The 144179-nt window shown below is 38.8% G+C and overlaps 2 long non-coding RNA genes across 4 annotated transcripts; both read right to left on the reverse strand.

Annotated features, from left to right (window-relative positions):
- Positions 1 to 21054: 21054 nt before the first annotated feature.
- On the reverse strand, positions 21055 to 22825 carry LOC134479739 (uncharacterized). Its single transcript, XR_010053420.1, has 2 exons — positions 22193 to 22825; positions 21055 to 21257 (listed from the first exon to the last, which is right to left on the reverse strand). It is a non-coding gene; the product is annotated as an uncharacterized LOC134479739 (long non-coding RNA).
- Positions 22826 to 24342: 1517 nt separating this feature from the next.
- LOC120093679 (uncharacterized) lies at positions 24343 to 75925 on the reverse strand. 3 transcript variants are annotated; one of them, XR_005487223.2, is made up of 7 exons: positions 75693 to 75925; positions 72671 to 72762; positions 67075 to 72574; positions 64281 to 64318; positions 60790 to 60878; positions 58616 to 58650; positions 24343 to 24655 (listed from the first exon to the last, which is right to left on the reverse strand). It is a non-coding gene; the product is annotated as an uncharacterized LOC120093679 (long non-coding RNA). The 3 variants fall into 3 exon arrangements; XR_005487222.2 differs by lacking the exon at positions 72671 to 72762 and having other exon boundaries at positions 67075 to 67251; XR_005487221.2 differs by having other exon boundaries at positions 67075 to 72762.
- Positions 75926 to 144179: the final 68254 nt, after the last annotated feature.

Raw genomic sequence — 144179 nt, forward strand, 5'->3', positions numbered from 1 at the left:
TTGCCATTTTCATGACTTCTGCTGTTGGGGGTTTGTTTTGCCTGTCCTTCCCCAGTTTCTGGGGGAAAGAACTTAGAACGTTGGGCTGAAATAGTACCTTGTTACCTTGTTTCCAATGCATGCATTTAGTGCTGTAAATTTCTCTTCCAGGACTTCTACGTCCCGTTGAATTTTGGTGCACTGCGATGCTGGTCTTTACTCAGTGCTATGCGATTTGTGTTTCCTGTCAAAATTACATTTGAGGCTATGTATGCAGTGTAAAGAAAGATTGCTTTGGGGAGCAGAGTGCAGTCCTGGATTGGAACACTTCCAGGTTTTACTCAATATTGAAAAGAGGCGTCTTTATGTATGCATTGCACATAGCTCAGTTCAGACACATTCATTTGCTTGTTCTGGATTATTCCCCAGCCTAATTGATATTAGAGGAATAGAAGACTAACATTGACAGATACTGACAAAAATTGGGGCCTTTGGGAATATCGAGAACCAGCTTCACAGGTAGATGAGAATGAAGAGGGAGATGCAGAAGAGATGATAATGAAAGAAGAATGGACACACAGACATAATCCATCTGGAGATGAAATGGAAGGCAGATTTTTAGGGTTTGAACCTGTGCCCTGTTAGATCATATAAAGTGTGGCTTGAAGATTCTGTTCCCTTCATTCTCACTAGCATTTGTGCAGCATCTCCAGCACGGAATTACATGATGTCAGTGACTGCTAGGAGATTTTGACATGGTAAGTGCGCTCACTGTGAAAGGATCCCAATTCTTTTACATCTGCTATGATTTGTTCTTTGGTATCTCACAGCATTCTGGCTACAGTAACCAGATACCTATTCCCATCTTCTCCAAGAGCTCATTTTTGTCTCAGGGACCCTCTAACTCCAGACTGCAGGAGCTCCTCGCTTGAAATCACATTTCTTTTCCTTCACTTCCTTCTCATCCAGGTCAAAGTCATTGTTTCCAGGTTTCAAATGTGATCACTCTTGTCAAAAATCTTTCATTGACTCCTTTAAACGTCTGAGCACCAGAATATCCTGCAAACCTCTAATGTTCATGGAATTGATAACAGCTTGCTGGACTTACTTACTTACTGACTGACTGACTGACTGACTTACTTACTTAAATTATTATCTCATGTATTACATCCAGGCTGCAGTTTCTCCTCCCTCCTCTCCATCCAGGCCCTCCCCCTATCCACTTTTCCTTTCCCACAGATCCAATACTCTTGTTTCCCTTCAGAAAATATCTGTCTTCCCAGAGATATTAACCAAACATGGTATAACAAGTTACAATAAGACAAGGCAAAGTCCCCATACCAAGGCTGGACAAAGTAATCCAGGAGGAGAGCAAGGGTCAGAGGTAGCTGCCTGCTCCCACTTAGGAGAGTTTTCATAAAAACACCAAGCTACACCATCATAACATGTATGCAGAGGACCTAAGTCAGACTCATATAGGCTCTCTGACTGTGGATTCTTTCTCTGTTAGTCCTTATGAACCCTGTTTAGTTAATTCTGTGAACTTGTTCTTGTGGTGTCCTTGAACCATGTGGCTCCTACAATCCTTCCTCCTTTTCCATGGGATTTCCTTGAATTCTACCTAATGTTTAGCTGTGGATCTCTACATCTGCTCCTATCAGTTACTGGGTGGAACCTCTTTGATAATGATTACGCTAGGCTCCAGTCTATGAGCGTAAGCAGAATTTCATTAGAAATCATTTCATTGATTTTTTTTTTTTCGCAAGACATGTTTGATTCTATTTTGGCTCTCTGGTTCTTCAGCCTCTGGTTCCAAGCCATCCAGGCAGTGTCAAGCATGGGCTTTCCCTTGTGGCATGGGTCTCAAGTTGGACCACTTGTTCTTCGGTAGCTCCCACAAATTCTGTGCCACCTTTACTCCAGTACATCTTTGAGGCGGGATAAAATGTCAGTACAGTTTTATGACTGGGTTGTGTCTCAATGCCTCTTCTGGAAGCCTTGTCTGGTTATAGGAGATGTAAAGTTCGGTCCCCGTATTCCCCATTACTAGGAGGCTTGGCTAATTGTTTTAAACCTATTTGATCAGTGGAATCTACCTTGAATCTAACTATTACTAACAGCTTTTCTCAGGGCACATGCCTAACAGCAATCCAGAAAATGACCTCCTCTTGCTTCTTACCATTATTTGCATGTTCTTGCGATCCATGTCAGACTCCTCCCTTTTCACTCTCTCCTCAATTTGAACTATGTTTTCCAGCCCTAAGAAAGTGCTATTTTCTCACATCATCATAACTTTCCTCTAGCTACATACCCTGAGGAAAATCTGCATTCATGCCTGTCCTTAAAAAACTTCATCTTCAATTTATTTTTAGATTTCTCCTCTCCTTTTCTGTCTCCAAGCCCTTCTATGTAACCTCCTTGATCTCTTTCAAATTTGTGACCTTTTCTTTCAGTGTTGTTACACACACACACACACCCACACACACACACACACACACACACACACACACACACATGATCTGTTCTGGTTTTATACCTTTGTGGAGATGAGTTCAATCATGTCTTCATTTCCAGGTCATTTTTCATAGAATTGAACTTTTCCTCTATGATGCTTTCCCAGATCCTGAACATCTTTCTAAGTGACAGTGTCTGTCACAGGGCACTTACAGGAATTTGTATTTTCTTTCTCTTCATATGACAAAACTGCTCAAAGATAATGCTTTTTAATACCTGGGAGCTACCAGACATTATGAAACAAATGAAGTAATTTTGCACAAAACTATTTGTTTCTTCAATATACTGATTTCTAGACTACCATTATATTCTAGAAAATATACTATCAGTGTGAATGTATGCTGTACAATGGCTAGTTCATATTTTCCATAAAGGGTAGATGGCTTGGAGAGGGGAAACTATCCCTTTACAAGACAGCTAAGGAGTTTACTCTTGTATAGTAAGATCATGCCTGACACTTGGATTTAGTTTTGTAAGAATAAGTTGCTTGGTGGCCAGAGGGATTTTGATGGGGACTCTGCAGAGGGATTTCTCCCTCCTTTCTACATGTCCAAGATCTCAAATTGGTATCTTAACTCATGGATGACAGACATTTTATGATCAGAAGCAAAGAAGTTTGAAATATCACAATTTCCACATCATTAAGGTGGGTTTTGAATTTATACTCAATTTGGACCAGAGAAGATAATGTTCTTCTTTCTGTGAATTGTAAATGACCTGGATCCACATGTCATCCTGGCAATGCTGTTAGGGCAGTGGAGGAAGATGCCCTGAGTGTGAACATCCTAGGACTGCCTGCACATCACTCAGGTTCCAACCCCAGTGTATATTACCATTCATCTTCCATAGCATGATTTGTAATTGCCAGTTATTGTATATTCAAAGGAAAGCTGAACATTTATTCATTCTTAATTGTGAGTTGGTTATGGATACAGTTATAATCCTAGGACAGGTTTAAGTAGAGAAAGGTGTCAGGGCAGGTGGGAAAGGTGTGATCAGAAAATCGCTATAGTGAATGATTGTCACAAGTAATTTGTGGACCAGACCATCAGATCAGAATTCCAAAAGTGCTGGCATGTGTCCCAACACTATCTGGATAGATGCCTTATCGTCGATATCTTCCGTATTCAAAGGAGAGGAAATCAGAGCACCTGATAGAAGGCCTGAAAGGGCTTCAGCAGAGAGTATAGGATGAAATAAAGGGGAAAATAGATTTAATTAAAAGTTTTTCTTAAAAAAAACTAATAATAGGCTTTCTAAATTTCTAGCTAAAAAATGCTCCAGAAAGAAGTGAGATGTTTTGTGAGAAGAGTCAATTACTTTAAAGTATAAATAAATTTTATTGTGGGTGGGAAATATGTGGAGACATTAGCTTTCATAATGAAAACTGACAAAGGATAGAAATTGAAGTTTCTGTCACATAAGAAGTTATGGGTACCTGATACAGCAGCTGAAAAAAGGAGGTGCTTATAAAACTTCACAAATCAAAGAAGATTGGCAAAAAACCATTGGGATGTTAGACTCAGTCTCTTTCCACTTTTCAATTTAGTTAAGTTGTGTAAATTTTAGAGTTCTCTCAGGGAAAAGAATCATTAACTTCTCTTTCTCAGAGAAAAGAAAACTTTATTTTCATAGTATACAATGTTTTTTTCTTAACTTCTTTTATTTCTTTAAAATATCCTTGGAGTGGACTGATCTAGGAACATTTTAGGTTATAATAAACTTAACTGTTCTTAAAACCATGTAACTAACAAATCATGAATATGGTGAGAACACAGTTCTCTTAGTTTCAAGGCCAGGATTGCTCTTTTTTTCCAGTAAGTGGAAACGTGTATAGCTGGAATGTGCTATTTCAGTACGAGTGAACAGGTGTCATGGCCTGTATTGAAAGCTGTTCTGTGATACAGCTTTATACGACTCATTTTGGCTATAGAGATGTGTGGACGGAACGGCTCATCACTTTTCACTGCGTGTTTTCTGGGTAAATTGCACTTTTTTGAAGGTTCTGGCTGTTTCAAACACAATTATTATTATGTGATTATTATATGTGACTTATGATTATTTACCATTGCCCTATCTTAATACCTTTGACGAATCTCCATTTTACAGTAAGAAACAGTAGTACAGGGCCATTATCCTACTCTCTATTTTAAGCCATGTTAGTGCCATCATTTAATCTTTACTTTTTACACATACTTAGTGTAATCACACCTAACACTAGCTCATTTTCTGATATTCCATACACCGTCTCCTTACATTTTAAGAACAAGCAAAATTATAAACAGATGACTAATTTTGCAAATGTTTGTTATGATTCTTATAAATGTCCAATGTTTGATTATTAGATACACTTGACCCTGACAATTATTCTATAATCTGTTTGATTATGGACTCATGGGATGAAGAATATATGTTAAGAAAACAGTTTTTTATATTTTTCATGCCAGAAGTACTTTGAGAATTACACTGAAATTTACAGAGGCATGGATCTTTCTTTTGGGAGACTAATTTCTAGAAGGCGTCTGAATAATTGTACACACAGAGAGATTGTTGCTGTTAAAGAATCAGTTCTAAAGTTTAACATTTTGGCAAATGCTTGCCACCCTCTTCATATTGGATCAAACATCTGACTAATATTAATTTTGAGCACCAATTGTGAGAATGTGTTCATTAACTAGGTTATATCACCCACACACTTCATTTGCTAGAAGGAAAATGGTGCCAATTTAGCAATGACTCTTGCAAATGTGCACTTGTTCTTGGCAAGATCCAACCTGAGTCATATCTCCTTGTTTATATATTCAGATTGACTAATTCTAGTCATCACTGGAAAGAATTAGATTTTAACATGATGCATTTGGATGAATATATAACATTAATTAGCAGACACTGTATTTAAGGGTCTGCTATCTACTGAGAAACTACCCGACCCCTTAGAAATCAGTATTGAGGATTTCTTTCACTGTGTAATGTAACCTTCATTGATTTCAACTTGCATTTATTATGCCTTAATTCAACAAACGTTATGGTATATGACATGCAAGACATCATGCAGAACAATGCTTAATTCAAAGAATATTAGAATATAGACCTTTCCTTTCTAACACAGAAAAAAGCCTCTCAATCAACAAATTATTTCAACATACTTGTAAAATGATACAAACAGGAGACAATAGCTATCAGAAGAAAGATGAAGAATTTATTGATTCCATCTTGTATAATTAAGGAAGGAACCGTGGAACGGGTAGCACTTTTACTGAGTGATGAGAAGAGAGTTCACATGAAATCAGTGTTGAGATTTTCAGAAAACTAAAAGCAGTACTGCCATATTACCCAGTAGTACCACTCCTGGGCATATACTCAAAGGACCCAACATCTTATCACTGAAGTAATTGCCCATAATTTTTTGCTGGTCCATTCACAGTAGTAAGGAGATGCTAACAGCCTCGATGCTTATAGGTGAATAAGCAGATAATAAACTGTTTAGTGTAAACACAATGGAATTCTATTCAACACCCAAAATAATAAAATTATCAATTTATAAAAAACAGTTGGAAGTAGAAAATATTATATTAAGTGAATTAATCCATGCTTAGAAAGACAAATATCATGTATTTTCTCTCATATGAATATACTAGCATATAATTTTCCCTCATAAATTTCATTTACCTGTGTGGTGAATTGCTTTCAAAAAGTAAAACTTCTTAGCTGGGCAACGGTGCCACGGACTTCTTTAAAGTTAATTATTTAAGTATTGTATTTATTTACATTTCAAAAGTTTTCCCCTTCCTGGTCCTCCCTCCGTGAGACCCTCCATGCCCCTTCCCCTTCTCCTCTAAGAGGGTGCTTCCCTACACACCCATCCACTCCCAGCTCACCCCTCTTTCATGCCCCTTCTCTGGGGAATTAAGCCTCCACAGGACCACACACATCCCCTCCTGCTGAAGGCAGACAAAGCAGCCCTCTGCTACAAGGGTCACAGACCAGCCCATGTGTGCTCTTTGGTTGTTGTCTTCGTCTCTGGGAGTTCTGAGGGGTCCCATTAGTTGACACTGTTATTCTTCCTATGAGGTTGCAATCCCCTTCAGCTCTTTCAGTCTGTCTCCTAACTCTTCCATAGGGGCCACTGAGCTCATCCCAATGGTTGACTGAAAGTATTTGCATCTTTCTCAGTCAGGTGCTGATAGAACCTCTCAGAGGACAGCCACACGAGGCTCCTGTCAACAAGTGCTTCTTGGCATCAGCAATAGTGTTAGGGTTTGGTGAACCCCAAGGTGCAGCAGCCTCTGGATGGTCTTGTCTTCAGTCTCTGCTCCATTTTTGTCCCTCCATTTGCTTTAGGCAGGAACAATACTGGGTCAAGAATGTTGAGAGGAGTGGGTGGCCCCATCCCTCAACTGGGGGCCATGTCTATCTACTAGAGGTGGCCTCTTCACATTCCATCTCCCCACAATTGGGTGGTTCAGCTAAGGTCATCCTTATTGCATCCTGGGAGCCTCTCGCATCCCTGGTGTCTGGCATTTAATAGAAGTTCCCTCTGTCCCCCACCCCACACTGCCGCTTATTTCTATTCATTCTCCTGACCCTCTAGGCTTCTCCTCTTTTACCTGATCCTACCCCCTTTTCTCTCTATCCCACCCCTCTCCCACCCAGATCCCTTCCTCCCTGTGCCTTCTGTGATAATTTTGTTCCCCCTTCTAAGTGAGTTTGATGCATCTATACTTGGGGCTTCCTTCCTGTTAAGTTTCATATTGCCTGTAAGTTGTATCACGGGTATTCTGAACTTTTTGGCTAATATCCACTTATCAGCAAATATATACTATGTATGTCCTTTGAGGTCTGGGTTACCTCACTTAAGACTATATTTTCTAGTTCCATCGATTTGCCTGCAAAATCCATGATGTCCTCATTTTTAATAGATGAGTAGCATTCCAGTGCATAAATGAAGCATATTTCCATATCCATTCCTCAGTTGAGGGACACCTGGGTTGTTTCCAGCTTCTGGCTATTATAAATAAGGCTGCTATAAACATAATGGAGCACGTGTCCTTGTGATATGGTGGAGCATAGCTTGGGTATATACCCAGGAGGGGTAAAGCTGGGTCTTTTGGTAGAACTTTTTCCAATTTTTTGAAGAACCAACAGATTGATTTCCAGAGTGATTGTACCAACTTGCAATCCCACTACGAATGGATGAGTGTTCCTCTTTCTCTACATCCTCTCCAGCATGTGCTGTCTCTTGAGTTTTTTATCTAAGCATTCTGATTTGCAATTCTCTGATGACTGAAGATGTTGAACATTTCTTTAAGTGGTTTTCAGCTATTCAAGATTCCTCTGTTGAGAATTTTTGTTTAGCTCGCTAACCCATTTTTTTAAATTGGGTTATTTGGTTTTCTGGAATCTAACTTTTTTTTTTAGTTCTTTGTATATTTTGGATATTAGCCCTCTATTAGATGTAGGTTTACTGAAGATCTCTTTTTCAATCTGTAGGATGCCTCTTTGTCTTATTGACAGAGTTCTTTGCCTTACAGAAATTTTTCAGTTTCATGAGGTCCCATTTGTCAATTGTATATTTTAGAGCCTGAGCCATTGGTGATCTGTTCAGGAAATTTTTCCCTGTGCCAATGCACTTCAGGCTATTTCCCACTGTCTCTTCTACTCGATTAAGTGGATCTGGTTTTTATGTGGAGGTCCTTGATCCACTTGGACTTGAGCTTTGTATGTGGTGATAAATATGGATCAATTTGCATCTTCTACATGCAGACTGCCAGTTAGACTAGCACCATTTTTTGAAGATGCTTTCTTTCTTCCATTGTATGGTTTTGGCTTCTTTCTCAATGATCATGAATCCCAGTATTTGCCAGGCAGAGACAGGTGGATCTCTGTGAGTTCAAGGCTAGCATGGTCTACAATGTGAGTTCTAGGATTCTTTACATGGAGAAACCCTGTTTTATAAAAAACATCTCTTAGAACATCAAGCTTCCTATATTTTAATTTATAAATTCAACCAATCTTAGTTTAAATGGAAAAATTATTAAGTATTGGCACCAAAATACATATAAACTTTTTGGTACACACATAAAAACTAATCAAAAATGAAGATTAAAGCAATGATAATTGTCTGATCATAACTATATCATAAAAGTAAAGTAGGGGAAATACATTTTAATCTAAAGCAGACAAGGTTAATCTGCTTTATCTATACCACCAGCTTTCTTTGTACAAATCCATTAAAACCACATTTTGTCCTAGGATAGTTTTAGGCTGACAATCTCGTGCCTAGAGGTAGGGAGGAGGCAGAAATTGGAATGCTTTGGACTAATATATGGGATCCATCAGCCTAGGGCATTTTAATGGATTTTATATCTGCCAAAGGAAAGGGGAAAGTAACTAACTGAAGCTTTCGTTGTCCTAATTTGAAGATAACGTGTAAATAAATATTATGAAAACTCAGTGTGAGTTCTACAAAGGAGCTCTAGTTTCTTTATCATTCTCAATTTCTTCTTTTATTAAATAATTATTTTATTTATTTGCATCCCAATTGTTGCCCTTCTTCTTCCATGCCCTCACCCCTTTGACTCTGAGAGGGTCCCCCCACCCAAGGTAGCCCTACACTCTGGGTCATCAAGTCCCTACAGGATAAGATGCGCCTTCTCCCAAGAGGCCAGAGAAGGCAGCCCTCTGCTACATACGTGCAACAGAGAGCAACGGAGCTCCTTCCTACCAGCCCATATTTTCTCTTTGGTTGGTGACTTAGTCTCTGGGAGCCCTCAGGGGTCAAATTTAGTTGACACTGTTGGTCTTCCTCTGGGGTTACCATCCTCTTCAGTTCCTTCAACCCCCTAACTTTAGGGGGTTCCCAACCTCTGTCCAGGTGTTGTATGTGAGTATCTGCATCTGTCTCAGTCAGATGCTGGTAAACCTTTCAACGGAAAACCATGTTCAGGCTCCTGTCACACATCTCCATTGGGTCTGGGGGCTACTTCATTCAGGGTAGTATTTTCTAGTTCTATCCATTTGCCTGCAAAATTCATGATCCACAGATCAGTAAGGGACAAACAGCTCAAAAGCAAGGAAGCTGCAATGTCTTGAAGATATGCATTTAGATTTTCTTTATATTACTCTGACCTGCACGTAGCAATGAGACAAGTGGAGTGCAAGGCTATGCCTGCCCTTGGAAAGACTTCAGTAAACAAGATGTTTCAGTCATGGAACTCTGACAGAAATTCTTTTCTTTAATTTGTCTTTCCATGATATTGAAAATGGCATTGGATATAGGCCAAGAAGAATCTCATCTCTAGTCTGAATAAAGAAGATTTATGGGGGCTGGGGATTTAGCTCAGTGGTAGAGCGCTTACCTAGGAAGCGCAAGGCCCTGGTTTCGGTCCCCAGCTCCGAAAAAAAAGAACCAAAAAAAAAAAAAAAGAAGATTTATGTTCTCATGCATACAGTGAGATAACACTTTTATTTATGATTATTAATTTTGCTGAAATTATAGGAAGTAGAACAAGAACCTTAGGATTTGTAAATTAGATCTGCATCTGTCCATTTAAGAAGCCTCATGTAAAATTAGGGCTCAAAATCTGGGGTATGTCAAGATGCAATTCACAGACCACAGGAAGCTCAAGAAGAGGGATGACCAAAATGAAGATGCTCCCACTCCTTAAAAGGGGAAAAAAACGGCCTGTGCCATTTTGCCCTTCCCAGTTGGGAGGATGGGGACTAGCCTTGGGCCTGAACCTCCTGTGAACTTGTTGCTTAAGGGTTCCAGTAAACCCATTGGGAAGGTAGAATTCCACTTTTCAGTTTTTACAGCCAATGGGGACCTCTGAGTTGACAATCTCAGGTACTTTGTTTAATTTCCAGGGCTGTGCTTTGGGAAGTCTGATGTTGGGGAAACTGTTACGGGGAGCTCCTTCAGGCCTCTCTACATTCCTTCAGGGATCGTGGGCTGTGTCTGCAGCTCAAACCCTGAAGATGCTGGATGGAGAACATTGACGTGTGTGAAAACTGCCACTATCCCATAGTCCCACTGGACAGCAAGACTATGCTGCCCACCCGGAGTGGCTCTGAAGTTTGGGACCCACTGATTACCTATGAGGACTCCCTTCCACCAGCCTCCCCGCTGCAAGACAACCTGGTTATTGCCCTGTACAGCTATGAGTCCTCCCATGATGGTGACTTGGGTTTTGAAAAGGATGAACAGCTCCGAATCCTGGAGCAGAGCGGTGAGTGATGGAAGGCTCAGTCCCTTACCACTGGCTAAGAAGGCTTCATCCCCTTCAACTTCGTGGTGAAATCAAATAGCCCAGAGCCTGAACCTTGGTTCTTCAAGAATCTGAGCCATAAGGGCGCCACGTGGCATCTTTTGGCTCTGGGGAACACGCATGGATCCTTCCTGATCCCGGAAAGCAAAACACCACGGGATCCTTTTTCACTGTAAGTCAGAGACTTCAACTAGAACCAGGGAGAAGTGGTAAAACATTACAAGATCTGTAACCTAGACAACGGACCGCAAGGCCTCAAGGCTGGGGCTGGTACTGGCCCTCTGTGGCTGTGAAGAAGTCATCCAGGATGCTCCGAAGGTAGTCAAATGTGGGCCTGTCCTCTGGGCGCTCCTTCCAGCACAGCATCATGAGGTGGTACAGCTCCTCCAGACAGTTGTCAGGTCGCACCACTCGGTAGCCTTTCTCCAGGTTCTGAATGACTTCAGGGTTGGTTATTCCTGGGTAAGGGATTCGGCCATGGGTGACAATCTCTGTCAGCAGAATCCCAAAGGACCACACATCTGACTTGATGGTGAAGGTCCCATAGTTAATGGCTTCTGGTTCTGGCCACTTAATGGGAAATTTGACCCCCTCCCGGGCCGTGTATTTATTGCCTTTCTGAGGGCCTCCAGGAAGGCCCTCCTTGTGGGCTGCCATCCAATCTAATGTCTCTGTGTGTTGTGCCTTGGTGCTAGCACACACTAGGAGCTCAATAAAAGTCTGTTGAATTAAAAAGGGGGGGGGCAATATCCATAGGAGGGGATATGGAAGCAAAGTTTAGAGCAACAACTGAAAGAACCAACATTCAGAGCCTGCCCCATATGTGGCCCATATATATATATATACAGCCACCAAAACTAGATAAGATTGATGAAGCTAAAAAATGCACGCTGAAAGGGACTGGATATAGATCTCTCCTGAGAGACACATTCAGATCATGTCCAATACAGAGGTCAACGCTAGCAGCAAACCACTGAACTGAGAACAGGATCCCCTTGTGGGGAATTAGAGGAAGGACTGAAAGAGTTGAAGGAGCTTGGAACCCCATAAGAACAACAATTCCAGCCAACCAGAGCTTCTGAAAGACTATTCAGGGGCTGACCCAGGATTCCAACTGCATATATAGCAGAGAATAGCCTTTTTGGGGCACCAGTGGAAGGGGAAGCCCTTGGTCCTGCCAAGGTTGGACCCCCAATCCAGGGGAATATGGGGGGGCAGTAAGAGGGATGGATGGGGGAATACCCATATGGGGGATGGGGAGGGGATGGGGGATTTATGGACAGGAGACCAGGAAAGGAAATAACATTTGAAATGTAAGTAAAAATATATAATATCTAATATAAAAAGAAAAGATCAGAAAAAAAAAAGAAATGTTCGACAGCCTTAGTTATCAGGGAAATGTAAATCAAAACAACCCTGAGATTCCACCTCAGTCAGAATGACTAAGATCAAAAACTCAGGTGACAGTAGATGCTGGCCAGGATGTGGAGAAATAGGAACACTCCTCCATTGTTGATGGGATTGCAAGCTGGTACAACCACTCTGGAAATCAGTCTGGAGGTTCCTTAGAAAATTGAACATAGTACTACATGAGGACCCAGCTATACTACTCCCAGGCATACATCCAAAAGATGCTCCAACATATAGCAAGGACACATACTCCCATGTGTTCATAGCAGCCTTATTTAAATAGCCAGAAGCTGGAAAGAACTCAGATGTACTTCAACAGAGGAATGGATACAGAAAACGTGGTACAATTACACAATGCAGTACTACTCAGCTATTGAAAACAATGACTTCATGAAATTCATAGGCAAATAGATGGAACTAGAAAATTATGCTGAGTGAGGAAACCCAATCACAGAAGAACATACATAGTATGCACTCGGTGATAAGAGGATATTAGCCTAAAAGCTTGGAATACCTAAGACAAAAATTCACAGATCATATGAAGCTCAAGAAGAAGGAAGATCAATATGTGAATGCTTCTTTCCTTCTTAGAAGGGAGAACAAAATACTCATGGGAGGAAATGCAGGGACAAAGAGCAGAGCAGGGACTGAAGAAAAGATCATCCAGAGACTGCCCCACCTAGGGATCTATCCCATTAGCAGCCACCAAACCCAGTTACTATTGCTGATGCCAAGACATGCTTGCTGGCAAGAGCCAGATTTAGGTGGCTCCTGAGAGGTTCTGCCAGAGCCCTACTGATACAGTTGAGGATGATTGCAGCTAACCATTAGACTGCACAAGGAGACTCCAATGGAGAAGTTATAGAAAAGACTGAAGGAGTTAAAGGGGTTTGCAACACCATAGGAAGAACAACAGTATTAACCAACTAGACTCCACCAGAGCTCCCAGGGACTAAACCATCAACCAATGAATACACATGGAGGGGCCCATGACTCCAGCTACATGTGTAGCAGAGGATGGAATTGTCCATCTTCAATAGGAGGAAAAGTCCTTGCTTCTGTGAAGGCTCATTTCCCCACTGCAGGGTAATGACAGGGCATTGAGGTGGGAGTGGGTGGGTGGGAGTTGGAGCATCTCATAGAAGCGGGGAGGAAGAAGAAGGTATGGGAGAATGGGGAAATACATAAAATAGTCAAGAAAAAATAAAATTGAAAAAAAAATTAAAGAAAGATCTGGGGTATGGATGGTTCTAGTCAAATTCCAATATATAATCAACTGACATCTAGAAATGGCTCAGACAGTCACAACACACTTACCTCTAGAAAGAAAACTTCAAGTCAAAACTCTTTCTAGAGAGAAGAATGAGATGATCTCCTTAATCTGCCCACCAGAAAATGTAAATAATGGCACAGTACAGCAATAATTATTATTGTAATGAGAATTATTAATAATAATCATTCTGAATCATTATAATGAATTATATCACAGCAAGCACAGATGTGACCATTATGCAACTCTGTCAAGGGCCACTGTGGGACAAATTATTTTGAATTAGCTGAGAATTCTACTTGCACCATCAAATGGACACAGAAAAATGGTGGAAATGAGGCAAATCAAGTCTCCTGGGCCTCCTGGACCTTTTTAACATTGGATCTGTAAACGTTGTTTGGAACCAATCACTTAGCAGTTAATAAAGGACATTGATGACTAACCCATCTCAGTGGCTAACTGACAAGACCAGCTGCTCAGTGAAGAGAGCTAATAGCTCCCTAGACAGTTTGACTTAAAGGTTAATGTATTCAGGGTCCAGACTTGATGATGTAGACATGTAACCAGAAGTTTCTCATTTTTATATAATGAAGAAACACCACCAAGAATGAAAAACACTTGAACATTCACTAATCAAAGATTATTCCAGCTGAAATGGAAATGTACTGAAGCCGGGATGGGAAAGCAACAGCACAAGAGGAGCAATGAAGTGTGCACTCCAGAAAAGTCATGGAGAGTTGACCATCCCGCACACTGGCTCAGTGAACAGAGCAGGTCATTCAAATTCTTGCTAACCTTGTCGTTATCATTTCCAAAGATAGTTGTAATTTTCTTTTGCTTCCTGTAGTAGTATATTGTCTGAATAATAGCATCCCTCATCCGATTCATGCTCTTTTGCAATATGGTTTTGTGGTACTTCCTATCAAGAGAAGGAGTCCAACTCTATGCTTTTGCATTAGCTTGCATTAGATGGCAGCATGCTTGGAGCCAGGGATTATACCATACCCTCTGTCAGACTCTCAAGAGGATCTGCACACTCTGCCTACACTCCCACAATCCTGATGCTCATAGATTCCTGACAAGATGTGGTCCAAGTCACCTTTATGATGCCACAAGCTGACAGCCAGATATACTAATGCATAAATGAGATCATCTGTATTAGGTGTCTATTGTAAACAATAACAAAAAAAAATCCCCCAAACTGAGTGTCATTTTACAAATGTAATTATATCTTAAAATTGTCTGTGTTGATGGGACTCAGCCTAGTTCTTTTTCTGTTCTGCGTGATGCTGGGTAGAATTTCAATCATCTGAGAGTTTTGAACATCCTAGATCTGAAAACCCTAGCTGGCTTTCCCAAACATCAGGTATTTATACAATAGCGGGGAAGACTGGGGTACTTGCAAAGGTGGAACTCCCTTCTCCATCTTTATCTTTCCCTTTAACATTTCTTCCCTCTTCCTCCCTGCTTTCTGTGTTATCTTCAGATTTCTCACCATAACTTTTCTATACCCCCATATGTTATCTGTAGCATGATAGCTAATTTTTGATTTGGTAACTTAGGGCTTTTCAAACGGAAAAATTGGAGACTTTCTTAAGTCATATACTTCAAATCAGTACATCACTCTCTCCTAATTCTATTGCTTAAATTCAATCCAGAATACACTACTTGATTGGGTAAGAGAAGACAATAGAAGGATTTAGAATCCATCTAAGAAATCTATCAGCCTCATCACTCTACATTAATCAGCCCTGATGCTCACCAGTTAATCTAGAAAATATGAACATATCTACCAAAGATCACTCAGAAGAGCCTAGATTAGAAACTCTGGTTAATTGAGCTCACACCTAATGATCAGACTCACAGAATCCTGAGCTAAATACATGATATTGCTTATATGCCAATGACAAATGATATTCTCTGTTTGGTTCAACAAAATATAAGAACTAGAGGATGATGTTGTGATGTTTGATATAAATTATTGACAAGATTTAGAATCACTGGAAGCACAGAACTGTTTCCAGGAAAGCTTAACTCAGTAGGGAAGATATAGAGCTGGTAGGTAGGTAGAGAATGTAGGACATTTAGTACCTCTTGCTGGTTATAAAGGAGAGCGATTCATTCTCTCTCTCTCTCTCTCTCTCTCTCTCTCTCTCTCTCTCCCTCTCTCCCTCCCTCCCTTTCTCTCTCCTTCTCTCTCTTCCCCTTTCCCTCTCCCTCTCCTTCCTCCTCCCCCTCCCTCCCCTCCCCTTACTCCTCCTTTCTGCCCTTTCCTTCCAGCCCTTCTTTTTCCAGTCTTTCTCTTTCGCTCCCTTTCTCTCATCTCTCCCTCCCACCACACCTGAGACATTTCTTACTGTAGATACAATGGAGCAGCTGTGTCATACCAAGCTGTCTTCCCCAACATGTGCACCTGTAACTTGAACTTAACTGTGAACCAAAACAAATCTTTCCTTCCATAAGTTGCTTTTTACAGATATTTTGTCATAGTGATGAGAAAAGTAACTAATACAATAGAAAACTTCAGTACATACTGTGCTCAAGATACTGGGTTGTAAATATATTACAATCAGAGGAAAACTGGATAACTACTTGTTGAATAAAAAAATAGTTTAAGTACTGGAGAGATGATGGCTCAGTAGTCAAGGGCATCTATTATTTTTGCAAAGGACCTGGGTTCACTTCCTTGCACCCACTTTAGACTACAACCATAACTCCAGGTTAAGGAACTCCAACACACTTTGGCATCAGCGGGAACCTGAACACTCACGTTCACAAAACTCATGCAGCCCCACTCACATATACAAAGATTTAACTAACAAATAAATCTTGTTTATAATGTATGCTCATGATACTATAGAGTGGAAAAGGTAGAGGTAAAATATCAGAAATTAAAAGAACAGTAAAATAAATACTGTTAATGAAAATAATATATATTCATAAAACAACAGCTCTTAATTTTTCAAACCCTGAGTTCGTTATACCATCAATATACTGTTTTGCTTACAACATATTATATAATATATTTTGAACTAAAGTATTTTACCACATATAGCATTATTCTAATCTTCAAGGTTACTTTAGTATGAGGTATTAAAGGGACTTTTATAAATTTGGAAATTGTATACCTATGACAAATGTCACTGAATTTTAATGGGGACTATGTTTAATCTGTATATTCTTTTGGTCATATACACTAAAATATTAATTGTTCTAATCCATAAATGTGAAATATCAAGTATCTACAGTCACTGGATTTCCAATGAAAATATTAGGTACACTGAATCTAGAAAAGATAGTCTTTAGTAAACAATATAGGGAAAATACTTATATACAAAAATTTAAACACTAATTTTTTATATTGGTTATTTTATTTATTGACATTCCTGGTTTCCCCTCCTCAAGCATCCTAGCCTATTCCCTCTCTCTTCTGCTTCTATGAGGGAGCTGCCCTACCCATCCACCTACTCCTGCTTCACTATCTTAGAATTCCCCTACTTGGGGCATCTAGTCTCCATAGGACCACGGGCCTCTCCTCCTATTGATTCCATATAAAGCGATCCTCAGTTATATAAGCAGCTGGAGCCATGGGTTCCTCCATGTGTATTCTTTGGTTTGGGTTAGTCCCTGGTTGCTCTGTGGGGTCTGGTTGGTTGATATTGTTGTTCTAACTATGAGGTTTCAAACTCCTTCAGCACCTTCAGTCTTTCCTCTAACTCCTCCATTGGGGTCCCCATACTTAGTCCGAAGGTTGACTATGAGCATGCACATTTGTATTGGTGAGGCACTGACAGAGCCTTTCAGGGGACAGTCATACAAGGCTCTAGTCAGGAAGCAAATTCTTAGCATCAGCAATAGAGTCAGGGTTCGGTATCAGCAGATGGGAAGGATCCTTGGTGGGGTAATCAATGGATGGCCTTTACTTCAGTCTCTGCTCCACTCTTTGTCCCTGAATTTCCATTAGAAAAGAACAATTCTGTGTGTTATATTTTTGAGATGGGTGGATGGCCCCATCCCTCAATTGGGAGCCATTGCCTTACCTGTGGGTATGGTTTCTATAGGTTCTCTCTCCCCTTTGTTGGGAATTTCAGCTAATGTCATTCCCTTGGGTCCTGGGAGCATTTGGCTTTCCTAGCATATGGGACTTTCTAGTGGTTACTCTCATTTTCCCATGCCCTGCCCAAACCTCTGTTCAATTTCCTGACCCTCTGTACTTCTCAACTATATACTCCTACACCTGATACTGCCCCCCTTTTCCCTCCCATCCCTCTCCCTCCCAAATCCCTCCCAACCTCAAGCTCCCATGATTATTTTGTTCCCCTTTTAAGTAGGAGTGAAGCATCCACACTTCGGTCTTCCCTCTTCTTGATCTTCGTATGGTTTCTGAGTTGTATTGTGAGTATGCCTAGTTTTTTTCCTAATACCCACTTATCAGTGAGCACATTCCATGTGCGTTATTTTGTGACTATTACCTCACTCAAGATACTTTCTAGTTCCATCCATTTGCCTGCAAATTTCATGATGTCACAGTTTATAATAGCTGAGTAGTACTCCTTTGTATATATTAGCACATTTTCTTTATCCATTCCTCTGTTGAGGGACATCTGGGTTCTTTCCAGCTTCTGGCTATTATAAATAAGGTTGCCATGAACATAGTGGAGAATGTGTCCTTGTTATATTTTGAAGTATCTTTTGGGTATATGCCCCAGGAGTGGTATTGCTGTATCCTTGGGTAGTACTATGTCTAATTTACTGAGGAACCTCCAGACTGTTTTCCATAATGGCTGTAGCAGCTTGCAATCTCACCAGCAATGGAGGAGTGTTTCTCTTTCTCCACATCCTCACGAGCATCTGTTGTCACCTGAGTTTTTGATCTTAGCCATTCTGACTGGTGTGAGGTGGAATCTCAGGGTTGTTTTGATTTGCATTTCCCTGATGACTAAGAATATTGAACATTTCTTGAGGTGCTTCTCAACCATTCAGTTTTCCTCAGTTGAGAATTACTGCTTAGTTCTGTACCCCATTTTTAATAGGATTATTTGATTCTCTGGAATCTAACTTTTTGAGTTCCTTGTATATGTTGGATCTACCCCTCTATCAGATGTAAGGTTGGTAAAGGTCTTTTCCCTACCTGTAGGTGGCCGTTTTATTCTGTTAAGAGTTTCCTTTGCCTTATAGAAGGTTTTCAATTTTATGAGATCTCATTTGTCTCTAGTAGATCTTAGAACCTGAGCCATTGGTGTTCTGTTCAGGAAATTTTCCACTTTCTCTTCTATTAGATTCAGCTTATTGGGTTTATGTGGAGGTCTTTGATCCACACAGACTTGAGCTTTGTACAAGGAGAGGAGAATAGATGAATGTGCATTCTTCTGCATGCTGACTGCCATTTGAGCCAGCACCATTTGTTGAATATGCTGTCTTTTTTCCACTGGATGGTTTTGGCTTCCTTATCAAAGATCAGTTGACCATAGGTGTATGAATTTAATTCTGGTTCTTCAAATTTATTCCATTGATATACCTGTCTGTCTCTGTACCAGTAAATATCACGTGGGTTTTATCACTATTGCTCTGGAGTACAGCTTGAGGTAAAGGATAGTGATTTCCTCAGAAGTTCTCTTATTGTTAAGAAAGTTTTCACTATCCTGGGTTTTTTTGTTATTCCAGATTAATTTGAGACTTGCTCTTTCTATCTCTCTGAAGAATTGAGTTGAAATTTTGATGGGGATTGCATTTGGTAAGATAGCCATTTTTACTATGTTAACCTGCTAATCCACAAGCATGGGAGATCTTTCCGTCTTCTGAGGTAGACATTGATCTTACATCTTGTGAAAAACTCATAATAAATTAATTACTAAATAATAACTTTTAAAACTGTATAACTACTAAAAGCAATAGAGAAAATCTCACTTCCGGTTATAAATCACACACACACACACACACACACACACACACACACACAAAACCTATGGATATATAATCTATTTTTCTTCAAAGGTTGGAGAAGATTCTATGGAACTAAAGATATTGAATGACAAAGAAAAGAAGACAATCAAGAGAGAACCAGCATAATGGAAGAGGATATTTATAAACTGTACATCCAGCAATAGAAAGATGTAAGATAAATAAATAAGTTCAAAAACCCAATAGCTAAAGTCACATATTTGATTAAAACATTGAGCCTACAGAGATATTTCTCCAAAGACAGTGTGCAAACAATCTATAAGTATAAAATAAAGTGTTTAATAAATCATCAAGGAAATATTATTTTAAAATTAAAACTACAAGTCTTCAGAACTCTGAGCATAGATAAAGAGGAAAAGTATCAGGTGTTGGCAGGGAAGTTGGGGGAAAGAAATTTTTGTTTCCTTGGATACAATATAAATCAGAACAGCTATTTTTGAAGGCAGTATAGAAAAACTTCCAAATGTTAAAAATGAACTTTAAATAATTACAATAACTGGGTAAATGACTAAAGGGATGAAATCAGTATGTTGAAGATATATGTGCACAACAGTGTTTATTGAGACAGCCACAAGAGCTGAGATGAAAAATAAAGTCAACATAAGTGTCCATCACTACCTAAATAGATAAAGAAAGCAGGCAAACACACACACACACACACACACACACACACACACACACACACACACACACACACACACACACTCCTGTTCTGCTTTAAGGACTTTCTGGATTTTTGTGACCAGGTCTATGAACTTGGGGAACATTGAATTAAGTGAAACTAGCCAGTCATAGAAAGACAACTATTCATGGTGCCATTTGTGCAGAGCATTCAGATAAGTCAAACTCACAAAAGCAGAGAGTAAAGTGTTGGCAACCAAGATCTAGTTAGAGGAGGCAGGGATTGAGAAGATGCTGATGCAAAGTCAAATGACGTCAATGAGGTATAAGGAAGAAGTCCAAAAGGCCTATCACACAATAAGTTTGCTATGGTTAATTAACAATTAATTACATACTAGAAAATTACAAAGGAATTAGCTTTTAAGTCTTTTGTCACACACAAAATCATATGTGAGGAAATGCCCTGACTATTTAGCTTGGTAGAGTATGTAGTCATTTCACAATGCATTTAAATCTCTAAACACCATGCTGTATACCACAAACATGTACATTAGTATTGAAAATTAAAATGATAGTATAAAGCAAATGGTGTAAAATAATTATTGGTACTGACATAAATTTATATTTAAATTATTTAAAATGTTGGGACATATGCATCATTCCCTGAATTGTTTTAAAATATATTTGGTAATTAGAACTTACTCAAGAAATATGGTCCCATGGGTCTCATTTATGAAAGCTCTTGGCTTCAGATAATCAATTAGAATCTATTCAACATTTATAGCACTGGGAGCTGGGGCCATCCATCAAAGGAAAGGGCAGAGGAGTGGCAGGCTTTCATGGAAGGATGGCCAAAGATTTATGATTCTCAGCAGCAACTCACTCAGCATTCTCAGCAACAGGTACCCAATACGAGGGTGCTGCGTGGCCTTCCAGTGGGAGGTGGGATTACTTCAGAGGTCAATTCAATTACCTTCTTAGTCTCTCTTGAAAGAACTGAGGCATTATTGCACAGTTTCATCACAGCCAGCCTTCATCCATCAGACTTTATTCAGTAGGACTGTGGATGGCGGTCATGGTTAGATCTGGAGCTATTTGATAATTGACAGTAAAGGACTCCTTGAGGATGGATGATGCTGGGTCTGAAGTTTTCCTGTAGAAAGTGATGTCATCTTGGAACTATGGGGAAAAGAATGTGAGCCCTGAATGGATCTCTTCCAAGTCTCAGGGCAGAGCTGATTTCTGTTATTAAGGATCATATAGAAATATCAGGGCTTGAACTGTAGGATGGCCAAGAAGGTAAAGGCATTTTTCTTTGCAGTACAAACTTGATGAACTGAGTTCAGTCTCTAAAGGAAGAGAGGCAGAGGGGGTAGGGGAGGGGGAGGGGTATGGGGAGGGAGAGGGAGAGAGAAGGAGAGAGCTAATGTCACCAAGTCCTCCTCTAGACTTTGCTTGCACTTCATGGTATCTACATACCTACATGCTACACACACACACACACACACACACACACACACACACACACACAAGTAAAACCTATGCCTGGTAATGTGCAGTACTAAAATAACTAAAATCTTGTGCATCTTTTTTAATTCTTAAATTTTGTGCATCTGTGTGTATGTAGAAGAAAGAGGATAAGGCAAATTAGCAGGAGAGCAGAATGTCCCCCAAGATCAAGCACTTGAACTGGCAGTGAATATACATGTGTTCTATCTCATTTTTGGAACCTGTATAAGCACTGTAGGGGAACTGTGACATAGATTTAGCTTGACGTGGATTAGAATTCCACGTCTCTAGCTTTCTAGTTGTGTGACTCAAAGATAGGTAGCCCTTCTGAATTGATTTCACCAGGTATAAAATGGAACGACTAAGAACTATCCAAATGAGCTGCTTAGATATAAACCTGATGCAGAGGAAGATCTAAGGAGACAATGCTCTGATGATAGTAAATTGAAAGAGATTTAAGCTACTTTTGGTCCTAGGAGGAAAATGAGCTTTTTACTCCAGCTATGGGCATCTTTTCATTAAATAAACATAAGGTGACACTGTTCCTATGGCCCTGGAGAAAGAGTGTAATTAAATCATTTATGCTTGAGAATAGTTGTGCCCCAGTGCAATTTTTACACTGCTAGCTATTTTCAAGATCAAACACACAGCTTAGGGATACAGATACATTTGAAAGGGTCAACATCTGTTTGGAGTTTCCCAACTTGCCCACTCATTTGGAAAGAACTTGGGAGTTGGAACTTAGCAGGCATAAGTTGTATAATCATGTTCGACACAGGAACTGACTTGACTTTCCAATCTTGGAGAATAGCTAGAAGCTCTTCTGGGCCTTAGGTCAACACCTCACTGTAGCTGTGATGAGTAACATGCCGTGGATGACACTCTATGGTGGTAAAAAGCCAAGGGAAAGGGAAAAGTGTGAGCATCAATAATCTGTAGACAAGGCTAAATGGGACCCATGTGACATTTATGAAGCCACAGGCCTATAGGACATACCAGTCATTCTCTTTTCTCCCTGCACTCTATTTGGAATTTATCTGGAATTTGGCAAATGAGTAGTATTCAAAGACAATTGAAAAACTGTTGGTATGGAAGACACACAATTCTGTTAACATATTCTGATATCTGTTAACATACTTATGTTAATGAGCCTTTCTGAAGAAAACAAAAAGTAAATCTATTGGGATTTATACACCTAATAAATGGGATCAGCATTACACTTTATAATGTGTATAATGTGTAAAAAGTACATGCACATGCACGTGTGTGTGTGTGTGTGTGTGTGTTGGCACTGTTTCACTACCATTGTTTTTATAATTTAAGATATAATCAGAATTGATTTCATTATTTTATACACCTTAGGATAAGATGAACATGAAGCAGAGAGATTTAACAGAAGCATCACTAATTACTACAATTAATATATAAAGGCCAACTATCAGAGGGAAAATGAAGCCTTCTCTCTGATATTTCATTATGCATATCATAAGAAGCAATGGAGCAGAATAGGCTTGGGCAGATTTGTTGACTTTGCACTAAACCTAGATGGAGAATCTCTAAATCCTGGTACCTATCATAGGACAGGAGGGGCAGTGGGTATTGTGAGAGATTTATGTGGAACTAAACACAACCATCTTTCCAAAGTTGCATTTTTATAGTACCTTTTCCCAGCTGTAATAAAAGTATCCCATAATAAAATGATAAAACTCTTACACTGCATCATGAAACATTCCTCATATTGGAAATACAGAAAATTAGAGAAAAGGAGCTCTAAATTTGAATCAGAAGTTATAATAACTGAACTTAGACACTGTAAGTCTTTGTTTCATGTTTTATGCTTAAAAAATAAGAGAGAACATATAAACATTCACTTATGGGTTTCATGTTTTATGCTTAAAAAAATAAGAGAGAACATATAAACATTCACTTATGGGTTGGTGGGGTGAGGGAAAGGTGGGGTGGGGATGATTTTCCAAACTAAAGATTATGAAGTAGACATGTGGAAACCTACTTTGGAACTTAATTTAAAATATAAGTTAAAGTAATTATGAATATTCTAAACTTTGAGTTGTGTCAGCTACAATGATGAACAGCCTCACAAGTCATGCCAATTGGTGTGATTGCAGCCCAAATACCAGGGAGTAATCAACCACTTTTTGATTGGATTTAAGGATTCATTAAATTAAGGGTTAAGGATCATTCTACAAGTTGAAACCCACATGTAGCATGATTATTGGGGCAGAAAACTACAGCTAGACAGGACCACAGAAGGAATCTACTACTATTATTTTGCTAATGGGACATATTATTAAACAGATTCCTAAGGACTCCTCATTATACCCACATGTGAGGCTCCACAATCACCAGAGAAGCTACTCGTTTGTGGTAAAGAGCCACAACTGGTCAAAGTGTGGAGAATAAGTGACTATGAAATGTCCACAACTAAACCAACATCACATCCTCTCCTCCAAAGGTTCAGAGATCATTGTATGTGAGGAGGCAGAAAAATTATAAGAGCTAGAGGCAGTAGATGAGCACAAGGAAGTAGTTTTGCTGGACACAGTAGGACAGTTGCTTGTTTAAACTCACAGCGTTGTGACAGAATATATCAGACCTGCATAAGATCAAGCCGGAGAAAATTCTAACATAGAGCAGGTGTGTGGATATGAAAACTTAGCCTTAGATAAGGAGCTATTGGGTAGCTGGGGAAAGGACAGCCAGTTTCCTTTCAGTGTCGGGTCTCTCATAGAATATATATATTCTATAATATATATAGAGAATATATATATATATATTTGATGAGTAGTGAATTAGAAGTAGATGTTGGAAGAATTGGGAAGAAGGAAGGATATGATCAAAATACATTGTACAAAATTCTTAGCCAAATAATAAAAACATCTATAGATATACTTGCCATAGATGGATAATGCTTTGTGAGAAGCCATAGGTTATGAAATGAAAATCCTAGTACCAGATGTGAACCTCTTTCCTGAGTTGTTGGCTGAGAATTACCCAGAGTTATCCTAAAACATACAGCTTACTTCCAATGCTTTCAGTTGCTTTGGTACTTCCCAGGATTATATTTTCACCAAAGCTTTGGCTTCACTCATTATTCATGCCGCCACTGTTAATATGTAGAACAAGAGAGAAGAATGTGTTTCATTATAAAGAAATGACACAATGATTTTTTCCCACTTCCTTTTAAAGCTTTTATTTTTCCCAGCTACACTCCCAACCTCTGATGCACCATAAAGTCTCATCCAAAACTTAAAATATCATGACCTTAATGGCATCTCAGTTATCATATTTTTCTAATCATTCCTTCATGTAGTCATAATAAAAGAGTAAAATTTTAGACTACCTCTGGACTTAAAACATAATCAATTAGAAGCTCTTTTGAGTCCTTGCTTGCAATTCATGTATGGGCTGGAGAGTATTCATGTCGCATAAACTTAGATTAAAATTAAAGGTCACCATTTTGCTTCAAAAGGTATGAGAGCACGGTATCAGTTCCTCTCATTCAGACCTGAAGCTTGTGTTTGATTCTATTCAGGAGGGTGCTATGATTTGAATATTCCTCTGACTTGCGTGGTTAGTCATGTAAAATGCTGGAAGCTGGGCTCTTAGGGATGGTGTTTGGGTGATGGGCTCTTTGCAATCCTGAGCTTGCAGTGCTCAGATCATTCTCTTCTGATGTTCCACCATGTGAAGACATGCACAGTAGTCTCTATATCAAAAGAAGAGCTATGAATCCTAACCTGGTGTCACTTTGATACTAGACTTCTAACAGAAACACACTTTTGATGTTTCGATTGTTAGTTTGAGAAGTTCCAATATATAATGCAGACTCTTCTCAAATTCTCTTTGCAAGTGGTATCCTGTGTGTGTGTGTGTGTGTGTGTGTGTGTGTGTGTGTGTGTGTGTGTGTATTGAGTGAACACGTGCATGTATATGCTTGCATGTGGATGCTAGTGGACAACTGTGGATCCCTCCTCAATCTTTAGCCACTGCGTTTAAAAATAAAAAATAAATAAAAAAATAAAAAGCGAGATCTTTTATTGATCTTGTCTAAGGGGAACCTTGCATAGGAGATATTGAGTCTGGGTAAAATATACTAGAGGTGGTGGTTTTCAATGTGTTTACCAAGACCAAGCATGATACTGATGTTTTGGAACACATATGAAGCTGAATAAGCTTAAAAAGAGTGTGTTCAAATTAAACTCGAAACTTCCATGGTTCTGTTAACAAACAACCATATTTGTATTGACAGCAAATGAAGTTGTTTGGTACACACACACACACACACACACACACGCACTCACATGCATGCACACGTGCACACACAGAGAGACATGGATGGTGACTAGTTAAGGAGAAAAAAGGAAGTGAACAAGAAAGGGGAAAATTTTTTAAAGAGAAAATAGAGCACTTAACTCCTACAAATTAGACCCTTGAATCAAGCATCAGATCTGTAAGAATGACTAACTGTAGGACTGGTAAGATGGCTCAGCACGTAAGGTTGCTTGCTGACAAACCTGATTATCTGACTTTAATCACTGAGCCCCACTCAGTGAGAAGAGAAAAAGACAGTTGTGGAAGTTGTTATCCAACCTCCACACATATGCTACAGCATCTATAACCCCTCTTGAGATAAATAAATAAACAAACAAACAAATAAATAAATAGTAAAATGTTCTTTTTTCTTTCCTTTTCTTTTTTATTAATGTTTTTATTTGCCTTACATCCTGATTGTGTTGCCCTCCAGTCCATCCTCCCAGTCCCACCCTTACAAATCCCTCTCCCCCACTAAACCTTTCTTCTCTTCACAGAAGATGAAGTACCCCTTGGGTAACTCTGCCCTGGGACATCCAGTTGCAATAAGACTAAACATATCCTCTCCCACTGAGGCCAAATTAGGCAGTCAAGTTAGGATAACGGGATCCAATGGCAGGCAACTGAGTCAGAGACAGCCTCTGCTCCAATTGTTAAAGGACCCACATGAACACTAAGCTGTACATCAGCTACAAATGTGTACGGGGCCTAGGCCCAACTTCTGCATACTCCTTGGTTGGTGGTTCAGTCTCTGTGAGCCCCTATAGGCCCAGGTCAATTGACTATACAGGTCTTCTTGTGATGTCTTTGACCCCATTAGTTCACTCAATTCTGTCCCCTATTTCTTTCACAAGACTCCAGGAACACCATCTGATGCTGGCTCTGTTCATCTGTTTCCATTTGCTGCTGGATGAAATCTCTCAGGAGAGTTATACTAGGCACCATGTATGTGCACGTTTCTGTGCCTGGCTTACTTCAAATTGGGTGATAATTTCTAGTTCCATCTATTTGCCTAAAACTGGGATTCGTGGTTTATGCATGTAATACCAGCACTGAGGACTTTACCCAAGCTCTGCTGTGGTATGAGAGAAGTCAGTCACATTCCTGAGGTGGTCCTGCATTTACCTCCCTAGAGAGGTAAGTCTTGTACTAAAGAAGATAAATGACCTATAGGTGACAAGGGGCACTGTGAGTGTAGAGGAGGCAAATGTGGGTGTAATACAGAGTTCCTAAAGCTAAGTGAATACAAGATATATAGAAACTCTAGAGGCGAGAAAGGAATGTAATGAGATTTTACAAGCAATATAAATAGAAATTAACATGTTACCAAAGCTCCTTAAGATTTATCAGTGTGCAGGGAACATTCCTGGATTCAGAAATCATCTAATGTATCTATAGAGTTGAAGCTACATGAAAGGTGAATGTGGAGAACAGAAAAATAAAGGGCATGTTAGGATACAAAATGAAGACTACTAGGTTTTTAATAAAGAAATTACCTTGATATAGATCTCATCACAGTTGAGATAAAGATTGGTTCAACATCTGAATGAAAATAAACTGACTCCAAAACGCCTGAAGCCTTAATGTATGTACTAAATAACATCATTCATATTGTCTACTGAAACTGGTAAATATTGGCTGGTGGTAAGGTCTTTACACAGTTTTTGTTTCAATATTTAATCTAATACCAAGATGCCAGCATCCTTCGGTAGCTGTTGGGAAATGCTGCAGTGAAAGCGAGCCACCTGTTAATTACTGCATGAAAACCTCAGAGTCTAAAGTCATTATCATGTGCTGCTGATAATTACAACCACACAAGTGTGAGGCATCCTCTTGGATGTTTCTCAGCACAAATGGGCAGGCTGAGATGCCAAACAGGTGATGATGATTTGAAAGAATAATAATAAATTTCATTTGGGGTACAAGTAATTAAGAGATGTAGACTGCCAACATTATACTCTAAATGAATCAATCTAGTAAAAGATCAGGAGAGAAGCTTGTCTCCAGTCCTAATGTCCTCTAACAAGACTGACTGGCACATTGAACAAGTATGCTTTCTCCAGTGCATAATCAGGGAGGCAGAAGTAAGACCAGTGTGGGTGAATCTGTCTCTCTCCCAGGATGATGGACAGACACAGGCTTCATCTGCATATCTGGTTGAGTATACAGACATGAAATGAGCAGGATTTGGAACGAGAAATTTCATGAATGCCATGCCATCCACCAACAGCCGACACTCATAATGAGGATGGCAAGAGACATCTGCCCTGCTGGAATGAAATATGAAAATCAAAATTTCATAAAGAAAAAAATCCAAATTTTATTTAAGACCTCAGCATGTTAATGATCCAGTAAGACAATGAACCATTTGGGATTACATGCCCTGATCCAGCCTGGAAAACTGCCAGTATTCAGACTCAAGTATTTTGAATCCAAGCGTATTTGAAGACATCAGATTACTATCTACATTTTGACTACATACAGATGTGCTATCTGCCACCTTAGATTCATCATCAGAAATATATAGTACAAATATCAAGCATCTTTTTAAGTTGATGATTTTAAAAAAATTTCTACCAAGTTCACAAAACGTAATTATATACTTGCTACAAACTGAGTAGTAAGGCCAACACTACCTGTAGGAGTTTCCATGATATTTTATACAGAGGCTATACGATATATTTCTATAGTGAAAGTCACAAATAGAAGGGACAAGATTTTTTTAAAGAGGAAAAAATAGTAATAGAGTTGAGGCTCACATGCTCATCTTCATAACTTTGAAACTTACTGAATTCTCCCACATTCTATTATTTCATACCTTCCTGTCCCAGAAGATCATGGGAAATCAGAATGTTTCCAGAATAGGGCACACACATTTCTCTGGGTCTTTCTTCCCCACACTATCTCGGTCTTTTTAAAAAGTGTTCTCCCAACATTTCTGTTCTGTTATCTCTATTTCTTTTTTTTTTCTTTTCTTTTCTTTTTTCTGGAGCTGGGGACTGAACCCAGGACCTTGCGCTTGCTAGGCAAGTGCTCTACCACTGAGCTAAATCCCCAACCCCTCTCTATTTCTTAAGAAGTAATTTTGAATCTCACAAAACTACTTGAGGACAGTACAAAGGGTTTCAATGTGTCCCCAACTGTGAAATTTTACATTTTTGTGGTATGTATGTCAACATTGATGAGCTAATGATGGTACCTGTTAACTGTCAATCAAACTTCCTCAGGTCTTTCCTCATATGTAGTTTTTAGTTCTTGAATATCTTGGTTATGGTCTAATCCTTAGTACTCAGATCTCTTTGGGCTTATCTTTGCTATAAAAGTTAATCAATTCTTTATTGTTTGGGGTAAACCCAATGATTCTGATGATTAGAAAATTTTTATTTTTAATTCCCTCAGGGGTAATTTTTGTTGATGAACTATAATTCATATGTCATAGAATGCAACTATTTTTAGTCTCTTTTCTTGTTCACATTACATCCCAAACAGACTCCTCTCCTTTCTTCCAAGTCCCACCCTTACAAATCACTCCCACACTGCCTCTGCCCCTTCTCCTCAGTGAAGGTGAGCCCCTTTTAGGTACCCACCAAACCCAGGGGCATCTAGTCCCAAAAGATCTAGGAACATCCTCTCCCACTGAGGCCAGCCCAACCAGGCAGTCCCAGTACGGAAAAGGGGATCCAATGGAAGAAAACAGAGACCGAATAACCTCTGCTTTGCTTGTTAGGAGAACCACATGAACTCCAAGCTGCACCTGTGCTAGAAATGTGTAGGGGTTCTAGGTCTAGCACCTGCATGCTCCCTGGTTGGTGCTGCACGTTCTGTGAGCCCCAATTTTCCAAAATGAGTTGACTCTGAGGGTCTTCTCGTGGTATCCTTGACCCCTCTAACTTGCTTAATTTTATCTCCCACTCTTACACGAGATTCCCCAGACTCTGGCTGATGTTTGGCTCTGGGTCTCTATATCTGCCTCCATCAGCTGCTGGATGAATCCTCTCGGCAGACAGTTATGCTAGGTTCCTATCTGCAAACACAGCAGACTATCATTGATAGGGTCAGCGATTGGCTGTCTCACATGGGATGAGTTTCAAGTTGGGTCAGTCATTGATTGACTGTTACCCCAATCTCTGCTTCAACTTTATTCCAGAACATCTTATAGGTATGACACATTTTTTTTTCTTTTTTTTTATTAACTTGAGTATTTCTTATATACATTTCGAGTGTTATTCCCTTTCCCGGTTTCCGGGCAAACATCCCCTCCCCCCTCCCCTTCCTTATGGGTGGTCCCCTCCCAACCCTCCCCCCATTGCCACCCTCCCCCCATAGACTAGTTCACTGGGGGTTCAGTCTTAGCAGGACCCAGGGCTTCCCCTTCCACTGGTGCTCTTACTAGGATATTCATTGCTACCTATGGGGTCAGAGTCCAGGGTCAGTCCATGTATAGTCTTTAGGTAGTGGCTTAGTCCCTGGAAGCTCTGGTTGCTTGGCATTGTTGTACTTTTGGGGTCTCGAGCCCCTTCAAGCTCTTCCAGTTCTTTCTCTGATGGTATGACACATTTTTGGATTGAAGGTTTTGTGGGTAGAATGTTGTCCCTTTCTCTCCTCTGGAAGTCCTGCCTAGCTATAGAAGAGGGCCACTTCAGTCTATATACCCCCCCCACACACACACACAATGCAAAACATAGTTCAGTGGTTTCTGCAATTTACAGTTTTGCATCCATCAGCTTTATAGAACTACAGAACATGTCCTCAATGGAAAAAAGAAGTCCTATAATGATTAATACTCATTCTCATCTCCTCTCCTGCTCCAAGACCCTTCACAACCACTTACCTGCTCTGTTTCTATGGATTTGATTGGTGTAGATATTGCACACATGACATAGTCTACTATATATGAACTTCTGCCTCTGACCTCACTTTCGTTGGCATATATTGAAGGTCAACCACATGGCATATATTTATAGTAATGCCCTTCCATGACTGAATGGTATTCCATTGTATGCAATATCACAATTTGATTTTTTCTTAAAATGTGTGCTTGTGTTTTATCATTACTGTAAATAATATTAAGAAAAATTACATTTAAATATCTGGTGGTATGTGCTTCTAACAATATTGTTTCTACATAAAGAATACATTTCCTTAGTTGTATGTTAATATTTTATATTTTCTAAGTTGATTTCTTGGTGATTCCATCAGTCCACATTAAAAGTCTTTCTGCTTCTTCACATTTAATTGCAATGTGTATTATTGTGTTTTAAATATAACATCATATTATGAAGTGGTATTGATGTTTTAATTAGAATAATCAATGCTTGATTTAAAACATGACATTTTGAAATGTATACGTTGGGGATGTTAAAATGAGATGGTTAACACATTCATTTCCATGTACATTTATCATTTCATGATAATGATGATTAAAGTTTTCTTTTACAAATTTACCTTGAGATTAGAGGGAAAATTGTAGAATATCTTATTACAGTTTGATTTGCCTTTCTTTTATGAGCAATAGTCATGAGTATTTTTATGTATTTAGTCATTTGCTTGTGCTTTTTGAAAACTTCTATTCAAAACCTTTGTCCATTTTTTCTATCATGCTCTTTATGTTGTAGATGAATTCATAGGTGAATCCCTTGTCAGATATATGCTCTGATAATGTAACCTCTTTTCACTTTCTTCATGAAGTTCTTAAAACATATGAAGTTCTATTCACTACATCGATATCTTGGTTTTGTATAAAAGTGCTTAGATTCTGTGGTTTTTCCTTTCTGCTAAGAGAGCTTTACTGTGAACATTTGAGTATTTGACAAATCATGACCTCATTATTGCATATGTTGCTAGGCAAGGGCCCAGTTTCACACTCTTGCTTGTGGATATCCTGTTAACTGTCATGTTGTTATGCAGATAACCATAGCTACTGTGGGTTTGTGGGGGATGTAGATATGATGTGCAGAAGACAGCATTTCACAACACTCTTCCCCCATCCTCTGACTTTTATATTCTTACTGCATTATGTTCTGTGTGGTCCCCTGATCATCAGCGGTGTGGGTGGGAAATGAAGCATTGGTGAGAAGATGCCCCATTATTGAGGTCTTTGTAAATTTTTTCAAGAATACCTTGTACTTTCCGTCATTTAATTCCTGCACTTTTTTGTTAAATGTCTTTTCCATTTCATTTCATTCTTTTAAATGATATTATAAAGTAAATTGCCTTCTTAATTTCATTTTGAGTGTTCATTGCTAGTATATAGAGAGACAATTGATTTTCTTGTATTGATCTTTTAACCTTGCTAAATTTAATGAGTTAATTCTGACACTTCTATCATTTTTATTTCTTAGCACTTCTTAAGCAATGTTATCCAAACAGGAATAGACTTACATTTACTTTTCCTGTGTAAATTGTTCTGTGTATAATTGCTTCAGCTTAAAAAGCCAGTGCAATATTGAAATGATAGGGACAGGTATCCTTATCCTGTTCCTAATCTTAGTGCCACTCTCCTTTTGTCTTTTGTCATACAGTGTGGCATTTATTGTGTGCTGTTGGTAAATGCCTTTAGTCGGTCAAAGAGCTTCTCTCTATTCGCAGGTTGTTCTATGTTTCTGTCATGAGAACATGTTAGATTTGCGATTGATTTTTTTTTGTTAATCTATTGGAATGACTTTGATGTTTTGTGCTTCATTCTATTGATATTTTAGTTGTGAGCTTTAGTCTTTAACGGTCAGGGTATCTTCCCATCTGTATGTTTCTGTCTAGTGTATTGTTTTTCATGTTGAGCTCATTTGTTTGATAATTTTTCTTGAGGACTTAAGTACCTGTGGTAATCAGAACTGGCCTTGGTTTACATATGATCTCCTTATCTAGTGTTGCTACATGGGTGATTACAGCTTCTTTGATTGAATTGATAACTAGAAACTTGTGAAATTCTTCGAAGCATTGTTTACAATGACCAATGACAAAGCTCAATATTTAAAAATGCCTAAAAATGTTGTAAAATTGACTAGACTTGGGACTTTGTTTAGAAAAATTCTTAAATTTCTGATCTCCCACTCATTTTACTGGCTTTATTTTCTATGCAACTTAGATTCTATTAATGTTGTATAATTTGCGACAACCACAATATCAGAGAAGATGCAAAAGATAACAGACTTTAAGGTTTTTTTTGGTTCTCTGTAGCTTAATACTTGAGCCAGAGCTGATTATTTGTTGATAATTTAATGAGTATAAATACTCTATGTATAATAAAAATACATATGTGTGCCGGCCCGCAGCAGCTCTCTGCTCCCAGACACGGTGAGAGAGAGACCCAACCGCCTGGTCAGGTGGGCACTCCTGAGGCTACAGAGCAGAAGAGACCACCAACACTGCTCACCACTGCCCACTTCCCTGGCCCAAGAGAAACTGTATAAGGCCTCTGGGCTCCCGTGCGGGAGGGCCCAGGAGCGGCAGGACCCCTGCCAGAGACACCTCCAGACCCTGAAGGAAACAGACCGGATAAACAGTTCTCTGCACCCAAATCCCATGGGAGGGAGAGCTAAACCTTCAGAGAGGCAGACAAGCCTGGGAAACCAGAAGAGACTGCTCCCTGCACACACATCTCGGACGCCAGAGGAAAAAGCCAAAGACCATCTGGAACCCTGGTGCACTGAAGCTCCCGGAAGGGGCGGCACAGGTCTTCCTGGTTGCTGCCGCTGCAGAGAGCCCCTGGGCAGCACCCCACGAGCGAACCTGAGCCTCGGGACCACAGGTAAGACCAAATTTTCTGCTGCAAGAAAGCTGCCTGGTGAACTCAAGACACAGGCCCACAGGAACAGCTGAAGACCTGTAGAGAGGAAAAACTACACGCCCGAAAGCAGAACACTCTGTCCCCATAACTGACTGAAAGAGAGGAAAACAGGTCTACAGCACTCCTGACACACAGGCTTATAGGACAGTCTAGCCACTGTCAGAAATAGCAGAACAAAGTAACACTAGAGATAATCTGATGGCGAGAGGCAAGCGCAGGAACCCAAGCAACAGAAACCAAGACTACATGCCATCATCGGAGCCCAATTCTCCCACCAAAACAAACATGGAATATCCAAACACACCAGAAAAGCAAGATCTAGTTTCAAAATCATATTTGATCATGATGCTGGAGGACTTCAAGAAAGACATGAACACACTTAGGGAAACACAGGAAAACATTAATAAACAAGTAGAAGCCTACAGAGAGGAATCGCAAAAATCCCTGAAAGAATTCCAGGAAAACACAATCAAACAGTTGAAGGAATTAAAAATGGAAATAGAAGCAATCAAGAAAGAATACAGGGAAACAACCCTGGATATAGAAAACCAAAAGAAGGGACAAGGAGCTGTAGATACAAGCTTCACCAACAGAATACAAGAGATGGAAGAGAGAATCTCAGGAGCAGAAGATTCCATAGAAATCATTGACTCAACTGTCAAAGATAATGTAAAGCGGAAAAAGCTACTGGTCCAAAACATACAGGAAATCCAGGACGCAATGAGAAGATCAAACCTAAGGATAATAGGTATAGAAGAGAGTGAAGACTCCCAGCTCAAAGGACCAGTAAATATCTTCAACAAAATCATAGAAGAAAACTTCCCTAACCTAAAAAAAGAGATACCCATAGACATACAAGAAGCCTACAGAACTCCAAATAGATTGGACCAGAAAAGAAACACCTCCTGTCACATAATTGTCAAAACACCAAACGCACAAAATAAAGAAAGAATATTAAAAGCAGTAAGGGAAAAAGGTCAAGTAACATATAAAGGGAGACCTATCAGAATCACACCAGACTTCTCGCCAGAAACTATGAAGGCCAGAAGATCCTGGACTGATGTTATACAGACCCTAAGAGAACACAAATGCCAGCCCAGGTTACTGTATCCAGCAAAACTCTCAATTAACATTGATGGAGAAACCAAGATATTCCATGACAAAACTAAATTTACACAATATCTTTCTACAAATCCAGCACTACAAAGGATAATAAATGGTAAAGCCCAACATAAGGAGGCAAGCTATACCCTAGAAGAAGCAAGAAACTAATCGTCTTGGCAACAAAACAAAGAGAATGAAAGCACACAAACATAACCTCACATCAAATATGAATATAACGGGAAGCAATAATCACTATTCCTTAATATCTCTCAATATCAATGGCCTCAACTCCCCAATAAAAAGACATAGATTAACAAACTGGATACGCAACGAGGACCCTGCATTCTGCTGCCTACAGGAAACACACCTCAGAGACAAAGACAGACACTACCTCAGAGTGAAAGGCTGGAAAACAACCTTCCAAGCAAATGGTCAGAAGAAGCAAGCTGGAGTAGCCATTCTAATATCAAATAAAATCAATTTCCAACTAAAAGTCATCAAAAAAGATAAGGAAGGACACTTCATATTCATCAAAGGAAAAATCAACCAAGATGAACTCTCAATCCTAAATATCTATGCCCCAAATACAAGGGCACCTACATATGTAAAAGAAACCTTACTAAAGCTCAAAACACACATTGCACCTCACACAATAATAGTGGGAGATTTCAACACCCCACTCTCATCAATGGACAGATCATGGAAACAGAAATTAAACAGTGATGTAGACAGACTAAGAGAAGTCATGAGACAAATGGACTTAACGGATATTTATAGAACATTCTATCCTAAAGCAAAAGGATATACCTTCTTCTCAGCTCCTCATGGTACTTTCTCCAAAATTGACCATATAATTGGTCAAAAAACGGGCCTCAACAGGTACAGAAAGATAGAAATAATCCCATGCGTGCTATCGGACCACCACGGCCTAAAACTGGTCTTCAATAACAATAAGGGAAGAATGCCCACATATACGTGGAAATTGAACAATGCTCTACTCACTGATAAACTGGTCAAGGAAGAAATAAAGAAAGAAATTAAAAACTTTTTAGAATTTAATGAAAATGAAGATACAACATACTCAAACTTATGGGACACAATGAAAGCTGTGCTAAGAGGAAAACTCATAGCGCTGAGTGCCTGCAGAAAGAAACAGGAAAGAGCATATGTCAGCAGCTTGACAGCACACCTAAAAGCTCTAGAACAAAAAGAAGCAAATACACCAAGGAGGAGTAGAAGGCAGGAAATAATCAAACTCAGAGCTGAAATCAACCAAGTAGAAACAAAAAGGACCATAGAAAGAATCAACAGAACCAAAAGTTGGTTCTTTGAGAAAATCAACAGGATAGATAAACCCTTAGCCAGACTAACGAGAGGACACAGAGAGTGTGTCCAAATTAACAAAATCAGAAATGAAAAGGGAGACATAACTACAGATTCGGAGGAAATTCAAAAAATCATCAGATCTTACTATAAAAACCTATATTCAACAAAATTTGAAAATCTTCAGGAAATGGACAATTTCCTAGACAGATACCAGGTATCGAAGTTAAATCAGGAACAGATAAACCAGTTAAACAACCCCATAACTCCTAAGGAAATAGAAGCAGTCATTAAAGGTCTCCCAACCAAAAAGAGCCCAGGTCCAGACGGGTTTAGTGAAGAATTCTATCAAACCTTCATAGAAGACCTCATACCAATATTATCCAAACTATTCCACAAAATTGAAACAGATGGAGCCCTACCGAATTCCTTCTATGAAGCCACAATTACTCTTATACCTAAACCACACAAAGACACAACAAAGAAAGAGAACTTCAGACCAATTTCCCTTATGAATATCGACGCAAAAATACTGAATAAAATTCTGGCAAACCGAATTCAAGAGCACATCAAAACAATCATCCACCATGATCAAGTAGGCTTCATCCCAGGCATGCAGGGATGGTTTAATATACGGAAAACCATCAACGTGATCCATTATATAAACAAACTGAAAGAACAGAACCACATGATCATTTCATTAGATGCTGAGAAAGCATTTGACAAAATTCAACACCCCTTCATGATAAAAGTCCTGGAAAGAATAGGAATTCAAGGCCCATACCTAAACATAGTAAAAGCCATATACAGCAAACCAGTTGCTAACATTAAACTAAATGGAGAGAAACTTGAAGCAATCCCACTAAAATCAGGGACTAGACAAGGCTGCCCACTCTCTCCCTACTTATTCAATATAGTTCTTGAAGTTCTAGCCAGAGCAATCAGACAACAAAAGGAGATCAAAGGGATACAGATCGGAAAAGAAGAGGTCAAAATATCACTATTTGCAGATGACATGATAGTATATTTAAGTGATCCCAAAAGTTCCACCAGAGAACTACTAAAGCTGATAAACAACTTCAGCAAAGTGGCTGGGTATAAAATTAACTCAAATAAATCAGTTGCCTTCCTCTATACAAAAGAGAAACAAGCCGAGAAAGAAATTAGGGAAACGACACCCTTCATAATAGACCCAAATAATATAAAGTACCTCGGTGTGACTTTAACCAAGCAAGTAAAAGATCTGTACAATAAGAACTTCAAGACACTGAGGAAAGAAATTGAAGAAGACCTCAGAAGATGGAAAGATCTCCCATGCTCATGGATTGGCAGGATTAATATGGTAAAAATGGCCATTTTACCAAAAGCAATCTACAGATTCAATGCAATCCCCATCAAAATACCAATCCAATTCTTCAAAGAGTTAGACAGAACAATTTGCAAATTCATCTGGAATAACAAAAAACCCAGGATAGCTAAAGCTATCCTCAACAATAAAAGGACTTCAGGGGGAATCACTATCCCTGAACTCAAGCAGTATTACAGAGCAATAGTGATAAAAACTGCATGGTATTGGTACAGAGACAGACAGATAGACCAATGGAATAGAATTGAAGACCCAGAAATGAACCCACACACCTATGGTCACTTGATTTTTGACAAAGGAGCCAAAACCATCCAATGGAAAAAAGATAGTATTTTCAGCAAATGGTGCTGGTTCAACTGGAGGGCAACATGTAGAAGAATGCAGATCGATCCATGATTATCACCCTGTACAAAGCTTAAGTCCAAGTGGATCAAGGACCTCCACATCAAACCAGACACACTCAAACTAATAGAAGAAAAACTAGGGAAGCATCTGGAACACATGGGCACTGGAAAAAATTTCCTGAACAAAACACCAATGGCTTATGCTCTAAGATCAAGAATCGACAAATGGGATCTCATAAAACTGCAAAGCTTCTGTAAGGCAAAGGACACTGTGGTTAGGACAAAACGGCAACCAACAGATTGGGAAAAGATCTTTACCAATCCTACAACAGATAGAGGCCTTATTTCCAAAATATACAAAGAACTCAAGAAGTTAGACCGCAGGGAAACAAATAACCCTATTAAAAAATGGGGTTCAGAGCTAAACAAAGAATTCACAGCTGAGGAATGCCGAATGGCTGAGAAACACCTAAACAAATGTTCAACATCTTTAGTCATAGGGAAATGCAAATCAAAACAACCCTGAGATTTCACCTCACACCAGTGCGATTGGCTAAGATCAAAAACTCAGGTGAGAGCAGATGCTGGCGAGGATGTGGAGAAAGAGGAACACTCCTCCATTGTTGGTGGGATTGCAGACTGGTAAAACCATTCTGGAAATCAGTCTGGAGGTTCCTCAGAAAATTGGACATTGAACTGCCTGATGATCCAGCTATACCTCTCTTGGGCATATACCCAAAAGATGCCTCAACATATAAAAGAGACACGTGCTCCACTATGTTCATCGCAGCCTTATTTATAATAGCCAGAAGCTGGAAAGAACCCAGATGCCCTTCAACTGTGGAATGGATACAGAAAATGTGGTACATCTACACAATGGAATATTACTCAGCTATCAAAAACAACGAGTTTATGAAATTCGTAGGCAAATGGTTGGAACTGGAAAATATCATCCTGAGTGAGCTAACCCAATCACAGAAAGACATACATGGTATGCACTCATTGATAAGTGGCTATTAGCCCAAATGCTTGAATTACCCTAGATCCCTAGAACAAACGAAACTCAAGACGGATGATCAAAATGTGAATGCTTCACTCCTTCTTTAAATGAGGAAAAAGAATACCCTGGCAGGGAAGGGAGAGGCAAAGATTAAAACAGAGACTGAAGGAACACCCATTCAGAGCCTGCCCCACATGTGGCCCATACATATACAGCCACCCAATTAGACAAGATGGATGAAGCAAAGAAGTGCAGACCGACAGGAGCCGGATGTAGATCGCTCCTGAGAGACACAGCCAGAATACAGCAAATATAGAGGCGAATGCCAGCAGCAAACCACTGAACTGAGAATAGCTCCCCTATTGAAGGAATCAGAGAAAGAACTGGAAGAGCTTGAAGGGGCTCGAGACCCCAAAAGTACAACAATGCCAAGCAACCAGAGCTTCCAGGGACTAAGCCACTACCTAAAGACTATACATGGACTGACCCTGGACTCTGACCCCATAGGTAGCAATGAATATCCTAGTAAGAGCACCAGTGGAAGGGGAAGCCCTGGGTCCTGCTAAGACTGAACCCACAGTGAACTAGTCTATGGGGGGAGGGCGGCAATGGGGGGAGGGTTGGGAGGGGAACACCCATAAGGAAGGGGAGGGGGGAGGGGGATGTTTGCCCGGAAACCGGGAAAGGGAATAACACTCGAAATGTATATAAGAAATACTCAAGTTAATAAAAAAAAAATCCTTTGAAAAAAAAAAGTCATCAAAAAAGATAAGGAAGGACACTTAATATTCATCAAAGGAAAAATCAACCAAGATGAACTCTCAATCCTAAATATCTATGCCCCAAATACAAGGGCACCTACATACGTAAAAGAAACCTTACTAAAGCTCAAAACACACATTGCACCTCACACAATAATAGTGGGAGATTTCAACACCCCACTCTCATCAATGGACAGATCATGGAAACAGAAATTAAACAGTGATGTCGACAGACTAAGAGAAGTCATGAGCCAAATAGACTTAACGGATATTTATAGAACATTCTATCCTAAAGCAAAAGGATATACCTTCTTCTCAGCTCCTCATGGTACTTTCTCCAAAATTGACCATATAATTGGTCAAAAAACGGGCCTCAACAGGTACAGAAAGATAGAAATAATCCCATGCGTGCTATCGGACCACCACGGCCTAAAACTGGTCTTCAATAACAATAAGGGAAGAATGCCCACATATACGTGGAAATTGAACAATGATCTACTCAATGATAACCTGGTCAAGGAAGAAATAATGAAAGAAATTAAAAACTTTTTAGAATTTAATGAAAATGAAGATACAACATACTAAAACTTATGGGACACAATGAAAGCTGTGCTAAGAGGAAAACTCATAGCGCTGAGTGCCTGCAGAAAGAAACAGGAAAGAGCATATGTCAGCAGCTTGACAGCACACCTAAAAGCTCTAGAACAAAAAGAAGCAAATACACCAAGGAGGAGTAGAAGGCAGGAAATAATCAAACTCAGAGCTGAAATCAAACAAGTAGAAACAAAAAGGACCATAGAAAGAATCAACAGAACCAAAAGTTGGTTCTTTGAGAAAATCAACAAGATAGATAAACCCTTGCCAGACTAACGAGAGGACACAGAGAGTGTGTCCAAATTAACAAAATCAGAAATGAAAAGGGAGACATAACTACAGATTCGGAGGAAATTCAAAAAATCATCAGATCTTACTATAAAAACCTATATTCAACAAAATTTGAAAATCTTCAGGAAATGGACAATTTCCTAGACAGATACCAGGTATCGAAGTTAAATCAGGAACAGATAAACCAGTTAAACAACCCCATAACTCCTAAGGAAATAGAAGCAGTCATTAAAGGTCTCCCAACCAAAAAGAGCCCAGGTCCAGACGGGTTTAGTGAAGAATTCTATCAAACCTTCATAGAAGACCTCATACCAATATTATCCAAACTATTCCACAAAATTGAAACAGATGGAGCCCTACCGAATTCCTTCTATGAAGCCACAATTACTCTTATACCTAAACCACACAAAGACACAACAAAGAAAGAGAACTTCAGACCAATTTCCCTTATGAATATCGACGCAAAAATACTGAATAAAATTCTGGCAAACCGAATTCAAGAGCACATCAAAACAATCATCCACCATGATCAAGTAGGCTTCATCCCAGGCATGCAGGGATGGTTTAATATACGGAAAACCATCAACGTGATCCATTATATAAACAAACTGAAAGAACAGAACCACATGATCATTTCATTAGATGCTGAGAAAGCATTTGACAAAATTCAACACCCCTTCATGATAAAAGTCCTGGAAAGAATAGGAATTCAAGGCCCATACCTAAACATAGTAAAAGCCATATACAGCAAACCAGTTGCTAACATTAAACTAAATGGAGAGAAACTTGAAGCAATCCCACTAAAATCAGGGACTAGACAAGGCTGCCCACTCTCTCCCTACTTATTCAATATAGTTCTTGAAGTTCTAGCCAGAGCAATCAGACAACAAAAGGAGATCAAAGGGATACAGATCGGAAAAGAAGAGGTCAAAATATCACTATTTGCAGATGACATGATAGTATATTTAAGTGATCCCAAAAGTTCCACCAGAGAACTACTAAAGCTGATAAACAACTTCAGCAAAGTGGCTGGGTATAAAATTAACTCAAATAAATCAGTTGCCTTCCTCTATACAAAAGAGAAACAAGCCGAGAAAGAAATTAGGGAAACGACACCCTTCATAATAGACCCAAATAATATAAAGTACCTCGGTGTGACTTTAACCAAGCAAGTAAAAGATCTGTACAATAAGAACTTCAAGACACTGAGGAAAGAAATTGAAGAAGACCTCAGAAGATGGAAAGATCTCCCATGCTCATGGATTGGCAGGATTAATATGGTAAAAATGGCCATTTTACCAAAAGCAATCTACAGATTCAATGCAATCCCCATCAAAATACCAATCCAATTCTTCAAAGAGTTAGACAGAACAATTTGCAAATTCATCTGGAATAACAAAAAACCCAGGATAGCTAAAGCTATCCTCAACAATAAAAGGACTTCAGGGGGAATCACTATCCCTGAACTCAAGCAGTATTACAGAGCAATAGTGATAAAAACTGCATGGTATTGGTACAGAGACAGACAGATAGACCAATGGAATAGAATTGAAGACCCAGAAATGAACCCACACACCTATGGTCACTTGATTTTTGACAAAGGAGCCAAAACCATCCAATGGAAAAAAGATAGTATTTTCAGCAAATGGTGCTGGTTCAACTGGAGGGCAACATGTAGAAGAATGCAGATCGATCCATGATTATCACCCTGTACAAAGCTTAAGTCCAAGTGGATCAAGGACCTCCACATCAAACCAGACACACTCAAACTAATAGAAGAAAAACTAGGGAAGCATCTGGAACACATGGGCACTGGAAAAAATTTCCTGAACAAAACACCAATGGCTTATGCTCTAAGATCAAGAATCGACAAATGGGATCTCATAAAACTGCAAAGCTTCTGTAAGGCAAAGGACACTGTGGTTAGGACAAAACGGCAACCAACAGATTGGGAAAAGATCTTTACCAATCCTACAACAGATAGAGGCCTTATTTCCAAAATATACAAAGAACTCAAGAAGTTAGACCGCAGGGAAACAAATAACCCTATTAAAAAATGGGGTTCAGAGCTAAACAAAGAATTCACAGCTGAGGAATGCCGAATGGCTGAGAAACACCTAAACAAATGTTCAACATCTTTAGTCATAGGGAAATGCAAATCAAAACAACCCTGAGATTTCACCTCACACCAGTGCGATTGGCTAAGATCAAAAACTCAGGTGAGAGCAGATGCTGGCGAGGATGTGGAGAAAGAGGAACACTCCTCCATTGTTGGTGGGATTGCAGACTGGTAAAACCATTCTGGAAATCAGTCTGGAGGTTCCTCAGAAAATTGGACATTGAACTGCCTGATGATCCAGCTATACCTCTCTTGGGCATATACCCAAAAGATGCCTCAACATATAAAAGAGACACGTGCTCCACTATGTTCATCGCAGCCTTATTTATAATAGCCAGAAGCTGGAAAGAACCCAGATGCCCTTCAACTGTGGAATGGATACAGAAAATGTGGTACATCTACACAATGGAATATTACTCAGCTATCAAAAACAACGAGTTTATGAAATTCGTAGGCAAATGGTTGGAACTGGAAAATATCATCCTGAGTGAGCTAACCCAATCACAGAAAGACATACATGGTATGCACTCATTGATAAGTGGCTATTAGCCCAAATGCTTGAATTACCCTAGATCCCTAGAACAAACGAAACTCAAGACGGATGATCAAAATGTGAATGCTTCACTCCTTCTTTAAATGAGGAAAAAGAATACCCTGGCAGGGAAGGGAGAGGCAAAGATTAAAACAGAGACTGAAGGAACACCCATTCAGAGCCTGCCCCACATGTGGCCCATACATATACAGCCACCCAATTAGACAAGATGGATGAAGCAAAGAAGTGCAGACCGACAGGAGCCGGATGTAGATCGCTCCTGAGAGACACAGCCAGAATACAGCAAATATAGAGGCGAATGCCAGCAGCAAACCACTGAACTGAGAATAGCTCCCCTATTGAAGGAATCAGAGAAAGAACTGGAAGAGCTTGAAGGGGCTCGAGACCCCAAAAGTACAACAATGCCAAGCAACCAGAGCTTCCAGGGACTAAGCCACTACCTAAAGACTATACATGGACTGACCCTGGACTCTGACCCCATAGGTAGCAATGAATATCCTAGTAAGAGCACCAGTGGAAGGGGAAGCCCTGGGTCCTGCTAAGACTGAACCCACAGTGAACTAGTCTATGGGGGGAGGGCGGCAATGGGGGGAGGGTTGGGAGGGGAACACCCATAAGGAAGGGGAGGGGGGAGGGGGATGTTTGCCCGGAAACCGGGAAAGGGAATAACACTCGAAATGTATATAAGAAATACTCAAGTTAATAAAAAAAAAAGTGACATAAAAAATGCATATGTGCATGTGTTTGTGTGTACACGTGTGTGTATGTGTGTGTGTGTGTGTGTGTGTGTGTACATGCGCATTGGCAAGTAGACTGATTTTTCAATCACGCAGTAAATGCCAGAGCTCTTTATCTTTTTACCTCAACCAGAAATAAAAACAAATGCAGGAGGAAATTATAGGATAATAAATCTATGTTTGCTCCTTTTGTTGATGAATATCCATGCCCTGTTCTCAAATTCATATTTCCAATTATAAAAGGCTCACTAGGATAGTTAATGCAGAATGAGTACATTGTAAAATAACGAAATACCTTAAAAAAGACAATTGAATGAAAAGTCATTTTATGTGTCCAAGTCTAAAATGAGAAATGTGTATCAATAAATACTATCATGAGAATGACTATGTATCTCAGGGAGAAAGTTGGGGAGCCTCTGGTGGAACAACCATGAAATATTGGTTCATAACTACAATAGACAAACACCTACTGGATATCTGCAATGCTAAAGACACAACTATAAACAAAAGACAAAGTGATCTTACCCTAAAATATTTGGTATCTTAGTGCTTAAGTGACATTAAGCCATGGCATACAAGTACATTTTTATCTACAAAACACATAATGTAGAAAAGGAAACTACATGAAACAATATGGGTGAACAACAAAGGACTTTACTACCCTATAGGATTAAATTAAAGAAGGCTATCACAGAGTCATACTTCATCTGTTCGTGAAGATCACCAATCTCATGGGTAGCCTCTGAAACACTTTCAACAACATTTATAGGTAAAGATGAGCTTGCTCCAACTCATTCAGATAATATAAATAGTGGCATCAAAACTTGAACCTAGCCTTTTTCTCTTCTGAACCTAAGACAGGGGTCTAACACTGAATACAGATTTTAAATCGTTCATCACTGTTTTTTATTTCTTCCCAAAAATCAGATATTCCTGTCTTTCTCTTTTTTCCCCCTTCTCCATTTCTCTTCCATTCAGTCTCTCCCTCTTTCTCTGTGTGTCTCTTTCTCTCTCTTTGTCTCTCTTTGTCTCTCTCTCTCTCTATATATATATATATATACATAATATATATTAAATATATATTTAAATTAAAGAATAAAATAGTTCAATTCAAGTTAAACTGCAGAGTGTGTCAGGTTGTCTTCTGGTGAGAAGTTATGCAGACAAGATTCATACTCCAGTGATTGACTGAACTGTCTTAAAACGTCTGCTGTTACTGAGAAGCAGCAGATGTGTGAAAACATTCAAAAGATTGAGATGGAACAAAAAGACTTCTAAGTAAAGATATGGGCACTGGTGTCTGGTTAAGAAGAAACTCTTCAGTTTCTACTTGCATCCAGAGCTGAAAGTCAGTAACCAGGAGCACTGACACCTGAGAGCAGAGGTAAAACCAATTCCTCTGCTCCAAATGACCTGCCTGGAGGTCTCAAAACACACACACACACACCCAGGGGCAGACTGGGACAGGACACTTAGGGTTTCTGCCTGCGCCTGGAACTGACCTGTTCCTACAGCTCTCTGTACCCAGCTCCAGCTGTAAGAAAACAGGTCTACAGGTATGCTGTCACACAGGCTTACAGGAGGGTCAAGTCACTGTCAGAGACAAGACAAGTTAACACCAGAGACAACCTTATGACAAGAGGTAAGCGCAGGAATCTAAGCAAAAGAAACCAAGACTACTTGACATCATCAGAGGCCAGTTCTCCCACCAAAGCAGATACTGGATATCCAAACACACTGGAAAAGCAAGATTTGGATTTACAATCACATCTCATGATGATGATAGAGGACTTTAAGGACCTAAATAACTCACTTAAAGAAATACAGGCAACATAGGTAAACAAGTAGAAGCTCTTAAAGAGGAAACACAAAAATCTCTTAAAAAATTACAGGAAAACACAGTCAAACAAGTGAAGGAATTGAACAAAACAATCCAGGATTTAAAAATGGAAATATAAACAAAGAAATCACAAAGGGAGACAACCCTGGAGATAGAAAATCTAGGAAAGAGATCAGATAGATATTCAGGATTGAGAGTTCATCTTCGTGGATTTTTCCTTTGATGAATATGAAGTGTCCTTCCTTATCTTTTTTGGTAACTTTTGGTTGAAATTTGATTTCATTCAATATTAGAATGGCTACTCCAGCTTATTTCTTGGGACCATTTGCTTGGAAAATTGTTTCCAGCCTTTTACTCTGAGTCACTAAGGTATATTTCATATATGCAGGAAAATGCTGTGTCCTCTTTATGTGTCCTGTCTGTTAATCTATGTCTTTTTACTTGAATTGAGTTCATTGATGTTAAGAAATATTAAGGAATAGTGATTATTATTTCCTGTTATTTTGTTGTTAGAGGTGGAATTATGTTTGTGTGTCTCTCTTCTTTTGGGTTTGTTGCAAGAAGATTGCTTTCTTGCTTTTTCTAGGGTGTAGTTTCCCTCCTGGTGTTGGAGTTTTCCATTTATTATCTTTTGTAGGGATGGATTTATGGAAAGGTAGTGTGTAAATTTTGTTTTGTCATGGAATATCTTGGTTTCTCAATCAATGGCAATTTGAAGTTTTATTTGATATAGTATCCTGGGCTGGCATTTTTGTTATCTTAGGGTCTGTATGAAATCTATCCAGGATCTGGCTTTCATAGTCTCTGGTGAAAAGTCTGGTGTAATTTTGATAGGTCTGCCTTTATATGTTACCTGACCTTTTTCCCTTACTTTCTTTGTTTTATGTGTTTGGTGTTTTGACTATTATGTAACAGTAGGAATTTCTTTTCTTGTCCAATCAACTTGGAGTTCTGTAGGCCTCTTGTATGTTTATGGGAATCTATTTCTTTAGGTTAGGGAAGTTTTCTTCTATAACTTTGTTGAAGATATTTACTGGCCTTTTAAGTTGGCAATCTTCCCTCTCTTCTATACCTATTATCCTTAGGTTTGATCTTCTCATTGTGTCCTGGATTTCCTAGATGATTTGGGTTAGGGATGTTTTATGTTTTACATTATCTTTGATGGTTGTATCAATGTTTTCTATGGTATCTTCTGCCTCTGAGATTCTCTCTTCTATCTCTTGTGTTCTGTTGGTGATGCTTGTGTCTATAACTCCTGATCTCTTTCCTAGGTTTTCTATCTCCAGGGTTGTCTTTCTTTGTATTTTCTTTATTGTTTCTATTTCCATTTTTAGAGCCTGGATGGTTTTGCAAATACCTTTACTTGTTTGTTTGTGTTTTCCTGTAGTTCTTTAAGGGATTTTTATGTTTCCTCTGTAAAGGCTTCTACTTGTTTACTTGTGTTGTCCTTTATTTCTTTTGGGAAGTTATTTATGTCCTTCTTAAAGTCCTCTATCATGATCAGGAGATGTGATTTTGAATCCAAATCTTGCTTTTCAGGTGTGTTAGGATATCCAGCATTTGCTTTGGTGGGAGAACTGGGTTCTGATGATGCCAAATTGTCTTGGTTTCTTCTGCTTATGTTCCTGTGCTTGCCTCTTGCCGTTTGGTTATTTTTGGTGTTGGCTGGTCTTGCTTTCTCTGACAGTGAATTGACCCTTCTGTAATCCAGGAGTGCATAAGTAATCCTGGAGCACAGCTTTCTCCCAGCAGGATCTAGGTACAGAGAGTTGTGTCACAGGCTCAGCTTGGAGCACAGGTAGAAACCAGAAGGATCATTACCAGACTGCTCCTAGGTTCCTGTGTCCAGAGGGCTCCAGGTGGCTTCCTCTTGGACCAGGAATGTGAACAGAAGTGGTGGTCTCCCTTATGCTTTCAGAATTGTATGCACTTCTCTCCCCAGGGGATCTGGGTACAGAGTGCAGTGGCACCAATCAGCTCCGGGTGCAGTGTATTACTCTTTAAAATATGCAGTTCCTTCCTCTGGGAGCATTATGTATTTCATTGTGTTAAATATAACTCAGTCAATACGTACCAATATATCTACCCTGTTCAACCAGCCTAAACCAAATAAAATTATAACCATTCTTCCAATTCCCATAGAGTATCAGTGGTCCAATGAGGATTCTCATTGGACACAAGAACCTGTGTCTTAGGAGAAAGATGAGGAGCAGGCTAGGCTATAAGTGTTTCATAATTGACACAAAGGAAAAATAACTTGGTGTTATATAATTTCAAAGTAGTATTCTTACAAAGTCCTATACCTTCTTATTTGGTCTTTCTCCAACTTTCTCTTTTTTCTTAACATCTAGACACACACACACACACACACACACACACACACATACACACATACACACACATGTATGTAAGTGTGTGTGTACGTGTATGTGTATGTGTATGTATGTCCCCTCTAGATCTGGAAAAAAATCATTGACCAAGAATGAGAACACTGGCTTTGCAATATTTATCTTCATTGTCAACAGACAACAACAAGTACACTAGCCAACTATTTGCTAAAATGTGAGGTTTAAAGAGATATTCAGACCATTTGTTTCACACAATGGTCAGAGAATACATTGCACTAGTGACTGTAACTGAAAAAGCCAGAGATGATGCAAAATTTAAAAGTGAAAATTCAGACTCTGGCTTCTCTAGGAGAAGTCCAAAGTCTCTTGTGTGCTGATGGGCTACTCCAGTCTAATTAAATATGTTTCTGCCACCTTCACTGACTTCTTGTGTTTTCTTGTACTTGACTAATTTATTCTTGTTTCCTCATACTGCATGAACTAAGTATTAAACTTAATACTATGGTCCATTACCAATTCTTAAATATTTAACTGTAGAAACAACAAAAATATCTACATCTACAGTTATGGAGTAGCAAGACAAGAGGTAACAACTTCAACTCTACATATGAGGAAGTCAGCAAACCCTTGCCAGCTTCTTGGCTGGTATATAATGTTATCAAGCTTTCCATTGAACAATATAATTAACATTGTCTGGAATATAAGTGAGTGCATGCAATCCAAGATGACAGACCAAACAGCTCCTGAATTTCAGAACAAGTTATTTAGCCTCACTGAATGTAATAATGGGCATGACAGGCATCCCAGGGGGAGTAATATTCCCTACTTGTAGCTGGTCAGCTGGAGTTTTATTAATTCTCTTATCATGGGAAAAATATTACCAGCATCTACTTTGTAGCAAACATTTCTTGACTTGTTAATTGATAGACCATTCATAATTGATAAGACTTAAACATGTTCACTAATGTAATCCAATTTTTCACTTACCATTGAGGATAGTCTAAACAAGGGTACTTCTAATGAGAAACTGCATTAGTGCATCACTCTGTACTTAACATAATGTTCTTATAAATGGACAAAGGGAACTGTGTTAGATCCACAGAATATAGCATAAACAGTTTTAACTTTAACAGGGGCCACAAAACAAATAGCTATAGAAAAATCAAGATATATATTGAGAACTTGTCATTAATATATGCCACTAGCTATCTGAATTCTTCATGTGACTTTGTCTTCTACAAATCTACTTTAGAAAATAAAGGTCTAGGCTTAGAAAGGGGTAGTTACTCAAAACAATAGAGCTAGGGTTGTGAATCTGGTCATACTCTTAAGACTTAGCAATGAAGTAAAGATGAACCCAGTCTCTTCTTGGAGAAAGATAGATGTAACAGTAGTATAGAGGCTTCAAGAAAAAAGGGCGGTGCTTAGTGGTGAAAATCAATTCAAAGGGATAGAGAGAGATAAAAGGGGGAAAGGGCAAAGATGTAAAAGGGGGAAGAAAAAAATGGGAGAGAAAGGGGGATGGGAGCTTGAGACATCTAATATTTTGCTTTCATAAATTTACTTGTAGACACATATTCTGTTTAAATTTAGATATTTATTATAAACATCTGTGAAAGATATTTATTATAAACATCAGCTTTACAATAAGTCCTAAATGTTAAATAGTATTAATTTTATTATGGAATATGTTGTGAAGAAAATGATAATTATTGCTATCTTTGCTTAAAATTCAATAGTTATATTAACAATGGCAGAGGCAGATGGGCATTACATAAATTATTGGAACTGTTTATACAAGTAATAAAGTTTTTAATATATTTAGGTTCAATTACATCATGGAAAGAACAGAAAAATGGGACAACTCATTTTTAAACAGTGAATGAATACCCAGTCTGTACCACTGATATGCCAGGTGCTGATTAAAGAATGATAAATATAGGAGAGAGCATATATCAGCAGCTTGACAGCACACCTAAAAGCTCTAGAACAAAAAGAAGCAAATACACCCAGGAGGAGTAGAAGGCAGGAAATAATCAAACTCAGAGCTGAAATCAAACAAGTAGAAACAAAAAGGACTATACAAGAATTGACATAACCAAAAGCTCCTTCTTTGAGAAAATAAAAAAGATAGATAAGCCCTTAGCCAGACTAACCAGAGGACACAGAGAGTGTGTCCAAATTAACAAAATCAGAAATGAAACAGGAGACATAACTACAGAATCAGAGGAAATTCAAAAAAATCATCAGATCCTACTACAAAAGCCTATATTCAACAAAACGTGAAAATCTGGAGGAAATGGACAATTTCCTAGACAAATACCAGTTACCAGAGTTAAATCAGGAACAGATAAACCATTTAAACAACCCCATAACTCCTAAAGAAATAGAAGCAGTCATTAAAAGCCTCCCAACCATTGCAGACTGGTACAACCATTCTGGCAATCTGTCTGAAGGTTCCTCAGAAAATTGGACATTGCACTACCTGAGGACCCAGCTATACCTGTCTTGGGCATATTCCCAAAAGATGCCCCAACATACAACAAAGACACATGCTTCACTATGTTCTTAGCAGCCTTATTTATAACAGCCAGAAGCTGGAAAGAACCCAGATGCCCTTCAACAGAGGAATGGATACAGAAAATGAGGTACATCTACACAGTGGAATATTACTCAGCTATCAAAAACAATGACTTTATGAAATTCATAGACATATGGTTGGAACTGGAAAATATCATCCTGAGTGAGGTAACCCAATCACAGAAAAACACACATGGTATGCACTCATTGATAAGTGGCTACTAGCCCAAATGCTTGAATTACCCTAGATGCACAGAACACATGAAACTCAAGAAGGATGACCAAAATGCGAATGCTTCACTGCTTCTTTTAAAAGGGGAACAAGAATACCCTTGGCAGGGAATAGGGAGGCAAAGTTTAGAACAGAGGCAGAAGGAACACCCATTCAGAGCCTGCCCCACATGTGGCCCATACATATACAGCCACCGAATTGGACAAGATGGATGAAGCAAAGAAGTGCAGGCTAACAGGAACCAGATGTAGATCGTTCCTGACAGACACAGCCAGAATATGGCAAATATATAGGCAAATACCAGCAAAAAAGCCACTGAACTGAGAATGGGACCCCCATTGAAGGAATCAGAGAAAGGACTGAAAAACCTGAAGGGGCTTAAGACCCCATATGAACAACAATGCCAACCAACCAGAGCTTCCAGGGACTAAGCCACTAACCATGGACTGACTCTGGTCTCCAACTGCATAGGTAGCAATGTGCCTAGTAAGGGCACCAGTGGAAGGGGAAGACATTGGACCTGCCAAGGCTGGATCCCCAGTGAACAGGATTGTTGAAGGGAGGGTGGTAATGGGAGGAGGATTGGGAGGGGAACACCCACATAGAAGGGGAAAGGGAGCAGATAGGGGATGATGGCCTGGAAACCGGGAAAGGGAATAACATTTGAAATGTAAATAAGAAATACTCAATTTAATAAAGATGGAAAAAGAAAAGAATAATAAACATAGTAATTTATGAATATGCTCATGAAAGGGTTTCAGTTGAATTGAGTTGTGAATCACTAAAACTCCTGACAATTATTGGTTGAAATTGTGCACACAGCAAGGAGAAACTTATGAAATCTGGTAGTAGCAACAAATTTTGCCCAAGCATTTGGGAATTAAACTGAGAGACATTTCTCAGCTTCAAAGGGCTGCATAGTATCCCATGGAAGTTATATGCTGCACATTAATTTATCCATCAGTGAACATTGGCGTTGTTGCCATGTCTTTGTGAATAGAGCTACACTGAATATTGGGTTGAAGGCAATGCTCTGAGATTCTATCTTGAGAAACTTTGTATGTAATTTCAAAAGAAAACTTGCAGAAATAAATAATAGTTCTGATTTTAGTTTTTGAGGAATCTCTAGACTATTTTACACAATTTTACCGTTTTTGTTCTGGAATACAAAATGGTTGCAATTCTTTCACAATTCCAACTCTTACAGAAGGTTTGTCTATTTTGTTTTGTTTGTTTGTTTGTTTTCCAAATGGTAAGTCCCTACTGGAGTAAAATGGAATATTAGTCATTGTATTGACTTTAGCTTTCTCACAGAAGAATGCTATTGAGTATCTTTTTTTTATAAGAATTGTCCTTTATAAATGTCACAAATGTGTAGCCTATTTTTACTTGGGTTATTTGTTCTGTTCTACAACTGAGTTTTGAGATGCTTGTGTATTATTGAAATTACCACTTTGACAGATATATCAATTGGAAGATAGTCTCTTCCAATTTTGAGTTTTGTTTCAACTATTCAACATTCAGCAAAAAGAATTATATAATTTTCAACAAATAACACATCGTCAAAAAATGACATAAACAAGGGATGAAGGAGGAGGTCATGAGTGATTCAATGAGCACAAATCTATGGTTATACATGAGTTACTCCAAGAGATTTGATCTAAACATAGATACTAATAGTGCTTTGTGTTTAATTTTAAAATATTTTTGTTCTTTGAGACTCTCAAAAATACATATGTGTCATGAAAATACTCATCCTCCAGTTTTACTCTCCACCTCACCCTAAATCTGCAATATGTCCCTTTCCAAACTTTGTGAACTATTCTTTTTATTTTTCATCTCTCTGTTCCACAGTGTCCAGTCAAGGCTGCCAATAAGAGTATATGTGTGGGGACATCCACTAGGATAGAGGAAACATATAAGTAGCCACATCCAAAAGAAAATGCTGGCTATTAAGAATGAGGACATCCTGAGATTTGCAGGCAACTGGATGGAACTGGAAAATATCCTGAGTGAAGTAATTCAGACACAAAAGGACATGCACAGTGTTTTCTCACTAATAAGTGGATATTAGCCACAAAAAGGTACAGAATATCTAAGATACAGTCCACAGAACTCAAAACAATTTACAAGCTGAGAGGCACAAGTGAGGACCCCCAAGTCCCACTTGGGAGGGAAAAGAAAGCAACCACAAGATGGGATGCACGGGGGAGGGAAATGGGATGGAGGGTAATGGGATGGAGGATGGGAGAAGAGGGGAATATGATCTGGTATTGGGTGGAGGAAAAGGGCCGAAGCTCTGAGGGCCAGCAGAAAGAATGGAAACAGGTGACCTTGGGAGGAAGGAGGTTGGAAGGACCCTCTAGAATGTACCAGAGACCTGGGAAGTAAGAGACTCTCAGGACTAAGAGGGAGGAATCTTTGATGAAATGCCCTACAGTGGGAGAGGGAACTTAGAGAGCTCATCTTCAGTGGAAAGAGAGGACATTAAGTGAAGGATGGGGTTGCTATCGCACAGTCAATGCTCTGACCCATAATTCTTCCTGTCTGAAAGAAATGCAGGGATGGAAATGGAGAAGAGCTTGGGGAAAAGAAGGTCCAGCGACAAGCCCCAAGTGGAATCCAGCTCAAGTGGAGGCCCCAAGACCTGGCACCATTACTGAGGCTATAGGGCGTTCACAAAAAGGTACTAATCATGACTTCTCTCCAAAAGACCCAACAAGCAGCTGAAAGAGTCAGATGCAGATATGTGCTCCCAACCACTGAACAGAAGCTGCTAACCCCTCTGGTTGAATTGGGGGAAAGCTGGAGGAAGCTGAAGAGGAGGACAACCCTGTAGGAGGAATAGCAGTCTCAACCTGGACTTCCAAGATTTCTCAGACTTAGATCACCAACCAGGCAGCATACACCAGCTGAGATGAGGCCTTTATCCCATATACAGCAAAGGACTCCCAGGTCTGGGTTCAGTCAAAGAAGATGCACTTAACCCTCAGGAGACTGGAGGCCCCACTACGTTTAGAGTTATGTGCACCATCTATATTCCTGGTGTTTCCAGAATAGGCCAGGAAGAGCTTCAGACTATCTGGAATTGGAATTTCTGATGGCTGTCGGTCAACCTATGGGTGATAAGAACTGAACTTGGATCTTCCACAAGAACAGCAGCCATGCTTCATCACTGAGCTGTCTCTCCAGCCTTGATTATTTAACTTAAATTAAAATTTTATCTGAATAAATGTTAAAGAAAAGAAAATGGTGTCCTTCCCTCAGTTTCCATCAATTGTCAATAGCTTCTTACCTAGGTATAAGGCTTTGTGAATGCTTCCAACAGTTTAACTAGCTTGATGTTTTTATTTATTTTTATTGACCACTTCGTATATTTAAATTTCAAATGTTATCCCCTTTCCAGTTTTCCCACCATAAATCTTTCCCATCCTCCCTCCCCCTGCTTCTACGATGGAGCTCCCCAACCCACACACCCATCCACTCCCACCTCACTGCCCTAGCATTCCCCTCTACAGGACCAAAGGCCTCTCCCTCCACTGAAGCCCAACAAGGCCGATCCTCTGCTACAGCTGGAACCATGAGTCCCTCCATGTGTACTCTTTGCTTGGTGGTTTAGTCCCTGGGAGTTCTAGGTGATCTGGTTGGTTGATACTGTTGTTCTTCTTCCTATGGGGTTGCAAACCCCAAAATGTTTTTCTTTTATTTTTCAAGATTATAATATAATTCCATCATTCTTTCCATTCCTTTTTTCTCATGAACTCTCCCTTATAAGTTTCCTTATTTTCTTTCAAATTTAAGACTTCTTTTTTCCACTAATTTTTATTATGTAAGTATATATACATACATATGTATTCTTAGTTCTCAAGGTATGTGTACTTACTTCAAAAGAATCCCATAAAACCTTACAGATAATGGGTTTGTTTATTACTTATATTTCAGTAATAGAAACAGGAGCATTTACATATATCTAAACATGCCAAATTGTACATACTAATTATATGTGTATTTTTAAAATAGAATTCATACTTCAAAAATGACAAACAATTAAAATGGTATAGATATATGAGCTTAATGGGAATATTTGTTAATCAAACATCAAACCTACAAACAGTTATAATTCACAACTTAGATGGGGAAGAGAGAGAGAGAGAGAGAGAGAGAGAGAGAGAGAGAGAAGGGGAAGAGGACAAGAGTGAAGAAGTGAGGAAGGAGGAGGAAGAGGAAGAGGAGAAGGAAGAAGCCATCAATAGAGTTAGGGCTGTAGCTTAGTAACACATCAGTTGCCTAAAATCTACAAAGCCTAGTGTTCTATATTCAGAACACTCCCCTCAAGAAACTCATCTATAGATGATAAAGAATACAGCTTTTCTCTTACTGAAATTTCATCTAAACAGTTCAACTAAAACTCTGCATCTATTTGGCTGTCTGAACCCTTGCCTCTTAGTACATTCTCCAATCATTCCACCTTCCTAAAGGCTCAAGAATCAATCTGGCTAATCTGATCACAGATTTATTTCATTTTTCTTTTGTTTCATGGTCCAAAGGAGTTTCTCCTACTTTATGTCAAAAAGGTGTCAAATGATTGTTTATTTTGACAGGCAGATTCTTCCCTGCATGCTGCTCTGAGAACAGGGAAATCTGTCCAATTTCTGTGGAGTTCCAAATCCCCAGACAAATCTTTTCCTAAATTCTTTTCTTAGCCAACTGCCTGAATTAATCGGAGCAAACTTTACCTTTTTCAATCACTGCCATGTTTAGTCTTTAACACTAATTTCATATTGAAAGGACACATCACATTATAAGATTTTTCTCTTCTGCCCTCATGCAATTCTAGTCTAGTTCATCCTGGACAATCATCTGGTGCCTCTTTCTACCACTTCTATAATGTAATCAATAAAGTTGTTCTAAACTATATACTCAAAGTATTAGAATTCAAACTGAAATTCCAGCATTTTGCATTCTGGAGCCACCATGCTACTTGCTATTTTAAAGTCTGTTTAATGAAACACAAGCCATATGGAGCACTCATGTATTTATGTTCCTTTCAAGCTTGTTCAGAAAGGTTCTTTTGCAGTGAATGATATTTAACACACAGACTCATAAGTTATCCAAGTGTTGACACTGAGCAATCACAAGTGTTCTTTGTTAGATGAGTTATCTATTTCAATCTCCCCTCACCCAAGGCCCAAGTAGAATCTTGAAAAAATGAACAGAAGAATATAAGTGCCAAAGAATTAAGAGGAAAATTTGAAATTCTGGTCATGGCATGATCGGGGCACACATCAACTCATGATAACTTATGGTTGTTTGCAAAAATTGTCACAAAATAAAAACAGCTAACATTCCATTGTGAGTGGTGAAGGAGCTCTTAAAGTTCCATCTCTAGCTGAAAGAATCTATGTCAATGGCTGGCTACTAAGGGAGAGTCATGCTTCTCTCACAATATGACTGCTGATAGGTTATCCATGCCCCTCATCTATTTATATATGGTGAGCTCTAACTGTACTCAGGGGCTATTATTAATAATAAAAGTAATAAAACATGAAATTTAGAGAGATCTGGGTTAAATTGATTCTTGAGAGAGTGGGAAGGAAGTAGTAGGGTGTATATAATATCAAAATACCTTGTTCATATGGATAAAATTGTCAAATAAAAATACAAAAATCATTTACTAAATAAATTAAACAAATCATCCACACTACAAAGTATAGCCTTTAAATATTTAAACTTTAAAATGTAGAGAAATCTCTTCATATATGAAAGTAGTTAAAAGGGGAGTGGACAATATATACTATGTTGACTCTGGAAAAATTCTTTTTAAGCACTAACAAAAGAGTTGAGTTCAACTGGGTAGTAAGTCAGGCAGGATAAAGGACAGAACGGTATTTAAGAGCGGTATCTCAGTTTTGTTTTCTTACCTACAAAGAAAAAGATAAAAACCATAACCAATGATAGAAAGAGGAACATGTAGGAAACAGAAAAGTGAGGAAGAGGGTGAGTTGAGAATGAGTAGATCATCCTAATGACACCCAAAGGAGGCATGGATCCAGGGAAACAGAATCTGGAAGTGATTAATGGAGTGTTCCAATGAGAACAGGTGAGGGGTGGATACAACCAGAGAACAATCTCACTGGGAGAAATGCTAAATAATTTCTGAATGTGTAGGACTGTGATTAAAACATACTTTTCCAGTTTCAAATTGACCGATTTCTCTCAGTAGAAGTTAAGCATTTTCTTTTTAAAAATGAAATAATGTTGTATGTCTTTATTCAAATTTCTCCACTTTCTTTCTGAGAACTTAGTATCCCATCTTGATGGGTTGCTGTAATTATCAAATACAGAATCCATAGTCTGAAGATCCATGATTTAAAGAAGCAAAAGATCGATGAATGGAGGAAATTCAGTGAACTGAATCCACACAGTTCGAAAATAGGTATATTACCTTAGAAGCAAAGATCCTCAATGCTAAATGAAACTGCACACAATGTGTGGGTCACGTGATTTTTCTCTCACTGTAAGAGGTATGATAACAACCATCTAGAGTTACAGTGAATATGTTAATATAAAATTAAACATGAATAAACATGTCTTCTGAACATATACCCAGTATTGAAAGCACTGATTTTCTCCCTTTCTTCCCTTATCTCAATTCTTCTAAATGGAATCACATATCTGTGACCATGATATCCCCTCATTTGCCTCTTCTGTCATGCATTCCCTTATCACTAACATCCTTCATTTGCAACTGTTACACATGCTTTGCCTCTACCAAGAGTGGGAAAATATTTTAAAACTATATTCCATTCTGTTTCCATCCAAAAATCCATTCTTATATTAATAAAAACTCAGAATACTAATCTGAAGCATGGTGCTCTTTACAAAAAACTATATGCATAATTTATTCATGGTTACCTTCAGATTATCTCTAGAATAATGGAACTGTACATGTTTTAGTTAAAGTTTCTATTGCTGAGATAAAATACCATGACATTGGCTGAAATACCCAACAAAAGGGAGAGAGAACCTATAGAGACCATATCCAGAGGTTAGGCATGGCCCCGATTGAGGGATGGGACCACCTACCCATCTGATAAATATTAACCCAGAATTACTCCAGTCTAAAAGAAATACGGGGACAAAATGTGGAGCAGAGGCTGAAGGAAAGGCCATCCAGAGACTGCCCCACCTCAGGATCCATCCCATATTCAACCACCAAATCTAGACACTATTGCTGATGCCAATAAGTGCTTGCTGACAGGAGCCCAGTATAGCTGTCTCCTGAGAGGTTCTGCCAGAGCCTGACTAATATAGATGCAGATGCTTGGATGCTTGCAGCCACCCACTGGACTGAGCATGGGGACCCAATGGAGGAGTTAGAGGAAATAAGGAGCTGATGAGGTTTGCAACCTCATAGAAAGAACAACAATATCAACCATCCAGATCTCCCCAGAGCTCCCAAGGACTAAACCACCAACCAGAGAATAAACATAGAGGGACCCATGGCTCCAGCTGCATATGTAGCAGAGTATGGTCTTATCTGGCATCAGTGGGAGAGGAGGCCTTAGTCTTGTAACGGCTTGATGACCCAGCATAGGAAAATACTAGGGCAGTGAGGGCAGACTGGGTGGATGGAAGAAAAACCTCTTAGAATCAGGGAAGAGGAGAAATTGGATGGGGGGTTGTGGAGGGGAAACCAGGAAAGGGATACCATTTGAAATTTAAATAAATAAAATAGGGGTTGGGAATTTTAGCTCAGTGGTAGAGCGCTTACCTAGCAAGCGCAAGGCCCTGGCTCGGTCATCAGCTCTGAAAAAAAATTAAATAAATAAAATAACCAATAAAACAATACCATAACTAAGAAAGCAAGTTGTATAGGAGAGGGTTTATTTGGTTTACATTCTGCAACACTGTTGATCCTCAAAGGAAGTCGGGAAATGATCTCAAAAAGTGAAGGTGGAACCAGGAGGCAGAAGCTAATGCGGAGGCTACGGTGGGGTGCTTCTTGCCAGTTTGTTCCCCATGGTTTCCTCAGACTATTTTCTTATAAAACCCAGGACTACCAGTCCAGGGGTGATACCACCAGAATGAGCTCCCCATGATCACTTGTAAAGAAAACGTCCTACAGCTGGATCTCATGGAGACATTTTATCAGTTGAACATCCCTTCCTTCAGAGAACTCTAGCTTGTGTCAAGTTGACATAAAACTAGCCAGACATCTCATTCCATCTCATTCCAGCTAAGATGCCCGAAACCATGCACATTAACATGGTTTGTTAAATGTTAACGTAGATACCTGTACTTGGAACGTAAATTACACCTTGTGCTGTGCTTTTGATCTCTGGCTGTACTACAAAGACTTTGTAACTCTGACCCTGGAAATAATATGAACAGATGACTGTTCCTCACAAACTGGCCTGTGGGCAATACACCTCATAAATAAGATCTGTCCCGTTTTTATGCATGTGTGCATATAGGTACATGTATGTGCATTTCTGTGTGTGTATGTGGAGGCAACTTAGAGATGGAAGAGATCTTAGACTACAAGAGGAGATGGAGATCCCCAAAGAGTAAAGGGGAAAACTAACATAAAAGTATTAGGAAACCTCACTACTTAAGGTTGAAGTCTACCATGTTTAGATAGCTCCCGTGAGCTTGGTGCAAGATGGAGGAATCCCTTTCTCAGCAGGGCTTCCTCTTCTCTACCTTATCTGGGAAGCCCAACCCCCACACTCTACCTCAGGAATGTCATGGGATCCTTGGAGAAATTATAGGTTCAATTTCCTGAAACCCTTCTCCTTGCAAGTGAGTTATCCCTAGAACTTTCAACCTCAGCCAATGAAACTTCACTCAAGAACCCCTTCCCACTTTCTAAAGTTCATTTAATCCTTATTCACCCCTAATAAAATGTATGCACACAAGCTATTTTCTTGAATATGTTCTGAGAGAGCTGTTTCATTGAATGGAATCTAAAAGATCTGTAATATTACAGAGCTGTAACACTGAAATCGTTGGAGAAGACCTCCTCCCCTCGGGCATTCAGTGCTGGATTGGGATTCTGTTGAGCCACTCATTCTAGACTTTGCTTCATCCTCATGACCCAAGTTGTAATAAAGCTGTAAATTTGGCTTGATTACAGTAAATTATAAATGGATACCTAGTCTTCCTTCTTTCATTCCTTGATGTTAAAATCTTTGCACTTTCAAGAGGGTCATTCTAAATCAACAATGTCAAAAAGAACAGAGACCTGGTGGACCTAGGTATCTGGTAGGGAATGAATCTTGGCTCATTCAATCTCAGAAGAAGCATCAAGTACCACAAGTGTAAGGGAGAAGTGCAATCCTTTAGATGCAGCTAGAATCAATAATCAAATTAAATGAGAGATACTGACTCTTAGTTAGCTGAACATGAATATGAATCATTTTCCAGTGTGGACCAACCTGGTCTTACTTGACAAAACCAGATTTCTGGTGCATTGCTTGTCTGCTGGAATTTGCCTTTGCTGCAAATAACCCATCTGCAGGGATTCTGACAGGATGGAAAGTCTGCCACTTCAGAACTTTCAAGAGATCAACAGATAACTGTCTTAGCAAGAGCTCTTTATCTAATGGAAATGCCCTTGATCCATAATTAAAATCATGATTGTAATGGCCCTTAAGAAGTATTGAAAAGCAGAGACAAAAAGGATTCCAAGAAAAAAAAGCTCCCTATTCTAAGAATCACTTAACTAGCCCCCCACACCCTCCCCACAATCAACATCGGCAATTTAGGAAAACAATAGTATGAGAAGCCTAATAGAAATACTCTGCATCAAAATATTATATAGTGTTTGAAATCAGCAAGCTCAGGGATTGAATGCCAGCTCTTAATTATAATTTATATTATCTACCTCTGATATAATAAACATATATATATATATACACATATTTCATTGGACAATATATATACCTTGTAACCATATATGGTTTTATGTCACAGGTTGTAGCAGATTGAAAACTTTCTTCTTTTCTATTTGTCTTTTCTCTTCATAGTGTTCCCTAAGTCAAATGAAGGTCTGCAGTCAGTAAAAATAGTAAGCAAATGGCCAAACATAAAGAAAATTCAAGTTCACAAAATAACCAAATATCATGTGCCTCGAATGCATGCAAAGCGAAGGGGGGGGAGGGCGGCAATGGGGGGAGGGTTGGGAGGGGAACACCCATAAGGAAGGGGAGGGGGGAGGGGGATGTTTGCCCGGATACCGGGAAAGGGAATAACACTCGAAATGTATATAAGAAATACTCAAGTTAATAAAAAAAAATAAAATGTAAAAAAAAAAAAAGCTGTATTGCTAGTGTAAACTGAAGAAAGAATAAAGGTGTAAAATTCTTTGAAGGTCCCTGTTTAGTTAGAAAAACAGTATACTGTTAAACTGTTAGTTTTCATAAATTCTGGCAATGGTGTTTGTGTTTAGGGCTCTAGACAACCCATTAAAATAAAAACAAAATACTATGTAAAAAGTTAATGGGAATGAATACAATTAAAGCAAATCATTGTTTATATTAAAGACCTAACAGATAATCAGTAAATACAGAATCCATTAAATATAAAACAACAATATAAAGATTGTTGAAGAGAGACAACAATCTCTCCAAGATGGTTCGTGGAATAAAGGCATTAGCTGATGTATCTGATAAACTGTGTTTGATTATCTAGAATCCACATAATGAACAGAAAATATCAACTCCCACAAGCTGCCTTCTGACCTCCACACACTCAGTGTGACATGTGTCACACATGCACACCTATATAGACTGACACTAAAGTACAAACTTTAATTAAGAAATTAAAGATTAAGTAGAAAGAAATGTACCGAATTATGAGAATTTCCAATAAACTATGAGAGTGGGCATCTGTCAGTCAACAAGAAATCATACAATGAGATGGTTGTAATTGATGAGTAGAGCCATGATTGCAGAGCCCTGGAAGTCAGGCCCCAGGTACTAATGGAACACACAAGGGTTCATAACCTGGAAGAACAGCAAGAAGTTGAGTGGAGTGGAGTCACACTGTCTGCATGGCACTGAGCATTGCTGCGCTGACTTTCTTGCTCATACTATGTTAGAAATCTATGGAACAAGTACCTGATGTACAAAGGAGTAAACTGACTTGGCAAGCAATTAACAACTTAGGTAAGACTGGATGTGTGTGACTTAACCCATTCTTCAGATAACCTTCTGTTTCAACTAACAGGAATTTGAGAAATTGACTTAAGCCACACTGAACGTGTGTATAAAGTAGAGATATTATTACTGTCAGATGCAGGGATAAGAGATACCAAGAAGAGAAGCAGGTGATGAAAAGTGCTTAGCAAAAGAGGTTTCTTGCTGCTAAGAGTTAAAGTATTTCGTATGATAAGAAAAGGGGGAGTAATTATAAACTAAATTGTATGTTTATAAAAAGCAATCTTGGCTGACTCTACTGCACCCCACTTTCCTGAAATACCAGAGAAAATTGTGAAGGTAGGGTAGTGATCCCAGTGTTTAACAAGGTACAGGGTTGTTAGAGACGGGATGAAATGGATGGTTGGACATTGTCAAGGCACACTGTACACAAGCATAGAAAGTTCACAGAGCATACTATATACACTTAATACACGTAAATACATGTAAATAATTGGCTCTAGCAGCTATGAAAGGGGCTGAAGTAAAGTATTATGGTGTACAGCTGTGGGGGCAGGTGAACACCATCTTGAGGATTTGGGCCTCACTAGAGACTCATCAAAGGAAAAATATCTAACTGAAACATTGGGAGACGAGGAACTTTCCTTTCCTTTCCTTCCTTTTCCCTCTTACAATTCTTCTCTGAGATGTTTATAACTCATTGATGTTGTCTCCTGTGTTACAGCCAGCACAACTGCACCATAGAATGCAGTTCTGCGTTCTCTGTTAGGGTTTACGGTAATGTCCTGGTCTCCTTTTTAACTATTTAAGAGCAAAGAGTTTTCTCAGACATGGCCATGTTACATTTTGTCACTACAAAGTACTTGGCACTATAATGTCTAATTAGAAACCTGAAGTAGCAGTTGTATTTTTGCATCCTTCCCAGGGCTTTGAAGTATGTAGTTATTCAGTGAATTCTCTAGGCACTTATTAAGCTGAGGTTGAATAAGATGGTGAATGCAAGTATAAAAATAAAATTAATGTATAGATGTGGGTAGTGGATAGATAGATGGGTAGATAATCAAATGCATAGAAAATGGGAAAATAACTGAACCACTAAATTGCCCATTAACTTTATAAAGCAACAATATTGAGTTTTGTCTTGTGCTTGCAAATTCCTCAAATGTGAAAAAAGACTTTAAAATGTTTCTCATTACCTTTCCATTTTATTCAAATGATGGATCATTTCTGACTATTTGAATGTTTTGCATGTAAAGCTCATAGAAAACTCACGTGCTCCACTATGTTCATCGCAGCCTTATTTATAATAGCCAGAAAATGGAAAGAACCGAGATGCCCTTCAACAGAGGAATGGATACAGAAAATGTGGTACATCTACACAATGGAATATTACTCAGCTATCAAAAACAACGAGTCTATGAAATTCTTAGGCAAATGGTTGGAACTGGAAAATATCATCCTGAGTGAGCTAACCCAATCACAGAAAGACATACATGGTATGCACTCATTGATAAGTGGCTATTAGCCCAAATGCTTGAATTACCCTAGATCCCTAGAATAAACGAAACTCAAGACGGATGATCAAAATGTGAATGCTTCACTCCTTCTTTAAATGAGGAAAAAGAATACCCTTGGCAGGGAAGAGAGAGGCAAAGATTAAAACAGAGACTGAAGGAACACCCATTCAGAGCCTGCCCCACATGTGGCCCATACATATACAGCCACCCAATTAGACAAGATGGATGAAGCAAAGAAGTGCAGGCCGACAGGAGCCGGATGTAGATCGCTCCTGAGAGACACAGCCAGAATACAGCAAATACAGAGGCGAATGCCAGCAGCAAACCACTGAACTGAGAATAGGTCCCCCGTTGAAGGAATCAGAGAAAGAACTGGAAGAGCTTGAAGGGGCTCGAGACCCCATATGTACAACAATGTCAAGCAACCAGAGCTTCCAGGGACTAAGCCACTACCTAAAGACTATACATGGACTGACCCTGGACTCTGACCCCATAGGTAGCAATGAATATCCTAGTAAGAGCACCAGTGGAAGGGGAAGCCCTGGGTCCTGCTAAGACTGAACCCACAGTGAACTAGTCTATGGGGGGAGGGCGGCAATGGGGGGAGGGTTGGGAGTGGAACACCCATAAGGAAGGGGAGGGGGGAGGGGGATGTTTGCCCGGAAACCGGGAAAGGGAATAACACCCGAAATGTATATAAGAAATACTCAAGTAAATAAAAAAAAAAAAAAAAAAAAAAAAAAAAAAAAAGAAAACTCACCTGCTTTGAAAACACAAGAGACATGCATATACAGGTATCTGTGTTGGGAACAGAGGAAGGGTCTAGTTAGTAAAATCTTAATAAGGTTCGTTAATAAGATCTTGGTTTATGTATAAAGTAGCTGCTTATTAACTGTATATCTTAGAGAGAGCTACATAACAGCTTTCATATTTCAGTGTTGTCATGTCTACAGTTCATAGTTGAAGAGCTGAGTAAATTAATGAACTACACTAATTTGTTCAAAGTATTCCATTTAATGCTGGGTACGTGTAACATCCTGAACGGATTAAAAACTCTTTAAAAAAATAGTCAACAAAATTGACTGCAAGTATCAGTTTTAGTCAGCTTTCCCTTACTGTAACAAAATGCCTGAGGGGATAAAAACAGAGGAACGAGCATCCATTTTGGCACATGATTTCAGGATTTTGTAGTTTCTGGATCTATGAGTGGCCTTACACAGCATTATGGTGGAATAAAGTGTCGTTTCTTTATGGACAGAAGGCAGAGTGTGAAAGAGGTGCCAACGTCATTTTGAAGCCTAAGTCTCATGACTCATTTTCTCCAGTTAGGTTCTGTCTCCTGAAGCTTCCACTACCTTCCACCTACACAGTTCTACTAGATAAGCTCCAAGATTTCAGCATGTGAACCTTTGGTGAACAATCAAATTCTGTCCCTTATAGCACTACATGTATCATAAGACACATATTTTGCACATATTATTTAATTTGTAATTTTTTACATGTCAGAGTGAAGGATATTATATTTCAGAGGTGAGGACATCACCCTAGTACACATATGGAAATAAAATGGGATCTGCCCTTCAGGAAATTGCACACCATTATCTTTCCTCCACGGAAGTAATTCCTGCCTCTAAAGTGAGAACTTTCCAGAAACTGGAGTGTGTGGGGGGGGGGCAGGGAAAGAGAGGGAGGGGAGGAGGAGAGGGAGAGAGGGAGAGGAGGGCAGGGAAAGAGAGGGAGGGGAGGAGGAGAGAGAGAGAGGGAGAGAGGGAGATGAAGAGAGGGGGAGAGGGGGAAAGGGAGAGAGGGGAGAGGGGGAAAGGGAGAGAGGGGAGAGGGGGAAAGGGAAAAAGGGAGGGAGAGGGGGAGAGAGAGAGAGAGAGATTTCAGCCATCAATTATATTTCTCCACATTGTTTTTGAGTTACGAACCCTCTTGTTTCTGCCATGCTCTGTTCTCCAGGCTATCTTGCTCATGAGCTTCCCAGTTATTCAGCTCCCTTCATGTTACCTCAGGAGTGCTGGCCTTACTTCTCAGGATGTTCTACTTGGGTTCTGGAGACACGGTCATCCAGCTCACACCATGAGAGTATTCATGTTCTTTTGTGAGGTTTACAATTAGGTGCTTTCAGTCTCCAAATTCATCTGACCCTAACGCTCTATTTTTCTGATAATTATGAATAGGGTATAAACATAGTAGGCTTCAGTTGCCCTACTAGGTGTGATCTACAAGCCATTAACCCTGAGGGATTTCACCCTCTCCACAAGGAGATATTCCTATTATGTGAATTTTCAACTGGGGCCCAAGGGCCGCATCTGACAAGTTGCATAGGAGGCCTCAGGGTATAATATGCAAACATTGATTTGTACAAAAGGATCATATTTCTTAGTACAGTATCCTAGACCTTCTGCTGCTTAGCCCTTACCCTTGATCTCTTTAGTCTCAGATCCTAACATGTCTCTCTTAACTTCCCATGACAAGGTCTCTGTGGAGTTGGAGGACTAATTACTGCCAGTTTCTTCACTTCATCCAAATTCTCACCACCTGCCTCCAACCTTTCCATAAATGTTCTTTTCTTCTTTGCATAACTCCTATTCTTTCTTCAAACTTCAACTCTGTCTTTCCTCCCAGATGGTCCTAAGGCCTTATTCAGCCACACTATTGTACAATAACATTTTACGTTTGCTCATCTTCCAGGAGCTGACTGGCCCTTTGAAGACAAAATGTTTATGCCCTCCACCCCTGATCTGTACCCACTGACTTTAGAATAGGGCATGAAATAAAACAGTGCTCACTGAAATTGATCATTGAATTAAAGAATGGTTTTAACTTTGCTCTCATCTGAAAGCATCCAAGGACCTTTTGCAACCTATAAATATCTAAAACTCCTAGTTTAATTAATTCCCAATTTTATCCTCACAATGTTAATTTTAAAGCCACTGTGGGCAAGCTTAGATTCTGTAGGGTTTTAAAACCATAGACTCAGACTCAATTAGCTCATCATTTGGGCTCTTAGAGTTTCTGGTCCTATTTCTCCCAAGAGGTTAGTTTTTGGTTCATCTGCATTTTCTGTACCTTCTGCTGTCTGAATTTTTATTACATAGCTCTCTGTTTATTATTATCATATTTTTATATTATAAATCAAGTTCTTGAAACTCAAAGACTATGCCGCATGGATCAACAATTACATATTTAGCATATAACACAGTCTTTTGCACAGCAGAGATTAACAAAGTTTTATAAATATATTGTAATTCTAATGCCTGCCCAACGAATATAAAATTTTCGTTAGGCAAATTATTAAGCAAAACGTTATGGAAAGCATAAGTATGCAAGGGGTTATACTTGTGTATGAAGATGAAGAATTTCTTTTAAACACAAAGATTTCTCATGCTTTATATAGTACAAAAGAGCTCATAAATATGTAGAATATATGGAATTACCATTAGCAAAAATCAGATAAGGACCTGAGACCTCTTGGGTATTTCCTCCAAGATAAGACTCACACCTATGGCATGTTGTAATTGAATCAAAAGCAGCTAATCCTGACTTACTTCCACTCCAGGAGAACAGGTTTATTGAGCAGGAACTCCCTTTGGAAGTTCCTGGGCAAGAGCCAGACTCTGTTAAAATTACTGTGTCCCAGTCTTTATAGGCATAAGAAGCACCAGATTATATGTTGTTGTCTCTGTAGTCCAGGGTATTCATATGACACATATATGGTGAGAATTCTAGAAGGCGGTGGGGAAAGAAGTATAACGGGTAACTGTGATTAGAGCTGTGAGTATTGTTTCTTATGCTATAGGTATACTGACTACATTCAGATACAGGGATTCCTAAATATTTATAGCATGAAAATTCTCTGGCAACTATAGATCCAAAGTAAGACTATCCAGTTCTTATTCTAGATGTATGAAAGAGAGCTACAGGTTTCCCATAACCTGGAAGTAGATGAATCAAGGTTGCTAGTCAATGAGCCCAGAAGTTAAGATATCCACAGAAAAACACAAGTCTTCATTTCAGTCAACACTTCCTATCGAAGCTTAGAAAATTAGATACTCACTTAATAATCAGGACTCAAGATAGAGGTGAAGCTAAGAAGTTTCAGAGATAGTTACATATTTAAATGGAGTATACAATGAGAACTAAAATAGTTCAAACAAGGAACTTCACAGTTAATGTGAAATTGAAGTTTCAAGAGTCTGATGGGTTTTAGACTAAGATGGCCTAGTCTATTATAAAATACATAATTTATAGAAGGAAAACTGTGCTCTTGACATTGATAAATAGTAGTAGATCATTTTAATCTTTTTATCTTTACAGTCTAGTGGTCATGCCCTAAAGATAAAAGTACATTCATGTCTGTGCAACTACATGCTCATGCACCCACAGCATCAACTTTTCAGCTCAGAACCAATTGCATAAACATTTTTGCATGAAGTGATCTTCATCATAGATCTCTTCACTCATTTTTTTTCATTTCATAGACATTTTGTGTCCCTTTTGTCAAACACATGCACATTCGAGTAAAAGAAGAAACTCTGTTTCTCTTTATTCCTGAGCCCCGAACTCTGTAAAATGAGGTAGCAGTTCCAGCTTCATCCAAAGGTATATACCAAGATGTTTGCATAATGCTCACAGTTCCTTAAATTATTCAAGATCTTAGACTTTACCCTATTGTATTAGTCAAATGCATAGGTAGGTAAATAGACAGACAGACAGACAGACAGATAGATAGAAGATAGATAGGTGATAGATATAAAATTTGTTGAAATGGCTTAAAGACTAATGTTCAGCTAGTCCACGAATGGCTAGCTGGGAATGGAAACTGCAGGAATTCAGGCTACACATCTCAGCTGCTCTTTCAGTGTCTACTGGAATCTCGAAGAAGTAGGTTTCTGTGACAATGAAGGAATAGATGTTCTAACAGGGTAAGGACAAGCAGGCAAGGAACAAAAACTTCTTTCTTCCAAGGTGTGGCCCAGATTAAATTTGTGTCTTCCTGCCTAAAGATCTGGATCAAAGGCATATATGCCTTTCTACCTCAAAGGTCTGGACTAGAAGTGGATTCACCCAATGAAAAATAGTCTTTCACAAGTGAGCCCTCCTTTTCTGGATTGCAGTTCAATAAAGACAAAGTTAAGCTAACAACCCAGAATTGTCACCATACCGATCCACTTTAAATATGCTTTAAAACATGGGACAGCATAAAATGATTGACTTTTCACTGTCCAAAATGGTGAGGTATGATTTACCCTAAATAATAAACTCAATAGATTGAGTGAATGGTATTTGAGATATAAGACAGTTATTATGGTGATATTGATCTGGTTTGATCAGTTTCTTTCATACATGGAGTGTTAGCCTTCTTGTTTTTTCCTATTAAAGTAGTGCCCATAAGCTTTTTGGTTCACACCACATTTCTTCTCAAACCTGCCAAAACTAGATGACTTGTAAAAAGGTGAGCCTCCAGTTTTGCCTCTTCTTTGACAATATTTATTCCTCATGAAAATTTATTCCAGCCTTTACTGGGAAGAAAACCTTCAAAGGTTGATATGCCACTGATAGATTTTGGCACTAGAGTGGTAATTCAAATTTGGTATTATAGAGAATTAAAAATGAGGGCCTTGCAAATAAAACTGGTCCATGGAGGGAAATATAGAGTGAGCCTAAAGAGAAAAGCAATTTAAAAACTGAGAGAGCAGATTCCCTAAAGATTTTGCAGCTCTCCTAATTCTGTTTAAGGCATTTCCCATTATAAAAGAGTTCTGTGTGCTCTTATAAAACTGAAAAGAAATATATATTCCTTAAACTTGAGAAGATATCCATTCTTTGCCTTAAAATTCTATAAATTACTTAGTCTGAAGAACTGGCAGGTGGATCCATGGGATAGAATGTCATTAAAATGATGTTCTGGTTGATAATGTGAAGAAATGCTACTTACTCTAATATGTACATGACTCAAGTACAATCTTGAATCTTACAAATAAATACAATGACATAATAATTTCAAAAGAAAAACAAATACTCTAATAAGCTCTCAAATTATAGCAAATTAGAATCCATTATTCCAGTATGTAGACCTACATCTTAAGTGAGGAACTGATTTGAAAATGTAGCCTACAGTGGTCTATGTGTGATTTTACAAACAATTTTGAGTTTAATTACTGAGCACATCTAACTTGCCATTCATCCATAAGTATCTTACCACTGCTGCCTTATAAGTGGCAAACACCTGCCAAGTGTCTACCTCTAGAATCATGGATACATAATTGCTTTTCACCATAGTGCTAACTTGTTTACATAATTGTTACTACTGAAGCTGGATACAATTATTTACTTGTATTTAAACAGCTCATAAAAAATGTATTGCATCATGAATAAAGGGCATGGGATGAATCTACTGACAATAAAAACAAATAAAACCCTCAATAAAGCTCATAAGTACTTTGACTCATTAAACTATTTGAGTCATCACTATTAATTTTACAAAAGAGGGTGGATACATTTGAATCACTGCTATCAAAAACCTTTTAAGACAGCCCATGTAGTTGTGGAATTATGGTAATGGAATATAGTTTGATAGATATACAAAAACCCATATTTGACAAAATCTGATTCCTGGGAGCTAAAGTTTGTTAAAGTAGGTTAAATATATTTATTATGCCCTGTACATTACATTTTATCAGCTCTTTTTGTTTCCTTGCTACAAGCCTAGATGTCATGGTTTGAGAATGGCCCATAACTCAAAAACTTTGAATGTTTGGTTCCCAGTTAGTTGACTGTTTAGGAATGATTAGGTGGTGTGACCTCATTAAAGAAGTTGTATCACTAAGGTTAGGCTTTGAAGTTTCAAAAGCCTAAACCAGCTCTCTCTCTCTCTCTCTCTCTCTCTCTCTCTCTCTCTCTCTCTCTCTGTGTGTGTGTGTGTGTGTGTGTGTGTGTGTGTGTGTGTGTGTATCTATCTCTGTATCTCTGCCTCTTTCTTACTCTGTATCCATATTTCAGGTAATATGTAAGATATCAGTTACCACTCCAGCACCATGCCTACCTATCTGCCACCATATTCTCCATGATGATGGTCATGGATTAATCCTCTGAAACTTTAAGCAAGCCTCTAATTAAGTGCTTTCTTTCATAAGTTGCCTTGTGCATGGTTTTTAAGACAGCAACAGAACAGAAACTATCACGTGACTGTTATAAAAGCACAGTTTAAACAACGTCCATATAATTATCAAATTATAATAATGGAATGTTGTTTGGTTCACACATTTCTGTGCTACTTGACATAGCTTGATTCCTGAGGTTAAGGAGAAATGCTTGATTTTGCCTCATACAGTCATAAACACTCTTTGTTTTTCTGCTACAAGTCTACATGTCATCAATACCTGATATGTAAGTCTTTCAAACTCACAGGATAAACAAGTCCCTTTATGGTTTACAATTTTTCAGTTATCAAATCACAATCCTCAGATTTTTCTGGGAGTAAAAACTATATCAGAAAATTGTTTGACAGAGATGCTGGTTCCCACATTTTAAAGCTTCTTCAGTCACACCAAGCCTTCTCTGGCTCCAAAGTTCCCTTGGACTCTTTAGGCTAGGGTTATTTAACTTCCACTGTTCTCAGTCCCTGGAACTCTTGTCTCCATTCATCATGTCTACCATGGTGGATAAATAGTTACATGGGTTCCTACCACTCCTGGGCTAACAGTTCTCAACTGGGTGCTTAAATGCAGTATGTTCTAGCTGCAGCAGCCTAGAGAGAGGACATCACTACCTTATTAGATGCTAATGGTATATATATTCTTGTTCATTCACATAGTCAAAGGAATTCCTCAAGTTTGGACAAGAAGTTTGTGTCAGAGGAAGCTGTTTATTTTTTGTACTTTGCTATAGTCCTGTACAACCTACAACCTAGCCAGAGTCTTTTTTCTGCCCCTGACTCTTCTAACCTCCAATCACCACACAGTGCTGTAAGTACTGTATATCTCTATAAGGCAGTGGGCGTCACAAATGCATTAATAGTTGGATTATAGTTTTTTCTGTTGGAATGGTATCAAAAAGGACATTTTGATGACTGGCTAATATATGTGAGAGTAAGAAGAGCAGTTAATATGGTTTATGATCCCTTTCTATATTATACAATAGATGCTATTGAGTACAGATCCCATGCCTAGCATTGTACCCAAGTTTGGAGAGGAAGTGATAGGTTTATTCTCGTACTTACACTGAAATTTGCTTACCTCATTTAATCCATTCTCTGGCTCCCTTGCCACTCTTCAACAAAGACCAACTGCCCTGATTGGATCTTGGAAGCACCACACAGTTCCTAACCCCTGGGATTCACCTATGTTCTTCCTTCCATCTGCTCATATCCTTTCATTCATTTTGTTAGTGCTTTATTATCTTCCAAAGATAGCTCATGGTTCATCATCCATGAGCCTCTACTCCTAACAATATCTACCTTTAGCCTTGAGGTTGAAGATGGTACAATACCAAACATATGATTGTCCTCTGTGGAAAGGAAGGGAGTAAACAGGTAGTACCTGGTACTTTTTAACCAAGACTGGCACCCAGGCATAGATTTCCCATTGCACAAAGGGAAATAATTACCAACCCCTGCACTGACACGATTTGACTGTACCTCAAGCAGCCCTGTTTACTAATTTAAATTATGACTCACACAGAGGCAGCATTTCCCATGGCTCCTATACACTCTTGGAATTTGCTTTAATTTTAGCAGGTAGAATTCTGCTAAGAGGTGGTCTGTTTTTCAACTACTCTGTGTTTCATGAGATTGAAGATTTTGCCTTATTAATACTTCTTGAGTATCATGTAAAGTGTCTAGTTCAAAGGAAACCCTGAAAGACACTTAGCAAACAGTGAAATGTGAGGACTGGGGAAATCTCTGACTAACTGTAATACTCATTCAATATGTGACTCATACATCTAATTACTTATCTTTTATCCACTTATTTTCATTTATCTGAACCACCCTGGGCCTCCATTTCCTCTGCCACAAAATGGGAACAATTATCCCACCTCTTGTTATCTCTGTAAAAGTGAATGACATAATGTAATAAAGGTATTTCTCAAAATTAAAAAAAATAAAACCTATAGCATAGTGGGTATCAAGTTTTGCAAACACACAGATGTAGTCTCTAGATATTGTCCATGGTGAATTTTCTAGACCAACAATGCCTACATCGAGTTCACAAAATGAGATTTTCACCACTCATCCCCTAAAAGGAAATAAAAAGAGAACAGGATTATATAATAGTTTAGTTTAGGGATAAAAACAAACTTTTTTACATTATTTTATTTTAACATTAATGAAGCTTATTAAAGTGGAATTATTCTAGACTCTTCCACATGAAGTTCTATCCCTCACATTTGAGAGATGATAAGTGAGCAAATTCTCCAAGCTTAATCAAAGCAAGAACTCTAATGATCCTGAACGAGATGGTGAAACAATCACCACTGCCCACAGCATTAAACAAACAAACCAACAACAAACAGGTTGAGGAAACATTCTACCTGGACCCTTTATTCCCAATCAGTTCAGCACCAAACTCCACCCAGCTAAAGGATCATCCTTCCAAGATTTTACCTAAAAGGTGTTTCAGAAAACTAAGAAAAGTCTCACTACTATCTACACTAGTTACCTAGTCTCCATCCTACAGCTTTGCATGTTCCAGTCCCTTAGTACAAGTAAATGATCACTCCGTATGGTTCTTTATTCCTCCTTTACTCCATTCTTCTTCCCTTCCTTCTTCTGCTTACCCACAAATTCACAAGTGACACTGTGGTACAATCTAGAAGCACACACACACACACACACACACACACACACACACACATATATATATATATATATATATATATATATACATACATACATACACACACACACACACACACACACACGAATTGCTCTTTCCCTTCATGAAGCTTATGTGTGAACAATTGTGTGAACAGTGAAGACAGGAATGCCATGTGATTGCCTCATAACAGTACAATATATAATACAAATGTTCAAGAGATGATATATGCACACACATCTACACATGGATATAACAGAGTCAAATCTAGGTAAATAGGAAGTCATATCAGAAAGAGTTCTCCAGCGGGTTGCCTATTGAATCAAATCTTGAATAATGTTACCAGAGGGGCAAAGCCAGAGGAGTGTCTAGACAAGAAGGAAATCATGTGACAAGACAAATTAGTAGGAAAAAGACAACTAAGTATAAAGATCAATCAGTGCCTGTTAATGAGAATAACATTTTTTGGTACTTGGTATATTCCAGATACTATCCTGTGCTATGCCTTTTTCAACAATCTGAGTTAATTTTTATTAATGTATGCATTATGTACATTAAAAAACCTGATGTTATGGGTCATTTAGCCAGTCAGATGCTGGAATAAATATTAGACATAGACATTTGTGTTCAAAGGCATAAATATTCTATGTATATTGTATGTTTCCGGTGAGGAAGAGAGGCCTGTACTCGATGCAGTGAAGATAGTTAAGGATGGAGCAATAAGCCCATAAAGACTCCTAATGTTCCTTTAAGATGTTTGAATATTGCTGGATGCTGTTCATCCTCACCATAACACTTTCCATTTGGGAAGTCCTACAGAGCTCGCTGTTTGTAGGTTGGGAATTTTCTTGCACAATATCTGCACATATCCCTTATATTAAGAAACTTGATTAAGCATCTTGCACCCTACATAACATAATGGAATGGTAAGGACTTTAGTACCTCAAGTTTCTCAACCACAACTTCTTATTTCTCCTTCACCGCATCATATATCTCTAAGAAAATAAAACCAAATGAACCCTTAAATTAGAATTAGCATTAGAATCTCAGGAATTTGTCGTGTGCAGAGCATCTTTGTATCATGACTGGCTCAAGTGACTATAAGGCAATAAAGTCTTATTTTAAATGTGAGGCATCTGAGACCTAGGGAGACTGAGTGCTATTCTGAGATGTTATGGCAAAGAGGGGGATACAACTGAAATTTTGTAGCCTCTAAATTCCATCATTTTCCATTTCATCATTTCTGTGTATTTTTAAATGCCTTAACATAGAGGAAACAGACATTCACTAGAATGGATTCTATATTTGATGTGTTTAATCTTTACTTCCTTTCTAAACACTCTCTTACCATCCCCCAAAACTAGCCCATGATAGAGAATTCATTTACTTAGGCAAAGGATCATGGAAGCAAAGCCGGATAATGTTGTTCAAGTTGCTAAGAAACCCAGAACATTTTTAAATATGCTAGGTCACTGTCCTACAGAGAAACCGATAATATGTCATGTCTCCATAGTAACTCACTATGAAAAGGATGTGAGTCAAAAATAGAAGAAACTGTAAGAATGGTAATCAGTGATAGTTAATCCTGAAGAATGCTGAGTAAGAAGCTACTTGATACAGATAAAATATTCATGGAGAATTAGTACATGTACCATGCATTTGGAGTCAGAGATGGGTGACAACTCAGTCTGACCAATGAAAGCTGTGAGTCAGAAAGACACTAAGACTCTGACCTACATGTTCTCCAGCTGAAAATTGTAGGTGAGAAGCAATGTTCCCTTTGCCACTGAAGGATGTTGTGTGGTCTGGCTGGTGCATGAGTAGAACATGCTTTAAAGAACTGCAGGCCGACGGGAACCGGATGTAGATCTCTCCTGAGAGACACAGCCAGAATACAGCAAATACATAGGCGAAAGCCAGCAGCAAACCACTGAACTGAGAACTGGACCCCCGTTGAAGGAATCAGAGAAAGGACTGAAAGAGCTTGAAGGGGCTTGAGACCCCATATGAACAACAATGCCAACCAACCAGAGCTTCCAGGGACTAAGCCACTACCTAAAGACTATACATGGACTGACCCTGGACTCTGACCTCATAGGTAGCAATGAATAGCCTAGTAAGATCACCAGTGGAAGGGGAAGCCCTTGGTCCTGCTAAGACTGAACCCCCAGTGAACATGATTGTTGGGGGAGGAGGATGAGGAGGAGAACACCCATATAGAAGGGGAGGGGGAGGGGTTAGGAGAATGTTGGCCAGGAAACCGGGAAAGGGAATAACAATCAAAATGTAAATAAGAAATACTCAAGTTAATAACGGAAAAAAAAGAAGTTATGTTGGAGCTAGAGAGATACCTAGGCATTTAAGAGTACATCCTGCTCTTGCAAAGGATTCAGCACACACAGGAATGGCATATTTCAGTTTCATGGGATCTCGTGGTCTCTTTTGGCTTCTGTGTGAACCTGTATGGTACATACCTACACAGACACATAAATGAAAAAAAAATTATTTTTAAAATATCTTTAAAGGGAAACCAGGCTAATGACTGTATTATTCCATTTTAAACACCCACCCCTGCTCCCCAGAATGGTTAAAATGAAAAACTCAAAAAATATCTCATGCTGGCAAGGATTGTGGAGCAAAGGGAAGACTTCTCCATTGATGATGGGAGTGCAAACTTGTACAACTACTCTGGAAATCAATTTGGTGGTGTCTCAAAAAAATTGGAAATAATGCTACCTGAAGACCAAACTATACCACTTCTAGGCATATACCCAAAACTGTCCCATACCACAGAACACTTGATCAACTATGTTCATAAAAGCTTTATTTGTAATAGTCAGAAACTGGGAACAACCTAGATGTCCTACAACAGAAGAATAGATTAAGAACATCTTAATGTGGTTTGTTTACACAATAAAATATTACTCAGGTATTAAAAAAAGGATATCATGAGATCAGGGACAGTGATACAAACAGAATTTCTGTTATTGTTGAAGATTATTTTAGCTATCCTGTGTTTTTGTTTTTTCATATGAAGTTGAAATTTGTTTTTTTTTTCTTTTCTTTTTATTAACTTGAGTATTTCTTATATACATTTCGAGTGTTATTCCCTTTCCCGGTTTCCGGGCAAACATCCCACTCCCCCCTCCCCTTCCTTATGGGTGTTCCCCTCCCAACCCTCCCCCTATTGCCGCCCTCCCCCCCATAGTCTAGTTCACTGGGGGTTCAGTCTTAGCAGGACCCAGGGTTTCCCCTTCCACTGGTGCTCTTACTAGGAAATTCATTGCTACCTATGGGGTCAGAAAATTGTTTTTTAATGTCTGTAAAGAATTGTATTGGAATTTTGATGGGACTTGCATTGAATCTGTAGATTGGTAAAATGGTCATTTTCACTATATTAATCCTAATGATTGATAAGCAGAAGATTTTTCCATCCTCTTCAAAATTTTCTTCAAAGATTTGAAGTTCTTGTCATACAGGCCATTCACTTGCTTGGTTATGGTTACACAAAGATATTTGATATTATTTGTGGATATAGTGAAGGGTGTGGTTTCCCTAATTTCTTTCTCAGCCTATTTATCATTTGTATGAAGGAGGGCTACTTCTTTGTTGCTGTTGGTTTGTCTGGTTTTTAGTTAACTTTGTAACCAGCCACTTTGCTGAATGTGTTCATTGGCTGTAGGAGTTCTCCAGTAGAATATTTGGAGCCACTTACGTATACTACCATATCATTTGCAAATAGAGATACTTTGACTTCTTCCTTTCTAATTTGTATCCTCTTGATCTTCTTTAGTTATTTTATTGATCCAGCTAGAACTTCAAGTACTATATTGAATTGATAGGGACGGGGTGGGCAACCTTGTAATGTCCCTGATTTTAGTGAATAGCTTTAAGTTTCTCTCTATTTAATTTGATTTTGGCTATGGGATTGCAGAGCATTGCTTTAGTTATGTCCCTTGTATGAAGGGGTGTTGGATTTTGTCAAAGGATTTTTCAGCATCTAATGACATGATTCTTTTTTCAATGTTTACATGGTAGACTTCATTGATGACTTTTTGTATGTGGACTGTCCCTACATCACTGGGATAAAGCCTATTGATCATGGTGGTTTATGTTTTTAATGTTTCTCTGGATTTGATTTGCAAGTATTTATTCTCCCACAAGACACAGCAAAACTCCTAGGCATATACCCAAAAGATGCTCTACCATACCACAAGGACATGTGCTCCACTATGCTCATAGCAGCTTTATTCATAATAGCTAGAAACTGAAAACAACATAAATGTACCTCATCTGAAGAATGGATAAAGAAAATGGAGTTCATTTACACAACTGAATTCTATTCAACTATTTAAAACAGAACATGAATTTTGCAGGCAAATGAATGGAATTAGAAAATATCATCCTGAGTGAAGTAACACAGACCCAAAAGGACATCTATGGTATGTACACACTTAGAAATGGATATTAACCATAAAGTACATGATACATGCCTAAGACCCAAAGAAGCTAAACAAGAAGGGAAGACCCATGGGAGGATGCTTGATTATCATTTAGAAGAGGGAATAAAATAGTCACAGGAGGCAGATAGATGGAAGGAACTGGGTAAAAGTGGGAATGGGAAGAAGAATGGAAATGTTCAGGATCAAAGTACAGGGAGTGTCAGGAAAGAGGCCTAAAGGTCCAGATAAATGAATGAAAATCAGCCACTGGTAGGGTTGGGGATGGAGGGCATCTCTAGGATGTGCCAGAGACCTGCAATGGGTGAGGCTCCCTAGTAGAGTGTGTTTAACTGAGAATCCTAGTAGTAGGAATATGAAGCCTGAAAAGGCCATCTCCTGAAGCCAGGCAGTACTCCCAGTAGAGGTAAGTACATCAACTCACCTACACAACTAAATACAGGGACAGAGGTAGAATGGAGATAGAATGGTCAACCAATTACTGGCCAAAATTAAGGCCCACCCTATAGTGAAGCACTAATCCTTTACACTATTAATGATACTGTTATGCTTGCAGACAGGAGCATAGCATAACTGTCCTCTCAGAAGCTACACAGACCTATAGTTAAATGTTAGGAGAAGCTCTGGGAGTCTTATAGAAGAGTTGTGCCAAGGCAAGTCTATATCCATGGGAAGCCTCCTCTTCTCTAAAGAGAGAGGTAGGGTTGGGTTTCTCAAAGACTGGAGGCGAGAGGGTAGAATTGGAAAGAGAGGAGGGAGGGGAAGCTATAAAGTTAAACAATGAAAAAGGGGAGACCATCTTTTTCCCCAATAAGACTAAGAATGTCTTCGCATAGTGAGAATAGACAAAGGTAGCCCAGTTATGGAAAAGGGACCCAAAGGTAGATAAGGTAGTCACAGATTACTGCCCAGATGTCCCTCAACTGAACAATGGATAAGGAGAATGTGGTATATTTACATAACAGTATATTACTAAGCCATTAAAAACAATGAAATCATAAGATTTACAGTCAAATGGGTAGAACTAGAACATATCCTGAGTGAGGTAACCAGACCCAGAAAGGCAAGCATGGTATGTACTCATTTATAAGTGGATATTAGCCATCAAGTACAGAATAACCATGCTACAAACCACAACTCTATGAGGGAGACCACCTTCAACAAATCATTGAAAATTCAATGAATTCTGGTTTTAACTTATGCTATTATCAGAATAACCTATTTGTGTGGGATTTTCATTTGGATATGGCAGGGATAGTTTTGTGTTAATTATTTGCTAGAAAAGCAAAATTTTGAAGCTTTGACTGATGATTGCAGCCACGCTTGCCCTAGGTGTATGATCCTGGCCAAGTTACTTGGTCCTTCGGTCTTCAGTATTATTTTTATGTAAATTAACAGTAATGATATTCACTTTTTTGCTGAATGAGATCCTGTTATGTTTTGAATCTGAAACATCCCTCTCTCTTCTGAAACAGTCATGTTGTAAAGGGTGAGTTGCCAGCTGATGAGATTTGGGTTAGAAATGTCAGCTAATTAATGGATGAATCTTATATCCAATCGCACTCCATGTGTATGGTGAAACAAATGCTCCACGTCATTTGGCATGTTATCTCTGAAGTCATTACAGGGCCTTCAAGGGTATGTCCTGGCATATACACAATTCTTAATTGCCAGTATCAATTTTCTTTCATAAGACAAAACAAAGTTGAGTTGCCAGAATAGTAATATGCTAACTTGGGAAGACATTACCTACACGGGATACGGGACAAGTTTGAGTCTCTAACACTGCCACCCTTTGAGCTTGAACTACAGATAAAAACTAGTCATCAGCTGTCACCCCCCCATGTCTGTCAATTCTTCTATCATTTCTGATCTACCACAATTAAGGGTTAAATAGTGATTATATAGGGTTATGCTTTCAGACACTAAAACAGAAGTGACCACAACCATTATTTTCTGTGTTATATATGGGCCAAACGATACCAATCATCTTCAAGGACTTTTGAGACCATAGATGTACAATGTCAATGAGATTTGAATTGATCCTTCTCTTGCCTCTGATGGATGCAGTAATACTTCACACTCCCAAATCTAAGCTTTCAGGCATTCTGAGTGAAAGGAAAAGATTTCTTGTGTGAAGTAGACTACTCTTCACAAGACATTTTTCCATGATGATAGCATAGGAAACAGAATAGTGTGATCTCCACCCAAAGAGGTTGTATACTTATGCATGCTGGTAGCAATTTGAAGATGTGTTGTTTCACTTTTGTACTGCAAAGCATTAAAGATGGATTAAGATGACTGAACCCAAAATTATCATTAACATTTTTCTGCCTACTTTAGTTTAGAGTTGAGTTTCTGTAGTTTCTGGGCATGAGCAACAAAGCACAGTGGGAGTGTTAGTCACTGGAAGCCAAAATCCCTGGGTGGCTTACCAGAAGTTGATGCTTTGAGTGATGATGAAACTGATAATTGGTTCTAAATGATATTAGGGAATGGCTGATGCAAGATGCATGTTGCTTAACATGACAAAATGAAACAGCAATGGTGTTATTGAACAATGCTACATATTTGTTATCATGTGAAATAAGAGGTCTCCCTAGACAGCACATTTGTTGATAAAGAACATAGAGAAGAAACTTCTGAATTCAAAAACAATGTGGTGGTAGCAAGATAGCATGAAGGGTGCCCTGGACAAAAATTGGACAATAAATAAATATAGAATAGCATCTCAACCCATTCTCTATCCTCATTACTAAGATGCAGTGCTGCATACAGTACCTGTTAGTTATTGACATATTTGCTTCATTTACTTATTTACATATCCTTTTGCAGTGTGGATACTAAGCAACAGAATTCCTGATGAATTTTCAAGGTTTCTTGATTTTGGTCTATCTCTGTCATCCTTCCCCTCTCCCGACTCCCTGCTTCACATTCCCTGTTCTACCCCTTGTCTCACTCCCACTGTTCCCCCTTTGCTCTTGACTGTCTTATACATTCTATTCCCTTCTCATTCCTCAGAACACATCTACCCTTCAGTGCTACCTGCTTAGTTTCATGACCTTTGCCAATATTACTCCCAAGTGACTCTGCATATACATATATGCATACATAGAAGCTGGCACCTGCATATGAGAGAAAACAAGTGTTATCTGTCTTTCTCAGTCCAGGTTGTCTCATTTAGTATGATAGTTTCCAGTTCTGTTTTCTGAAAGCTTTCATGATTTCCTTTTTTTTCTTGTGTCTCTAAAATGTCCACTGCATTCCTGCACTGTATTTTCCTTATCCATTCATAAATTGATTGTCATCCAGGTTAATTTTATATCCTTGGTATTGTAAATATAAGAGCAGTAAGTCATTTTGTCTCTGTAATAGGATGCAAAGTCTTTTGGACATGTGACAAGTAGATGGGTATATTTTTAGTTATTTTAGAAACTTTCTGATTTCCATCCTGGCCGTATCAGTTTACACTGCACCAAAAAAAAATGATAGTTTTTAATCAAATTGTATCTAGGGTCCCCCAGTAGAATAATTTACATAGGATGGCATTATTATAGACTGGTAACTGACATTGACTATGCATTTGCTACCTGAATAATGAAAATTCTACTACCACAACTACCATTCATGTTATTAATAATGGTAGTTATTATTTTAAACTATTAAATGGTTTTATTACTGTCCCTGAAGCATCACAAACTCCGTATTGACATGTGGTTCTCTTTACTCCCTGAAAAAATAGATTCCTTGGAGGATTTTTGGCCATTTTTCTTCCTATGCCCAATATCAGAACATCACCCAACATCTACTTATATCCATTATCCTTAAGTGTCAAACTTTTTAACAGAAGGAATATGCAATTCTTTTCAGAAATCTTAGCACTGACTAGAAATCCTTGCACTGTGCAGACACTCAGTAAATGTTTGATAAGTAACTAAATAACAAATGGATTAATTTATTTATTAATAATAAAGTATGCCAGAAACAGCAATACAAAACAGTAATATTATCATTTCTTGTCAGAATAATATTTGAGAATAAGATATGCTAGCATGCTAAATTGCAAAAGGGTGCTAAGGTATGTAATTTGTATTTCAAATACACTGGAATATCAGGTACCTCCTATTATTGCTTCTGTGAATCTTAAAACCTTGTCAATACCTTCAGAGCCAGTCACATTACAAACACATGGACTTCTGACCCCCACCCCTGTCCTTCTATGTCAGCCTGTCTGAGAAAAGGAGTGATAAAGCAGAAGGAGAAAGATCTAAGAATGTGAGTGCATAGAAAGCTTCCAAGGAAGCTCACTACAGTTAACTACAGTTAATGAGGATTTTCTACATATATTAAAACAGCTGTAAAGCAAAGGTTTGAATTTTCTCATTACAAAGAATAGCAAATTTGTGCAGAGATGGTTACACAATTTATTCTTACTTCACCACTTTATAATCGCCATGCACTGAATTTCACCCTGTACTTGATATATATGTACAATCATAATATGTCAATAATAAAATATAACCATTTTAGTTCATTCCTCACTGCTCTGGTATTTCACTCCTATTTCCATGAATTATTATTTTCATCATGAAATTTTTCATTCAAGTTTTAAATCACATTAAGTCCTGAACATTTCATTGGAATGGAAATAAGATTTAATACCGAGGGTCTCCATGAGTAACAAATGACTGCATATCTCCCTATAAATCATCAACCAAAAGGAACACCTCATGACACACATGTAACTCTGCTCATTCAGTCTTGACATTGACCTACCTCACACACACCCTTTTTATGTCTTTGATGATTGTGTTCATAGTATTAGTCCTTAGTGAACCTTTGTGGAATGGAAAAAGTCTGGATACTCTTAGTCCATAAAAGTATTAGCCAACAAACCCAAATTTCAACTGACTTGGGAGTAGAATTTTCATATTAAGATGTTTCTCTAATCTAAAACCCAATATGCTTTCCTTATGAGAAGAAGAAGTAGAAATGAGATGACATAAAATTTCTTTGTTTTTTTTTTCATTTAGTAAACATTTCTTGATCACCTACATATTCGAAACATTGGCAGACACAGTGTGGATATTTACATAGTAAGAAATTCTTTTCATATGCCTTTGAGTTTATCATGGAAGCCCAAAGCACTTAAATTGTCACAGATATGAATTTGTAATGGCTAACAGACAATACTAACCTCTAAGACAAATAGTTGTCCTCTATCTGTGCTTAATGATACAATGTTTTTAATACTTTTGGCTGATTTCCTTCCTCCTCCTCTCTTTCTTCTTCTTCTCCTTCTTCTCCTTCTTCTTCTTCTTCTTCTTCTTCTTCTTCTTCTTCTTCTTCTTCTTCTTCTTCTTCTTCTTCTCCTCCTCCTCCTCCTCCTCCTCCTCCTCCTCCTCCTCCTCCTCCTCCTCCTTCTTATTCTCTTTAGAAAGCATAACTCATGACAGAAGCTATTAGATGAGACAAGGAAGGACTTCTTCATTCCCAGTGTCTTCTTCCACCAAGATTTAAAAGCGCATGACAGTGTACCTATATAGAGTACATTATATCATCTTTTTCTTTTGATCACTCCTGTGGCTTCAAAAGAGTACCTGGCCAAATGTATCAGAGTATGCTAAATGAGTATACATATGTATCAGTCAGTCTATAATGAAACAAGAAAACAAATTTACCTCTGTAGTTACTAGTTAGTAATTTAAGCTAATGTCTACTATACAACTATTCTTCATCTTATTTTTGCCCTTATGCATTATAGATTCCTCTAATTGGTCTCCTCAATAAAATTCTATTGCCATTATTTTTACAATAGGCATCTAAATTAATCATAGTCTGCATAAAATTTACTAGTGTGGTCATTAGCTAAATATTAAAAAGTTGTACTTTTTCCGCTAGTGCAGTTATTTTTAATCATGTTAATCTCATCTTTTACTGAAAAGATTACATGTGCCAGCTTCCTTTTCAACACGCAGCACTGTTTCTGCTTCTCACAATAAAATGAACTGTTCCTTGCCTTTGTGATCAATTCTGCCCATCATCCCTATCATAAACAGTAGGAACATAAGAACCTTAATATACTGAGACACAAATTACAGTTTAGTCTACACAGTGGCAAGTAGATAAATGGCCTATAAGAGACATTTTGGTTCCTCTTTGAACTGTCCTTCAATGAGATGCCATTTTTGAGGCAGAGATTTATGGTCATTTAGTGTCACTTTTTTTGAGTTCCTGTGCTGAAGCCCCACAGGTGTCAATATCTAATCTGCAAAACAAACCTGTAAGTACAGGAAGAAACTGGGATTCATGGCCAAGTCATGTTTTCTATGTCATTATTGCTAACCTATTGAGGTCAAAGACTGGGATCTTCATCCACAGTCAATATTTAGGAAAGAAATGTCAGGATAAACATGGAAGGTTGGCCAAAACAATTCTAAATCTCTGTTGTTAAGAAATATATTGCGCCCGGCCCAGTCTGACGGAGATAGACTTGGGGGTTCCAGATTCCGAGTGGCCGCCTCCAGCAGGCCCATCTCCCCAGTCTCGGTCGCCGGCCAGATTTGTTTATTTTGACTGGGGGATCCCTGCCTGTAGCAGCTCTCTGCTCCCAAACCCCGTGGGAGAGAGACCTCACCGCCTGGTCAGGTGGGCACTCCTGAGGCTGCAGAGCGGAAGAGACCACCAACACTGCCCACCCCTGCTCACATCCCTGGCCCAAGAGGAAACTGTATACGGCCTCTGGGTTCCTGTAGAGGAGGGCCCAGGAGCAGCAGATCCGCTGCATCTGAGACACTGCCAGAACCTGAAGGGACCGAATGGATAAACAGTTCTCTGCACCCAAATCCCATGGGAGGGAGAGCTAAACCTTCAGAGAGGCAGACACACCTGGGAAACCAGAAGAGACTGCACTCTGCACACATTTCTGACGCCAGAGGAAAACACCAAACGCCATCTGGAACCCTGGTGCACAAAAGCTCCAGGAAAGGGCGGCACAGATCTTCCTGGTGGCTGCCGGCGTGGAGAGCTCGTAGGCAGAAACCCACGAGCAAACTTGAGCCTAGGAACCACAGGTAAGACCAACTTTTCTGCTGCAAGTGACCTGCCTGGTGAACTCAAGACACAGGCCCACTGGAACAGCTGAAGACCTGTAGATAGGAAAAACCACACGCCCGAAAGCAGAACACTCTGTCCCCATAACTGGATGAAAGAAAACAGGAAAACAGGTCTACAGCACTCCTGTAACACAGGCTTATAGGACAGTCTAGCCACTGTCAGAAATAGCAGAACAAAGTAACACTAGAGATAAACTGATGGCGAGAGGCAAGCGCAGGAACCAAAGCAACAGAAACTAAGACTACATGGCACCATCAGAGCCCAATTCTCCCATCAAAATAAACATGGAATATCCAAACACACCAGAAAAGCAAGATCTAGTTTCAAATCATATTTGATCATGATGCTGGAGGACTTCAAGAAAGACGTGAAGAACTCCCTTAGAGAACAAGTAGAAGCCTACAGAGAGGAATCGCAAAAATCCCTGAAAGAATTCCAGGAAAACATAAATAAACAAGTAGAAGCCCATAGAAAGGACTCACAAAAATCCCTGAAAGAGTTCCAGGAAATCATAAATAAACAAGTAGAAGCCCATAGAGAGGAGTCACAAAAATCCCTGAAAGAATTCCAAGAAAACACAATCAAACCGTTGAAGGAATTAAAAATGGAAATAGAAGCAATCAAGAAAGAACACATGGAAACAACCCTGGATATAGAAAACCAAAAGAAGAGACAAGGAGCTGTAGATACGAGCTTCACCAACAGAATACAAGAGATGGAAGAGAGAATCTCAGGAGCAGAAGATTCCATAGAAATCATTGAATCAACTGTCAAAGATAATGTAAAGCGGAAAAAGCTACTGGTCCAAAACATACAGGAAATCCAGGACTCAATGAGAAGATCAAACCTAAGGATGATATGTATAGAAGAGAGTGAAGACTCCCAGCTCAAAGGACCAGTAAATATCTTCAACAAAATCATAGAAGAAAACTTCCCTAACCTAAAAAAAGAGATACCCATAGGCATACAAGAAGCCTACAGAACTCCAAATAGATTGGACCAGAAAAGAAACACCTCCCGTCGCATAATAGTCAAAACACCAAACGCACAAATAAAGAAAGAATATTAAAAACAGTAAGGGAAAAAGGTCAAGTAACATATAAAGGCAGACCTAGCAGAATCACACCAGACTTTTCGCCAGAAACTATGAAGGCCAGAAGATCCTGAACTGATGTCATACCGACCCTAAGAGAACACAAATGCCAGCCCAGGTTACTGTATCCTGCAAAACTCTCAATTAACATTGATGGAGAAACCAAGATATTCCATGACAAAACCAAATTTACACAATATCTTTCTACAAATCCAGCACTATAAAGGATAATAAATGGTAAAGCCCAACATAAGGAGGCAAGCTATACCCTAGAAGAAGCAAGAAACTAATGGTCTTGGCAACAAAAAAAGGGAAGAAAAGCACACAAACATAACCTCACATCCAAATATGAATATAATAGGAAGCAATAATCACTATTCCTTAATATCTCTCAACATCAATGGCCTCAACTCCCCAATAAAAAGACATGGATTAACAAACTGGATACGCAATGAGGACCCTGCATTCTGCTGCCTACAGGAAACACACCTCAGAGACAAAGACAGACACTACCTCAGAGTGAAAGGCTGGAAAACAACTTTCCAAGCAAATAGTCGGAAGAAGCAAGCTGGAGTAGCCATTCTAATATCAAATAAATCAATTTTCAACTAAAAGTCATCAAAAAAGATAAGGAAGGACACTTCATATTCATCAAAGGAAAAATCCACCAAGATGAACTCTCAATCCTAAAGATCTATGCCCGAAATACAAGGGCACCTACATACGTAAAAGAAACCTTACTAAAGCTCAAAACACACATTGCAACTCACACAATAATAGTAGGAGAGTTCAACACCCCACTCTCATCAATGGACAGATCATGGAAACAGAAATTAAACAGAGATGTCGACAGACTAAGAGAAGTCATGAGCCAAATGGACTTAACGGATATTTATAGAACATTCTATCCTAAAGCAAAAGGATATACCTTCTTCTCAGCTCCTCATGGTAATTTCTCCTAAATTGACCATATAGTTGGTCAAAAAACGGGCCTCAACAGGTACAGAAAGATAGAAATAATCCCATGCATGCTATCGGACCACCACGGCCTAAAACTGGACTTCAATAACAATAAGGGAAGAATGCCCACATATACGTGGAAATTGAACAATGCTCTACTCAATGATAACCTGGTCAAGGAAGAAATAAAGAAAGAAATTAAAGACTTTTTAGAATTTAATGAAAATGAAGGTACAACATACCCAAACTTATGGGACACAATTAAAGCTGTGCTAAGAGGAAAACTCATAGCGCTGAGTGCCTGCAGAAAGAAACAGGAAAGAGCATATGTAAGCAGCTTGACAGCACACCTAAAAGCTCTAGAACAAAAAGAAGCAAATACACCCAGGAGGAATAGAAGGCAGGAAATAATCAAATTCAGAGCTGAAATCAACCAAGTAGAAACAAAAAGGACCATAGAAAGAATCAACAGAACCAAAACTTGGTTCTTTGAGAAAATCAACAAGATAGATAAACCCTTACCCAGACTAACGAGAAGACACAGAGAGTGTGTCCAAATTAACAAAACCAGAAATGAAAAGGGAGACATAACTACAGATTCAGAGGAAATTCAAAAAATCATCAGATCTTACTATAAAAGCCTATATTCAACAAAACTTGAAAATCTGCAGGAAATGGACAATTTCCTAGACAGATACCAGGTACCGAAGTTAAATCAGAAACGGATATACCAGTTAAACAACCCCATAACTCCTAAGGAAATAGAAGCAGTCATTAAAGGTCTCCCAACCAAAAAGAGCCCAGGTCCAGACAGGTTTAGTGCAGAATTCTATCAGACCTTCATAGAAGACCTCATACCAATATTATCCAAACTATTCCACAAAATTGAAACAGATGGAGCACTACCGAATACCTTCTATGAAGCCACAATTACTCTTATACCCAAAACACACAAAGACCCAACAAAGAAAGAGAACTTCAGACCAATTTCCCTTATGAATATCGACGCAACAATACTCAATAAAAGTCTGGCAAACCAAATCCAAGAGCACATCAAAACAATCATCCACCATGATCAAGTAGGCTTCATCCCAGGCATGCAGGGATGGTTTAATATACGGAAAACCATCAACGTGATCCATTATATAAACAAACTGAAAGAACAAAACCACATGATCATTTCATTAGATGCTGAGAAAGCATTTCACAAAATTCAACACCCCTTCATGATAAAAGTCCTGGAAAGAATAGGAATTCAAGGCCCATACCTAAACATAGTAAAAGCCATATACAGCAAACCAGTTGCTAACATTAAATTAAATGGAGAGAAAATTGAAGCAATCCCACTAAAATCAGGGACGAGACAAGGCAGCCCACTCTCTCCCTACTTATTCAATATAGTTCTTGAAGTTCTAGCCAGAGCAATCAGACAACAAAAGGAGGTCAAGGGGATACAGATCAGAAAAGAAGAAGTCAAAATATCAGTATTTGCAGATGATATGATAGTATATTTAAGTGATCCCAAAAGTTCCACCAGAGAACTACTAAAGCTGATAAACAACTTCAGCAAAGTGGCTGGGTATAAAATTAACTCAAATAAATCAGTAGCCTTCCTCTACGCATAAGAGAAACAAGTCGAGAAAGAAATTAGGGAAACGACACCCTTCATAATAGACCCAAATAATATAAAGTACCTCGGTGTGACTTTAACCAAGCAAGTAAAAGATCTGTACAATAAGAACTTCAAGACTCTGAAGAAAGAAATTGAAGACCTCAGAAGATGGAAAGATCTCCCATACTCATGGATTGGCAGGAATAATATAGTAAAAATGGGCATTTTACCAAAAACAATCTACAGATTCAATGCAATCCTCATCAAAATACCAATCCAATTCTTCAAAGAGTTAGACAGAACAATTTGCAAATTCATCTGGAATAACAAAAACCCAGGATAGCTAAAGCTATCCTCAACAATAAAAGGACTTCAGGGGGAATCACTATCCCTGAACTCAAGCAGTATTACAGAGCAATAGTGATAAAAACTGCTTGGTATTGGTACAGAGACAGACAGATAGACCAATTGAACAGAATTGAAGACCCAGAAATGAACCCACACACCTATGGTCACTTGATTTTTGACAAAGGAGCCAAAACCATCCAATGGAAAAAAGATAGCATTTTCAGCAAATGGTGCTGGTTCAACTGGAGGGCAACATGTAGAAGAATGCAGATCGATCCATGCTTATCACCCTGTACAAAGCTTAAGTCCAAGTGGATCAAGGACCTCCACATCAAACCAGATACACTCAAACTAATAGAAGAAAAACTAGGGAAGCATCTGGAACACAGGGGCACTGGAAAAAATTTCCTGAACAAAACAGCAATGGCTTATGCTCTAAGATCAAGAATCGACAAATGGGATCTCATAAAACTGCAAAGCTTCTGTAAGGCAAAGGACGTTGTGATTAGGACAAAACGGCAACCAACAGATTGGGAAAAGATCTTCACCAATCCTACAACAGATAGAGGCCTTATATCCAAAATATACAAAGAACTCAAGAAGTTAGACCGCAGGGAGACAAATAACCCTATTAAAAAAATGGTGTTCAGAGCTAAACAAAGAATTCACAGCTGAGGAATGCCGAATGGCTGAGAAACACCTAAAGAAATGTTCAACATCTTTAGTCATAAGGGAAATGCAAATCAAAACAACTCTGAGATTTCACCTCACACCAGTGAGAATGGATAAGTTCAAAAACTCAGATGACAGCAGATGCTACAAGGATGCAGAGAAAGAGGAACACTCCTCCATTGTTGGTGGGATTGCAGACTGGTACAACCATTCTGTAAATCAGTCTGGAGGTTCCTCAGAAAATTGGACATTGAACTGCCTGAGGATCCAGCTATACCTCTCTTGGGCATATACCCAAAAGATGCCCCAACATATAAAAAAGGCACATGCTCCACTGTTTTCATCGCAGCCTTATTTATAATAGCTAGAAGCTGGAAAGAACCCAGATGCCCTTCAACAGAGGAATGGATACAGAAAATGTGGTACATCTATAGAATGGAATATTACTCAGCTATCAAAAACAATGACCTTATGAAATTCATAGGCAAATGGTTGGAACTGGAAAATATCATCTTGAGTGAGGTAACCCAATCACAGAAAAACACACATGGTATGCACTCATTGATAAGTGGCTATTAACCCAAATGCTTGAATTACCCTAGATGCCTAGAACAAATGAAACTCAAGACAGATGATCAAAATGTGAATGCTTCACTCCTTCTTTAAAAGGGGAACAAGAATACCCTAGGCAGGGAATAGGGAAGCAAAGTTTAGAACAGAGGCAAAAGAACACCCATTCAGAGCCTGCCCCACATGTGGCCCATACATATACAGCCATCCAATTAGACAAGATGGATGAAGCAAAGAAGTGCAGGCCGACAAGAGCCGGATGTAGATCTCTCCTGAGAGACACAGCCAGAATACAGCAAATACAGAGGTGAATGCCAGCAGCAAACCACTGAACTGAGAACAGGACCCCCGTTGAAGGAATCAGAGAAAGGACTGGAAGAGCTTGAAGGGGTTCGAGACCCCATATGTAAAACAATGCCAAGCAACCAGAGCTCCCAGGGACTAAGCCATTACCTGAAGACTATACATGGACTGACCCTGGACTCTGACCTCATAGGTAGCAATGAATATCCTAGTAAGAGCATCAGTGGAAGGGGAAGCCCTGGGTCCTGCTAAGACTGAACCCCCAGTGAACATGATTGTTGGGGAGAGGGCGGCAATGGGGGGAGGATGGAGAGGAGAACACCCATAAAGAAGAGGAGGGGGAGGGACTAGGGGGATGCTTGCCCTGAAACCGGGAAAGGGAATAACACTCGAAATATACATAAGAAATACTCAAGTTAATAAAAAAAAGAAATATATTGCTACAGATTTATCCAAAAAAGAAAAAAATATGTCTGGGCATGTAGCATATATTGTGGCATCCAAGGGAAACATGACAGAAAATGAAAGTAGAAATCTCCTTAGCTTTAGAGAATGTTTAAGATAGGACCCAGGAGATAGAGGAACACTCCTCCATTGTTGGTGGGATTGCAGACTGGTACAACCATTCTGGAAATCAGTCTGGAGGTTCCTCAGAAAATTGGACATTGAACTGCCTGAGGATCCAGCTATACCTCTCTTGGGCATATACCCAAAAGATGTCCCAACATATAAAAAAGTCACGTGCTCCACTATGTTCATCGCAGCCTTATTTATAATAGCCAGAAGCTGGAAAGAACCCAGATGCCCTTCAACAGAGGAATGGATACAGAAAATGTGGTACATCTACACAATGGAATATTACTCAGCTATCAAAAACAATGACTTTATGAAATTCATAGGCAAATGGTTGGAACTGGAAAATATCATCCTGAGTGAGGTAACCCAATCACAGAAAGACACACATGGTATGCACTCATTGATAAGTGACTATTAGCCCAAATGCTTGAATTACCTTAGATGCACAGAACACATAAAACTCAAGGGTGACCAAAATGTGAATGCTTCCCTCCTTCTTTAAAAGGGGAACAAGAATACCCTTGGCAGGGAATAGGGAGGGAAAGTTTAGAACAGAGGCAGAAGGAACACCCAATCAGAGCCTGTCCCACATGTGGCCCATACATATACAGTCACCAAACTAGATAAGATGGATGAAGCAAAGAAGTGCAGGCCGACAGGAACCAGATGTAGATCTCTCCTGAGAGCCACAGCCATAATACAGCAAATACATAGGCGAATGCCATCATTAAACCACTGAACTGAGAATGGGACCCCTATTGAAGGAATCAGAGAAAGGACTCAAAGAGCTTGAAGGGGCTTGAGACCCCATATGAACAACAATGCCAACCAAAATGCTTCCAGGGATTAAGCCACTACCCAAAGACATGGACTGACCCTGGGCTCCAACCTCATATGTAACAATGAATAGCCTATTAAGAGCACCAGTGGAAGGGGAAGCCCTTGGTCCTGCCAAGACACAGTGAAAGTGATTGTTCGGGTGGGGGAAGTAATAGAGGGAGGATGCATAGGGGAACACCCATAGAGAAGGGAGGTTGAGGGGTTAGGGGGATATTGGCCTGGAAACCAGGAAGGGGAATAACAATTGAAATGTAAATAAGAAATACTCAAGTTAATAAAGAGGAAAAAAAGAAATGTAAATAAGAAATACCCAATTTAATAAAGATGGAGAAAAAAAGAAAGGACCCAGGAAATGGGGTTAGACAGTCTATTACTAATGGGATCAGTCACCACAGGATTTCAACTAAGAGAAAGAGAATGTTTGCAGATGCTCAGCAGTTTTCTAGCTGCTGGGCTATTTACCTGGGCCAAGGGAGCAGTCAATTTTTCTCTGCTTACTCCCACAAAGAACTCAGTGATCATGACTATTGGCAAAGAGTCTGAAAGGCCCTGAAAAAAAAGAAGCACTGCTTGACATCCAGGTCTTAGAAATGTTCTCCCCATTAGATACTGGGGGTACAAGAGAACAGACAAAATATTTAAAAGGTCTGTACTAGATCTGCATTAAGCATTTTTGGGTCTTTAGTTGAGTATAGCTTTACAGTCAAGCCTCTGTTTAGCCAAAGTTGAATTTTCAAATTTTATGAGCCATGAAAGCTCCTGGATGAACAGATAAAGAGAACATCTAGAGATGTTAACTGAACTATATTCCCATATGAAAAGTAATCTGTGTTCAGTTTAAGAAAAGAGATTTAAAACAAGGGAACTATGAGTTTGAATCATGACTCCACAAATTTGCAGTGTGGTATTCAGAAAGCTTTGCCAAAACTTTGCTTTTTAGCTTTGTAATCTGAAAATAGACTAGTGCCTAACTTCATGGCCTGTTGTGAAAACAAAAGAAGACAGGAAGGACAGCATGCTTTGAAAGCTAATAAATGCACTGTGTGTTTCTCCTAAGGCTTTTGGTAACTGGAGAAGTCTACCATGATAGACTAGACTGAAAAATGTAATAATTATATACTTTACTGTTTATGATAGGGTAACAATAAGAACCAATTCTGGTAAAATTACATCAAGATGGATCCCTAATACCTATGGTTCCCATTGAATTTCTGTTCCTTCAGAAGTGAACCCAGTCTTTCCTTATAAAACTTGATGTAGTAAAGATACCTACATGTCTTCTGTCACGGGTTTATAAATACTGACTTCTGTATCAGGTCAGTGTGGCCCTTGGGCCCTGTTTGAGTCTTGGTGGCTGCAAGACCCAAATAGACCAATTTCATGCTCACTCTCTAGCCTTTCCTAGCTCTTCTCTTTTGAGATGTAAAATTACACATAATTTATGGAAACCACATGTCCATCAGAATTCAAAAAAGTCAATTCAGAGATATTTTAAATTAACATCTGTGCTATAATCTTTGACAAAGGTAGAGAAAGAAAAGAGCATATAGTAAATATAGTCTGGTTACTTCTGTGGTTACTGCCAACATGGACTTATATGCCTCTCTTTCTCCAAAATAGTGTCCACATGGCCAACTCATGTATTTTCAAGGTCTTCTTTGGATCTCTTAACAAGCTATGTTGAAGCAGGGGCCATTTGATTAGCATTTTTCTGCAGTTTGTCCCATCTTTCTCTGATTCAGATCACTTTTCTCTCACCCTTGCCATCCTTGTATTGCATTTCCTAAGTAAAGAATACCATTTAACCTCTGCTGCAGGCTCTGTTCTAGAAGATATTACCTAAGGCTTTGGTAACTGAAGAGGTCGTTCAGGGCAGACTACGTTTGGGAATTGTATTTTCCACTGATCTGAAGGCAATAAAAAGTCTATTTCTGGTGATAAGTGGGGCTCATGGCATGACTGAAGCTTCATCCTGAAGTTAATGGGATCAGAACAAGACTGAACAACTATGATGCTTAACAGATTTGGCAGTAATGAAAATACAAAATTGAAGGGTAATGTTCACACACATGCACACATACACAGAGGGAAAGAATCTAGTGATGTTTATTGCTAATTTAAAGCTTCATCATAAAGCCAGAAATATGTGTAATAAATAAAAAAGATATTTTCAACACCCTGTATCTCCAAAGGTACATTACTATATAGCAACACAAAATGTAAGGATAGAAGAACTGTAGAGGAAATGAAGAGTCTCAGCAAAGTCAATACATGGAAAGCAGGGATCTGGTTGGCAAAGAGTAGAATCTTTGCACAGAAAGTCTAGAGAAAGAAATTGAATTGACATGAGAAAGGTGTATGTGGGTTAACCACATATACCAGCTCAGAGTCTTGAACCTTCTCATCCTCAGAACCCTCCACAAGGCAAGAATGATTTGTATTCTTTCCAGGTGAAGGCATTCCCTTTTGCTTGAAGACCATGTAAACCAGCCTCCTGAATCTAATGCCTTGAATGTTGTGGCTGGATTTCACAGTCCTCAGCTTAGCAACTAGTCTCCTCTACCAGAATCCTACCATAGAAAGATTATATTCTAAGGATTTGCAAGATCTAGATGACACTCTCTAACTAGGGCAAGATATGAGAGGATTAATCTGGACAGGGATTTATCCATATGAGAAAAATAGGATACTAACGGGAACATAATTTGTTGGTAAGATTGAAGTTCACCCATTGGTGCATTTAATTTCATGAGATTTGTCCAAACAGTGTAATGGAATGGGTCACTATCCAAAGCCAGTTCTTGAAAACATCTTATAGTGAATAAAAGTAAATATAGTAACACTTTTATATGACAGAACATAATGCAAAATAAATATCTTTAATTATGTGATTTGGTATTGCCCCAGAACAACATACCTGCCACCCCTGTGGCCAGGAGTACCCCAGGATGAATTCCCATGTCTCCATGACTTTAGCCAGGTTGCTATTGCAGTTAGAGCCAACATTAGAAGTAACCACACAGCAAGAGGAAGCAACATGAAGCAACATATCTATTCAATAGTTGGTCTGTAACCTTTGAGAGTATAGGCAAACTTTCAAGACATATATCTTTCATATTCTAGAAAACATGTTACAACCCTGCCATAAACTATTGGCTCCAAATATTGCATACTATTTCTTCTATTTCCCTCATTGCACTGAGTCCAACAATGAACAAGTTAACTAATTTTAGTAGAGAAATACAATTCCTGGTCCAGCCAGAAATAGGTTAGGCACTACAACAACTACATGTAGCTGAAACTTTCAAAGTAGTGAGAAGAAATACACCTACAACTACAGAATGCACGAAGTTATAAAACATACTGACAGCTCAAGAGTTATATCCCAGGAAGATGACTGGCATCAAATACATGAATAGGTAACATGGTATTGGACTAAAGGCAAAAAGTGATAGAGGCAATGGGCATGCTCCAATGGAACTACTATGTGCAACCTATAACTACATCCCTCACAAAATCCTAGGATGCTCCATTTTCAAATCAATAAAAAAAATGTTACAGCAAAGAAAAGGTTTTCTTTGTTTTGATTTCTTTTCTATTATTTTCTAGTTTATATTCCAAATGTTATCCCACTTCCAAGTCTCCCCTCTACGAATCCCCTACCCTTTGCCTCTAAGAGGGTGTTATCCCACCAGCCCACTCCTACCTCACCCCTATAGCATCCCCCTTTTCTGGGGCATAAAGCCTCCAGAGGACCAAGTACCACCCCTCCCTCTCATGTCAGGAAAGAGAGTTCTCTGCTACATATGTAGCCAGAACCATGGATTCACCCATGTATCTTCTTTGGTTGGTAGTTTAGTTCCTGGGAACTCTGAGGGATCCAGTTAGTTGACACTGTTGTTCTTCCTATGGGGTTATAATTGTCTTCAGTTCCTTCAGCCCTTCCTCTAACTCTTCTATTGGGGTCCCTAGGCTCAGTCCATTTGTCTTTGAGTATCTGCATCTGTGTTAGTCATGTGCTATCAGAACCTCTCAGAGAACAGCCATAACAGGCTTCTGTATGAAAGCCCTTCCTAGCATCAGCAGTAGTGTAGGCCTTTGGTGTCTGAGGATGGGATGTATTGCATGGTGAGGCCATCTCTGGATGGCCTTTACTTCAGTCTCTACTCTCTGTGTGTCCCTGTATTTCCTTTAGACAGGAACAATTTTGGGTTGCAATATTTGATATAGGTGAGTAACACTGTCCCTACACTGGAAACCATGTCTATCTACTGGAGGTAGTCTCTTTAAGTTCTATTTTCCTGCTGTTGGGCATTTCAGCTAATGTCCTCCTCATTAGGTCCTGTGGAGGATGTGGAGGAAAAGGAACACTCCTCTATTGCGGGTGGGATTGCAAGCTGGTACAACCACTCTGGAAATCAGTCTGGTGTTTCCTCAGGAAATTGGAAGAAGTTCTACCTGACGACCCAGCTTTACCATTCCTGGACATATACCCCAAAATTGCTCCACCATATCACAAAAACACATGCTCCACTGTATTCATAGCATCCTTATTTATTACAGCCAGACACAGGAAACAATCCACATGTCCCTTGATGGAGGAGTGGGTACAGAAAATGTGGTTCATTTACACAATGGAGAAAAGTTTACAAGGCTAACCAAAGTGTCCCTGTGTAGGCTATTTCTAGTCTGAAATAGAAAAGCAATTTTTTGTTCTTTGGTGATTCTCCATGCAGAAGAGCTAGAAATTTAGCAGATAGGCAACAAATTTTGCTATTGTAGAACTGTAAAGCCAGGCATTTGAAGTTGTCTTACATATGGCATTGGATTTGAATGGGCACCACAAACTTCTTTTTTTTAACCTTTTAACCTAATTTTCAGCCTTTTTAAAAAACACGTAATCTTTTATTGGATAGTTTATCCATTTATATTTCAAATATTATGCCCTTTCCCAGAACCCATGCACAAAACCCCTATCTCTTTCCCCTTCCCCTTGCTTCTATGTAGATACTCCCCCATCCACCCACTTCTACCTCACCATCCTGGCATTCCCCTACACTATGGCATCAAGCCTTCACAGGACCAAGGACCTCTCCTCCCATTGATGCAAGATAAGGCCATCTTCTGCTACATATGCAACTGGGACCAGGGGTCCGTCCATGTGTACTCTTTGTCTGGTGGTTTAATCCCTGGGAGCTCTAGGTGATGGGGTTTGGTTGGTTGATACTGTCTTTTGGATAGGTTTGCAAACCTCTTCAGTCCCTTCAGTCCTTTCCCTGACTCCTTCATTGGGGTCCCTGTGCTCAGTTCAATGGTTGGCTGCCACCATCTTCATCTGTATTTGTCAGAGTCTGGCAGAGCCTCTCAGGAGACAGCTATATCAGGCTCCTCTCAGTATGCACTTCTTGGCATTCTTAATAGTGTCTGGGTTTGGGGTCTGTATATGGGATGGATCTCCAGGTGGGCAGTCTATGAATGTCCTTTCCTTCAGTCTCTGCTCCACACTTTATCCCTGTATTTCCTTTAGACAAGAGTAATCATGGGTTAAAAATTTTGAGATGAGTGGGTGGCCCCATCCCCCAACTGGGGGCCTTGCCTAACCTCTGAATATGGTCTCCACAGGTTCTCCCTCCACTTTGTTGGGTATTTTAGCTAATATCATTCCCATTGGCTCCTGGAAGCCTCTTGTTTCCTGGTATCTGTGACTTTTTGCTGGCTACACCCAGTTTCACATCCCCTATTGCTACACACCTCTGTTCAATTTCCTAACTCTCTGTATATCAGCCCCCAAACCTCTCTCTCTCTCTCTCTCTCTCTCTCTCTCTCTCTCTCTCTCTCTCACACACACACACACACACACACACACACATACACACACACACACACACACACACACACACACACACACAAATTCTTTACAATACAATTTCATTTCCAGAATATTTTGACTGAAATAATTTCCCTGAAGGAACTCATATCTGTATGTCTTTGTAATATTCTGCAGGATTTTCACCCTCTTGGCTCCTGATAAAGAAAAATGAAACTTTTGAACAGTTTTTCCATTAAAATCAAAAGGAAAGGGCTATGGCGTTCTTCACATTCTCTCTTGGCAAGGCATAAAACTTACCAAATCAGAGTCAAGTCATTTTAAGCTATGAAATGTATGTTGAAGATATCCAGGTGCATCTGTTTTCTTTATTCTTCACATTTATTTTCTCTTTCTAAAGACCTCCTTCATTTTCTCACCAAATTGTTCAATTTCAATTCACATTAACATCTCAAAGGCAGGCCACTATTTTAGACAGAAAGATACTATCTTGATACCATATATCTGGAACATTAGGTGCGCATTGCTGAGGTTCCAGTAATTGATTGAAAAGTTTTTATTTTTGCTTTAGTACATAGAATATATTTAGTATATTGAAACACTCCTGAAACACATATCCCAGAGTTTTTTCACAGAAAGGCCTTAAGGAAGTTTCTAGAAAATGCTATTTGAGAGTATTCCACTGTATGAGTACTTTTCTAGAAAAGCTATAACCAACTTGATAGTTCTGTCCCTACAAATTTCAAAATAATAAACGCATGGACCAATGGATCGATGCAGCAATTATTCTCACATACCATCCCAGAATGGCACTCTAGCCAACAGTGCCCCCACAGAAGACTAGACTGTGACACTATGGAGCCTTTAGGCAAATACAGAAACAGTGATCACAATCAGGATGTTACCCAATGCCAGTGAAAATGCATCCTATCATTGACAGAAAGATCATAGTATATTTGTGTCACATTCTGTAATCTCCAAGTATTGTTGTATTAATAAATAAGTCCTGATTCAGGACAAGGTTTATTTTGGGTTTTCAGGGGGTAGGGGTTGTCCAGGGTGGCCTGGAATTGGAGAGATTTTGTGGCCTGACCTTGTTTTGTTTTGTTTCGTTTGTCTCCTGTAAATTAGGGCCTGGCCACTCTCCCACATCTAGGGACCATGCCATTAAAGCTCTTGCAGGAGTCTGGGGGATGGGGCCTAGGCACTGGTGCCTCAGGGGGCTTATGCATTCATCTACTGAGATACCTTCTTTCTCATTCTTCCTTTAGCATCTGCTTCAGTATGCATACAGTATGCAATGGCTATAGACACAGTGTTGGCAGTCACACTAAATAAAAGCAGTCAAGAAGGCTTGGGATGCCATGATATGGAGATATGAACAGTTTTTCATAAAGTCTTTTTCTCTGAGTGGGACTTGGACTGCATTTCACACAGGCAGTTCCATGTTCACCTTCGAATCTCACCCAGACCTAACAACTCTGCTTCCTGTGTCTTTAATACTCAATGGAAAGGACTATTTCATAAAGCTAAAGAAATACCCCTGGTAGGCCACTTAATTCATTAAAGAAAGATACACACTTTGATAATTGAACATTATTAAAAATCTACCCTTCTTATGTCAGCAAGGTTAAAAAGCAAAGCTAATTATGTACCGCAAGTGAAGTACTTCTCAGTGGCCTTGACTCAGACTTTTTTGTAAATTAAACCCAAAGAAGTAATTCACAGTAGAACAGCTACGTTCCTAGAGTGCACACCATTTTTTCAGCTACTGTTACCTCAGCCGTTACTCCTCATGTTTTCAAGTGACAAAACATCTTTCCATACCATAAGCTGCTATAATGCAACGTCTATGCCTTAAAACTCTCACTTAGGAGATGACAGAAACAGATAACAGATAACAGATAACAGACGTAAGCACATTAGTAACCGTCCCCTAAGACGCTTAGCCAATTTCTTTGCCACATGTTAGGAATTCTGTGATATCTGACACCAATTCTAGTTTTGCCCTTACTTGACATCTCCAATGCCGACTTCAGTGCATGGCACAGGGGATCTATTTAATTAATTAATTAATTAATTAGTTAATTAGTTAGTTAGTTAGATTGTTTGTTATTATTCATTTGTGAGGTATGGCATGTAGGAATGACAAGAGGCATTTATTATTTATTTACTTATATGTGGATGAAGTCATTCATGTATCATTGTGCACATGTGGATAACCAAGGACAACATCTACAAATTTATTGATATTGTTTTTTTTCTTCTGTTGTAGTCATCAGACCTGGAAGTAAATGCCTTTAGTCACTAAGCCATCTCATTAGCCTCGACATGGAACACCTAAAAACCATGATTGAACTGAGAACAATAATTGTCATTGTACTTGGTGAACATTCAAATATGGGATATGTAAACTCATGTAAACACCATATACCCATGCTCATCCCCCACCCCCACACATACCATACATAAGGGACTAGATCACATAGTTATGGAAACTAAGAAATCTCAAGGTCAGCTGTCAACAAAGTGGAGACCAGTTTATCTAGTGATATAACCTCAGATACTGATAGTCTGAGAACTGATGGTGGAAATTTCCATCAAAATCCAGAATGTCCCATATTTTGCTTCTGTGGTTGTTGCTTGTTTGTTTGCTTAAAATCAAGTTCATTCAATTTAGAATCATCTGGCACAAAACCTCTTCCATGTCTATGGGAGTGTTTCCAGAGAGCTTTAATTGCCTGGAGGTAACTAACCACGAATGTAGGTGATGTCATCCCATTAGTTATGGGAGAAAGTATGAATCTATCTGGGCATGGCATTTATCTCTCTACTTCATAACTGTAGAAGCAATGTGACAAATTGTCTCACACTTCTTTTTTCATGCCTTCCTGCATATGATGGACTGCATCCTTCTCAACACATGGCCAAAATAATCCCTTCCTTCCTTAAGCTGCTAAGTCAAAAATTTTGTCAGAGCAACAAGAATAATCACTACTCTAGGAAAGGAATACTAAGAAGTGGGTCCGTTCCAGTGACTTTATGACTGTGTGATTGGTTGACATTTGGGATAGATTTGTAGCAGGAATTTTAAAGGATTTAGAACTGGAGTAAAAAGAGTGCTTAAGTACTATAATTAAAGCCTAATGGTCTATCCTTAGGGAGATGCTATGGAAGACCAGAATGAAAGTAAAAATGTAGAAATGGAAGTCTCCGTTTATGAGATGTCAGAGGGAACTGAACTCTTTCAGGAACTGCATGAAAATACACTTATGTTTTCCGGCAAAGAATCTGGATGTGTTCTGCCCATGTGTTAAGAACTACAGTCAGGCTGAGTTCAAAAGCCAAAAACTAATATAGTAGAGGAAATCTCAAAATAGTACAGCATTCACACCATGCCCTGGTTACTGCTCAAAGGTATTAAATTTATAGTGAAAGGCTAGTAAATATACAAGAATTATGTCAAAGATGCACAGTTTGTTGATGAAAGAATGATTTATATAAAGTTATAAAGAATAAAGGTGTGGACAGAGCATCCGTAACTGCTAATGATGTCAGTAAACTGAGGAGGAACATCTCTTTGCACTGAGACATTTTGAAAGGTATCTTGAGAACAAGACCTTACTCAACATTCCATCTTATAAAAGAATAAATTCATTTCATAAACGAAACCCCGAAAGTCTTCCCTCATTGACAAAAATTACCTAAGAAAGTGTCTTCCCAGGTTTAGCTGTCAAAACATACTGAGGCCATTGTGTAGAAAAAGGCTAAGTTAGTTATATTTCCAAATAACAGTATAATATGGAAACAACATTCACAGGGTCCTGTTTTGTAGACAATGAAAATTCAGGTTTCAGGTCACAGAAGCTTACACCAAGATTCCAGAAAGTCGCAGGATAGTCAATGAGTGACAGGATCAAATTATTTGTAAGGAATCTCTGAGGTCACTAAGTGACATCTATTTACCTAAAAGAGAAAATATCTGGACTATGGGAAATACAGGAGCTAACCTAATAGGCAGGCTACATGTGCTATAGAAAGCATGCTGGAAGGAATGGGGCTATCTAATGCTGCTGTAGCCCAAAACACACAACAAAGAGTACAAGGTTCTGTCTGTGACATTGTATGGTTTAATGTTTGCTTTATTGGGTTTTTGTCTGATCTTTCCTTGCCATTCCTCCAATTTAAAGTTGGAAAATTTGTTTTATGTCATTAAATGCTGAAAATAGGTACCTTGCTTGTATTAATATTTGTTTTTTTCTTTCTTTTTTAGTTCTACACAGAGGTACAGTTAAGAAATTGCCTTATATCTAAAAACTTGGGTATGGTGTTGACCTTGGAGTATCAAATATTATTAGATTTATTAACACTTTGGAGACTAAAAGTCAAAGCCAATGAATATTGTGTTCTGAGATGAACGTTAGACTGTAAGAACTAAGAAAATGGAACTGTAAATTAAAGTGAGACTTTGGGTGTCAACTTGTCAAGGAATTAATCTCCATTATCAACCTGATGACAAATTGGATTTTCTAATGCCAATATGGCCTGTAATAATCTGTTGAAGTTTCAAGTATTGTGTTCAATTGGGTATTTACAATATTAGGAAGTTAAAAACATAATCCAAACAAGGGGAAAAGACACTTGCTCTCTTCTCAGTGGAAGAACTTCTAAAGCTTTAAAGGTGATTGTAGCTCAGACAGAAAAAGCCCTCACAGGAAAATTTATTTGTTTGTTGATTTTCTCATTCATTCTTATTTTTAGTTTCTTGAGAGTTTCATAAATGTAAAATGTATTTTTAGGCAAAACATACACACACACACACACACACACACACACACACACACACACAACACTTCTGTCTTTACCAGATGTTAATCGTGGGATGAAGAGTGGAGTTGATATGTTTTGTAAAGTTTCAGTGGGCCCAACCCCCACAAGCACTAGTCATATGAGAGGTCTAGTTTAGAATGAAGTTTATTTGAGGGCATGGGAAAGGAGATTGAGAAGAGAGTAGAGGCAGAGAAAGAGAGGAGACAGAGAAGGACACAGGTTGGGGGAGAGACAAAGACAGACAGAGAGATTGGGGGTTGGGGGAGGAAGAACCTGGAAGGGAACATTTGGAGAGGGAGGAGGGGGAAGGAGAAAGAGGGAGAAAGGACTCAGAGAGAGAGAGAGAGAAAAAGGGGTCAGAGATCAAAAGGAGGTCAAATAGTCCTTTTTATAGCATGCCAGGCCTGCCTGGCTGTTGATAAGTAACTGTTGGGTGGAGACTAGAAGGAATGCTAACATACTAACGGGAGTAAAATTATTTTAAGAGTAATTTAGAACTATTCTGTTATTCCCTCCTATGACTGAGACTGTATCTACTGATATTCTGGACTACTAAGGAGAAAAGACTCGCAATCCTCCATATAATGCTTCTGTGCCTTGGACAAATCACTTTTATTTCTAAAATCAATTTCCTTCACTCCAGTAGTCTTGAAGAATAAATAATACTCAAGGAACCATCAAGCTTCCACCAACTAAAACTCAAATTCACAGGCATTTACCTGAAAGCTGATTGCTCTGAGACTCCAAAATAACAGCTACAACAAGTGTTTCATTCATCTAATGTCTAAGGATACCAGTGCCCTATCACAAGTTCTTTCCTTTCTCCCTATTAATAAGAGAAGAGAGGTAGGAGAAGGGTGCTCTGCTCTGTTACTCAATTTACTCACTCCTAGATTGATAAAAAGCAATATATTTTCCCAGAATGTTAACTGTTCACACTTGACAACATCAACTTAGCACTTACAAAGAACTGCAAGAATAAAGCCACAAGAGCTGAAGCGGATTTCTGCAGACACAAATTATATAGCACAAGTAACACAGTTTGGGTCTAGCTCCTTTAAAAGGTATAGAATAAAGAATGGAGATACAAGCATGGCAGAGACATAGCCTATGGGAGGAGAGCCTCTGTCAGAATTTAAACTTTGGATCGGACATTGGAGCTTCTAAGATAGCAGCAACACTACTGTATGATATTCACCCAGGTGGGGGTTTCATTTGAAATCTACAACTTCATAGCTAGAGTGTTCATAGGGTTGCACATTCTGGGAGGTGACATTGCTTAATGGCCAGAGCTCACATCTCATACCACAAACCTGAATATGTGAGAGATATATTGAAATGGACATGTTCTAATTAGACAGTGTCCTGTCTATCTCAAATGTGTACTGGGGAATAGTTATATGTAAGAAAGTGTTGTCGTATATATTTCTCTAGTTGCCCCAGTTCACCCTTCTTTTGGCTATTGTGGATATAGGGTATGACCCAAATTAAATAAAATAAAAACTTTTCTTCTAATGAATTCCTAGATTTGTAAAAAAAAGAAAAAAAGTGTAAAAATGGGCCAAAAAAGAGCAGAAAAGAACAGATGTATCAGGAAGAAACGAAGGAAGGCAAGTCTGAAGGCCAGGGTACAGAGATTACGAAGACATAGTGAAACTGAACCTCCTGGTAACTCATTTTCCTGCATTTAAATTCTAGATCCTGAAAGCAGAGTCTGGGTGCCCGGCAAAAATTTTTGTTTCTATTTCTGGCAACACATTTACAAATTCGAAAATTATAAATGCAAGGCTCCACCCTGGAGGGCCAGTGCAAATGAGGTAACCGTGCAAAATCACTCCATGTTCATCTCTCCCTCCTATTAACTCGCGTGAAAACAGGTTTGTGGATCTCTGGGGAAATACAAGCTGTGACAAGAAACCCACCTCCACTGAAAGCCAGATGATAAGGGTAGAAAATGACAGATTCCTCTTTCAGTGAAGAAGGACTCTGCAGATAATCACAGCTTATAGAGAGAACATAAACTCTGTAAAGAATAGCAATAGTCAGCCATCAGGAAAATGAATTGTTTTCAAAATTATAGAGGTTATTGAAGTAGTCATAAGTAAAAAGTGCAAAAAAATAAAAATTAACAGAAATCCAACCATTTTGACTGTCTTAGTTAGAATTTTCATTGCTGTGAAGAGACACCATGACCAAGGCAACTCTTTTAAAGGAAACCATTTAATTGGGGCTTGCTTTCAGTTTCAGAGGTATAAGTCATTATCATCATGGTGGGAAGCATAGTAGCATGCAGGCAGACATGGTACCGAAGCTGAGCGTTCTATACCTTGATCTGCGGGCAGCAAGAGATTGTCACTGGATGTGACTTGAGCATATACCAGACCTCAAAGTCTGCTTCCAGAGAGCCATACTTCCTCTGACAAGACCACACCTCCAAATAGCACCACTCCCTATGAGCCAAACATTCAAATACTTGAGTCCATGGGAACCATATCTATTCAAAACACCACAATGATAAAATTAGATTTTGAAGCACACAATGCGAAATAATTTTGTCCCCTAATCAGCACTTTCCAGCACAGAACTGAAGCTTGAGATTGTATTTACCTTGTGCCCCCGCCTACTGTAAAAGCATAAGAAGTATAGTTGTGTCTGTGAGGCTCTAGTGGTCCAGGACTGATAAAATGAATATATGACATAAAAGGCATTTATGTCACATGTTGTCACCCAACAAGTGACAAAGGTGAGAACCTAGTATCTGCCTGATCCACAAGGCTGAATTCTTCCATTTTCCAATCAAGGATTCCTGGAGAGCCACTGAACTTTAGTCTATATTGCAAGCCCAGTGAGGCTGGCTTCTGATATCAGTGAAGAAATACAGCGACAGCAGCAAGAATAAGAGGAGCAGCAGAGTAAATGAATTTTCCAGAAGATGTGAAGTCAGCAAGGGAAAACGCAAAATCTCTTTTGTTTAAGCAGGTGCCTGAAGGTGACACTGACTTTTAGGGTCGATCTTACTATAAGCTGATAAGCAAAAAGACAGTAACTTGGCTACTGTTTTCAGATTCTGTCAAGTAAACAACCAGCACCGAACATCACAGACATTAAATACGCATGGGTATTTGCCACATTTGGTAGCGATGCATACTCAGTGGTGGACTACATACTGGTATTCTGTATACTGAGTTTTTCAGAAAGCAATTTATTTTATAATTCACCCAATAATTTAATTATATATTAAATTTGGACAGTAGTTAAGTTAGATTACTTCCAGTTTAAAAAAAACATGAATACATCATCTTGTACTCCACAATTCAAAACTCCACAATCCAAAGAACTTGGGGTCTCCTGCCATGTGTTTTATAGTTAGTCCTATTGAAATCTGTCCAATGTTTTCCCATTGGTTAAACAGAAACAGTGGGGTGAATGAGAAAGGCAAGGAGCAAATTCTACCTTCATCTTATCATACCATGATACCACAAATACATATTGCCAATTATTTATCACTATTAATGTTGCTATTGATTCCAGGGCATGGGTCTGTTTCGTCAGAATTGTGTGGATAAAAGTTTTTATACTTTTACCTTATCATTTTTTAATGTCTTTTCATCAGTAATGGTAGCACATCTTTCACTTCTAAAACAAGTCATTTGTATTTTTCTGGATTGCCCTGCCTAGGATATCATTAGTTCTATTTTTATTTAAATAACAAGATTCAACATTTTTCTACTATTTTATTAAAACTGATTTTAATAATACATTATCTATTCTCTGAGAATTACAATGTATTTTTACCATATTCGTACCCAAATTCTGCCCCTGGTTTTCTAGTTACCTCCTAGTTCCCCTTCCTTTTTGTATCCCCCTCTCTTTTGTGTCTTGTTTTTCTTGTTTGCTTTTAAGAAAGACTATCTCCCAGCAGATGCCCTGCTCCTCTGGATCTTCACACCCTCTTCCTCCACATCCTTTCCCAGTGTTCTTCAATCCTCATGTGTTGGATGTGTTGTACTGTATCAATTGGAGACAGGCACACTGCACCTATTTGTTCTCTGTGCTTTGAGAAGTTTTAATTTTCTATGATGATTAAAAGCTGCTTTTAAATAGTAGGAGCACACAGACACACAGCTTCTAGGAACACAGTAACCAGGCCACGAAATCTCAAACTAGCGACTACTTTGGAAAGGAAAACCGTTAGTACAGCACATAACACACCTTCTGAGGTGAAACTTACTCAGTCGAGTCTCAAATCATTTGTGAAAATAAAGGTAATCTGGGGAGAAAAGTCTTTGGAAGAAAAGAAAAGTAGGAAAAAGATGACACAACTCACTAAAGAAAATTGAGGATGGGACTTAAAAAATAAAGACTCAGAAGAATCACGAGTCACTGGTTTTAAACACACCACTTTTCATGTAGTGTTAGAGTTAATCAAGTTCCGAAAGAAGTACCTGAATAGTAATTATAGAATCAACTACGCAAACAATTTGCATTCATGTGTGGGGTTGGGGAAAGGGAGAGATTTTGTATCCTTAAGTAGATTCCTATTAGGAAAAGTGATAAAAGAAGTTTGTCACATGAAGGCAGAAGAGTATATCTCTGAGAAGAGGAAAGAGAAGTCAGGGTTGATAAGTAACCCATGAGTCTAATACGTAGCACTCAGAGACATCTGGTAAACCAAGGTTTGCTACAAGCTGATCTTCTTTGCCAATGGAATCAGGGTGTTAACAGTTGTAAAGATCAGCTGTCAGCAGGTTGTAACCTGAATACCCAGGCATGTAGAGCAAGGTTACATCCAACTGCTCTGACATATGAAGATGTCCCAGCAAGCTCTCATAATACAGTCAAAGACCTGGCAGGAAACATGAATAATTGGAGTTGACATATGTTAGTAATTGCATGCACTAGTGCTATGACAAACTGATGCATTAAATTCCTTTTTAAGAATCTAGTTAATGACAACTAGGTGGTGAAAAGCCATAATTTAAGATGTGCTTGGGTTCACAGGTTCAATTGATACCAAGCTTTCAGTGGTGATGATGATTCTAGATGAGCATTGATGATATGTTGCTATACTGGTGAGAAGAGACTAGAAATTCACTTGAACCAAGCATTCAGAAGAAATAAATTATTAGCAATGGTTGAAAGGGGTTGAGGATAAGGCTGGCAGCTGATGCCAGGTTCCCTGTTGCCAAGACAAGTCAAATTTGGCAGATTGGGGGCTATGTGAATCATCTCACTGTTGGAACTTCAAGCAAGAGAGACCAGCTGTGATGCTTCTGGGGCATTGCCAGAAAAGCCAAAGCTTTTTCCAAATGAAAGACATAAACAAGGGGGTTAGAATATACTAGGGTCAGAATATTGAACGAGAACATTAATTCTTAGAAGCAAAAGACATTTTACCCAATAATTATGAGTTCAAGGATAGAAAAACCACAAAAAGCCCAATAAATTGAAGAAATAAAAGATATTAGAAAGGTCATTTTAATCCAAAAGTATTCATTGTGATCACTATATTCTAGGCAATGAGAAAAATGCAAAGGGTATAAGTGCAAGTGAGTCGCCACCCTTCCTTCATATATTCAAATCTATTAAAACAGCAAAGGAAATCACAGTCATTAGGCATTGTGATAGGAACTACTAGGGAGAAAAATATTATGTGGTACTGTAAATGACATAGATAAGATTTTCCTAATTAGCCAGCAGGTGTCTTAGAAGAAGTCATCTTTAATATGAGATCAAGAAAAGTTTAACATCTATGGCAGATAAAGATTGACGCATACTTGGAAGTATATCATATTCTCAAGTTACAACATAGCACTTGTGAGTGTGTATGGTATATAGAATGCATGTGAGCATGTACATGCATCTATGCATATATATGGATGGAGATAGTAGGGAGAAATGTTAAAAAGTCCTTAAAGGCTAGACACCAGAGGGTCATGCATACGATGCTTGGCTTCTTCTGTCAAAAACAATAAAGATCCTTTGGTTTTGCAGTATATTTATGAGCATGGGTTCTTGGGGTTTGTGTTTGAAAGTGACAATAATGTACCTCAAAATGTCTAAAAGTCATTGTCTCTTGTCACAGGAAAAGCAGATAGAGACCAAGCTGAAATCCAAGTGATTACATAGCTACTCATTTCTGTTTCCTTTCCTTTTCTCTTTGTATCTATTCATGCCTCTTTTCCCTATAAACACATTTTCTCAGAGACTACAGACACACACATGAAAACTGCTACCCTCCTAGCTGTAAGGGGCTATAGTTAGTAGGAACAGAATGAAGTAAATAAGATCCAAAGCTTTATTACACTGTTTTATACTGCAGTTGACCTTATGATGGTTAGACAAGTGAGCTTGACCTAATTGCATATGGGTTTTAAAGGAAAAAAAGAAAAAAGAAAAAATCTCCAGCCATCAGCAAAAAATAGAAATTCAAAGGGTAAGAGATCTGATTGCTGTCTTGACTTTAAGAATAGAGGGCACCTCTGGCTATGAATCCAGATAGCTCTAGGAGGCTAGAACAGTTCCAATGGACAATGAGTAAGGAAACTAAGACCTCAGTTCTGCAACACTAAGAAAATGTGTTCTGCGAACAGACACAAGCTCAGAAGAAGATTTGTTTTGTTTATTTTCTCCAAAGCCTCAAAACACAATCAGACTGACAAGCATCTTAATTTCAGTCTTGAGACATCCTGAGCAGAGAACTCATTCTTTAAAGTACTTCTCTTCTACCTAAACATGACCTAATAACCTGTTGTTTCGAGCCCTAATTTTGGGGCAGCTTTCTATACAGCAATAAAAAGCACACGATGAGCCTTTGTTCCTTGAATACTGATTCAGCTCTAGCTCCTAAATGCTCTCAGACAATTATCCACTTGACTCAATGTATGGAATACATCTAAACCTGAGGCAATCTCTCTCTCTGTAGTCAGGAAAAAAGTGGATCCTCTGATTGAACCAAGCAGGTCAGAAGCCCATGCTACTAGTCAATGGAATCCTAGTGGTTAGGTCTATTTTTCCATGTGTCTCACATGGAATGGTTTCAAAATATAAATGAGGCAGAGGTAGGTGATGGCAGAGATGCATAGCATAGTATTCAGATCACAGGATCATGCTGGCTGCAATGAAGAGGGGATAAGCTAGAGAAAGGATGCTGAGTGTGCAGACTTGTAATCATCTCTCAGAGATAAGATTGTTGGCTGAGCATGAGTAATTGAACATGAGTAGATAGACACAACATACCTCCTGGGCGCAGTGGTTGGTACAAACAAAATTTTGACAATTTGTTGAATAAATAAGTTCACTAGCGATGGGATGATTAAACACTGATCAAAAGGTGAATGACCTTTGTGGGTATTTAAAAGACTTAGCCAATATTTATTTTAGCTGCGCAAACTGAGCCTCCAGGGCTACAAAACCCCAGCATTCTTCAACAGAGAGTGCATGTTAGACTGCAAATACCAGAGTGTGCAGTATTTTCCTGCATGACTGGGGCATGATTACATAACACCCTGGATGTTCAGTCTGCCTTTGTGAGCCACTTGCTGTTATCAGTGAATCACTGTAGGCTGACATAATTCAGTTTCCTTCTTGGCCATATGTCTCCAGTCGCTTGTCATCATTACTCATCACCAAGGTAACTAACTCCTCCTCACTTCCTTTCCATTAATTTGCATGACTAAAGTGCCCTCCCAATCAAAGGAGGCTTCTCATCCTTAGGTGCCTGCTGTGGCTGGCTGCCTTTGCTACAAGCCTTTGCCTGGGCTATGACCTTCTTTTGCTCTGATATTTTCCACCTCATTAACTTGGAAATTGTCCTGAGATTAGCAAAGTTATTTCTCCTTATTAACTCTCAGGAATATGGCCACATGTTCACATGTAAATACTATTAAATACCCAGAGCTGAGTAAGGAAAGCCGGAACACTGTATTAAAAGAGATAAGTAACTCTGAATAAATAATTCAGCTTCTGCCCCTAAGGGTACCCAATGTGACATGGGACTGGCTTCTCTTTACTTAGCCTGAGGTTGTGATACCTTAGGAGTATTAATTTTTTCTGTGAACTGAATTTCATTCATGGAAGTGGTAAGAAGCCATATTCAATATCCATACATCTGCTCCGTACTGATAACTGGGAATACAATGGCTTGTAAAATAGGCATGGCCCAGCCTTGTGGAACTTACATCCCCTGAGGACAAAGATAATCAACAATAACAATATGCATTGGAAATATAGTCATTAAAAAATTTTACTATGAATGTGACACTGGCATAAGGTTTGAAGTATAAATAGGAACAAAGGAATTGAAAATGGTTAATCAGTCTTATTTTATATTCTAAAACTATTCAATGAATTGCCTTTCTCCTGTATTCAGAAACTCCTGAATAATGGATATATTATAATATATGATTATATTACAATGATAAGGCATTATAATATAACATTATAACAACATAAGGAGAATGTAGTAGTTCAAAACCCTTACTATGTAAGTCATTTTCTTTTAATGTGTAGTTTCTAATTTGTTAATAGCATAATGGAATTTGTCCTTTGTCATTTCAGGTACGGAATTAAATGTAGAGAAGCAGTTAACTCTTGCCAATATTATTTACAGTCAGTTCAGCTGAGGCTGCAGATTACACTTCAGACCACCTATCTATAGGAATAGAGCTAGAACTTCCTGGGCCCAGGAATTCATTTTTTAATAGTTCTTTGAATGTCACAGTTATCTATGGGCACAGTCTAAAATCATATTACTTTTTGCATCAGATATGTCATATTCCTTGCTCCTCTTAAATTTTACATAAAGAAATCATCAGATGTGTGTGTGTGTGTGTGTGTGTGTGTGTGTGTGTGTGTGTGTGTGTTTAGTGTATGTGTGTTTGAGGATGCATACACACACCAGGGATCTGCTATTTTTTCTGTCAATGACTTTTAGATTATAATCGGCAATTTGTTTTTATTTATTATCATTGCAGTTGATCTGGCAGAGCTTGAAAATCTTTCCAGTCTCTTGAAAGATTTCACATTGATCCCTGTACCCAACATGAAGGTCTTACTTGTCACCTAGTGAAGCAGAATCTATCCTTTCTACATTATTTTTGTAAGCCATTGCTGCTAAAATTGATCCCAGTAAGTAATATTTCATCTTTGGAGTCATATATTTTATATTCTTAATTTATTAACCTCCTTTATTACCTTTCTATCCTCACAGATCACAAGCTTTTGGAATAATTATAAGAGACTTCATGTATTCTTTTTCCTTTGGACCCTTATTCACCTATCAAGATGGCATCCTCACAGTATCACAGGACTGAGGAGGCCCTATTCCTCTTTCCACAGCCACAATTTGGCATCTGTATCTATACAGAACAACTTCGTGGAAGTGTAGGGATTCAGAGATACTATAAAGCTGAGGTAGAAACATTCTGAGAAGATAATTCTCCCCAAAGCACCAGGCTCAAGCTCATCATTGTCATAAGACAAAGAACTAGCAACAGCCACACTAACCTGTGGACTTAGTTAGACGCCATTATGATCTTTACTCATCATCACTACCATCCCACCAAAGGTCTCAACAGAGCAAATCTGGGACATAACTGCCTGTCCTGGACCCTCAATACCACTCATCTCAGTCATGTGAGTCTTTCTATTAGTTATTTTTCTGTTGATATGATAAAACAGCATAATCAAGGCACCTATCAAAGAAAGGGCTTGTTTTGGGCTTACAGTTACAGAAGAATAAGAGCCCATTACCATCACAGTAGAGAAGCATGGCAGCAGGCAAACTTGGCAAGTAGAACAGCTGCTGAGAGCACACATCTCCAACCACAAACCAGAGCAGAAAGAGTGTACTAGGGAGGGCAGGAGACATTTCAACCCCAAAGCCCATTCCCAGTGATACATATCTCTTTAGAGTCCCCTGACAGTGTCACCAACTGAGGACCAAATTTTCAAATAACTGAAAATATAGGGGAAAACTCATTCACATCAGCAGAGACACGAATCAGTCTACTTTAGTTTTTAGCCTTCAACCAATGAACAGTGCTTATTACTCTGCAAAAATCAACTACTCCCCTGTTCCCAGAGTAGGAATTACCAGCCTTGGTGCCACTGTGCATGAAAAAGCAACCCTCTGGCTCTCACCTGACGTCTTGGGGGAAGTTTAGCTCACATAGAGATCTGTTAAGTGACTTGGTAAGGTTATTTCCAAGTCCTTAGTAGGATTCATATACACAACTGATAATAACCCTGTTGTTTAAGGACGCAACTGCAAAACCTGAAATAACCTCTGACCCGGACTTGGTATTCAAGGTTTTGAAAAAAATCCTGACTCCCCAAGAATCCATGCCTATCTGGATCTGCCTAGTGTTGACAGAAAACAATAACAGAAAACCTCTGGGCGAGCTTCTCATACTGAAATGAAGGGGAAAGAATGAGCATCCAGACAAATAAAATCCAAAGAAATTCCTGGCCCTTAGATCTGTTCCTAAGAAAATGATAAAAGGTTTTCAAATTAAAATGAAAGAAACAACAAGGGAGGGTGCAAAAGTTTGTGATTCAGTAGTCAAGGGAGGTACAGAGTCAAATTTAACATATTCCAACACTATAGTACATAAATCATTTTAAAAGAAATGTTAAAAAAAGTGTTCATATTAGAACCTGAGCCAGTGATGCTCTATTTCAGAAATTTCTCTTATGCCAATGCATTCAAAGCTATTTCATAATTTCTCTTTTATTAGATTCAGTCTATCTGTTTTTATGTTGAAGTTCTTGAGCCACTTAGATGAGTTTTGTTCAGGGTGATAAATATGCATCAATTTGTATTCTTCTATAGGCAGACTGCCAGTTAAATCACCAACATTTGTTGAAGACGATTTCTTAATTCCAATACATGGTTTTGGCTTCTTTGTCAAAAACAAAAGTGTCTATAGGTGTTTGGGTATTCAATTCTATTCAAGTGATCAATCGTTCTATCTCTGTATCAATACCATTCTTTTTTATCACTATTGTTCTGTAGTACAGTTTGAAGTCAAGGATGTGATTGCTCCAGAAGCTTTAAGATCAACAATTGATAAATGGGACCGCTTGAAACTGAAAAGCTTATGGAAGGCAATGGACACTGTAAATAGAACAAAGTGGCAGCCTACAGATTGGGAAAAGAACTTCACTAATGCTACTTCTGATAGGAGGATAATATCCAAAATATATATAGAACTCAATAAGTAACAAATCAAATAAGCCAATGAAAAGATGAGGTACAGAGCTAAACAGGGAGTTCTCAAGGAAGAAATCTCAACTGGTCAAGAAACACTTAAAGTTGTGTTCAATATCCTTAGTCATCAGGGATATGCAAATCAAAATTGACCCTGAGATTCTACCTTACACCAATCAGAATGGCTAAGATCAAAAATCCAAGTGGCAATACATGTTGGCAAGGATATGGAGCAAGGAGAACCATCCTCCATTACTGGTGGGATTGCAAACTGGTACAACCACTCTGGAAATCAATCTGGCAGTTCCTCACAAAATTGAAAATAATTCCATATGAAGACCCAGCTATACTGATCCTGGACATATTGCCAAAACTGATGCTCCACAATATGACAAGGACACATGTTGCACAACAATCATAGCAGCCTTATTCATAATAGCCAGAAACTAGAAGTAACCCAGATGAGCCTCAGCTGAAGAATGGATATAGAAAATGCGATCCATTTACACAATGGAATACTATTTAGCTATTAAAAACAAGGACATCATGAATTTTGAATGGAAGTGAATTGAACTAGAAAATATTCTGACTGAGATAATCCTGACCCCAAAAGGCATGCATGGCATGCACTCACAGATAAGTGGATATTAGCAAAAAAGTACAGATTACCCATGATACACCCCAAAGACCCTAAGAAGTTAAATAAGAAGGAAGGTCCAAATAAGTATACTTCAATCAGACTTGGAACGGGAAACAAAATAATCATGGGAGGCAAAGGGAGGGAAGGAGGGACCTGGGTGGGCAAAAGGAAGGTGAGGGAAAGTGTAGCAGGATCAGGTATTGGGATGGGGCAAAGGACCATGAGAATGAATTAAAATATGCTGCTGCTAGGGGTTCGGGGAACCTTTAGAAAGTTCCATAGACCTGGAATGTGGGAGGCTCCCAAGACTCAGTGTGGGTAACCTTAGCTGAAATGCCCAGCAGTGGGATCTGGAACCTGAGAAGACTACCCCCAGTAGTCAGACCAGATCGGGACACCAACCCACCTACTAAACTTTGTCCCCCCCCCCAAAAAAAAAAGAAACGCAGGGACAAAAATGTAGCAGAGACTGAAAAATAGCCGACCAGTGACAGTCCCAACTTGGGATCCATCCCATGGGCAGGCACTAAATCCCTGACATTATTACTGATGCTATCTATGTTGTGCTTATAGCCAGGAGCCTAGCATGGCTGTCCTCTGAGACAGCAACTGACTGAGACAGATGCAGGCACTTAAAACCAAGGGTGAGATGGAGGTTGTGGACCCCTATGGAAGAGCTAGGGGATGTTTTGAAGGAACTAAAGAGATGGGAACCCCATAATAAGACCAACAGTGTCAAGTAATCTGGATGCCTTAGAGCTACCAGAGACTGAGCACTAACCAGCAGGTGCTGGACTGAGTCCCCTGGCACATAAGAAGCAGAGGACTTTCTTGTCTAGCCTCAGTGGGAGAGGATGCACCTAATGATGCCCCAGGGTGAGGTGCACCCTCTCAAAGGCAAAGGGAAGGGGGAATGAGGATGGGAGGAAGACCTCTTCTAGGGGAAATCAGGAGAGGACAACACTTAGGATACAAATAAATAAAATAATTAACAAAAATGTGTTCAATGTAACTGCAAACCCTATAGTTAAAAACATAGTGTTCTTCCCCTAAGTACAATAACCATATCACACCCTTTACCCAGAGGCTAAAGGAAAACTACAGAACAGGCAGAAAGATTTATGAACCAGAGGTTAGGGAGGACTGCCTCAGGACAATGTCTTCAAGACATGTCAGGGCATTTATACTAATGAAATCATAGTATCTTTGATCACCTACACAAGACTAAGCCAGTTATCCAGCATAGATGGAGAGAGGGCTCACAAAAGTCCACTATTAGCTGATGAAGTACTACCAGTTGGTGACTGATGTGGGAGGAAGAGTCAGTTTATTAAGGGTGCAGCTTATGGTAAGTTGCTCTTGCTCCAGTTGATATTCCTATACCCGTGCACATATGGGCTTCACTAATTGGATTGAGGGATTATTAAAAAATAAAAATAAAAATAAGTAAGACACAGAGTTTAGAGGAGAATGTGGTTAGTGGATATAAGAGGAGTTTGAAAAGATATTGGAGCAAGGAAACAAATCAAGACACAATACATACATGTATGAAATTCTACTTGTTTCAAGGGTTGAATAAATAAAAGAAATTTTGTATCCAATTGAGTTTATTAACTTGAAACAGCTGTTGGTGTTAAATTGTTATGTTTCAGCCTTGGAATGATACCCCCTGCCTGTCTGCAATTTTGTTCTCTGCATATTTATTACATTAACTATGATCAAACACAGTCTGAAAATATGAAATGGAAAGCTCTCAAAATAAACAATTTATACTTTAGATGATATGTCATTCACAAAAGTGATGAAATTGTTTAGTATGTATGAAATGGAAAATTCTAGAAAAAAATAATTTATAAGTTTCATATTATATGTCATTCAGAGTAGCGTGATGAAATTTCCAACATCCTGCTCTGTCCCACCCAGGATATGAATCATTCTGTCATCCAGCATTCTCACACCTTAGTCTCAATCTGCCAGTTAATCATTTAGCAGCTGTCAGGGTTATCAGACTAGCTGTCATCATATCACAATGCATGAACCCAAGTAACCTTTATTTGGTTTCTTAATGACCTTAAAGGGAAAGAGTACTGACGGTTGGCAATTTACTATAATAATATTACATTTGTTCTATTTCCTCATAATTATTGTTGCTAACCACTTACTATGCCTAATTTATACCTTAAACTTTATTATAGGTGTATTATATGAAAATCATTGAGTATGTAGGGTTTCAGGGTAGCTTGGAACACATCTGCTTTGGTTATGAGACAACCACTTTATATACTTGTATAACTCAAAGCTTCTTGGCAGAAATCCTTGAAAGGAGACAAAAACAAAGGATGAGGGACTGGAAGCACACAGATACATAAAATTTACTGAGTTAAAAAATGCAAAGTAACAAGGGAACTCTAAAAGTATCATTAAACAGTTAATAGATTACAATAATGTATTTCTCTTTGAGCAAATACTGTAAATGTAAATAGAGAATATACTCCAAAGTCATAGAATGTTGAATATATTTAAAACAACAAAATCTGAGATATGACAAAAGCTTATCCTCTCTATGGGAGACTAGTTTTTGCTTCTATAATATCAAGGTGAAATATAGAAAAATATAATCTACAGAAATAGCAGTAGAGAGTAAGGGTGGCTAAAGTTTAAAAGACATAGTTTCAGTCAAGATCTATCACAAGAGTCAAGGACAGATACTGTATAGAGGTCAATTAATCTGAAGATATAAATATAATCATGAGTGCATATAACATCAGAGAACATATGTGCATCAAATATTAGCACAACCAAGTAGAGAAAAGGAGGAAAGACTAATAATAAGGGTCTTTGGTACCTCACTTTCCAAAAGTTATAGATCATCCAGATATAAAAGACAGAAACACTGGACTTTGATAGTGCTAAATATCAAATGATGTGTTATTTTAGGGTTTTACTACCATGACCAAGGCAGTCTTATAAAGACAACATTTAATTGGGCCTGGCTTACAGATTCAGAGATTTAGTCCATTATCATCAAGGTGAGAACATGGCAACATCGAGGCAGGCATGGTGCAGGAGAAACTGAGAGTTCTGTATCTTCATCGAAAGTCCGCCAGAAGAATCCTCACTTCCAGGCATTTAGGATGAAGGTATTATAGCCCACACCCACAATGACACACCTACTCTAACAGGGCCACACCTAGTAATCATGCATCTCCCTGGGACAAGCATACAAACCATCACATGGTGTTAACAAATACATATAAAAAATTGTATCCAAAATAGCTAATATTTTTCCAGAGTCAATGTACAATATTCACCACAATAGATCACAAACTCCAAAAGGAATGGTATCCAGTTTGAAAATAAGGTTTTTTTAATTCATATTTGTATAAAGCCTAATTCAGGAGCATCAGACAGTCAAACAATTCACAAACCTGTGAAAATGCAATAATAAACTCTAGAAAGACCAAAGACTCAGAGAAAATGAAGAGGAAAAATAAGGAAGATGAAACTGTAAGCACAACACAAGACATGAGGCTAACCAGAGTGTATATATGCGGAAACGTACATCAATAAATAATTCCACTACAAATCACACATAGATAGCTTTGATGTATTCCTCAGTGGGCTAGATAAAATAAGAACATTTATTCACAAAGTCGGTAAAAGCACATGAACAACAAATATCAGAGCAGAAATAATTGAAATAAAAAAGACAATAGGAAGGATTGGTGACGCTGAAGATATTAGTAGATCATCAAATTTGACAGAGTTAAACATAATCAAGAAAATGAGAACATTAATGTAAACAATCATAAAAGAAGATAAATTATAACTGAAATCACAAGAACAAATAATCATATGATCATTATGAACAACTTACTAACACACTGAAAGAGATTGGTGAATTACAGGAATCATAGTTAAACTATGCATGGAAAACATAGCTAAACTATGCATGGAAAATAGCAAAACTGAGACATGGAAAATAGAGCTATTGAAAAGACAGAAAATGAAGATACAGAAGCAACAATCACGGCTCCATGCACAAACTCAGTCAAGTAATTAAAGAACGAATTACAACAATATGCATACTTGCACCCATTAAAAATAACACAAGAAAGGGGAATCACTCATATGACACTTAAAGAAAAGAAAATTACATATCAACATCAACATCTCTAGTGAAGATACATGCAAAATTATCCAAAATTTCTATTAATAGGAAACAAAGGTGAACATATGTTAAAGTATCATATACTATGATTAAATACAATCAATTTAATACAAGGATAGATCAGCAGCAGCTGGCAAATAACAGTAAAAATAATCATAATTTTATTACAAGCAAGAAAATAGTTTAACCACAATATAAAATAAAAAACACTCCCTTAGCAAATTAGCTTTATAAAGAATATTCTTTGATATAACAGGAGCCATATAAGACATGGACACCTAACAACCAGCATTTCTTAATCTGAAAACTTGAAACTTTTCATCTAACATTAGTAAGACACAAAGATACCAACTATCACTTCAGTTCAATGGGATTAAGTCCTAACAACAGTATCAGATAATGGGGCCAGAGACATGATTCACTGAGTAATAGCATTTGTTCTTCCAGGGAACCTGAGTTTGCCTCCCAGTACCCACTTCTACTGGCTCCCAACCTACTGTAAGCCCAGTGCTAGAGGATCCAGTACCCTCCTCTGGTCTCCACATGCTGCTGCTGCATACATGCAGAATACATATACACCAACACAAAATATACAAATGTATTTTAGTTTCTAATTTGTTTTTCCTTTTAAAAATATTTGTATAATATATTTTGATCAGATCCTTTCCTTAACCCAACTCCTTCTAGATCCTCCCAACTTCCCTATCAATCTAACTCCATAACTGACCTGAGTGAGTGAGTGAGTGAGTGTGTGTGTGTGTGTGTGTATGCGCGCGTGTGTGTGTGTGTTCTGCTGATTCAACTGGTCTCTTCATTAGTTGATCTTTGAGGCAATTTCTATATAGTGTCTACTATCAAATAAATGTTCAAGAAATTCTAAGTTGGTGTGAAATACATTAACATACGGTATGTAATTATGAGAATACTAGTATTATATTTTTAAATGTTACATACCAGCATCTCTCTAACTGGTCATAAGACCAATTAAATAAGAAGAAAGTCATGCCCTTTACTGGAAATCTAGCTAACCACCCAGGGCTTTTGAAATTGTAGAACTTGGAGGAGAACCTCTAAATACTACCTTATTACGCCAGCATAATCCCTGGTTACATTCTTAAATAGTTCTCTTTAAATCCACAGATCAGAGTATTTCTCACTCATCATCAAGGCAATTTCTCTTTGCAACAGGCAGGAAAACAGACAAAACCAAAACTCAGAGTTGGAAATCCCAGTTCTAGACATTTCTACAATATAACTTCTGTCTAATATTCAGGAGTCATTGTGAAGAGGGAGGCAGAGAGATTGTAAGAGCCACATAATCAAGGGGTTCTGTGTGAGATTGTGGTTTATAAAAGTGTCAGAATCTATACCCATAACGTTTCACCAACATGTCTATATAAACATGCGCTGAACAAGGGCAAGAATAATTGTACCAATGTGGAAGATTTCAAGCACCAGGACCTCAACCTCAAAAAATAACTAGAGACAATTAAGAACTATAAACAGTGAAAGAAATAGTCATTCCTGCAGAAAAAGTACAGCAATTGGTTAGCCAATACAAATGGTGCTGGTTCAATTGGCAGTTTGCATGTAGAAAAATGCAAACTGATCCATTTTTATCTCCTTGTACAAAGCTTAAGTCCAAGTGGTTCAAGGACTTCCACATAAAACCAGATATACTGTATCTAATAGAACAGAAAGTGGGAAAGAGCCTGGCACACATGGGCACAGGGGAAATTTTACTGAACAGAACACCAATGACTCAAGCTCTATGATGAACAATCGACAAATGGGACCTCATGAAACTAAAAAGCTTCTGTAAAGCAAAGGACATTGTCAATAGATAGGACAAAATGGCAACCTACACATCAGGAAAAGATCTTTACCAGACCTACATCCTATAGAGGGCTAATATCCAAAATATACAGAGAACTCAAGAAGTTAGACTCCAGAAAACCAAGCAACCCAATTTGAAAAATGGGGTATAGAGCTTTAAAAAACTAAGGATTCCACTGAGGAATCTAAAATGGCTGAGAAGCACTTAAAGAAATGTTCTACATTCTTAATCATCAGGGAAATGTAAATCAAAACAACCCTAAGATTCTACCTTACACCAATAAGAATGGCTAAGACCAAATACTCAGGGGACAGCAGATGCTGGTGAGGATGGTGAGGATGTAGAGAAAGAGGAAAACTTCTCCATTGTTGATGGAATTGCAAACTGGTATAACCACTTTGGAAATCAGTATGGAGGTTTCTCAGAAAATTAGAAATAGTTTTACCTAAAGACCCAGTTATACCATTCCTGGGCATGTACCCAAAAGATGCTCCAACATATAACAAGGACACATTCTGCACTATGTTCATAGCAGCCTTATTTATAATAGCCAGAAGCTGGAAACAACTCAGATGTCTCTCAACCAAAGAATGGATACAGAAAATATGGTACATATATACAGTGGAATACTACTCAGCTATTAAAAATAACTTCATGTATTTTGTAGACAAATGGGTTGAAGTAGAAAATATCATCCTGAGGGAGGTAACTCAGACCCCAAAGGTCTCACTCATGTACTCACTGAAGAGTAGATATTAGCCCAAAACTCAGAATACCTACAACATAACCCACAGACCATATAAAGCTTGACAAGAAGGAAGGCCAAATTGTAGATGCTTCAATCCCACATAGAAGGAGGAACAAAATAATCACTGAATGGAGTTGAGGTGGGGTGGGGGCGGCAAAAGGGTGGGAAGGAAAAAGGCAAAAGGGTATAGGAAGAGACAGGACAGAAGTACAGAGGGTCAGGAGAACAAATAGAAATAAGTAGCAGTGTGAGTGGCAAACAGAGGGGAGGGCCACAAGAAGATCCCAGGACTCAATAGGCATGCCATTACCTGAAATACCCAACAGTGGAGAGATAGAACCTGATGAAACCACCTCCAGTAGATGGGTATAACTATCGCCCAGTGTGGGTCACCCACCCATTTCATAATTTTTAACCCAAAGTTGTTCCTGTCTAAAGGACATACACAGACAAAAATGGAACAGAGACTGAAGGAAAGATCATCCAAAGACTGCCTCACCTTGGGATCTAACCCAGCTGCAAACACCAAACCCCAACACTGTTGCTGATGCCAAGAAGTACTTGCAGAGAAGAGCCTGGTATGGCCGTCTTCTGTGAAGTTCTGCCAGGACATGACAAAGACAGACACAAATACTCATAGCAACTATTGGACTGAGCCTGGGGACCCCAATGGATGTTAGAGGAAGCACTGACGAAGTTGAAAGGGATTGAAAATCCATAGGAAAAACAGTATCAACTAACTGGACCCTACAGAGCTTCCAGGGACTAAACCACCAACCAAACAGTATACATGGGTGAGTCCATGACTCCTGCTACATATGTAGCAGAAGATTGCCTTATCTGAAATTAATGGGAGAGGAGGTACTTGGTCCCATGGAGGCTTGTTGACCTAGAGAGGTGGGATATTGGAGCGGTGAGCTGGGAGTGGGTGGGAATGCGTAAGCACCCTCTTAGAAGCAAAGGGGAGATGGGGTGGGGATTTTCAGAGGGGAGACCACCAGGAAGGGGGACAACATTTAAAAAGAAAATAAACAAACAAACAGGCAAAACTCAAAAAAAAATTAATGTTTGACCTGGAAATTACAAGTCTCTCAGGAGTCAATATGGTGAACCATAGAAGCTGGTGATATGTAGAGTGTAGTAGCCATCTTCTGTAGCCAGAGAGGACTTCCAATGGAGAGGGGAAGACATCAACCCACCCTCAAAACTTTTAACCCAAAATTAGGTCTGTCTACCAGATGTTCAGGGATAAAGATGGAGCAGAGATTGAGGGTACAGCCAATGAATGACTGGCCCAATGAGATCCATTCCATGGGAGAAAGTCAACCCCTGACACCATTAATGATATTCTGCTATGCTTGTAGACAGAACTCTAGCATAGCTGTCCCTGAGAGGCTTCATTCAGCAGTATATGGAAACAGATGCAGAGTCAAACATCAGGAGGAGCTTGGGGAATTCTCTGGAAGTGTATGGGTAGGATTGAGCAAGCCAGTAGGATCAAGGACACAGTCACCTAACTTGAGCCCATGGGGGCTCATAAAGATTGAACCACCAACCAAATAGTAAACCTAGGTGCCTTATACATGTGTAGCAGATATACAGCTTGGTCTTCATGTGGATCCCCTAAAAATTAAAGTGGGGCTGTCTCTGACATTTTTTGCCTCTCATTGAATCTGCTTCCCACTAGCTGGACTGCCTTGTCTGCCTCAGAGTTTGAGGATGTGCCTTATCTTGTTTCAACTTGATGTCCCAGGGTAGGGTGGTACCCATAAGGGGCTTCCCCTTCTTTAATGAGAAGGGGAGGGAGTTTAGGGGAGGAGTTTGTGAGGGTGGTATTTGGAGGTGAGCTGCTTTCAGGATGTAAAGTGAATAAACTAATTAATGAAAAAGAATATTACATGATTAAAATTTTGCATACTTACCATGGCAGCCCTAATCCAATGCTCAATGTACATGTTTTCATATCTAATTAGATACATTTATTTATGCCTGTGTTTCTTTTCATCTAAGTGTGAAGTCTCTGGGTTCTGAAAAGCTGGCCTGACAACTGTATATTATCTGCTCATGACGCACTGCTGTTAAGTGTTGTAAGCTAGGCATGACTTGAAATAAATGCAGAACAATGAAATGAACAGGGAAAAGAGAATAAAGGGATGGTGGAGGGAGGCTCAGTATGAGGCATCTGGTTTTCTAAAGATGGCTTTGCTTCCAGAACTCTATATCCTCAGTTGATAAAATTCAGTAGTTTTAATATGTCTTAGTTACCTTTCTTGCTTTGTGACAAAGTAGTGGAGAAAATCAGTTTAAGGAAGGAAGTATATTTCTGAACTCAAAGCTTAAAGTTACTTACAGCCAGTCACAGTGGGAAAGGCACAATTGATACACCTGGTCACAGTGTATCCACATATGATCAGAAAAAATAAACCAACAATAACAACAACAAAACCCAGAGATGAATGCTGGTGGACGTCCAATTATCTCCTCTGCATGCGATCTACTTTCTCAGTGTTAGGAGTGGTACCAACCATACGTAAGACGAGTCTTCCTATCTCAATCCTATCTCAATTAATGTAAGTGTCCTCAAAGACATGAACAGGGGTCTGTTTCTTTGATTATTGTAAGTCTCATCAAAATGTCAAACAAGATCATCTGTTATAAGGCTCATAACTTTAAGATCCTGTGATTGTTAAAAGGAATAAGGTTGCTTTTCTATCTTCTAAATTTCACATAAGTAGTAAGAGCCCCCCCAAAGAAATCTCCATTTATCATAAATATAAGGCATCATACCATTAGTACCTAAGTGTCAAAAAAAGACAAAACTGGTTTCCATGAGAAATCTCCTCTCTTGCCACTGCTTAATGAAGACACTGAGTATTGGAGTGCCACAGGCTGCGATTACAGGTTATTAACTTCTTTGCAGTTAAGAGGACACATTCTAATTTACATTTATGAATATACATGAGCAGCTTTCAGCTGAAGAAAAATTTTGCCAGTTGTGACAAGGCCTTCACCAAAACTGTGACATGAGTGTTAGCGATGAGGATGTGAAGCTTCCTCCTCCAGCAGGAAGGATGGGATCTGGACAGCTTCCACACTGACTCTGTGGGCGAATGCCTCGCTTTCTAGCAAGACCTAAAACAAAATCAGTTTCTACTGGATTCCCTTGGCACTAGGTCTCAGAGTAACATGGCTAACACATTCTTCTTCATTGGAAAGTGGAAAGAATGTTGAAATGAAAGCTGAATGACCGAAGAAAAAAATCTACTCATGGCGATGTACTTCACCAAACAAGCCACTGAACTTCTTTTTAAATCTAATTATTAGGAAACTTAACTGGTCCATACATATGTGTGGCATGTATTGTTTCAATGTGTGCCTACACTGTACAATGCTCAAATAAGGAGAAACATGTTCTTCTCTTCAAACATTTATCAGTTGCTTATAGTAAAACTATTTAAAAATCTTTTCTTCTAGTATTTTATTCTTCACACTGTTTTAAATTAAAATATAATTAAAGCTTCCACCTACCCTTTCCCTTCCTCCAACCCCCTTATTTCCTTTCAAATTTATCTTTTTCTTTATTATGGATATATGTTTGTAAAAATAGATACATGATAGATAAATAGATGAGAGAGGTAGTAGAAAGAGGATAGATGGATAGAGAGATGATAGACATAGATGACAGAAAGATAGATAGATAGATAGATAGATAGATAGATAGATAGATAGATGGATAGATAATGTGTAACCAGTTCAATCCATTTAATGATGCTTTTATGTACATGATTTTAGGTATGACTATTAATATTGTAAAGTCATTAGCAATTAACCTTTTAGGAAGATTTTTCTTGTTCCTCTATCAGCAGTTATTCATTGCCTTGATTTTTATCTAGCGGTATATTTTCCACATACATATGTCTATTACTATGCTAGTGTTCATGTTTAATATCAGTGACCATATTGTTGTGGTATCATGGTTGTAGTTTGTCATTTCTTTTGGTTTTCTGACATGCATTGTATAGTATCTACAGTCACCTTCTATACAATATCCCATCAGAATAGTTTTGCATACCTGTAATTTGATTTACATAGATCATCCTTTCTCTATTCCTCCTTTCCACTACTCCCTCCAGCCTCTGACAATGACGTTTCTAAGCTAAACTTTTAAGAATTCATATTTTCTTTTACATTCCACATGTGAGTGAGACCATGCACTACTTGTCTTTCTTTGCTTGTTTTTTGTTTTTCATTAAAATTATTCCCTCCAGCTCATGCAGGCTATCATAGATGAAGGCTGTCTCTCTATTCTGGCCAAATAGTGTTCAGCTGTGTTCATGTACATCTCTTCATCAGCTGGTAGTCATTTTGACTCTTTAGATTTTGTGACTATTACAAGTAATAACACACTAACTACATTGCTATTCCTTTGTGTGTTTATCTGGTAATGAAGTTGATAAGTCCTTTGGTAGCTATAAATTAATGTTCTGGAAAAACTATTTCTTATTGCTGCTGCAATGATTTAAGTTGCCAGAATTCCCTTTTTTGTATACACATCATCTATTATCAGCCCTTATTGCTATGCATCACTCATGTAATAACTGGAGTGAATTTGTATCTCATTATATGTTTGTCAATAATTAGGTTACAACAGTGAGACGTCCTGTCTCAAGGTAATAAGACAGAGAGTTATAGATCAGGACACTTTTTTTTACATACCTGTATATACATGTTCATGCATACATGTGTTCATGCATACAATGCACACACACACACACACACACACTCTCTCACATGCACACATACATACACACTATTCAGTTGAGAGATAATAACTGAAGACTATAAAAGAAGGGACAGGCTCTATAATGGACATAGGTTTGGAGAATGGCAGCTTTATGGTTTAAACTCAGAGAAGCTAAGTTGTCACTTCTGCCTTTTCTCACTAATGGCTGAGAATTCTCTCAGAGGGTCTGAAGGTGATTACTTTGTTGAGTGTTTAAGGATTTGACTCTATGGGTTGATTTTGAGTCGTAGCAGTGTTTAATTTTGATCTAGTGTTTTTTTTTCCTTTTGAGGGTCTTTCTATTTTATGTGTGTCAGGGTGCCAAAGAGTTTGCATGTTTGTTCATTTGACCAGTTTGTGGAAAACCAATACCTCAAGAATGGCTTGGGTAAAAAAAAAAGAAAATTAGGTAACAAGAGATATTGGACATCCTTTCATCTATGAATGATAAAAATGAATTTTCCACCATTTGAATCTTTTCATGAAAAAAATGTCTGTTGAGATCTATTGTGAAATTTTAATAATTGGAGACAGGAATTTCTGGAATGTCACGCATGTAATTTGGCATACACAGTGGTAAACAACAAAGCACCCATGGCTCAAATAAATGACAACCAACACTTAAGCTTATCCTCAGACCTATACACACAAGCACCCTGTGACCCCTACATACACATGTGCATACACACACACACACACACACACACACACACACACACACACAAACACACACACACAACTGTAATTGAAATATTCTACTCCACAAACTTTTGAACATTAACGTATAAATAATATAAATAATGTGTGAAAATAAAATGCAGCTGTTGACACCAATTTTGTGTTTAACTGAAAAGCCGTGAAACAACAAATCACTAATGTTCAAATGTGGGCTTGGGTTATTTTTGATCTCCAGAGTAAACTGGAATAAGAATAGTAGTATGCATTAGACAATTGGGCCTTCATTCGAAAACCGGGTTAAGCTTGTTTGCAAAATTCAATGCGGTCCATAGAAGACTTTCTACAAGCTTGAAGCAACACAAATTCTCAAGCAGGAGGCAAGATGTCCCTGCTATACAAATGATGGGGTTGCTACACAGCTGGTACACCATGTGTCCTACAAGGATCTTGGAACAGTAAAATTTCCCAAAACCATTCTTGACTGCATGATGACTTAGGCTTATGATGATTCTCTCAGAAAAGTGAAGGAAGAGAACCAGAATTTACCGTCAATATGGGACCAGACATTCATTATTGAAGAAGGGATATTTCTTCACCCCATTCTCCAATTCACAAGACAGTGAGAATAATTGCACAATGCCAAGAGATAATGCCTGCAGAGCGTAAGTATGGAAACTTTGGTTTAAAAACATATGGTTAGTTGACAGTAACTTTAAATGATTCCATAGATATGACTCCCTTGTCATCATAGGAATATGCCTCGTTACAGAGGTATTGTAGTCAATGGATGCTCTAAGCCAAAGAATGCCAACCAAGTATTTGTCATTTGTCTATGGTTTATAATTCAAGGGGTGCATTTACAATGATAAGTATTGGTTGCTAATATAGGTGACATCATAAGCTTACTAATTCATAGAGTCACTCAGCAAGACCAGTCACTGTAAAGCAAATGACCACATAATAGAGAAAGTCATCAAAACCATTTAGGAACAGATGAAAGTGTATTAATAAATGCTCTATTCAAGTTCAGGTTACCCCTTCATAGGTTACTGACAAAATTTATCATGTGGAACTGTTTTTATACCCATTTTTCAAACTGTCTGAAAATAAATAAAAAAGAAAACCAAGACAGATATACGTAGCACACACATACAATCCTAGCACATGGGATATTGAGGCAGGAAGATCACCATGAATTTGAAAGTAACCTGGGCTATTTAATGAGTTCCAGACTACCTGACCTAGGTAAGAAACACAAATCCAATTATTTAATTTCTCTCTTCTAAATACTTCAAAGCAGCTGAACCTTGGGTATACAAGAAACATCTGGGGCTGGGGACTTAGCTCAGTGGTAGAGCGCTTACCTAGGAAGCGCAAGGCCCTGGGTTCGGTCCCCAGCTCCGAAAAAAAAAAAAGAACCAAAAAAGAAACATCTGTGTGACTGCGAGGATAAAGACATATAAAAGCCAAGTATTCCATTTTTTAAAAAGCAACGAAAATATGGGCAAAAAGAATGTTCAAAATAATTTTTTCATGGCCCTAAAAATTAACCAAATCTTTACAACAATCTGAAAACAAACAAACAAACATAATCTTGCTGGATATGAACAGAGTAGTTGGCTAGATTTAACATCCCCAGTCTTAGCCCCCCAATAGCTTCTATCTGGAATGTCCTAATTTCTATAAAAGACATACTTTCAAGTCTCAGCTCAAATGTCAATTGTTAAAATAAGAATCACCTGGAAGTTTCTGAAACACAAAAATATACTCTACAACATGGCTCCACAGTCCTTTCTCTTTGCCACTGTTTTAGATCTGATTAATGATTAGGCAGTCATCTTTAAATGCTGAATCACAGAAAAACAAACTCCATGTTCTAACAGCACTTGGCAACTCAGGAGCTAGTATGTACTTAACAGAGGTTATGACCACTGCAAAGAATGTTTGCTAGACACAGGAGCAACAGTCTTCTTTGTGTGTACTTTAATCTCTACAACCTTCCCACAAAATATAATATGTTTCAATATAATATATGTTTCAAAGATAAAAACTGTGTTTTCCTACAACCTTAAAATTGGGAAGTCTCAGATTGGGATGCTAGCTTTTTCACATCTTGATGAAAACTCTGTCAAGCTGTCAGACTGCAGCTATCTTGCTATATTGTTACTTAGACATTTCTGGAGTCTTTATGTAGAGACAGACACAAAGAAAGAATGAAAGAGAGAGAGAGAGAGAGAGAGAGAGAGAGACAGACAGACAGACAGACAGAGAGACAAAGAAAGGAAGAGAGATGGAAGGGAGAGACAGACACACACACACACACACAAAGAGAAAGAGAGAGAGAGAGAGAGAGAGAGAGAGAGAGAGAGAGAGAAGAGAGAGTTTACTACTTTTTATAAAGACACCAATTTTATAAAATACAAACCCAACCCCGTATAACCTCATTTAATCTTAATTATCTCCTAAAAGCCTTAAATCCAAGGAAAGTCACACTGGGGTTTCAGGCTTCAATATATAAATTTTGTGGAAAAATAATTCTGGTCACAGAAATCTACAACAGTATAATATGCTGTAACCATGTATAACAATAATCAGTAGACTATAATACCATTATTAAATCTGATCCCAATCACTCTTATTCTGTCACAGTTTGGAAATTGTGACTTGACATTGCTCTCTGAGAAGAATTCCCACGGACAGTAAAATATGCTAATTGGTCATCAAGTAATGTGAAAATCAGCTTATATTTCACTATTCTTCTCATTTTACATGAGGAGGCTCTTGTCCCAACCTGACATGAGTAGAAATAGAAATGTACCAATTAAGTGATTGTTCTGTGTATAAAAATCCTCATTGGAATATGTTGGGCAGGAAGCAATTTTCTCCTCACTTATTTTCATGAATATACATGACTAAAATGTTGAAACCAAATACACATTAGTCAGAGTCTGTATCCAACATGAAAGTGTTCGCAATTAATCTCTCTTTTTTTTCTTTTATAGCTTGGGGTTTAAAAAAAAAACATGAATGGAAAATGCTGGCAAAAGCACCAAATATTTATATACTACTTAGCAGTTTAAAAAGAACATGTATGCACTTGTGGAGGAGGTATGATAGCTATCGCTGATTCACAGAGAATCACAGAAATGCTAATTTCTCCCAAGATAATTCAACTGCTATATTACCTGTAGGTTTAAGGAAACCCATCCATTAATTTTAGAACACGAGCTTCTCTCCTATTTTAGATGACTCTAAAAATACAAAGCTTAATTTTCATTTTGTTCTCTACTTCCTATATAATTTTGACACATATGAACTTAATCTATCTGCTTCCAACAATGAGAAATTTGAGGATGAAGACTTAGGGGTGATTAACTCACAGAAGGCCTGAAGTGATACAGTTTAATTGTGAGCATAAGTGATATGTCAGCACAGGATTCGGAGAGTCCAGTGCTCCATGGCTTTCAGTTTCCTGATGATTGGCAAAATTTCAGTTTGTAACAGGCTTCCATGCCTCACACCATTTCCTCTCTCCATTTTCAGATCCAATATCTATCCCTCACGTTATTGCTTTCTCATGGCCGTGACACAATATCAAAAGGACTTAAGAACAAGGAGACACTGGAAAATCTGGATACATTAGGCAATTTTTCATACATAAACCAGGTACAAAGTTAAATCAGGATCAAATAAACCATCTAGGTAGTCCCACAACTCCTGAAGAAATAGAAGTAGTTATTAAAAGTCTCCCAACCAAAAAAAGCCCAGGACCACATGGGTTCAGGGCAGAATTCAATCAGACCTTCAGAGAAGACCTCATACCAATATTATCCAAACTATTCCACAAAATTGAAACAGATGGAGCCCTACCGAATTCCTTCTACGAAGCCACAATTACTCTTATACCTAAACCACACAAAGACCCTACAAATAAAGAGAACTTCAGAACAACTTCCATATGAATATCGATGAAAAATACTCAATAAAATTCTCACAAACCAAATCCAAGAGCACATCAAAAAGATCATCCAACTGGATCAACAGTTCTCTGCACCCAAATCCTGGGGGAGGGAGAGCTAAACCTTCAGAGGGTCAGACATCACGCCTGGGAAGACAGAAGAGACTACACTTTGCCCACATTTCTGACTCCAGAGGAGAACACCTAATGCCAGCTAGGACCCTGGTGCACAGGGGCTCCCAGAAAAGGGGGCGCAGGCCCTCCTGGTTGCCGTCCTCACAGAGAGCTCAAAAGCAACCACGCACGAGCGAACTTGAGTTTCTGGACCACAGGTAAGACCAACTTTTCTGCTCAAAGATACCTGCCTGGTGGTCTCAGGACACACAGAGGCAAAATTCCTCTGGGATTGGACACTTCTGGTTTATAGCTGGAGCCCCAACCTCACTGATCTCCGCCTGCAGCTCACTGCTCCCAAACCCCTTGGGAGAGAGGGCTCACCGCCCAGACAGGTGGGTACTCCTGAGACTGCAGGGCGGGAGAGACCACCAAAACTGCCCACCCCTGCCCACATCCCTGGCCCAAGAGGAAACAGTATCCGGCCTCTGGGAACCAGAAGATAGGGGCACTAGAGCTGCTGGTCCCCCGCACTTCAGACACTGCCCGGACCTGAAGGGACACAGTCAACAGTTCTCTGCACTCAAATCCCGTGGGAGGGAGAGCTAAACCTTCAGAGGGGAAGACACGCCTAGGAAACCAGAAGAGACTACACTCTGCCCACATTTCTGACTCCAGAGAAAAACACCTAACGCCATCTGGGACCCCGGTGCACAGGGGCTCCTGGAAAAGGCAGCACAGGCCCTCCTGGTTGCTGCCCACACAGAGAGCTCAAAAGCAGCCCCCCTCCACAAGCAACTTGAGCTGCGGAACCACAGGTAAGACCAACTTTTCTGCTCCAAGTGACCTGACTGGTGGCCTCAGGACACAGGCCCACAGGAACAGCTGAAGAACAGTAGACAGGAAAGACTACAATACCCAAAAGCAGAACACTCTGGTCCCATAACTGGCAGAAAGAAAAGAGGAAAACAGGTCTACAGCACTCCTGACACACAGACCTATGGTACAGTCTAGCCACTGTCAGATAGCAGAACAAAGTAACACCAGAGACAACCTGATGGTGAGAGGCAAGCTCAGGAACCCAAGTAACAGAAACCAAGACTACATGGCACCATCGGAGCCCAATTCTCCCACCAAAGCAAACACTGAATATCCAAACACACCAGAAAAGCAAGATCTAGATTTAAAATCATATTTCATCATGATGCTGGAGGACTTCAACAAAGACATGAAGAACTTCCTTAGAGAAACACAGGAAAACATAAACAAGTAGAAGCCTATAGAGAGGAATCACAAAAATCCCTGAAAGAATTTCAGAAAAACATAATCAAACAGTTGAAGGAATTAAAAATGGAAATAGAAGCAATAAAGAAAGAACACATGGGGGCTGGGGATTTAGCTCAGTGGTAGAGCGCTTACCTAGGAAGCACAAGGCCCTGGGTTCGGTCCCCAGCTCCGAAAAAAAGAACCAAAAAAAAAAAAAAGAACACATGGAAACAACACTGGATATAGAAAATCACCAAGGAAGAGACAAGAAGCCTTAGATACAAGCATCACCAACAGAATACAAGAGATAGAAGAGAGAATCTCAGGAGCAGAAGATTCCATAGAAATCATCGACACAACTGTCAAAGATAATGTAAAACAGAAAAAGGTACTGGTCCAAAACGTACAGGAAATCCAGGACTCAATGAGAAGATCAAACCTAAGGATAAAAGGTACAGAAGAGAGTGAAGACTCCCAGCTCAAAGGACCAGTAAATATCTTCAACAAAATCATAGAAGAAAACTTCCCTAACTTAAAGAAAGAGATGCCCATAAGTATACAAGAAGCCTAAAGAACTACAAAAAGATTGGACCAGAAAAGAAACTCCTCCTGTCACATAATAGTCAAAACACCAAATGCACAAAATAAAAAAAGAATATTAAAAGCAGTAAGGGAAAAAGGTCAAGTAACATATGAAGGCAGACCTATCAGAATAACACCAGAATTCTCCCCAGAGACTATGAAAGCCAGAAGATCCTGGACAGATGTCATACAGACCCTAACAGAAGACAAATGCCAGCCCAGGTTACTGTATCCTGCAAAACTCTCAATTAACATAGATGGAGAAACCAAGATATTCCATGACAAAACCAAATTTACACAATATCTTTCTGCAAATCCAGCACTAAAAAGGATAATAAATGGTAAAGCCCAACATAAGGAGGCAAGCTACACCCTAGAAGAAGCAAGAAATTAATCGTCTTGGCAACAAAACAAAGAGAAGAAAAGCACACAAACATAATCTCACATCCAAATATGAATATGACAGGAAGCAATAATCACTATTCCTTAATATCTCTCAACATCAATGGTCTCAACTCCCCAATAAAAAGACATAGATTAACAAACTGGATATGCAAAGAGGACCCTGCATTCTGCTGCCTACAGAAATACACCTCCAAGACAAAGACAGACACACCTCACAGTGAAAGGCTGGAAATCAACTTTCCAAGCAAATGGTTTGAAGAAGCAAGCTGGAGTAGCCATTCTAATATCGAATAAAATCGATTTTCAACTAAAAGTCATCAAAAAATATAAGAATTGAAACTTTATATTCATGAAAGGAAAAATCCAACAAGATGAACTCTAAATCCTAAATATCTATGCTCCAAATACAAGGACACCTACATACGTAAAAGAAACCTTACTAAAGCTCAAAACACACATTGCACCTCACACAATAATAGTAGGAGATTTCAACACCCCACTCTCATCAATGGACAGATCATGGAAACAGACATTAAACAGAGACATAGACAGACTAAGAGAAGTCATGAGCCAAATGGACATAACAGATATTTATAGAACATTCTATCCTAAACCAGAAGGATGTACATTCTTCTCACCACCTCATGGTACTTTCTCCAAAACTGACCATGTAATTGTCATAAAACAGGCCTCAACAGATACAGAAAGATAGAAATAATCCCATGTGTCCTATCAGACCACCACGGGCTAAAGCTGGTCTTCAGTAACAAAAAGGGAAGAACGCCCTCATATACATGGAAGTTGAACAATGCTCTACTCAATGATAACCTGGTCAAGGAAGAAATAAAGAAAGAAATTAAAGACTTCTTAGAATTTAATGAAAATGAAGGTACAACATACCCAAACTTATCACACACAATGAAAGCTGTGCTAAGAGGAAAACTCATAGCTCTGAATGCCTGCAGAAAGAAACAGGAGAGAGCATATTTCAGCAGCTTTACAGCACACTTAAAAGCACTAGAACAAAAAGAAGGAAATAAACCCAGGAGGAGTAGAAGGCAGGAAATAATCAAACTCAGAGCTGAAATCAACGGAGTAAAAACAAAAAAGACCATAGAAAGAATCAACAGGACCACAAGTTGGTTCTTTGAGAAAATCAACAAATAGGTAAACCCTTAGCCAGACTAGCGAGAAGACACAGAGAGTGTGTACAAATAAACAAAATCAGAAATGAAAAAAGGAAGACATAACTACAGAATAAGAGGAAATTCAAAAAATCATCAGATCCTACTGCAAAAGCCTATATTCAACAAAACTTGAAAATCTGCAGGAAATGGACAATTTCCTAGACATATACCAGGTACCGAAGTTAAATCAGGAACAGATAAACAAGTTAAACAACCCCATAACTCCTAACGAAATAGAAGCAGTCATTAAAGGTCTCCCAAACAAAAAGAGCCCAGGTCCAGACGGGTTTAGTGCAGAATTCTATCAGACCTTGATAAAAGATCTCATACCAATACTATCCAAACTATTCCACAAAATTGAAACAGATGGAGGACTACTGAATTCCTTCAATGAAGCCACAAGTACTCTTATACCTAAATGACACAAAGACCCAACAAAGAAAGAGAACTTCAGACCAATTTCCCTTATGAATATCGACGCAAAAATACTCAATAAAATTCTGGCAAACCGAATCCAAGAGCACATCAAAACAATCATCCACCATTATCAAGTAGGTTTCATCCCAGGCATGCAGGGATGGTTTAATATACGGAAAACCATCAACGTGATCCATTATATAAACAAACTGAAAGAACAAAACCACATGATCATTTCATTAGATGCTGAGAAAGCATTTGACAAAATTCAACACCCCTTCATGATAAAAGTCCTGGAAATAATAGGAATTGAAGCCCCATATCTAAACAAAGTAAAAGCCATATACAGCAAACCAGTTGCTAACATTAAACTAAATGGAGAGAAACTTGAAGCAATCCCACTAAAATCAGGGACTAGACAAGGCTGCCCACTCTCTCCCTACTTATTCAATATAGTTCTTGAAGTTCTAGCCAGAGCAATCAGACAACAAAAGGAGATCAAGGGGATACAGATCAGAAAAGAAGAAGTCAAAATATCACTATGTGCAGATGATATGATTGTATATTTAAGTGATCCCAAAAGTTCCACCAGAGAACTACTAAAGCTGATAAACAACTTCAGCAAAGTGGCTGGATATAAAATTAACTCAAATAAATCAGTGGCCTTCCTCTACACAAAAGAGAAACAAGTCGAAAAAAATTAGGGTAACGACACCCTTCATAATAGTCCCAAATACTATAAAATACCTCGGTGTGGCTTTAACCAAGCAAGTGAAAGATCTGTATGATAAGAACTTCAAGCCTCTGAAAAAAGAAATTGAAGACCTCAGAAGATGTAAAGATCTCCCATGCTCATGGATTGGCAGGATTAATATAGTAAAAATGGCCATTTTACCAAAAGTAATCTACAGATTCAATGCAATCCCCATCAAAATACCAATTCAATTCTTCAAAGAGGTAGACAGAAAAATTTGCAAATTCGTCTGGAATAACAAAAAACCCAGGAGAGCTAAAACTATTCTCAACAATAAAAGGACTTCAGGGGGAAACACTATCCCTGAACTCAAGCAGTATTACAGAGCAATAGTGATAAAAACTGCATGGTATTGGTACAGAGACAGACAGATAGACCAATGGAATAGAATTGAAGACCCAGAAATGAACCCACACACCTATGGTCACTTGATTTTTGACAAAGGAGCCAAAACCGTCCAATGGAAAAGAGATAGCATTTTCAGCAAATGGTGCTGGTTCAACTGGAGGTGAGCATGAATAAGAATGCAAATCGACCCATTCTTATCACCCAGTGCAAAGCTTAAGTCCAAGTGGGTCAAGGACCTCCACATCAAACCAGATACACTCAAACTAATAGAAGAAAAATGGAGAACAGCCTTGAACACATGGGCACTGGGGAAATTTCCTGAACAAAGCATCGATGGCTTATCCTCTGAGATCAAGAATCAACAAATGGGACCTCATAAAACTGCAAAACTGCAAAGCTTCTGTAAAGCAAAGGACACTGTCATTAGGAAAAAAATGCAACCAACAGATTGGGAAAAGATCTTTACCAATCCTACATCTGATAGAGAACTAATATATACAAAAAACTCAAGAAGTTAAACTCTTGAGAGCCAAACAACCCTATTTAAAATGTGGTATGGAGCTAAAAAATAAAAAGAATCCACAGCTGAGGAATATTGAATGTCTGAGAAGCACCGAAAGAAATGTTCAACATCCTTAGTTATCAGGGAAACGCAAATCAAACAACCCTAAAATTCCACCTCACACCAGTCAGAATGGCTAAGATCAAAAACTCAGGTGACAGCAGATGCTGGCAAGGATGTGGAGAAAGAGGAACACTTCTCTATTACTGACGGATTGCAATCTGGTACAACCTCTCTTGAAATCAGTCTGGAGGTTCCTCAGAAAATTGGACATTGTACTACCTGAGGACCCAGCTATACTACTCCTAGGCATATATGCAAATGGTGCTCCAACACACAACAAAGACACATGTTCCACTATGTTCATAGCAGCCTTATTTACAATAGACAGAAACTGTAAAGAACCCAGATGCCCTTCAACAGAGGAATAGATACAGAGAATGTGGTACATCTACACAATGGTGTACTACTCAGGTATAAAAAACAATGACTTCATGAAATTCATAAGCAAATGGAGGAACTAGAAAATATCATCCTGAGTGAAGTAATCCAATCACAGAACAAAAACATGGTATGCACTCACTGATAAGTGGATATTAGTCCAAAAGCTCGAATTTCCCAAGATACAATCCACAGACTAGATGAAGCTCAAGAAGAAGGATGACCGAAGGGTAGATGCTTCAGTCCTCCTTAAAAGGGGGAACAAAAATATTCATAGGAGGTGATATGGAGATAAAGTTTGGAGCAAAGACTGAGGGAATGGCCATTCAGAGACTGCCCCACCTGGAGATCCAGCCCATATATATATATGTATGTGTATATATATATATATATGTATGTATATATATATATATATGTATGTGTATATATATATATATATGTATGTATGTATATATATATATACAGCCACCAACCCCAGACAATATTGATGAAGCTAAGAAGTCCATGCTGACAGGAGTCTGATACAGTTTTTGCCTGAGAGGCTTTCCCAGAGCATGACAAATACAGACATGGATCCTTGCAGCCAACCAGTAAACTGAAAACATGGTCTCCATTGAAGGAGTTAGAGAAAGGATTGAAGGATCTAAACAGTTTTGCCACCCTATAAGAACAATACCAACCAATCAGAGCTCCCAGGGACTAACCCACATGGACAGACCCATGCCTTATGTAGCTGCTTATGTAGCAGAGCATGGCCATGTTGTAAACCAATGGGAGGAGAAGCCATTGGTCCTGCCAAGGCTGGACGTCCCCCCCCCCAGTGTAATGGAATGTCAGGTAGGGGAGTCAGGAAGAGGGAGTGTTTGTGGAGGGGAAACACCCTCATAGAAGAAGGGGGACAGGAGAGGTGATGGGCATAGGGGGTTTTAGGATGGGAAACCGAGAAAGGGGATAATATTTGATTGTAAATTAAAAAATATCCAGTAAAAACAAAAGAACAACGGGGCAGGGAGATTAAAGTTCAAAAATACAATCCATCATGGCAGGCAAATCATGGTAGGAGCTTGATGTAGCTATTTACATTTCATCCAGTTAGGAAGCAAAGAGCAATGACTGAAGGTTTGCTAAATTCCCCTATTTATTCAGTCAAAATCCAGGGACTGTTACAACCCACATTCACTCTTCTCAGTTCAGGCATGTGGAGATTCTCAGGCATCTTGGCAATCCGGATCCTACCTGATTCCAAATTCAGCCACATTATTCATAAGACCATTTAGGATTCTCATCATGGGCTTTTTTTCCTCCGATCAGTTTCTTAACCATCGTCTGAAAAGGAAAATACAATAAATCTGAACTATATTTATGTTAAAAACTCTAATGCTGATGGCAGGTTAAAAGACAACTCAAAGCCTGGGGAAAAATTTGTAGGTAGAATATATAAAGAATTAATACATTTCAATACTAGAGTTTTCTAAAAGCACTTTAACCCTTGATAGATACTTCAGGAACATACATTACAGTGATTGGCAAACATGAAGCTATGTCTAAGTTCATTTGAACTGGAAAATGAGAAGAATTAAGTATACATTCAGACCAAATCATGTAGTCAGTCGACTAAGATGCTGTGCTTCTGACAAAATGTGTTACGGAACTGTAGGACTGAAACCTCCCTCACTTTGTTTTAGGAGAACAGTCATGAGCATAAAGGAAATCATCTCTGTTATAACTGAATGACATAACTCCCATAGTGCAAAAATGTCACCTCTACATGTACAACCAGAAGAAATGAGTAACCATTAGTACAAAAATTTCAGATTATTCCCCCAATGGCTGGAGTCGGTTCTTCATTTTCCCAGCATAAAGTATAGACTGAAGGAGAGGAAGAAAATAAAAGCTTAGCAGCAGGAATTAGGTTTTAATTTACCCCCAGTCTTGCCCTTAAACACTTTAAAATATTTTCCTAATTATTTGTTGCTGTAGAGTTCAGATATGGACATCTATTTTGTTTAGGAAGAGATATGATTGTAACTGTATGAACACATACTTTAGAGTTACTCTCTGCAAGACAACTGCTGTCATATGCTTTTACATCCTGGAAAATCTATCCGTCCTACACTTGAGACTGAGATGTCAACAGATAAAACTTACATACAGGATAACCATGCTACAATCCACAGACACAAAGAAATGGGGTAATAAGGAGGTCCCAAGAGAGGATGTGCACATCTTACTCAGAAGGGGAAACTAAACAAACATCTGAGGTAGATGAATAGAGGGAACTGGGTAGGAGAGGAAGTTGAAGCAGGAAATGGGACGGCAATCAGGTATGGGGACAAGGAGGGGTGAGAGTGGACAGGGAATGAGAGTGGGAATAGGGTAGGCATCTCTGATGACTACTATGGGGGTAGCCCTAGCATAGATTCCTAACAGAGGGTGATATAGAGACTGAAATGGCCACTTCTTGGAGCCAGGCAGGATTTCCAGAGGAAGGAGGGAGATATCAATCCATCCACAAAGGCTTCAACCCAAAATATTTCCTACCTACAAAATGTACAGCGATAAAAATGGAGCAGAATATGGAAGCAAAGATTAGAGCAGTGACTGAAATAATGGCCATTCAGAGCCTGCCCCACATGTGGCCCATATATATACAGCCACAAAAACTAGATAAGATTGATGAAGCTAAAAAGTGCTTGCTGAAGGGGACCGGATATAGATATCTCCTGAGAGACACATCCAAAGCATGTCCAATACAGAGGCCAATGCTAGCAGCAAACAACTAAACTGAGAATAGGACCCCATTGGGGGGGGGGATTCCAGGAAGGATGAAAGAGCTGAAGGAGCTTGCAACCCCATAAGAACAACAATCCCAACCAACCAGAGCTTCCAGGGACTAAAGCACTACAGAAACACTATACATAGACTGATCCAGGGCTCCAACTTCATAAGCAGAGAATAGACTTGTTGGGGCACCAGTGGAAGGGGAAGCCCTTGGTCCTGCAAAGGTTGGACCCCCAATGCATGAGAATGAGGTGGGGGCAGTAAGGGAGTGTATGGGGGAACACCCGTATGGGGGAGGGGGAAGGAATGGGAGCTTATAGACAGGAAACCGGGGAAGGGAATAGCATTTGAAATGTAAGTAAAGAAATATATCTAATAAAAAAAAAGTGGAGCAGAGACTGAGGGAACGGCCAACCAATGACTGTCCCAACTTGAGACTTATTTCATGGGAGAGAGCCAACCCCTGATATTATTGATACTCTCTTATACTTGTAGACAGAACATAGCATAATTATCTCCTAAAAAGCTTCATCTAGCAGTGGAAAAAGGCAGATGCAGAGATCCACATTCAAACATCAAGTGGTGCTCAGAAAGTCTTGTGGATGATTGGGGTATAGAAGTGATAAATCGAAGGGGTAAAAGATACCACAACCACAGAGTCAACTAACCTGGTCCCACGGGGACTCATAGAGCCTGGGCCATCAACCACAGAACATGGAAGAGCTTGTGTGGACTTCCTACACATTTGTATCAAATGTACATCTTGATGTGCTTGTGCTTCCCCTAATGTGTGGAGCGGGAGCTGATTTGGTTTCTGCTCCCTGCCATTGGAATATTTTCCCCTACTTGGTCTGCCTAGTTAGGGCTTAGTGGAAGACGATGTGCCTAGACCTGCTAGGACTATGTCCTGTGGTAGGGTGTATACCCAAGGTGAGGGACTTGTAAGGGTGAGCCTGGGAAAAATTGAGGGGTGCTGTGATTGAGACATAAAGTGAATTAAAAATAAATTAATTAATTAAGGAAAACAGACAAACTGAAAAAATAGAAGGTATGAGAAATGATTTAATTAGCTTTTAAAATATACCCAAAAGATGCCCCAACATATAAAAAAGACACGTGCTCCACTATGTTCATCGCAGCCTTATTTATAATAGTCAGAAGCTGGAAAGAACCCAGATGCCCTTCAACAGAGGAATGGATACAGAAAATGTGGTACATCTACACAATGGAATATTACTCAGCTATCAAAAACAACGAGTTTATGAAATTCGTAGGCAAATGGTTGGAACTGGAAAATATCTTCCTGAGTGAGCTAACCCAATCACAGAAAGACATACATGGTATGCACTCATTGATAAGTGGCTATTAGACCAAATGCTTGAATTACCCTAGATCCCTAGAACAAACGAAACTCAAGACGGATGATCAAAATGTGAATGCTTCACTCCTTCTTTAAATGAGGAAAAAGAATGCCCTTGGCAGGGAAGGGATTGGCAAAGATTAAAACAGAGACTGAAGGAACACCCATTCAGAGCCTGCCCCACATGTGGCCCATACATATACAGCCACCCAATTAGACAAGATGGATGAAGCAAAGAAGTGCAGACCGACAGGAGCCGGATGTAGATCGCTCCTGAGAGACACAGCCAGAATACAGCAAATACAGAGGCGAATGCCAGCAGCAAACCACTGAACTGAGAATAGAACCCCCGTTGAAGGAATCAGAGAAAGAACTGGAAGAGCTTGAAGGGGCTCGAGACCCCATATGTACAACAATGCCAAGCAACCAGAACTTCCAGGGACTAAGCCACTACCTAAAGACTATACATGGACTGACCCTGGACTCTGACCCCATAGGTAGCAATGAATATCCTAGTAAGAGCACCAGTGGAAGGGGAAGCCCTGGGTCCTGCTAAGACTGAACCCCCAGTGAACTAGTCTATGGGGGGAGGGCGGCAATGGGGGGAGGGTTGGGAGGGGAACACCCATAAGGAAGGGGAGGGGGGAGGGGGATGTTTGCCCGGAAACCGGGAAAGGGAATAACACTCGAAATGTATATAAGAAATACTCAAGTTAATAAAAAAAATATATAAGGCAAAATATAATACAAAGTAAGATATATAAAGGACAGAAATGTTGGCTACTTAAAGTGAGTGATTAGAAAAAATCTCCTATGTGGAGGAGATCTCATGACTAATGATGAACTCTGTAGAGGGTGCTCTCTAAAGCATGGGACATGAAAAAGGTTCAAAGAAAACAAACAAGGGGAAAACTAATAGATAAAAAGAGGAATAGGGGAGTTTTTATAAATAGTAATAAAGTTTACTCCAGACAAAATAGGATAAATTGGATAAAATTAGAAACTTTATTAAAACTGTTACTATAAAACGAAGAATTTTTACATTATTTCTCAAATATACTATAAAAAAGTCTTTAACGGACTAAACTTGCAACCACATTAAAAAGTGTAAAGGAAAAATAAAGTACAAAAGTAGAGAGTTAATGGTTTATAATTATTTTATATTTATTAGTAGGTGTGGTATGATTTATTTATAAAAACCTAATCACACAAAGAAGAGCATTCGTGAAGGATGTATACTATTTTAAAATACCTTAATTAATTCTTTAAACATTTTCTATAATGTATTTTTGCCATATTCACTACTCTCTCCCAACTCTTCCCTTATCAATCCCTAACTACCACCCACCCTTGTATCCTCCTTTAAATGAAAACTGTCAATGCCAAGATTGACCTATCAAGGGACACAACCCTATTGAATGCTCCTCTGTTAGGTGGAATACATCAGACCCACCTCTACCTACATTCTTGTATTTTTTTCTAGCATAAATTTGTACAGGTATTGTTCATGCTGTCACAACTACTGTGAGTTCAATATATGTTATGCTATGAAACAGTTTCCCTATAGTTCTCTACCACCTCTGTTTGTTACAGTCCCTCTTCCTCTTATTCTACAATAATCACAAAGCTTTAGGATAAGGTAGTTTGATACAGATGTCTCATTTAGGGCTCAACACTCTGTATTATTCTTTTCTCCTTCTTAACTAGTTGTAAGCCTATCTGTTAACCACCAATAAGTATCTACTGGGGGAAAAGCTCCTCTTCTTCATGAAAGCTGAGTTTGTAATAATCTTTGGGTACAGAAATTAGAAGCTAGCTTGATTGTGTATCCATTTAGCAAAATAACAGGAGGTCCTCTAGAGAAGCTATAAAATGTTGAGCCACAGGTTCTTGGCCTTAAAACAATACCACATATGGGTTCGGTTTCTTGGAATGGGCCTTAAATTTTAACGGAATATGGTTGGTTATTCTCATAACATTTGTGCCACTATCTACCAGGCCAGTCATTACTGTAGATCATAGTATTCACAGCTGAATAAGACTTGTAATTTCTTTTGCCTTCCAGTAGCATGCATAGTACCTCCCAATACATAAAAGCAAGCCAGTGAGTATTAAGGTCCTAATACAGCAGCAGTTTGGTTTCTCTGTATCCTTTGACTGAAATACATGGGTCTTCAGTAATAGAGTCTAGATGTCAAGTTCTGGAGGATGACAGAAAGCAATGGCAATAGATTATAGTGTTTGGGGAAAATTTATGGAAGTTTATTAGCCAACATCTCCAAAAGAGAAAGCCCATTTCTTACAGAAACCTCTTTATTCATTAGTTTATGGTATGCAAAAGAGGCATTATAGAGTAATTCCACCTAAGTTATTTTATGTGTGGGTAGTTATATATTTTAGGACTCTCCTATAGTAGTAGTTACCCACATGACTTTTCACAAAAGGTTTTAGTGTTAGTTTTGCCTCTGTACTCCCTCTTCTATCCTTCCCAATTCCCTTTATCCCTTTATATTTTGTTAGATCTTCTCTCCCTTAAAATATCCCATGGTGCCCCTACCAGCTTCCTGAGTGCTACCAGTATTTCTAATGAAAAAAATACATATCTAAAGAATCAAAGCTTGCATGTAAAAATAAGAGCAGACACATGACACTTGTCTTTCTGGGTTACCTCACTCAGAATAATTTGTTAAAAAGAGAAAGAGAGAGAAAGAAATGAAAGGGACACAAATAGAAAACTTCAAAATATCCTTCTTTTCAATGGCATGATGCTATACATAGGAGGTTATAAAGATGCCACCAGAAAACTAGAGCTGCAGACCACTTTATGCAAAGTAGCAGAATAGAAAATGAACATGGGAAAGTCAATATCCTTTCTCATGTCTACCCACATTTTATGAAGTGCAGCCTCTGAAACGGGTAACATTTGGCAGTTGTATCTAAAAAGGAGATTAATTCATGTCATCTGTGCGCAAGACAAGATAATGAAGCTGCTTTTTAAAAAAGCTCTTAAACCATTCACAGGATGTCATTCACAACTAATGCCACTTTACTTTTCTACAGAGAAGCATATTTTCCCTTTAGTACTAAACATATCATTGTTTCTTCGATTTAACTACCAGAAAGAGTTCCTATATTGCAACTAAGTGGTTGTCTCATTTAGGATTCCCATTGCTGAGAAGAGGCATCATGACCAAAGCAACTCTTATAAAGGGCATTTAATTCAGGTCTGGTGACCCAGTATGCAGGTACAAATCAACAGAAAACATGAATAGGGGAATAGGGAAGAAAAGACACAGACACAAGGAATGGAGTCAAGCCTGATCCTGATTAAGACTCAAGTTTATTCCTGCAGCTCCAGCTTATAAGCAAACAAAACTCTTCTTGAGA

This window comes from Rattus norvegicus, chromosome 7 (assembly GCF_036323735.1).
Source record: "Rattus norvegicus strain BN/NHsdMcwi chromosome 7, GRCr8, whole genome shotgun sequence".
Classification (NCBI taxonomy): domain Eukaryota; kingdom Metazoa; phylum Chordata; class Mammalia; order Rodentia; family Muridae; genus Rattus; species Rattus norvegicus.